The following is a 144,179-nucleotide window of genomic DNA, read 5'->3' on the forward strand; positions in this document are numbered from 1 at the left end:
CATTCCAGTCAGGAATTAAAACTATTATTGTTATTATTATACAAGATTTATAAAACGCCAACAGTTTGCGCTGAGCTTTACAATATAAAGGGAGACAGTACAGTAAAAGCACAATTCAATATAAGAGGGTTAGGGGGGCCCTGCTCCTGGGAGCTTACAATCTATTATTTAACTTTCTAAATTGCACTACAAAAATGACAACTAAGATAAGATCATTAAAGATGAACTCTAAGGAAGACAAAAATCCAATTTTTGCAGCGGGACTACCTCTGCATTACAAGGGTTGAATGCTTGTTTATATCTAGGGTTTTCTTATTCGATTATCCACTCTCACAGGCTCTCTTCAGGCTGTAAGGTCGGCCTCTGCAGTATCTTCTTCCATGGAGGTCACTCTCTGATGTCTTCATGTATAATACAGGGCTATGGACTTGAGGACGCAGAGCAACACTCCATCACAGCAGCATAGGAGAGAGGTCAGGTAAGCAAAACTGCTTTTTCTGTAACCATAGATATCAATGCACCACTACAATGGAGAACCCCTATGATAAAGCCCCGGTGAGTGGAGTGAAACATGTCATGAGCGACATTGACTGAGGCTTTCACATGTACAGTGCCTTGCAAAAGTATTCGGCCCCCTTGAACTTTTCAACCTTTTGCCACATTTCAGGCTTCAAACATAAAGATATAAAATTTTTATTTTTTGTGAAGAATCACCAACAAGTGGGACACAATTGTGAAGTGGAACGAAATCTATTGGATTTTTGAAACTTTTTTAACTAATAAAAAAATGAAAAGTGGGGCGTGCAAAATTATTCGGCCCCCTTGCGTTAATACTTTGTAGAGACACCTTTTGCTGCGATTACAGCTGCAAGTCGCTTGGGGTATGTCTCTATCAGTTTTGCACATCAAGAGACTGAAATTCTTGCCCATTCTTCCTTGCAAAACAGCTCGAGCTCAGTGAGGTTGGATGGAGAGCGTTTGTGAACAGCAGTTTTCAGCTCTTTCCACAGATTCTCGATTGGATTCAGGTATGGAATTTGACTTGGCCATTCTAACACCTGGATACGTTTATTTGTGAACCATTCCTTTGTAGATTTTGCTGTATGTTTGGGATCATTGTCTTGTTGGAAGATAAATCTCCGTCCCAGTTTTAGGTCTTTTGCAGACTCCAACAAGTTTTCATCCAGAATGGTCCTGTATTTGGCTGCATTCATCTTCCCCTCAATTTTAACCATCTTCCCTGTCCCTGCTGAAGAAAAGCAGGCCCAAACCATGATGCTGCCACCACCATGTTTGACAGTGGTGATGGTGTGTTGAGGGTGATGAGCTGTGTTGCTTTTACGCCAAACATATCGTTTTGCATTGTGGGCAAACTTGAACTTTTCAACCTTTTGCCACATTTCAGGCTTCAAACATAAAGATATAGAATTTTATTTTTTTGTGAATAATCACCAACAGGTGGGACACAATTGTGAAGTGGAACAAAATCTATTGGATAATTTAAACTTTTTTAGCAAATAAAAAACTGAAAAGTGGTGCGTGCAAAATTATTCGGCCCCTTTACTTTTAGTGCAGCAAACTCACTCCAGAAGTTCAGCGAGGATCTCTGAATGATCCAATGTTGTCCTAAATGACTGATGGTGATAAATAGAATCCACCTGTGTGTAATCAAGTCTCTGTATAAATGCACCTGCTCTGTGATAGTCTCAGGGTTCTGTTGAAAGCGCAGAGAGCATCACGAAGACCAAGGAACACACCAGGCAGGTCCATAATACTGTTGTGGAGAAGTTTAAAGCCGGATTTGGATATAAAAAGATTTCCCAAGCTTTAAACATCCCAAGGTGCACTGTGCAAGCGATCATTTTGAAATGGAAGGAGTATCAGGCCACTGCAAATCTACCAAGACCTGGCCGTCCCTCTAAACTTTCAGCTCAGACAAGGAGAAGACTGATCAGAGATGCAGCCAAGAGGCCCATGATCACTCTGGATGAACTGCAGAGAACTACAGCTTAGGTGGGAGAGTCTGTCCATAGGACAACAATCAGTCGTACACTGCACAAATCTGGCCTTTATGGAAGAGTGGCAAGAAGAAAGCCATTTCTCAAAGATATCCATAAAAAGTCTCATCTAAAGTTTGCCACAAGCCACCTGGGAGACACACCAAACATGTGGAAGAAGGTGCTCTGGTCAGATGAAACCAAAATCAAACTTTTTGCCCACAATGCAAAACGATATGTTTGGAGTAAAAGCAACACAGCTCATCACCCTCAACACACCATCCCCACTGTCAAACATGGTGGTGGCAGCATCATGGTTTGGGCCTGCTTTTCTTCAGCAGGGACAGGGAAGATGGTTAAAATTGAGGGGAAGATGGATGCAGCCAAATACAGGACCATTCTGGATGAAAACCTGTTGGAGTCTGCAAAAGACCTGAAACTGGGGTGGAGATTTATCTTCCAACAAGACAATGATCCCAAACATACAGCAAAATCTACAAAGGAATGGTTCACAAATAAACGTATCCAGGTGTTAGAATGGCCAAGTCAATGTCCAGATCTGAATCCAATTGAGAATCTGTGGAAAGAGCTGAAAACTGCTGTTCACAAACGCTCTCCATCCAACCTCACTGAGCTCGAGCTGTTTTGCAAGGAAGAATGGGCAAGAATTTCAGTCTCTCGATGTGCAAAACTGATAGAGACATACCCCAAGCGACTTGCAGCTGTAATCGTAGCAAAAGGTGTCTCTACAAAGTATTAACGCAAGGGGGCCGAATAATTTTGCACGCCCCACTTTTCATTTTTTTATTAGTTAAAAAAGTTTCAAAAATCCAATAGATTTCGTTCCACTTCACAATTGTGTCCCACTTGTTGGTGATTCTTCACAAAAAATAAAAATTTTATATCTTTATGTTTGAAGCCTGAAATGTGGCAAAAGGTTGAAAAGTTCAAGGGGGCCGAATACTTTTGCAAGGCACTGTACACAGACACACATAGAGGCACACCTCCAGCTCTGCAGCCCTGCAGCTGTCATTGGCCCTCTTATGACTCACCCCACCCCCTTCATGGCAAACTCTGACGAGGGTGAGAGAGAGAGCTGTGCATAATGTCATAAGCCTAGGCTAATGACCAGACAAGAAATATGAAGTGTGCTATATAAGGTATTTACTGGCAGAAAAAAAAATGTTTCACTATCCAAAGTTAAAACAATAAGGGCAGAAGATTTAATAGATGGAAAGTTGAAAAAATGACTGAAGGTCCACTTTCATAAAAGGAAACTTACCTGTCCAAAGATCAACTACCAGTCCTTACCAATGTTCAGTTCCCCAGAGCTGGCATGTTTACTAAGGGAAGCTGGCTGTGATTATCTGTGGCTCCACAGCCAGCTTCCCAGTACATGTGTGCAAGCCAACTTTATGAATGGTCCCACAACCTTCTGAGATCTGTGATATGTTGCAGAGGGCTGTGGGCAAAGAGATTGGGGGGGGGAACTTCTGTTCGGAGTGGAAGTCAGAGTGGGTACCTGTAAAAACCAGGTACCCACTCCCCCCACAAAAAGTAATGCATCCAAAATTTATAGTGAAGGGGGTGGGGGTGAAAAAGCAGAACTTCCCCCTTTGGGCAAAGTTACTCTTTAAGGTTGTATCTACATTTTATTTTGAGCTAGCAACAAAGGCCTTGTTACAATAGCTTTTGTATGACAATGCTTTAAAAAAGACACATGCAGAATGAGTTTAACTCCATCTTTAATAATCCATCATTAAACATATTTCACTAAATGCAAGCATAATAGGTTTATGAATTTGGCTTGTCATCAGAATCTTGCAGTCCCTGTACAGCAGAATTTAGACAAAGGCAGGCCATACATGGGTTGAATTTCCAAAGAATTTTCTTTCGAAATTTTTTCTAATGCCGCGTACACACGACCGGACTTTTTGACAGCAAAGGTCCGACGGAAGGATCGGACAATTCGATCGTGTGTGGGCTCCATCGGACCTTTGCTTGCTATAAATCTGACGGACTTTAGAAATAGAACATGTTTTAAATTTTTCCACCGGAACTTCGCCGGACCGAGAAATCCGTTCGTGTGTATGCTAGTCCAATGGACAAAAACCGACGCTAGGGCAGCTATTGGCTACTGGCTATGAACTTCCTTATTCTAGTCTGGTCGTACGTCATCACGTTCAAATCCGTCGGACTTTGGTGTGATTGTGTGTGGCCAAGTCCGTTCATTCAGAAAGTCCTTCGGTACTCCGCCGAAAGTCTGTTGGAAAGACCATTGGACCTAGTCCCTCGAAAAGTCCGGTCGTCTGTATGCGGCATAAGAATTTTCTTTAGAATTTTGCACCATTAGTGGGCTTCAGCAACAGCCAATTTTCGTGCAGCCATCGAGTAGTCGACATGTTGGAAATTGTTTGAAAAACAAACGATTTTCTAATCAATGATGGGAGAATCGTGTAAGAAATTTAATCGAAAAAAATGCGCATGCACAAAAAAAGAAAGTTCCCAGACATGAAAAAAAAATTCTGTAGCAACAGGAGGTGAAATTGAAGGCTTGGTTGGTCGAATTTCAAAATCAGTGGTGGCACCATCGGATCACAAAACGCACAATCTTTCTGATCTTCAAAAGAAAATTCTTTAGAAATTCGACCATGCATGACCACCCTAAGGCTCCTTTCACACAGGGCAATCTCCATAAAGTGCATCTGCCTGCTCAGCAGTCCACTGTTCTCCATGGGGCGGTTGGATGGAAATGGACTGCCTGTCTGTTTCCATCCAACTGTATTCGGATCCACCGAATGGATGGGGAATGAATCCCCAATCCGTCTGTTTTTGGCGGATAGGATTAGATACCGGCGGGTTCTAAGACAACCACTGCTCCATAGAGAACAATGGCTGGTCTGACCAAGTCCATCTGAAAAACTGACAGCCTAAGGCTGGGTATAACACGCTGAAAAGCGTCCGAAATTGGTCGGTTTGGTAGGAACCAGGCAACTTTTGGCCAATGTGTACAGCTCCCTGTCCTGACAGAAGTCGATCTCATGACCAGCTTCTGTCAAATGAGCATGCTAGAAAACCAGCAGCCAATCTGATCAGTGTGTTCTGGGGGAGGTGGTTCAGCTCACAATACTCCCCAGGGGGAGGGGGTTTAGATGGAGGTTGCTTCACTAACATCGCTTGTTTTAGTACTGCGATCTGTTATTTTATTTCATTCAGCTTGCTGGGTTGAACAAAAAAAATGTATAGTGTGTACCCCACATAAGAGAGAAATAAGCAGTACAGGGAGCAAGTCAATTATGTTACAGTACTCATTTGCTAACAATAGACATGCTGGTAGTAGGAGAGAGTAGAGTGACAGAGAGATGACCTCTTCAGTGTGCTACTTCTCCTTTCACTCTTCAGTCACAGGCTGAGGTGGGCATGGAGTGACAAGACCTATATATGTTATGTAATTACAGCAGAGAAAAATCTGTTCTCTTGCCCTGCCAGACAGGTCTATGGTGTGTGGCTGAGCTGTATAAATCTCACAGAGATGCACAGAAATAAAATTTATTTGGCAGATGAGGCAACTAATTTAGCTGTATTAGGAAGAAAGAATGCAGCATCACTGCTGAATTCCATTAATAAAAAGATCATTGCAAAGACGGACGCATCTCCTGCCACTGATGCGTTTAGCCCGTAACTAAGCCCAGTGATAGACAAAATGCATCAGCGCAAAGTAGAGCTGCATGATTAATGGTTAAGAATCTTTATCATGATTTTTTCCCTGTTGCGATCTTGAAAAAAGTATTTCCCGATTCTTTCTATGCAGAGAATTCTCTCTGCTCTGATAAAGTCGACAGCCGTCAAAAGACAGGAAAAAATAAATAAAAAATGGGCAGCCTGTCAAGAATCACAACATTCTTTAGCAGTGGAACATGCTAAAGAAAGTATAAACATTGTAACAATTTGTCCTTTAGATCAAAGGAATACACTTTGGTGTGAAAATGAGGGAAGTTTAACCACTAAGGCCTCATGCACACGAGACGCAGGTGAAAACTCTGCTCAAAAAAAGCTGAAACGCGCGTTTAGAAACGCGCGTTTTGCCGTGTTTGCATGCCGCGTTTAGCCGCGTTTAGCCGCGTTTAGCCGCATTTACGTTTATAAGCATTTATAAAGATAACATCATGTAGACCCTCCCCAAGCTCTCAAAGCATGTTTTTTTAAACTATTTCTGCTATTTTGATCAGAGTGAGCAGCAGCAGCATAGAGAGCAGTTGTACACTTGCATTTGCCTCTCTTTCTGTGGTATATATTTTGAAATGGATCCCATATTGAATACATGTCAGGAAATGCTCCTGATGTTGCTCTTGATGAGACAGCAACGTCGTCGCAAATTTCGTGAGAGGTCCAGAGTCAGAGCTCATCGATATTGGACCCATCCGTTGATGGGACAGCGAATGTCCGTTGGATATTTCACAAACATGTATGTGCAGCTGCGTACCTACCCCGACAAGTTTTTTAATTTTAGCTGGATGTCCATTGTCACATTTGATCTGCTCTTAGAAAAAGTACGACCTGGTCTGACATTCGTGGACACCAATATGAGAAACAGTGTGTCACCAGAGGAACGTCTGTTGGTAACAATCAGGTATGTGTAAATATTTATAAAATATATTTATCTATAGATGTACAGATGAATTTTTTTCTCTGTCCTTTATTTAAAAAAAAAAAAATGATGTCTATTTATAGCAAATTATCCAATTTTTTAAAATATCTAAAATTTTCTTGTGGCAATTTTTAACACGTTTTCATTATTTCTAATATAAAACAATATTAAAATAGTTAATTATTTATTTTTTAATCTTAATATATGTTTTTATTCATTTTTTCTAGTTTCAAATTGTTTTATTTAAAAGCAAATCTATGTTAATTAGATTTTTTATAATTGTTTTACATTTATTTGGCCAATTTTTTTTATATATTTTTAACATGTTAAAAATTGCCACAAGAAAATTTTAGATATTTTAAAAAATTGGATAATTTGCTATAAATAGACATTATTTTTTTTTAAATAAAGGACAGAGAATTTCAAAAATTCATCTATACATCTATAGATAAATATATTTTATAAATATATACACATACCTGATCGTTGCCAACAGCAGTTCCTCTGGTGACACACTGTTTCTCATATTGGTGTCCACGAATGTCAGACCAGGTCGTACTTTTTCTAAGAGCAGATCAAATGTGACAATGGACATCCGGCTAAAATTAAAAAACTTGTCGGGGTAGGTACGCAGCTGCACATACATGTTTTATATTTTTATCGTGAAATATGTATTGATTAATATATTTTAATTCTTTGCTGCTGTATATGGTAGTATAATATTTTTTAATGCCTTATTAAAATATCCAGAATCCTAACCCTAACCATTCATCCTAACACTAACCACTAACCCCTAACCCTAACACTAACCCTAACACTAACTCTACCCCTAACAGCTAACCCTATCCCTTACACTAACCCTAAACAACCCTAACCCTAATCCAACCCTTAATCCACTTACCATAACACCCAACCCTAATGACCAAATTACATTCCGCAGATGGTCACAGTTGACTTTGAGGCCATGTATCTCTGATGCAGAAAAGTGCATGACATGACATTGGGGTTCCTGGCAATAATTGGCCCCAAGATATGGGCCCCCAAAGTCGGGTCACAAAATGTCATTCTCTGATGCAGAAAAGTGCATGACATTTTGCGACCCGACTTTGGGGCCCCCTATCTCGGGGTCACTTGGTGATAGGAACCCCAATTTGGATATGTTGTAGTGCTAGATCCAAGGTGTCAGCCTACCAAATTTGGGGTTCCTGGCAATAAGTGGCCCCAAGATATGGGCCCCCAAAGTCGGGTCATAAAATGTAATTCTCAGATCATATTTCTGAGTTTTCAGGTCCAAAAAATTGGGTTCCTTTAAAAACGCATATAAACGCAAACGCGGCTAAACGCGGGTGCCGCGTTTAGCCGCGTTTTGCGTCTGAAACGTGGACATTTTTGCGTCTGAACCCATTTTTTTGCTTCTGGAAAAACGAGGTTAAACGCAACTGCATAAAAATGGCAAAAAACGAGACTGTGTGCATGGACACATAGGACAACATTGAATGAGTTCAGGGGCAGTTGAAAAAAGTGTCCAACTGCATCTGAACACGCGTTTAACTGCGTCTCGTGTGCATGAGGCCTTAAACACTAAACCTTTTTCTGACATTTGTTGGTTTCAAGTTAAAATAATTATTTTTTTTGCTAGAAAATTACTTAGAACCCCCAAACATTATATATATATACATATATATATATATATATATATATATATATATATACATATATATATATATATATATATATATATATACACATATATATATATTTTTTTTTAGTAGAGACTCTACAGAATAAAATGGTGGTTGTTGCAATATTTTATGTCACACTGTATTTGTGCAGTAGTCGTTCAAATGCAATTTTTTGGGAAAAAAAATTACACTTTTTTGTATAATGTGAAAGATTTTATGCTGCTAGAATCGTGATCTTTTTATTCTAAGAAAAAAAATTGTGATTCTCATTTTTACCAGAATCACGCAGCTCTAGCGCAAAGTCTGCGTCTAATGGGAGATGCATACATCTATATAATACACATTTGATTTCTACAAATTCAGTGGTGATGTGGATTATTTTCTTATTATGGCTTTTGGATGTGGAATGAATCCTTTGGGAACCTGGACATATCCGCGGCTGGTATTTTGTACGAGCCTGGAGCAGTACTTGTGGCATACTGCCATTTATCATTTCATGTATTTAGCGGTTTGTCTGAATTGCAACTTTAATTACAAAACATGATACTTGTACTTCTATGGAATTTGCCCCTAAAAGCTTTGACATGCCATATTTCAGTTTGTTAGATCCTATTGTAAAGAAATACATTCTCACCCGGTTCATCATCATCTAGATTTGTTTAAAAAATATTGTATTCAATTCATTGTGATCCTCCCTTTGAATGTGCAGTGTACAGGAACAGAGAAATTTCAAGAACTCCAGACTTTCATGTAGTTTCTTGCTATGGTGACAACATTTTAAACAGAAGGCACCAAAACCACTCAAGTATGTATAAAGCAAAAGTCATTGCTACAATGGTTCATATTGTTCTACAACTCTAATAATCCACCTTCATATGTTATAGGATCGCTTTAATAACAACCATTAGTCTTAATTTACTAAGCTATAATGTTTATTTGTGGTAATGATCATTATTTTCAGCAGTGAGAACCAATAAGGGCTAAAAAAAAAACACAATCACATGGCCGAAAATAAAGATTATTATGAGAAATAACATATGTGTTAGTTGAATGAAATGAGATCTTAGTCTTTTATACCTCATTATATAAAATCAGACATATGGAAGCAACAATAGCTAGAGCGTGGCTTATAAACACGTGGCTTTGGAAGCCAGCAGCACAAGGGCCCAGTATGATCATGCTGCATAACAATATATCCAAATAGCAACATCATATGTTAAATCATTCTGAATAAAATATGTTCAGACACCTCAGCGTGCTTTAAAATCAATTAGCAAGCGGTATTAAAATCTATCAAAGGGCTCAGGTAGTGAGATCAGTTTCAAGGGGCCCTATTATGATGTTGCTATGGGGTAAACCAGCACACAACTAAATGCCAGCTATTTTGCCTTCTAATGCCACGTACACACGGCCGGTTTTTCCGTCAGAATAAACTCTGACGGTTTTTCCAATGGAGTTACGGTGAAACGGACTTGCCTACACACGATAACACCAAAGTGCGACCGCTTAGAACGCAGTGACGTACAACACGTACGACGGGACTAGAAAGAGGAAGTTCAACAGCCAGTAGTCAATAGATGCCCTTGCGTCTTTTTTGGTCTGTCGGAACAGCATACAGACGAATGTTTTTTCCGATAGAAATTGATTCCGTCAGAAAGATTTAAAACATGTTCTATTTCTAGGTCCGTCAGAATTTTCGAACAAAAAAGTCAGCTGAAGCCCACACACGATCAGGATATCCGATGGAATGATTCCGTCTGACTTTTTCTGCCGGAAAGTCTGACCGTGTGTACACAGCATAAAGTGGCATTTCATGTGATGCTTTGATTTAAAAAAAAAAACTCCAGATTCAGCAAAATGTATCTATCTATCTATCTATCTATCTATCTATCTATCTATCTATCTATCTATCTATCTATCTATCTATCTATATAGATAGATAGATAGATAGATAAAAATAAAAGAAGGCCAGTATGGTAGCCTGAATTTGTGGGAGGAGCTGGGAGTGGTTTTTAAGCAGACCACTCACCTGTATGCCTTGTCAGTTCCAGTGTGCCATGCGATACTACACGTCCCTAGGCCGACTCTTTCTGGCTCACTTCACGTTCGTGAGTCTGTACTTTCGATTACAAGTGTGTTGCGCCTTCTCTGTTCATGGTCTTCCTCGGCAGTTGTCGCTCATTGTTACAGGTAGGATTCAAAAGTTTTTCGTATTATACGCAATGTTGTGATTCATTATCCCTTTTGTACTTAGCTGCCTCCGAGTCGTTGTCGGTTATGTCCCGGCATTATTCGGCACAGGCGTAGTAGATTGGTGGGTTCCATCTACCTTGTTTTTCATCTCATCCGCAAACATACGATTCTTTCATAGATCCAAGCCTCTGAGCCGCTGACGGTCGTTGATATCATTCGACAGAGGCTTCACTGGTTATAGAATTCACAGTCCATGGGGTTGCCATCTCATCCAATTGGAGATGAGCATGTATTGATTGCATGGGTTCTGTGGCTGATTGAGGTGGTAATTAGACTCACCTGGTACCTTGTCTGCATTTTGATTAGCCTCGGGGCTAGGTGGGTGGTATGTGTTTGGTTTTGGAGTAGGGGGAGGTACCCTGACACTCTACGACAGCCCGATTTGAACCCCAGTCACGTTGGCGTCATAGTATTTCATATCCTTGCCACGTCTCAAGTCGATTCCACTTGTCGCAGACATCACAAGCTTCTTGTAGCTCGCTCTCTCTCGTGAGGCACCTGCCACAAGCAACCAGTCGTTACTCAGACCATTCATATGGTTACACTTACCCAAACATATACGATACTCCAGCTTCATAACTCCGACCTCCGAACTCTTATATATATATATATATATATATATATATATATATATATATATATATATATATATATATATTTATTTATTTATTTATTTAACACTGTGCTTCTGCAACATGGCCTCCCCGACGAGGTTCCTTCCACAAGCTCTCAGTCACCACTCATACCACTCATTACCAGTTTACAAGCACCACATGCTTCTGCTGTACAGCCTCCTTATCAAGGTTCTCTGCCACAAGCTCTCAGTTGCCACTCCTACTACTCATTACCTGTTTACAGGCACCATGAGCTTCTGCTACACTACCTCCCCCTCGAGGTTCCTTCCACAAGCTCTCAGTCGCCATTTATACCACTCATTTACCTGTCCACACTTACAACTCATGCAACTTCATAGGTCGAAGACACCGACATGCTTCAGCACACCTCATTTCACTGTCAGCACATTGATTGATGTCACTCGGTCAGCATTGCCTTGGTTATCCCCATACATGTTCCTGCTTGTTTTTTGCCTCCCTTTGGGGCTACTTTGGGGCAGCTCATCTCCTGTGGCACTCAACCCAGCCACTCATGTTTTCTTGTCTGTGGTTTCTCCATTAGATCAGTCGAATTCAGGTTGTTCATCCTCTGCCATGTTGAATGTCCCTGATCACCGCCACACCAGTTACGTATATGATGATGCTGTACTGTACTGGTGACAGTATGAAAAAATAATTGTGGAAAAATCTTTTTTGTAATTTCTGCATTTTCCCAAAAAATTGTGACAAAAAAAATGACAACTTCAAAAAACTCGCTAGGCCTCTTACTAAATACCTTGGACTGTCTACTTTCCAAAAAGGGGTATTTTTACTAAAATAATTGTATTTCCATGTTCTGTATATTGTGGGAGACCAGGAACACTTAATGCAGGGTCCTGGGTATAGTAACACTTTAAATCATACTTGCTGTATGCATCTAGTGGCTGAGGTGTAAAATGGATTCTCTGTAGGGAAGCAGGTAATGCAGAGTTTTTGTATGGCAAAATAGAGGGGAAACAACACAAGGTACTTTTCTGTTTCTCAGTGACAGTAAGGACACATTTAGATGTGCAAAGTAATGTGAGTGCCCAGTAAAGCATCCAATACGTTAAAAAGGAGTTAACGGCGTGTTTTTGGCACAATTTTGAGGCATTTGCATTGTGTTAAAAAAATACTTGCCAGACGCCCCCTGTGTGTTGTTTCTTATTGCATGGGTTTTTGTATTATCATATCGGCTAATAATGCTTTTAACATGCATCTCAAATGCACTGTAAACACCATGGAGGTGTGTTTGCAGCTAGTTTACATGGACATCAATGCATAGGTGTACGCAGCCTATTGTATTAGGACGTTCAAACACACTCTGCAGCCTCAACTGCACTGGACAGTAAATGAATGGGAAGTGCTCAGTGCTGAGCGACTGCCTGTTCATTCACAAACTGAAGCCTAGTAAACATTTGCTAAATAAAACACTTTACTATGCTTCAGTTATGAATGAACACAGTGAGTGTGTGTTCACTATGTTCATTCGGAAAAGGAAGGGGCTAGTGATTAGCCTCTTCCCCTGCTCTCCATCCTGAAACATCCTCACAGCACCCGGGGGGAGAGAAGTAGAGGGAAGCAGGTGGTGCAACACAGGGGTAAGTCCAGGCAGTATGAGAAATTGGTAACTCACAGAGTGGTTAGGGTGTGCCCAGGCACACCTGGCACACCCTATGCGCATACCTGTACATCAATGGAAGTATTTGTGGAGTGGCAAATTTTATCAAACTAAGCATATTGGGGTTTATTTACTAAAGCTGGAAAATGCAAAATCAGTCTAATTTCTGCATAGAAAGCAATTAGCATCTAAGCTCAGCTTGTTCAATTAAACTTTGGAAATAAAACCTGGAAAGCTGATTGTTTTCTATGCAGAAGTGAGCTTGATTTAGCATTTTCCAGCTTTAGTAGGTTTAGTAAATAAGCCTCACTGGGTCAATTTTGAAATGATGCAACGCAATGCGACACTAACGAACCATGTGAACAACACTTGAGCGCTGCAATGCACACAGTTTTGACAGGCCTTTGTGGACCTTCAAAAATGCTCATGAAATGCCTGCTTTTGAAACTAGTGTAAACTTAGTCTTAGACCCCTTTCACATGATTGGACCGATCGGGTCCGCATATTGGTTTTTCAGGCACACCCTATCGGACTACCCATTGTCCTATATGGGGCAGTGGATGTCAGTGGACATGTGTCTGCTAACACCCGCCAGGCATCCGATCTGACAAAATCCTCTGAAAACAGATGTATGACATCCAGCGGATCGGATGACAATTGGATGGACATGCAGTCCATTTCCATCCGACTGCCTCATAGAGGAAAGTGGGCAGTGTCCGTATCTGCTCTGCTTAGCAGGGATCAGGGGAGAGATCCTCTGCTGAGCAAGCAGATTCCACTGGGACAGATCCGCCCTATGTGAAAGCAGCCTAAGGCCCCTTTGACACTAGGGCCACAGCCATATTAGCGCTAAAGCGACGCCCGTTTTAGCGGCACTTTAGCACTGTTTAAGTGGCACTTTTTGGATGCTAGCGGGTGCTTTTAGCACCAAAGGAGGGGTTAAAAACTTCTGTGTTGCGGCGACTGAAAAGTGATTTGGAAACACTGTCCATTCATTCCAATGTACAGGGCATTTTGGGTGCTCTAAATACAGCTCTCCCAACCCCCCCCCAAAGATGCTGCTTGCAGGACTTTTCGCAATGTCTCGCAAGCGCACGGCCCCAGTGGGAAAAGTCACACTTAAATGAATGGGAGGCGGTTTTCAGGCGCTAAGCAGAGGCTATTTGCTAAAGCATCTGAAAACTGTGCCAGTGTGAAAGGGGTCTAATGCCACGTACACACGTCCGGACTTTATAACAGCAAAGGTCCGACAGAACGAGTCCATCCTACAATTCGATCTTGTGTAGGCTCCATCGGACCTTTGCTTGCCAAAAATCCGGCAGACTTTAGAAATAGAACATGTTTTAAATTTTCCCGCTGCACCGAGATATCCGTTTATGTGTAAGCTAGTCCGATGGACAAAAACCGACGCTAGAGCAGCTATTGGCTACTGGCTATAAACTTCCTTATTCTAGTTCGGTCATACATCATCACGTTCGAATCTGTCGGACTTTGGTGTGATTGTATGTATCCAAGTCCGTTTATTCAGAAAGTCCGCCGAAAGTCCTTTGGGAAGACTGTCGGACCTAGTCCATCGAAAAGTCCGGTCATGCGTACACGACATTAGAGCTGTCAGGCAGAGAGTTATTGTATCTTTAAAGTGGTTGTAAACCCTTAAAAAAAAAAAAAAAAAAAAAAAAAACCTGCAAGACAAAGGAATAGCATACTAGTTCATTATGAATTACTTACCTGAGATCGAAGCCCCCACAGTGGTCCTCGTTCACTGCTCCGGCGGCAGACATCTCACCCAGGGGTTACTTCCAGGTATCGCGGCTCTGGCGCTGTGATTGGCCGGAGCTGCCATGACATCACTCCCGCGCATGCACGCGGAAGCTGCCGGTAACGGCACAGTATACTTACTGTACATGCTGTTGCTTCAGTTTACTTAAGTGCGATGATGTTGGCATGTGCAAATCCAGGGATATCTCCTAAATCGTGCATGTTTAGGAGATATCCAGTGTAGCTACAGGTAAGCCTACTGCCGCGTACAGATGATCAGACTTTCCAGCAGATTTGGTCCGGCAGACCGGGATCCGTCAGATCGTATATGGGCTCCAGCGGACTTTTTTTGTACACACAACCGGACTTTTCGGCAGACTAGGTCCGAAGGGATCAGTCCGTCAGACAATCCGATTATGTGTGGGCTAGTCTGATGTTTTTTCAAAGAAAAAAATCAGACGGACCTAGAAATAAAACATGTTTCAAATCTATCCGACGGTCTCAAGTCTGACGGACTAAAAATCGGGAAGGTCGTTCGTCTGTGTGCTAGACCGACAGACCAAATACGACCCAAGGGCAGCTATTGGCTACTGGCTATTGAACTTCCTTGTTTAGTCCCGTTTACGTCATCGCGTTCAAAACTAATGGACTTTTGAATGGTCTTAGTCCGGTCGTGTGTGGCCGTTCATTCAGAAAGTCTGTCGGACCTCCGCCGAAAGTCTATCAGGAAGACTGTCAGACCTAGTCCATCAAAAAGTCCAGTCGTGTGTACATGGCATTGTTATAGGCTTGCCTGTAGTAAAAAGTGGTTGTAAAGGGTTTAAAACCACTTTAAAACTGCAATAGGATATTGTTACAGAGGCAGTTTAGATATAAAACCTCTTCCTAAAGTTCCGCTTTAATGCAAAGCAAAACTATAGATTTTGATCAATTCAACCTGTAAAATACAAATATCCCTAATATATTCAGTGTTATATGAAGTCACTGTGGGAAATCTCTATTTAAGGCAGTGGCATATTTCTTTTTTTTTTTTATAAAATGCATATTTTTCAAATAGATTCGCAGTTTTCTGACCTCCAACTATTGCAGCCAGAGAAAACCTCTCCAGTCTGCCTCATTATTGGACTGCCCTGAATATATTTTACTCTGGTACGAGGAAATAAAATGACTTGCATCCTTGATATGGGAAATTTTCCATCTTGATCTCCAGTGGGGTCAGCGAAGGGCAGTAAGTTCAGAACCTAGAAAAACTAGTAGCACTAATTTAAATAAAAGATGTGATGTATGTCAGTGTCAGGATCCCTTTAAGTCAAACAATACAATGGATGCTCCAGTACCATTCAGTACCAAACCTGAAACCACAAAATTGCATTCAGTATTCAGGGCACTTAGGGTGAGTAATGTTCCATGGACGATACAATATAACTTCACCTACAAAGTAACACAACGTACTTTTCTTTAAGCAGCAAGCATGCTTTTTTTTTTTCTTTATAAAATTTTGATTCCACTTTGAAGGAAGCTTTTAAGCCACTGGAGTATATTCATATGATCATATTCTTGAGTATAGTATTCTGTCAAAGCTTGTATTCTTTCCTCCATTCTCGGCCTGCAGAAATAACGTTTTTACAGCGCATGTAAACGAAGGGAATAGAGAACCGCCTTTCATCACTGTCTAGGTCTGTACTCCCCACGGCACATGATTTTGTGTAGGAAACAAACAAAACTTATATCTCTGCTTACACAGACACCATTGTTAACTGGATTGTATCATGGCTTTAAAGGGCTGTATTTTCTATCTAGAGAATCATCTGGGAGGAATGTAAATGTTATGTAATGTAGCGGAAAGTTTTGTTGAGTTTGGTGATATGCAAAATGCAAAGTTTTTATAGGAGATTCACATTTTAAAGAGATCCTGTCACCAGTCCGTTCAATGTATGTATTTTAGGCATGTTGTTAACCTGTAAATGCCTACTTTGTGTACACATTGGACATGTGCACACTGAAATATTTTGTTTCAGAATTTCGTTTTCGTCCGAAAAATACATTTATTTAGTTACTCACGAAATTCGTTTTTATTTATTTCGTGAAAAATTGCATTCGTCCGAAAATCCAAATTAATTAAGGCCGAATCTGTCATTGAAGGCTCATGGTGTTCAAAGAAGATTCGACAGAGCAGCTAAACTCTATGTCTCCGTGTAGTTTAGCTGCTCCGTCGAATCTTCTTAGAACTTTCGACAGACACCATAATCCATAGATTTGATGTTTGTATGTTTTTCGCTGCTTTGTCGAATCTTTGTCGTTTATGTTGAATGTATGGACTGGTGATAATGATCACTGATCAGACAGGTAACAAGATAGGGTATATAGAATCTATATAGAATCTCAATCTATAAATCTATCAATCTATAAATCTATAATATAGAATCTATGATAATAAATCCCCCCCACAACACGGGCAGCCTCTGAGGCTATCACAACACTAGCAACACTAGTATCACTATCAGGTTCACGACACTAACACAATAGCAGCAGACTATTATGAAAAAGTTAAGTTGAATTGTAGATTGCTTCACTATTGTTCTACTTCTGTCCTTATGCTTAATTGCTAAATAATTTAGGTTCTCTGACAAACGACCAGCTAAGGTTGACTGTCTTCTGAAATGATTCAGTGTGTGTGACTCTCTCTGCTAGCAGTCGTAAGTGAAAGTAAGTTGGCTGTACGTGTCTACTTAGTTCTAGCTATTTTACTGGTCCTCCTCTTTGGTTACAATCAGCCAATAACATTCATCCTCATCATCGTTATTTTACTTCCCCCCCCCAATTCCAGCAGCAATCTTTTCTCTCTCTGTCAAATCTTTTCTCTCTATGTCGAATCTTTTCTCTCTATGTCGAATAATCCTGGACTATTAGAGTTAAGGTTAGGCACATTCGACCAAAGGTTCGATAGACACAGATTGCTTTTGACAGTGTCATGTCGAATCTCCTATCTATATCGAACTGTTGTCACAACGAAAACAAAAATAAAGCATTTGTTTATGTCGGATTTTTCATTTTTCGGATTCTGCGCTTTTGTTAATTCGTTAATAACGAAAATACCTGAAATTCAGGCGAAAATGCATTCAGACGAAAACAAATGCACATGGCTAGTACACATCCACAAACCCTGAGGCTACTGCTGTACGCTGCCTATAGTGATACTAAACACACACTGGGATTTATTTACTAAAGATGGAGAGTGCAAAATTAGGCTCACTTCTGCAGAGAAACCAATCAGCTTCCAGGTTAAATTGCCAAAGCGTAATTGAACAAACTGAGGTTAGAAGCTGAACTGGAAGTTTGCCACAGCCGTTACGGGGAATGGATAGGTTAAGACCACTTGAGAATTTACTGAAGGATAGAAAATGCTTAGTCAAAAGAGTATCGAAAATGTATAAAATATTAAGACGGGAAGCTGACTCAGAGTTACCGACATATTTGGGGAAATGGGAAGAGGAACTAGGACCACTTAGGAGTGAAGAGCACAGGATGAAAATACTTAAAATGACACATTTAATTCCAAGAGAATCCCGTATGATGGAAATGTCTTATAAATTAATATCGAGATGGTATATGACTCCCCAAAGAATGCAGAGGTTTACAGGGGAAGAGCAGGCAATGTGTTGGAGGGATTGTTCGGAACAGGGCTCCCTAAAACATATATGGTGGGACTGCCCTAAAATAACCCCTTTTTGGGACAAAATAGTAGAAATTATATGCTTGGTGACACGAAAGAAGATCAAGAAAAGTCCTTGGACGTGTCTATTTCATGACACAGAGTTAGGAGTAACGCAATACAGAAGCACGATAGTCCCGCATCTGCTGAATGCAGCTAAAGCGCTGATCCCATGCTATTGGAAATCTACACAGATCCCAAAAATAACGGAGTGGGTGAAGAGGGTGGAGAAAATCAGGGTAATGGAAGAGTCCTTATATAAATTACAAGATACAGACGGGGGACTGCCGTGCTTTAATCGAGGGATAAGGGGACAGAGAGGGAGGTGACCGAGAAGGGGGAGAGAGTGGGGCATACCTCCCCTCTCCCTTTTTTTTTTTTGCCCCAGGGAAGAGGGAGGGGGGAGGGAGAGGGAAATGGAAATTGATGGAAAAAAAAAAAGAGACCCTCATAAGCAACTAGATGTATTGTTTGTATAAATATGATATGTATGATGATGAAATCGAAAAATAAAGAATATAAAAAAGAAGCTGAACTGGCTAACATGCACAACTGCACCAGATTGTGAACGCTTCCGTTTTATTAAATTTCCCCACTGTTTATTTTAAACCTATTTTTGTATGTGAATGATGAGGACTCTGCAATTATTTTAATAATAATAAAAAAAATCTAAGTACCTTTTTTCCTAATTGATATCCAGCTGTCACATGACCTAGCTCTTTCCCAGCTTGTTTGCAGGGAAACACTGACAGGAGGTGCTTCTAGTCCTCTGCTGCTGGCAACATGTTCCAAATAAAAAATAAAAAAAAAAGCCTTTGGGATACAGAGTATAAATAATTACTATCAGTAAACGGTTTTACATTTTCATACAAATATATATTTGGAATCAGATCTTTATTATTTTTTGGCAATAACATGGTGTGGGCAGATTTCTGCCAGTCACAAGCTGTGTCACGCCCCTCCAGCTTGTGTCTTGGTACATGTAATATCCCATCCTAATAGTGTTTAGCTGCTTAGTGGGCATGGAGGAGGAGGGAGGGAGTGGGCTGTCATTTACAGCACCACTGTGTATACTCCCACATGTGTGGCTCTATAGGCACGGGCTGCTCAGATGTGATAGGGAGGAAATGCTCAGCATAGAAACCCACTGAAAACTGAGCATGTGTAGAGCTGCCAACACTGCACTGCAAAATCTCCAACTGCACCGGGGACATAAACTGAAAGGGGAAATAGAGGGCAGCAGAATCAACCAGGTTTTTTGCAAATTTCAGAAAATAAATCCCATAGTGATTGACTGAGTATGAACAGCATTTAATACAGCATTTATTATGATGTGGGTTAAGTGACCCTTTAAATGTGATGTCAGCAGCCCCACCAGACTCAAAGCTGTCTCTCAAGTGAAACTCTAGTCAAAGTGGGCATCTACCAGTACTTGAACATCTGCTGCCATTAATCTTTACAAAAGCACCTAATACATACAGCAAAACTACTGACAGGCTTCTTAATGGCCTTAGTCGTAGCTGCTTGTGACAGCAGGCTGTGAAGAAGGAGCACATGCTCCGCAAACGCGTGGCTGATACGTCCTCTTGCTGCATCTGGAAAGTGACGTCATCCCCACCCTGCCAGTGCATTCCACGGACTAGGAAGTGCGGAATCCACCATCCGACCATCTGCACAGCCTGACAGATGACCACGTCCCCTGCGGAACCCCCCAGATTGCCAAGGACCAACCTACAGTGCCATAGCTACTGTACATGCCTGATTTTAAACTATACTTGTACTGACTCGAGCCAGAACTATTGAAAACCTTTGAAAGTACACCAATCATAGAGAGCACTATGCACTTTTCATTGATTTTACATGGTGCAATGATCCTATTTGGTTCCAATTGATTGTGAGATCTGGTTGGCGATTTGGAGCGGAGTAGTTCTGTTGCTGTTGGATCCCCCCTCCTCTGCCAGAGTGCATTCAGCCAGCTTCTGTTGGACATATACGTTGGCCAAATGTCAGACGGTTTTCTTTTAAACCGATATCCGGCCTGTGTGTACCAGGCTTCAGATCAACATTCCAATATTTTTTCGTTATTCCCCATTAGGTTTAATCCATTTGTGGGTAAAAACGCCATCTTCTCTATGATCTAGACAGATATCTGGGTACTTTCTTTAATGACAGCAGTTCTATTTTCAGTTTTGTTCACTTTCTTTTCATTTATTTCTTTCTGCATATCTTGTCTGAATTTCTTTTTTTTCAGAAAATTGATTTTGTTGTTGTTCTGTTATGTGGCCTTCCTCCTTTCTGCTTTTCCAAAAATTTTCAATCAACTAACTCTATCCAAGCAATCAACTAACGTTATTCCATTGTTATTGTCAACTTCATGTTTAGTATAGAGGTCTAGGTTTTTACATCAAAGATGCAAAGTAATAGCTTGGAAAATCGAAAAAGTAGCCTACAGCTCTACCTGTTGGTTCAACTGCAGAATGCAAAATACTATTATGCCATATTGAATAATAATTTAGTCCTGACCATCATAAAATATGATACATTCCCTTAAGTAATATATTGTAAATTTCCCAGCTTATTCTTATACATTTGCAGTTGAAAATCCAATTACAATTTGTTTAATTCTCTTTTCCATGACACATCCTGTTCCAAATGTATTCTTTTAATATACACTTTTTAAAACCGTATACCTGCCAGAATCCATTACAACACTATGTTCCCATCTACTTGAAAAATGATTGCTCGTATTTTAGACGTCCTTAATTATTTTTTTTGGCTTAACAAGAGTGATATGTGTGTAGGCTCAACACGTTTAGGTCACCTTATACCTTTTGACTTACTTCTTGGTTGCTGCATATTATTTATCATTATTTTCATTAGGCATCACAACAATTTTATGTTTTTTTGTAAGGAAGGGGTTGTTAACTCAGTTCTCAATCCCAAACCTGGAGGACCAAAATACTACTTTTTCACTTGTGCCGGAGACCTTCCTGTCATGGATGGCCTTACTGCAAGCTACCTTACCAATGGTATTGATCTCAAGATCATCTTACAATGCCGGCCATGCAGATCATCACCATGCATGCCATGTTAAAGTAGGGACAACTTCAGTAAGTTTATTTTTGTTTATCCATTGCACTGCACCCAGATTGCATGATGCTTCTGTACCATGCAATCCAATGCAGGCAAACACATTGCGCTTGCATCCTGCATTTGAAGTTTTGTCAGCATTGCAAGTGCAGTACGCTTTGAACACGCTGCAGAAAAAAGGCACACAAACAGGTTTCCTGCACCACGTTCTGGGGTGATGCAACCTGACTGTTCAGTGCAATACAATACATCAATACAATACATCTTTAACAAGGGGAAGTCACCGGAGCAATACATACAATAAACCTCCAATAAGAATACTAGTTCTGACTATATCCCCTGTAGGCTATTAACAAAAATCTCAATACAACACAAAAGAACAGGTTTTGAATAATCATATAAAAACTATAGTTTATTAACTACTTCAATAAAAGGCACTTTCACCCCCTTCCTGCCCAGGCCATTTTTCAACTTTCAGCAATGACGCACTTTGGATTACAATTGTGCAGTCATGCAAAACTGTACCCAAACAAATTTTTTTAATTATTTTCTGAACACAAATAGAGCTTTCTTTTGTTTAGTGGTATTTAATCACTGCTGGGTTTAAAAAAAAAAAAAAAAACGTTTCTGTCTGAAAATTTTGTAAATAAGTACATTTTCTCCTTAACTGATGTGTGCTGATGAGGCTGCACTAATGGGCACTGATGAGACTGCACCGATGAGGAGGCACTAATATGCAGCACTGATGGGCACTGATAGGTGGCACTGATTTGCAGCACTGATGAGCACAGATAGGCGGCACTGATGGATACTGATAGTTGGCACTGATGGGCACTAATAGGTGGCACTGATGGGCACTGATGGGTGGCACTGATGGGCACTAAAAGGCATCACTGATTGGCATAACTGATGGGCACAGTTTGGCCTCACTGATGGGCCCAGACTGGTGTTGCTAATGGGCACAGACTGGTGTTACTGTTTGGCACAGAGCGACATCACTAATGGGCACTGCTGGGGCTGAACTGTAATCAGGGCACTGATGATCAGTGCCCTGATTATCTTTTCACATCTCCTCTGTGAGGAAATGCTGCTGATCGGCTCTCCTCACCTCAAACTCTGTCAGTGTGAGGCAAGGAAAGACGATAAATGACAATTCCTTCTTTACATGGGATCAGCTGTGATTGGGCACAGCCGACCACATGGGCAAAGAACCGTGGGGTCATGTAGATATGACATCATCCCAGAACGAGAGCCACACCACTTTGCTGTCATTTGATGGTGAGCGGGCAGCAAGTAGTTAATCAATACATCTTAAAATCAAGAACCATAAAAATGTGGGCCAAAATGTATATACAATGAGCAACCTAATGCTGACACAATGTACCCTTTAGAATATCATATATATTTTATCCCATATGTGAGTCCAAAACAAAGGGAACTAGGATCCCAAAAATGTCCAATTAGTGTGTCTCACAAGGTGTATATCAAATGGACTCAGTAGCATATAACACCCACCGCTATAAGTGTCATCAAACATATCACAGAAGTAGTAATAATCTTCACATGATGAACATAAGTTAATAATAGATAGTGGTGTGTTCAAATGTGCCTAGTGAGCTGGCTGGAACACCACCGTCCACGTGGGGATCAGCTCTGCACTAGCCCCAAAGGAGATTATCCCATAACATAGTAGATGGTCCTAAATAAGAATGCTGAAGAAATGTATATCAGCTTTGGCATGTATCCTGTTTACTGGCCAGAACACCATAAAGCACATGAAGACTGCTCTACACAGATGCCACTGATTGTCTGATGCTAGTAGTTTATTTTGCAGTTCAATAACAGGCTGGATGTAGCAGGTTCCAAATATCCTTAGGAAGTTAGCTTGAAAACCATATATAGTACTTCAATAGACAAAATTATCCAATATGTGTATAGCAAGCAAAATAATGTGAAAGCAAAGTCCAGTTTAACTGGCCATTAATCATATAGAGTAATAAGGACATAAGCAGTGGTGTATACTGGATTCTCTTCCATCCATCATTAGCAAATGACTCTTAGGGCTGTCAGAAAAGGTAGAAGAAAGATGGCCTGACTGGTTTTGCTGGCACAAGCCAGCTGCATCAGAGGCTTACATAGATGTATTATTCATCCCACTTACCACTAACTTCTTTAAAGTGGTTGTAAACCTCTGACATGAAAAATTTACAAAGGATATCCTTCCATACTTGCCTTTATCCAAAGCAATTGTGATTTTTGTCTGCTGCCTGCTCTGCTACCTGTATGAGTAATTTCTGACAGCTAATGCTGCCTTTAAAGGCATTATGGGGGATGTGGGAGTGGGGCTCCAGCACACAGTCTGTGACTGACAGCCTCAGCTGTGCACATTTCCCTATGAATTTGTGTACAGGATTGGGGTGGGGGGTGGGGTCTTTCATCCACTCATGTTTAAGATTACAGTGTGCTCCCTGCTATGTGTTCTGCAGTGTATAATATCAGATCCCCCGTCTGCTAGAGCTCAGAGATGCTGAGTAAAATGTGTGCTTTAGATGGCTCTGGAGGAGGAATTTGATGCAGATAAACTGGTACAACTTTTGTTGCAAGATTTGTTTCAATGAGCATTTCTCCTCCTCCAAAGTAAGGGGGGGGGGATTTTTACTTCCTATCTTATCACCACTAACATAAAGGCCGTTCTTCACCCCAATGACCACCAACATAAGGGGCATTCTTCAGCTCACACTACTGCAAACCAATGTAAGGGGGCATTCTTCCTCCTACTGACTACCAATCTAAGGGGCATTATTCTTTCTACTGACCACAAACATAAGGGGGCATTCTTCCTCCAACTGACTACAAACGTAAAGGGGCACTATTCCCCATACTGACCATCAATGTAAGGGGGCATTCTTCCTCCTACTGACCATAAATGTAAGGGGCATTATTCCTCCTACTGACCACCAAGTCAAAGGACAGTTTAGCTTACTCTTTGCTGCCAATAAAGTTCATCCTCCTACAGACCAACAAAATAAGGTAACATTCTTCCTATTGGAGGGGTCATGGGAAACTAAATTTGTTATGGTAGAAACGCGCGGAACCTCTTGCGACCCAGAATTCTCAATAGGCAGCGGGAAATGGAGTCTCTTGCCCCTGTGCCTTGTTTTGGAGGACATCTGCTGCAAAATAGGCAGTGTATATAGCCCACAGGCTGTCCGGAGTCAGGATAAAGACAGGATATCCAGCAGAGCTCTAAATCTTGCTGCCTCCTAGATCGCCATCTTGGCCACGCCCCCCCTCCCTTACCGACATAGATTTCGTACGTTTGTTCATATTTGACACCATATCAACCCAACTCTCAGGGGCTATCTCTAGGCCCATTTCCGCTTCCCAACTGAGCATTGCTTGTGATTTTATGGGGAGGTTGCAATCATTTAGATATTGATACATGGTTGAGATAGTGCCCTTATCTCTGGAGGTGAACCTGTAAATATATGTAGAACTCTGATCTAGGTAGGGCATGTTGTTCCTGCAGAAAGAGCTAAAGGGGGTTCTTGGGTCAGGGCCTCAAGAGTGGTTAAGCCACTCTGTGTCCAGTGGGAAAAGTCTTGAGCAGTGTGGAATGCAGCAGGGAATCTAAGGTCGCCTAGAAATGAGGCTAAGCAAAGGCTGTGGGGAGAAATGAGGCTAAGGAAGGGCTATGGGGGCAGCGTACAGCTTATTGTCGACCTATGTACAGATACTACAGTCTGTGCTGTGGAACTCTGCAGCTCCTCCAGGGTTACCTTGGGTCTCCGTGCTGCCTCTCTGATTAATGCCCTCCTTGCCCAGTCCGTGAGTTTTGGTGTGCGCCCGTCTCTTGGTAGGTTTTCTGTTGTGCCATGTTCTTTCCATTTGGTTATGATATATTTGATGGTGCTCCTAGGGATCATCAAAGATTTGGATATTTTTTTATAACCTAACCCTAACCCTGACTTTTACTTTTAACAACATTGTCCCTCACTTGTTTGGAGAGTTCCTTGGTCTTCATGGCAGTGTTTGGTTAGTGGTGCCTCTTGCTTAGGCGTTGCAGCCTCTGGGGCCTTTCAAAAAGGTGTGTATATGTAATTACAGATCATGTGACACTTAGATTGCACATAGGTGGACATAATTTCACAAATTATGTGACTTCTGAAGGTAATTGAATGCACCAGAGCTTTGTATTGGCTTTATAACAAAGCTGATGAATACATAAGCGCACGCCAATTATCAGTTTTTTATTTCTGAAAAATAGTTTTATGTTTATATTTTTCTAATTTTACTTCACCAACTTAGACAATTGTGTTCTGATCCATCACATATAATTTAGATTAAAAAAACATTGAACTAAAGGCTGTGATGTAACAAAATAGTTAAAAAGTCAAGATGGGTGAATACATTTGCAAGGCACTGTAAATTTGCTGTCCCCTCAAAATAACTCAACAGCCATTAATGTCTAAACCGCTGGCAACAAAAGTAAGTACACACTTAATTGAAAATGTATGAACTGGGCCCAATTAGCCATTTTCCCTCCCCGGTGTCATGTGACTCGTTAGTGTTACAAGGCCTCAGGTGTGAATGGGGAGCAGGTGTGTTAAATTTGGTTTTATCACTCTCTCTCATACTGGTCACTGGAAGTTCAACATGGCACCTCATGGCAAAGAACTCTCTGAGGATCTGAAAAAAGAATTGTTGCTCTACATAAAGATGGCCTAGGCTATGAGAAGATTGCCAAGACCCTGAAACTGAGCTGCAGAACAGTAGCCAAGACCTTTAAGCAGTTTAACAGGCCAGGTTCCACTCAAAACAGGCCTTGCCATGATCGATCAAAGAAGTTGAGTGCACATGCTCAGCGTCATATCCAGAGGTTGTCTTTGGGAAATAGACGTATGAGTTTTGCCAGCATTTCTGCAGAGATTGAAGGAGTGGGGGGTCAGCCTGTCAGTGCTCAGACCATACACCTACACCACAAATTGGTCTGTATGGCTGTCGTCCCAGAAGGAAGCCTCTTCTAAAGATGATGCACAAGAAAGCCCGCAAACAGTTTGCTGAAGACAAGCAGACTAAGGGCTGGATTACTGGAACCATGTCCTGAGGTCTAATGAGACCAAAATAAACCTCTTTGGTTCAGATGGTGTCAAGCATGTGTGGCACCAACCAGGTGAGGAGTACAAAGACAAGTGTGTCTTGCCTACAGTCAAGCATGGTGGTGGGAGTGTCATGGTCTGGGGCTGCATAAGTGCTGCTGGCACTGGGGAGCTACAGTTCATCGAGGGAACCATGAATACCAACACGTACTGTGACACACTGAAGTAGAACATGATCTTCCTTTGGAGACTGGGCCGCAGGGCAGTATTCCAAAATTATAACCACTCCAAACACACCTCCAAGATGACCACTGCCTTGCTAAAGAAGCTGAGGGTAAAGATGATGGACTGGCCAAGCATGTCTCCAGACCTAAACCCTATTGAGCATCTGTGGGGCATCCTCAAATGGAAGGTGGAGGAACTCAAGGTCTCTAACATCCACCAACTCCGTGATGTTGCTATGGAGGAGTGGAAGAGGACTCCAGTGGCAACCTGTGAAGCTCTGGTGAACTCCATGCCCAAGAGGGTTAAGGCAGTGCTGGAAAATAATGGTGGCCACACAAAATATTGACACTTTGGGCCCAATTTGGACATTTTCACTGAGAGGCATACTCACTTTTTTTGGCAGTGGTTTAGACATTAATGACTGTGTGTTGAGTTATTTTGCGAGGACAGCAAATTTACACTGTTATACAAGCTGTACACTCACTACTTTACATTGTAGCAAAGTGTAATTTCTTCAGTGTTGTCACATGAAAAGATATAATAAAATATTTATAAAAATGTGAGGAATGTACTCACTTTTGTGAGATACTGTATATGCGATAAACTTTTAAATGATCTACCTTCCAGCAGATGTAGAAGTAATTTTGGAAGTGAAAGAAGTGCATTGCCTAATGAGAAACATTTGGATTTCATGTTGGTTTATATAAGAAATAATTGTTACTACCTGTGAACTTGTTTAAACCAAAGTGTGATCACAGATCTGGACTGTACGGTTTCCTAGATACTACATTTCTGTGGGCGGTAGTTTACTATTTCATACCAATGCAAATTCAATTACAAGGTCAAATACCAAGCAAGTTCTATAAATATATGCAGCAGGATATCTGGATCTTGGAGAAAGTCAGCTGCACTCTATATGTTTTACACCTGCCAGCTGTAATCTAATAAATGAAGAAAATGCAGCCTGCAGCGATGGTTATTAAATCTTTCGAATAAAGTTGTTTTTCAATTAATTGCTCAAAACGTAGATCAAAGAGTAAAGTTAGTAAACTGTAAATGTTTTTCTTAAAGCAAACCTATTCTTACAGATAAAAAATAACTTTGTTGCAACTGCAGAATAAGAAGGGGGTGTAAAAAAAACCTTTAAAATGGTTCTAAAGGCAGAAGGCTTTTTATTTCAATGCATTCTATGCATTAGGGTAAAACACCTTCTGTATGCAGCAGCCCCTTTCAGCCCTCTCAATGCTTACCTCAGCCCCATTTCAATCCAGCAATGTTGCACGAGAGACTTGGTTGGCCAGGACTCTCTCTCCCCATTGGCTGAGACAGCAGTGGGGCGCCATTGGCTCCTGCTGCTGTCAATCAAAGTCAGTAAACCAATTTTTTGTTTAAATAAAGGACTTGTCAGAAACTGCCGCCTGTGTTTTTTTTTTTTTACACTACTTCTACTACTACTTTTTACATTACTTCTTTTTTGGTGAATGAGTAGGGGTACCATGTACCCCATACTCATTCACATAGGGGATGGGATGGGTTGTTAAAGGGGGCCTCCAGGTTCTGATAAGGCCCCCGCCCACAGACCTCCACAACCAACGGCCAGGGTTGTGGGGAAGAGGCCCTTGTCCCCATTGCTATAGTGAATGAGGCAGTGCAGAATATAGCCTTGTATATATGAAAAGACAGTAGAATATATGTAATGAGGCATTGTGGAATAGGGAATGTACAGCATGGCAGATTGATGGAGGCAGCACAGAATATGTAAAGAACAGCATGACACAAGCAATGAGGTGATGAGGAGAAGGGAACATACAGCATGGCGTAGAAAGGGCACAGGCAATAGATGGCCTGATACAAAATTTATTAAGACCACTTGACGAGACATAAGACACAGATAAAAAAATCAGCATGGGTAAGTGGCACTGTCCTCGGATGGTGTCCTCTAGGCAGAGAGTATAGGCATCTCCATACTGATCGGCCCGGGGGTTTCGCACCTAATGCATCTCCTCTCTGATTAGCTGTAGTGCTATGGTACTGCTTTTAAGTATCACAAGCCCAGGGCTCTGGGCTTGTAATATCGCTCTGTACCCTGGCTCATGTACCTGTGCCTTGCCATGTTGCCTGATCTATTTGCCCAACTGTCTCCTACCTGGTAGAGGCCAAGCTGACAAGAGGGCTTCCCTTACACCTCCTGTCCAACACCCCCCTGGATTTGGTGACGTAGTGTGTCAGGAAGAGGAGTGACCTGGGTGCTGCTGTAGGTCCCAACATTGTGTATGGTCAGATGACCGTCTGGATGCTGCTGGGATGCTGTGGATGTCAGACAGGAACTTGCGCAGAATACTGTCATACAGATGGAGCACAGGAAATTAGCAGATGTTAGAATCAAAGCGAGCCAGAGTCAGTATCAACCGGATAGAAGAGGTACCAATTTGGAAGACAGAAACCAGGCTGGGGTCAATAATAGACAGGCGGACAAAGTAGAAAAAAAGCACAAACAGAGGACAGTCAGAACAGAAGCCAAGGTCAACAATAGTTGATCAGAATCAAGTGAAGTCAGGAGGAAAATTGGGTCAAAACACAGGATAATTGGGATGCAGGCTTGGTCACCATGCACTGAAATTGATGACCACTAAGCAATTCTCCTTATGAATAAATATTCTCATATGAATAAAGAGTTAATAAAATTAACTGAACATTTCTGACTTGAGCTTTCCTTTGGTTAACAATTAAATATGTGGGTGTAGTGCCACTTTAAGAAAAATTAGAACAGTGCATGTAACTATCCAGGCAAAATAAAGATGATAAATATTGTGGACTACCTACCTTACCTTTTAGCATTAAAAAAAATAAGAAAATGGAAATAAGAACCATGTTATGTGTAGCTAACAGAAGCCCATTTTAAATTAGGAAGGGAAACGTTGTTTTTTTTCATGTCATCAGGAGCATGCTATTATTCTTGATATGTCTCAGGATGCTTTGTAAAGTCTCTTGTTGAAGAGAGAATTCTTTTTCCTATTACTACATTATGGGAAAAATTAAATTGAAAAGATATTTGTAGGAGTATTTAAAGTAGGGCATCAATTAGTTGCACAAAAAATGAGAAAATTCATACAATAGTTTATAAAAGGATAACTGCCAGCTTAATTTTGTGTAAACAAAGAAACGTGCATAAAAGCTGCATTATCCTGAAACCACACTGAGGGGTTCGCTAAATAAACTGTATACATGTAATGAGGAATGCTCAATAATTAACATACTGTATATTCTATTTTCCAGTATCTATAGCTTTGCAATAGAGAATAGTAGAACTGTCTGTACAGCATTAAATATAGTATATGTTTAATTAAAAAGCTAAATAAATAGTGCTAATTATTAAATGAAACATGTCACAAACCTGAAACATTTCAACTAAAAGCCCCCATACATGGCTGAATGAGAGAACACCAAGAGATCATGCTAATAGCGTAGATAGATAAATCTCCACTGCCAGCTATTGGTTTCAGGCAGCCTTGGCATCCACGCCTGCATGAAGACAATGGTGGCAATAATATGCAGTCATTGATAATTTTCCAACCTGTTCAGTCAATTTTTAAATTGATTTAGTTGAGCCAGGTGGTACTTACAGGGCCACCTATGGCTTGTTTTATTGCAGATTCAGAAGGAATCGGTTGAAATTCAAGCTGTTTATGGGAGCCTTAGATCTAAACTCAATATATAATTAAAACTGAATGCAAAACTATCTATAGCCATAGACAGCTGAAGTTATATGCAACTCTGGAACTTTCCTGCAAAAGCTAAGTTAGGGATATTTGTTCCCAACGCCTAAAGTGATTGTAAATTTACATGAATGATGAATTGTACCTATAGGTAAGCCTATAATAAAGTTTACTTATAGGTACTGTAAATATCTCCTAAACATGCACTGTTTAGGAGATATTTACTGTATATGCAGCCGATAACGTCATCGGTGCATGCACTCTGGAGGAACGGCCACCTGCGCTATTTCTTCAGAGCCTTGTGCCCGAACCAGCGGCTCCCACATGCATGCGCGGGAGTGATGTCACGCAGCTCTGGCCAGTCACACAGCCGGAGTCCAGGTTAAGATGGATGCGGGCTCCAGCAGTGACAATGTAAGTTTCACATAATATGCTAGTATGCACTGCATACTAGCACATTATGCCTTTATTTTACCTGTCAGAAAACAAAATTCAGCCTGAGGTTTACGTTCTCTTTAAGCCACCTAATTGGTCAGTAATACTACTTAATATATTAAAAAATCAGTAAGGAGGCTTTGTGGGTAGCAGATACACAGCCAAGCTTATAATAGAACTGAAAGTCAAAACATTTGTGTATAGATATATATAAAAAAAAAAATATATATATATATATATATATATATATATATAAATAATTTTTTTCCCTTTTTTATAAGTGATCACATAATCTCTGTTCTCAACTATATAAGAGCTGGGGAAAAGAAAGCAGCACACAGATCTTCCCCTTCCCAGCGAATGGCTATGCAGGGGGAGGTGTGTCAGGACAAGTCTGATCATTTTAGGAGAGCTAGCAAGCAGTTAGCAGCATGTGACCTGGGGAAAGTGTGTGGGCTGCTTAGGCTGGGGAGGAGGTATGTGGACAGTGCATCTGCAGCTGCTGCTAGAGTGCTGACAGGGGATGGAGCCCATCCCGGCTCCTGCAAAGGTTCAAGGAAGGAAGGGTGACCCCTAGAAGTCACACATCTATGATGTCCTTCTAAAATGAATGTAGTGGCAACCTCAACATGGACTCCAACCAGGCCATGCCCCCAACACATTTCACTCTGCCCCCCTGGAGATAGGGGAGGTGGCGACATGTCCTGTTCCATGTTTCTGTTTTAAATTATTTGCTGGAAACATTTTTTTATAAAGCACATATATACATTGTTATCTTTAAGGATTTACTGTTACAAAATACGTGGTTTAGGATGGATGGGCACTGATAGGTGGCACGGATGGGCATGAATGGGCACTGATAGGTAGTACTGATGTACACTAATGGATGGTACTGATGGGCATCACTGATTGACAGGCATTATTGTTTGGCACTGATTGGCATCCACTGTGGGCACTGATTGGCCTCCCTGGTGGCCATGGGGGGCATACCTGATGGTGACTAGTGGTGGGCATCCCTGGGGGTCCAGTGTGGGCATCCTCGGGGGGCTGCGCTGATAATCAGCACAGCCCCCTTGTCAGAGGAGCAGCCGATTGGCTCTCCTCTACTCGTGTCTGACAGACATAAGTGAGCAAAGGACGATCAACGGCTCTTCCTGTTTACACTGTGATCAGCCACGATTGGATACGGCAGATCACGTGGTAAAGAGTCTCCATCAGAGACTCTTTACCTAGATCAGAGTTGCGGTATGTCAGACTGACACACCGCAACAGTGTTAGCCGCGATGCTGGCCCCCCGTAGGCGTGCATCGGCTTGATATCCTGGCGACGTCATATGTCATATTGTTATATGGTGGGCGGCAAGTGGTTAACATGCTTTGTATCAAAAATGTAATTTTACTGTTGCAGTAAATAGAACAAGCAGCAAAATAAAATGGATGTTTTCCTCACATTAATGGTACTTGTGTTCAAAATATTACTGATCTAACTTGAAAAAATTGTCTTTGTTCAGATTTTTACTCTTTTATCACTTAAAATGCAAATACCGTATATACTCGAGTATAGGCCGACCCGAATATAAGCCGAGGCCCCCAATTTACCCCCAAAAAAACTGGCAAACTTATTGACTCGTGTATAAGCCGAGGGTGAGACATGCCTGTCCATCCCTGTGTGTGTGTCCGTCCATCCCTGTGTGTCCGTCCATCCCTGTGTGTCCGTCCATCCCTGTGTGTCCGTCCATCCCTGTGTGTGTGTGTGTCCATCCATCCATCCATCCCTGTGTGTGTGTGTCTCCATCCATCCATCCATCCATCCCTGTGTGTGTGTGTCTCCATCCATCCATCCATCCATCCCTGTGTGTGTGTGTGTCTCCATCCATCCATCCATCCATCCCTGTGTGTGTGTGTGTCTCCATCCATCCATCCATCCGTGTGTGTGTGTCTCCATCCGTGTGTGTGTGTGTGTGTGTGTGTGTGTGTGTGTGTGTGTGTGTGTGTGTGTGTGTGTCCAGCCTACCTGTGTCCCGAGCCTTTGTCCGAGCCTCCGTCCCGTGTCGTGCCTTGCCTTGCCTTCGTCCCGTCCCGTCCCGTCCCGTGCCGTGCCGTGCCTTGCCTTGCCTCCGTCCCGTGCCCTCTTCGTCGGCGGCCATTGTAAAATTCAAAAGCCGCGCCTCCTCCTTCGCCTGTGATAGGCGGAACACTGAATTTCCCAGCAGCCTGTGTTCCGCCTATCACGGACGTCGTATCATCCTCGTCCGTAGTACGAGGATGAGCGGATGCCCGTGATAGGCGGAACACAGGCTGCTGGGAAATTCAGTGTTCCGCCTATCACAGGCGAAGGCGGAGCCGGAGGCGCGGCTTTTGAATCAGAATGGCCGCTGTCTGTCTGCTCGACACGCTGATCGAGCGGGCAGACAGCGATGACTCGAGTATAAGCCGAGGGGGGCACTTTCAGCCTCAAAAAAGAGGCTGAAAATCTCGGCTTATACTCGAGTATATACGGTACATTTATAAAAATTCTCTGAGGACTTAAGGGTCACGAGAAAGCCCCTTTTGTCCCCCCAAAAAACAAAATATGCATCAATTCTTTATCATAAGTAATTACAAAGTTATAGACTCATGAACAAACACATAGCAGAAATGTGAAATATGGTGTGGTCCATTGGGGGTAAACAGGTGTGAGAGTCACAGTAGTTAAAGCGAAGCTTCCCATTTTGGGTGGAGTTCTGCTTAAATTAAAATATATGGACACAGTTATAACACAATTCAGTATAAAAGGATGACGGGCGCCCTGCTTGTGAGTGCTTACAATCTAAAAGGGAGGGGCAAAATGAATAACGGTGAGGAATTTGCAGATGGAGAAAAGAGAAATATAGTTTTTACCACCTCAATACCGCTTTACACATAGATACAGTCTCGTATTAAGGTAGTGATACGGGGATCATGGTTGCAGCTACAACCATGATCCCAGTACCATTTTCTTCAGCCAATTGTTCTCCTTCATGTAAAGGTGATCCAAGAAATTATACAGCTGATGGTACATTTTTACAAACTGGAAGGAATGAGGATTTTTTCACTTCTGGTTTCCATTTGTTTGATGACAAGCCGTTACCGACTTGTACAGCATCTGAGCAAAATAATTGTAACAATTTAACCACTTCCTTACCAGGCCATAGTAAAATTACGCTGACTCTCTCCCTCCGAGTGGGCAAACTATGACATGGCATGGCGATTGGGAATGGGACATGTCCCTTGGGACACAGCCCATCCCTAATTAGTGTAAAGAGACAATAAAAGTGTCTCTTTACCACGTGACTGACTGTATACAATCACAGCCAGTCACATGCACTGTCCTCGTGCATGGCGTTGTGCACACCCCCAGGGGTGCGCAGAGTGGCGATCAGGAATGAGGCATGTCGTTCTCACACAGCCCATCCCTGATCAGGGTAAAGAGCCAATGAAATTGGCCTTTTACAATGTGACCAGCTGTGTCCAATCACAGGCAGTCACAGAATGTAAACAAGCCACGGTAACTAGCTGTTACCGGGTTCTTCTCCTGACACACTGTGTGAGGAGGAGATTGTGGCAACAGCTAGTAACCACCTACAGTACACACCAATATACACTGATTGCCCCCCAGTAATAAAGAGGACCTGTTACCAGCCCATCAGAGCACCTGTCACCAGCCCATCAGAGTACCTGTCACCAGCCCATCTGAGTACTTGAGTACTTGTCACAACCCCTCAGAGTACCCGTATACCTGTCATCAGCCCAACAGAGTACCCTAGTACCTGTCCCCAGCCCAGAGTACCTATATGCAGACCATCAGAGTACCTGTCTCCAGCCCAGAGTACCTGAGCACCTATCTGCAGCCCACCAGAGTACCCCAGTACCTGTCTCCAGCCCAGAGTACCCAAGTACTTATCTGCAGGCCATCAGAGTACCTGAGCACCTGTCTCCAGCCTAGAGTACGCGAGTACCTGTCTGCAGCACATCAGAGTACCCGAGTTCCTGTCTCCAGCCCATTAGAGTATCCGAGTACCTATCTGCAGCCCATCAAAGTACCTATCTGCAGCCCATCAGAGTACCCGAGTACCTGAGTACCTATCTGCAGCCCACCAAATTACCAGAGTACTTGTCTCCAGCCCATCAGAATACCCGAGTACCTACCTGAGTACTTATCTGCAGCCCATGCCTCATATAATATACGTTGGAGTGTTTGCTTTTCAAAATGGGGTAATTTTGTTGGTAATTCCACTGTCCTGGTGCTCCAGGGGCTTCAAAAGTGGGATATGTAGGAATGAAATTAGATATGCAATGTATATTCTTATAACTAACAGTGCAGCGCTTACCACTAAGTGAATATACATATAATTAAATCTGAATAAATAAATTTTCATAAAAAAGAAAAACTTAAATATTTGGTGGATCCAAAAGGAATTTAAACCTTAATTAGAAAACGTGTTCGCAAAAAAAAATTTAGTTAATTACCAAAAATAGTTGCCTAAAAAGATAATTATATTTGCCAAAAAAAATGACATCCAACAGCAATTCAAAAAAAACCCATGCAGTTAAACATGTGAAAACAAATTTTCAAGTCCCATACAAAACATGTGAAAATAAATTTTCAAAGGTGTAAAGTGGCGTCCAATATAAGTGAACAACAGTATAATTGATCCTGTGTGTTCAGGAAAGAGTGCTTGACCACGTGTGTTTTTCCCAGCTACAAATCAAGTAAGTAATGGAGGCTTACCAGATCGCCAATAAGTGTACACAGATACGAATTTCCAAACGATTCGAGACGGACAGTCGGACGACGACCCAGGCCTTCAGACGCTCCACAATCACCGGAGCGATTCGAATCCTCTCTCTGAACGGTCCACACAGCCGTGTAGGGTTTTCAATGTGGGAAGCTAAAAGCCAGCCCACACCTTTGGGTGTTACATAGTCCGGGTCCGTTCCGGTCTTTTCGAATGTCTCGGGATATCATATCACCATATAGACAAAAAGATAAAAAAGTGCGCCCAATCGTGTAATAAAGTTTTTAAACACGTGGAGTTTATTATTCAACCGAATAATGTTAAGTACTACAGAAGATAAAAATAAACGAATGCTAATAGCATCACCCTTTGTGCTATTAGCATTCGTTTATTTTTATACTTTGCTAGCAAAATTGTTCATTTTTTACGTTACGACTACTTTTATACGACTCGGTCGAGTCTTCTGTAGTACTTAACATTATTCGGTTGAATAATAAACTCCACGTGTTTAAAAACTTTATTACACGATTGGGCGCACTTTTTTTATCTTTTTGTCTATATGGTGATATGTAATCCCGAGACATTCGAAAAGACCGGAACGGACCCGGACTACGTAACACCCGAAGGTGTGGGCTGGCTTTTAGCTTCCCACATTGAAAACCCTACACGGCTGTGTGGACCGTTCAGAGAGAGGATTCGAATCGCTCCGGTGATTGTGGAGCGTCTGAAGGCCTGGGTCGTCGTCCGACTGTCTGTCTCGAATCGTTTGGAAATTCGTATCTGTGTACACTTATTGGCGATCTGGTAAGCCTCCATTACTTACTTGATTTGTAGCTGGGAAAAACACACGTGGTCAAGCACTCTTTCCTGAACACACAGGATCAATTATACTGTTGTTCACTTATATTGGACGCCACTTTACACCTTTGAAAATTTATCTTCACATGTTTTGTATGGGACTTGAAAATTTGTTTTCACATGTTTAACTGCATGGGTTTTTTTTTGAATTGCTGTTGGATGTCATTTTTTTTGGCAAATATAATAATCTTTTTAGGCAACTATTTTTGGTAATTAACAAAATTTTTGTTGCGAACACGTTTTCTAATTAAGGTTTAAATTCCTTTTGGATCCACCAAATATTTAAGTTTTTCTTTTTTATGAAAATTTATTTATTCAGATTTAATTATATGTATATTCACTTAGTGGTAAGCGCTGCACTGTTAGCTATTTTTTACGTTGTTGTGCCCAGTATCCGGGTTATTGTGTTCAGCCGCTGATTTTTTTAAATTTTTTAATTTTTTTTACCAAGCGCAGATTTTATAATTTATATTCTTATAACGCCTGCTGGTGCTCCCTGCATGTTGGACCTCTGTATGTGGCCAGGCTGTGTTAAAGTCTCACACATGTGGTATCGCCATACTTGGGACGAGTAGTAGAATGTATTTTGGGGTGTAATTTTTGCTATGCACATGCTATGTGTTAGAAATATATTATGAATTGACAACTTTTTTATAAAAAAAATGTTAATTTTCTTTCCACATTTTCCCCAAAAGGTTCAAAAGACTCATAATGCCTGTTTGAATATATGTTGATGTGTTTTCTTTCCAAAATGGGGTCATTTTGTGGGTAATTCCATTGTCCTGGTGCTCCAGGTCCTTCAGAAGTGTGATAGGTCGTTAGGAAATTATATGTGTAATTTATGCTCCTAGTACGTCTGACGGTGTTCCCTGCATGTTGGGCCTCTCTATGTGGCCAGGCTGTGAAAAAGTCTCACACATCTGGTATCGCCATACTCAGGAGGAGTAGCAGAATGTGTTTTGGGGTGTAATTGGAAGTATGCATATGATGTGTGTGAGAATTTTTTTTTTTTTTTTTTTTATAATTTCTTCATTTTCCCAAGAATTGTGGGAAAAAATTACAACTTGAAAAAACTTGCCATGCCTCTTACTAAATACTCTGGACTATCTACTTTTCAGAAAGGGGTCATTTGGGGTTATCTGTACTGTCCTGATATTTCAGGGCCTCAAGAAATGAGATAGGCCATCAGTGCATCAGGTGTGATCAATTTTTAATGATTCGCACCATAGCTTGTAGACTCTATAACTTTCACAGAGACTAAATAATATCCATTAATTTGGGTTATTTTTACCAAATATATCTTATGCCCTGTACACGCAGTCAGACATTCCAACCACAAAACTGTCCGAAACTGGTGTTGCATACGCACGGTCGGACAAAGTTGTCGGAAAATCCGATCGTTCGGAACGAGGTGACGTACGCTGCATACGACGGGACTACGTAGAGGCTAGTAGCTAATAGCTTTGGTCTCGTAATTTGATCTGAGCATGCGTGGCACTTTGTCCGATCGGAATTCTCTACAAACGATCGGAAAAAGTCTGATCTGATTTTTTTGTTGGAAAATTTTAGATCCAGCTCTCAAATTTTTTCCATTGGAATTTCCAGAGCCCACACATGATGGTATTTTCCGACAATATAATCCGATCGGACATTTTCCGTCAGAATTTCCGACCGTGTGTACAGGGCATAACAGTATAAATTGTGGACCAAATTTATGAACAAAAATTACTTAAATTTTATAATAGAAACTAAAAAAAAGTTTTTTTTTTTTTGTTTTTTTTTTAAAGTTTGCTGTTTTTTCACTTATATCACAAAAAATAAAAACCCAGTGGTGATTATCAAAATATCACCAAAAGAAAGCTCTATTTGTGTGAAAAAAAATAGAAACTTTTTTTTGGGTACAGTGTTGGGTGACTGAGAATTGGCTTTCAAAGTGCAAGAGCACTGAAAGCTGAAAATTTGTCTGGGCAGGAAGCAGGTATAAGTGTCCTGTATTGAAGTGGTTAATTCAACAAACCTAAGGCCGCGTACACACGGGCGGATTGTCTGCCCAACTAAGTTAGTCAGACAATCCGACAGACAGTCCGTTCAACTTTTGAATGAACGGACTTGACCACACACGATGAACAGACAGTCCGCTGAAAGCTTGCGCGATGACGTGTACAGCACTTACGACGGGACTAGAAAAACGACGTCCAATACACTGCAATGCAACCTTCGGCCGTGTAAATCCTTTCTGAGCATGCGCCATACTTAGTCCGTCCAACTTGCCTACACATGAGCGGACTGTCCGCTGAAACCAAGTTTGGACGGACAAAACCAAGTTTGGACGGACAAAATTACGGAAATTCCGAAAGACTAAGTCCGTCAGACTGTCCGCTGAAAAAGTCCGCTGAAGCCCACACACGAGCGGATTGTCTGCTGAAACACGGTTCAGCGGACTAAGTTGGGCAGACAATCCGCCCGTGTGTACGCGGCCTCACACTGTCATTCCAGGGGGTGGTCGTCAGACACAGTAGATCTTAAAGAGCCCTTCAACTAAAATATTAAAAGATTTAACCAGGGTTTTTTTTCTCAGAGAAAATGTGCAGGTACTCCTCACTTCTTTTCTCTACCCCCTAGCCTCCTTCGAGCACCGCTGCTTGGTCTCCCCCACCTACCTCCCAACCCTGGATCTAACTACCTACTAAATCCTGATCCACTAGCATGCAATATCTTAATTTAAACCTTTAAATACAAATATTTATATTATTATAATTATATAGGATTTATATAGCGCCAACAGTTTGAGCAGCACTTTACAACATGAGAGCAAGCAGTACAATAAAATACGGAAGGAATCAAAACATATAATGTATTATTATGTAGTATCTTAGAACATACACTCAACCTGTCACAAACCTAATTATTTGATACAAATACACATAAGCAGAGGTTGCCATTGGTAAAAACTGCATTTCCATGAGATCAGTAGATCCATAAATACAGAAATCTGTATTTTTATATCAATCTTGATTTATTTCTGTTAAAGCCTTCCACCTCTTTAGTACTCCCATTGGCCCTTTAAACATGGATAGCTTCCCTGACCAATAGGGAGTCTTAGGAGGTGGGAGGTATAGGATAAAGTTTGACTTTTGTAGGACAAGCTGAATTTTGCATTTAACTTCAGTTGTTAATATCTGTAAATATACAGTTTAAAAAAAAAATATGTTCCCAATTCATCTAAGTTAACCTCTGCTTATGTAATTTTTTTTAACGTGTTCACCTATCATCTTTTAGAGAGGTTTTACACTAGTTAAGTACCATTTTGCAAACAGAAGCAGGTCACAATATGATTTCATTGAATAGAGGTGATTCTTAATTCCAGAAATGCAGTAAGATAATAGATCTAAATACTTTTTTTACTAAATAAAGTAAATCTGGTGTGGTGTGTGACGAGTTGATCATGCATAGACTCTGCTCACTATGCTATAATATGTGTGTTATGTTCTATAATGATTGTTATTTTCAGCCAGGTAACTGTTATTTTCATTTCTGATTGCTAAAAATAACAGTCGGTATGGTAAATTACAATCATTATAGCTTGGCCAGCTGAGTTCCTTCAGCTGGGAGGCTGACCACATTTCTCAATATATACAGAGGGAATGCAAAAATTTGAAGATTGCATCTAAAATTCACCTTTAGGTAATCTTTGCTATAATTCAAAAAGTGTACTAACTAAAAGTTCTCTTTAACAACCAACTCTACGTAAAATAAAATACATTAAAAAATAGCCCCCCACTAGGGGTTTAAAACAAAAAAAAAATGATCTGGTTGCAATAGCCACTTTCTCTCTGGTGTTGTTCCCTGCAGTAGTTACTTACTAGATGTCCTTAGTCTTCTGGGTAAAATGACTGAAGACATCCTATGAGTGCAGGGTGTCAGGGACCCTCCCCCTGAAAAGCTCTGACTATGGCATCCTGCATTTACATGCAATAGTGTAATCTTTATGTAAGTGCCGGTCTCTGCATCGTTGAGGACCACTGGAGAATATCCAAGGAGAAGGAGCACCCTGTGCTTCAGGAGACCGGCCTAAAGACACCTGGAAATGGTAAGTAAAAAAAAAATACTTCTGAGGTAGGGGCCAGGCTCTGGGAATGAGGGGGGATTACTGGGGCAAGGAAAACCGGGGCTCAGAGCTGGGCTTTGAAGTGTATGCAGGGGCGGACTGACCATTGGGCCACTCGGGCACTGCCACTAGGGGGCCCCATCAGGGTTGCCAGCCTTAGTAAAGCCAAGGACAGTATGTAAAAATTTGTGTTTTTTTTACATCTGTCTCTGAAATGTCTCTTACAGACATCCTTTTGGTCTAAAAATCCTGAGATTATAGCTGCCCCACCTCTCCAGTACCTTCTCAGCCAATAGAAACATGTCTGTGTATACTGTGTGATTGTATACTGTGTGTGTGTTTGTGTTTTTGTCTACTCTGTGGCCCCATAATCTCTGATTGCCTGGGGGCCCCATAATCTCCTATTGCCCGGGGGCCCCATGAGTTGTCAGTCCGCCCCTGAGTGTATGTACTGTATATGTAATATATGACAGGGAATGGTCCTTTACAACTATATATCAAATCCTTTGTTGTTTTACATTTCAGTTGTATCAATGTTATTTGTTGATCCTTCCAGTTATTGGTAAAAACAAAAAAAATGTATTTTCCCTTTTGAAGGTGACAACATTCTGCATTGTCTCCAGTATAGGTTGTCGCCCTTGGCACTGTTCCCTGTAGGACTGCAGCTCTACTAGCCAACACAGACAAAACCATCATATGCCAGTGTAAAACCTGCCTATGAGTTTCCTCTTCCCTGCCAGGAAGGGCTGGAGTGACAGTGGCTCAGAGAGGGAGAGACGTTAGGGAACGAGATGAACTGCTGATGAATCTCTCCTTCTATAACCCTTGTCCACAGAAAAAAAAAAAAAGCATGAAAGAGGGGTCACTTGATTGTCTCATAATAACTGCATAATAGCATTGTTCTATAACTTGATAACACACCCCTTCCTTGTTAAAGTGGAGGGCCACCCTAAAATAAAAAATGGCATTAAAGTTCCTAAAAAAAAAAAAGAAAAAAAAAGAAAAAAAAAAAAAAAAAATATATATATATATATATATATATATATATATATATATATATATACATACATATAAAAGTTTAACTTTCCTGAAACAGCTGTTGCTAGGCAGTCTTCCTAATCTGCCTCTTCCTATTCCTCTGTGCTTCCTTCTCTTCGGCGAGTGGCCCCCGTTGCCTTCTGGGACATGTGTGTGTCCCAATAAATAACGGGGCCATTCACAAAGCGCCATGTGACTCGGGCATGAGCAGTAGACGTACTCGCGCATGCGCAGTAGCCTGTTTCCCTTCGTTAAGATGAAGGGGCTGGCAGTCGATCCAATAGACGGATCAGCCTCGGGCGGCTGTCATCGTGGGCTCACTGGACAGATAAGTGTCCTTATTAAAAGTCAGCAGCTACCGTGTTTGTAGCTGCTGACTTTAAAAAAATAAATAAAAATAGTGACCGGAACGCCCCTTTAATAATTGACTTGCTATCTGCTAAATCTTGCAAAATCCATACATTTTGAATGCATTCAAGTGTTACTAAACCCAGGGTCCTGAATTCACTATATCTGGTCTTCCACAGTACACAGAACATGGATATGCAATCGTTATAAGTAAAAAAAAACAGCTAAATACCTTTTTTTATCAGCAGTTAGAGCAGTCTTGTGACTTATATCAGTGTCTGGTTAAAGCTTGTAGGATACGTTTTCATTCAGCTCTGACTGTCCTATAAGGCTGCAGGACCCCAGATCTTCTGTCTGGAAAGTACAGATTGGCCCTGTGCTGATCACATGCACTCTTCCAAGAATAAAAAAACTCTCTAGCAATACACACCAAACAGCATGTGCAGCTTTTGCCCTAGCCTCTGTTCAGGAGATGGATTGGGGACTGTGGAAGTAGGGGGGGGGGGGATCAGAGAAGACAGGATCAAACAGCTTTTCTACACAATTTACACAAAGGATTAACCACTTAGGCTCCACAATGAGTATAACAAGCATGCTTTACTGCATATATATATATATATACAGACTGATTTCACTGTTGTGGATTTAGTAAAACTATAAGTGTTATAAAACTATCCAGCTACCACTTCTGGGAGTGGCTGTAAAAAGAAAGCCTAGGGGGGCCTAACATAGCTGAAACATTGTACTTCTGCTTACTATCTGTTATAATATTACTATATAATTGTTCATGAATTTTTTGTTTTTTGGTGAGGTTTTGTGTCCCACATTTCCGTAAGAAAAGTTGAAGTCGCATCCTCTAAAAGTATCCTGCTTGATATTGCAGGCGATAAAACTTTGAATCAATTATAAACAGGGAAGGAACACATCAGACTGCACTCCTGAGAGAGCATTAGTTTGCTATAGGAACATTAATGGGAAGTGCACATCTGTGCCCATTGCTATTGAATAGGAATGAAAAAGTTGTTTCCATAGCGACAGGCCTATCGTACAGAACATATACTACTTGTGAGATATGAGGGCTTCCATTGTGGCAAATCACTGTTGTTTAGTATATATCTAATATAAAAAAAATCTAAATATTGAAATCAATATATATATATATATATATATATATATATATATATATATATATATATATATATACTATATATACACAAACACACACATATATATATATATATATATATATATATATATATATAGATATTATAAATATGTATACAGTATCTCACAAAAGTGAGTACACCCCTCACATTTTTGTAAATATTTTATTATATCTTTTCATGTGAAAACACTGAAGAAATTACACTTTTCTACAATGTAAAGTAGTGAGTGTAATCTCCTACCTATCTCTAGCCCATCAGAGTACCCAAGTTCCTATCTCCAGCCCAGAGTACCCAAGTACCTATCTACAGGCCATCAGAGTACCTGAGTACCTGTACTTCATCAGGCAAACTGATTTGCCTGATGTAGGAGCACTCATGTTCCGAACCCGTGCTCCTCCACACACTCTTACCATTCGGAAGTGACGTGTCCAGCCACCCCTGAGCCGAATCTGAGAACCAGGAAGCGTTGGGAGCCACCAGTGCAGCCGGGAACATCAGCTGCCTCTCCACCTCCGAAATGATTACCTTCCCCCAGGAGTGGATGAACTTCCTATACCATTTCACATGCACTGTAATCTCTAAAATTGTCTATCCTATATTAAAATATTTTTATCATGCTGCACTTAGATGGCGCTGCTCTGTTCTTTGGTTATTATGGGATGCCCACTGGATGAACACAAACTTCTTCAGGGACACAACTATATACATCCAGTATATATACACTTCTCCTGTTCTACCTCCAGCACAATCTTGCTTGTAGAACTACACCTCCCAGGACCAGCTAGCACTATAAGAATGATCGAAGACAGACTCAGTCAGATCCAGAGCAAATACCCTTTGCAGGCAGGGATTGTGGGCCCCTTCAGCAGTGTAGCAGAAAAGAGGTCTTAGTGCTTAGCTGTCTAATTCCTGTGGCTACTGTCCCCAGTACCACATCTTCAGGCACTGCCAGCCCACCTGGCTGCAGCGGCCCCTTTCACTAGCTATCCTGGCTACCTCTCCCCAGTCCTCCCAGACTGACTCTTCATCCATCCCAGACTGCTTGCACCCAGTCCCTTCGGGCATGCCTCTCAGTTCTCTCACTTTCAAAACTCACTAGCCCTCCTGACTGTCTTCCTCCCTGGAAATTCGCCCAGCAGTGTCCTCCTGTTGTCCTCTCCTTGCTCCCTGGCCAGGATCCTCATGTGACTTAAAGTGGAACTTTCCCTTTTGGGTGAAGTTTTGCTTTAATATATCAGATCAAGACTGTCTGTTCAATCAGCGCAAATCACCAAGTGTAACCGAAGAATCTTTCATATGTATATAGCAAGCACAGGGGCTTTCAAGAACCAAGAGACCATCCTTGGACATCAAGAAAGGGGGAACTTGCCAATCACAACAGTGACTTATATTGCACTGTTTTATAGAAGCCATCAAACAGTATTATAGCATGGAGTCCCCTCTCACTCACTTCTGATCAGTAGATGCTAATGACCCATACACTAATCTGCCTGCATTGGTCCAAAAAAGTGTAAAATATAGAGGGGGACCCCAGGGCCGGATTAAGAGCATCATGTGCTTGGTGCTGAGGATTTTGTGGACCTTTAACTGGGCACCCTTCTGCTTTCCAAGAGCCTGTGCTCGCGTGCGCCCAAACTCAAAAGTGTGCAGCTGCACAGGCATAACACTAGGGAAGCCTGGCATTTGATTTGCCAAGTTTCTGTAAAGGCCGTGCATTGTCGTTCACTCTGAGCTGAAAGAGTGCAGCTGCACAGGCCAAACACTATGGAAGCCCCAGACTTCTGTAAGAGCCCTGCATTGGCATGCCCCAGGCTTCTGTTAGGACTGCTCATGCAGTGCCCATTATCAATCCCACCACCCTGCCCAGGCAGTGCATGTGGAATGCAGGGCCCATCAGGAGAGATCTCTTCCCGTTGGCCCATTGCTTTCCATGTCCTTTTTGGGTGGCTGGGCCTATATTAAGGTAGGGGCCTGGAGCTGCAGCTCCAATAGCCCCTACGTTAATCCAGCCCTGTTGTCTAGGTTCCCTGCTGTGCTAGATCACTGGCAATAGACTGCGACAAACGTTGAACCGAACCAATTTGATCATGCAGCCAGCAGGTGATGTGTTATAATCCATATATAAAATGGTGATCCTATGAATAAGTAATATATATGATATGATAGTTGAATGGAGACTAATGGGGAGGCTACACATTTGATGGCTGTCTATCAATGAAACAGTCAATATTAATTTGCAGTAGAATATCCCAGGTTGTTTTATTGACATTTCAATGGTAATAAAATACATTCTTATTGAAACTTTAATATAGTTTCTATGCAGTGCCTTAAAAATCGAAGTTTCCATTTTTTGGGTCTTTTTTTTATGAAGTTATGGTTGTGGCACTGCCCACCATGATCAGACTTAAACATTAGTATATGACAAAATGTATAACTGAAGAATGAGCCCTTTTGATAGAGTTTCTTATAAATCATATTTTCTTGTGCTTGCACAGGCTCCCATAGATTTTGCTGTACTATGTTAGAAATGTAAACATTTTCTTGATCTCATAAGGGAAATGTGTACAAGTTGCAATGTTGCAAAACTGAATCCTTTTTTTCTAGATACAACATATTCTTTAAAAGCCTAAACCGCATAAGGTAACAGAACAAGTAATGGAAAGCGGCTAAGCAATTTCTCTTAAATTCCTTACAATATGATTTTTTGTTTCTATCTACAATACATTGAAACATATACAGGGAAGCTATATTCTTTTTAATGCATTCATTCTCAGGCATCCAAAACATGTTTGATACTCCACCACCCTTGTGGAAAGCAACTTAAACACTTTGTAACCCACACATGGGGAAAAGTGCAGTCTCTCCCTGACCCCACAGACTTTGAGAAACTATGTTCACCTGAAGAATAATATCGTATGGCCTATGCCATGCATATTGCATGTTGGTTCACCCACCCAACTTATCCCCCCCGAAGTATCTGGCTAAATGGACTTGCAGAACACCTTTCCCGATCAACAATGAGAATCATCCACATGACCCATAAGGCCTCAATATCCTGTAAAACTCAGGAGACAGGTTATACAATTTTAACTAGGTGGTACAGGGTCGCATTGACCTTACACAGGGTATGCCCACTGAGTTCCCCACTCTACGAGAGCGTTAAGAGGAGGAGGGCAAGTTCTTCATGTCTTCTTGTCTTGCCCATGACTTTCCGAGTTTTGCATACAGGTAACCCATTGGATATACAAATTGACAGACATCCTGATGACAATGGAAGTGGTAAATGTGGCAAAGGCATGCATTCCATTGTGTTGGAAACAGGCTACCGCAACACTCATTAGGCTGTGGTTTGCCAAGGTTAACGAAATCCACCAAATGGAGACACTATTGGTATCAGAACACTGTCATAGAACATTGTTTTACTGGAGGGAGTTCACTTGTTCCTCTGAATATCGACATAATTTTTATCCTATATATCATATTATGTTTACTAAACACTGAAACGTAAAGTGATTGTGAAGACTTGTTTTTTTTTTCTTAAAATAATAAACATGTTACACTTACCTGTGTTGTGTGCAATGGTTTTCCACAGAGCAACCCTAATCTTCCCCTTTTTGGCTCCTCAGTTAGCGCTCCTGTGCCCTCCCTCCTGCCGAGTGCCCCCATAGAAAATTTACAATGGGGTCACTTATGTGTGCTCACTCCTGAGCCCTGCTCTGAGAGTACATAGGACATAGGGCACCGCTCATAACTCTTTCATCGCTGGCTGTGATTGACAGCAGTGGGTCTTCGCTCTCATGCACATCACTGGATCAAGATCAGGCTCAGGCTTGTATTTAGGGTGGGCTGAATGCAGAAGACTGCAGTAAGGTAAAAAAACCTTCTGCCTTTACAAAAACACTTTAAAATAAAGAATTATGTATATTAAAAAAATAAATTGCTCCTATGTTTAATTTTCAATTACATGCACGGACTTGTCATCTGCCCACTCTGCTCATTGCGGCCCACAACCGGTTACAAAGTGGCCCTTGTGATTCAAAAGGTTGGGCATCCCTTTTTTATAGTAACCTGATGTCAATCCTCAAAAGCACTTAAACTGAGATTAGAAGCATTATAAGTGTTATAACACCCCCCCCCCCCCCAAAAAAAAACATTCACTGCTCCTTTCCATTAATCCCCCTCAAAAAAATCCACTAAGAAGCAACCTACTGATTTGTTCAGTTATCTAAACTAAGCATTCCTCACTGCACACTCATACTTCATGTTTGATGGACTAGTACATTCTTTGGTTCCAACATGAGGTCCCACGGGCCACAACACTTTCTATACGCTATCTATATACCTCTACCACTGCTAAACTCACAACTGGTATCCCAGCTAACACAACCATTATTAAAACGTACCCAGTGCTGCCACATATTGAGGGGACAAAGTGATGTCACCCTATACCAGTAAGTGCCTGAACAAGGACCTTCATGGCACGATAACCATGTATTCTTTCAATTATTTTTATATTTTTGAGGTACTTATTATAATGGTGGCAGAAAATTTCTACAGCTGATTAGTATTTGTTAAAATTCTTAAAAGAGAATATTGCAATGTCTGCCAAATCCTAGTACTGGCAAAAGCAGGAGAAATGCTTTGCTCATTTTAGAGGGTACAGTCCTAAGAGCTTTGCCAATTTTAAACTTGCATTGAGCACCCAGCTTTGAAGCTCATGTGCATGCCAACTAATAATACTATTAAAAACAAAACAAACTAATAAAAACAATAGTAGACCTACTGTGAGCCCTTTACTATATTGTCCTTATTAACTATCAATTCCTTCTCAACTTTTCAGTAATTTAATGAAGTCTATTTATACTGTATTATATGGAACCCACCGAGCACAGATAGGATTAGTTATAAATGCACTTTCCTCTGTTTTAATTAGTACTTGAATTTTTTTTAATTTTCCAGTAATATTAGCTTCCTCCTATAGGACCCCAGATGTCTACGTGGATAATCCCCACTTCATTATTTGTTCTGCGCAGTTAGTCAGCTCACACAGTGTGCAAAATAGCCTTGTCCAGATATTTTTTCATTTAAAATACAATAAAACAGCCAGAGGTTGTATTTGAACCACAGTATGAATAATAACATTGCCTGGATCTAGAGTGGTCTTTGAATCCGGATAAGAAAAAAAAAAATAATAATCAAAAACTCTTTGGAAATAACGGCAGGACTACACGGCCAGAATAGAAAGCACACAATGTTTTCCAGCGGGGAACCTAATCTACTGTCAAAGAGAAAAGAGTTGCACCAAATATAACATAAATATGTATATGAAAACACATTGTGTTAGCATAAGAGTCCATTACATTCCTGGAACCCGATCCGCCGCGTAGATTTAGAATCTTCACTGTAGGCCGGTCCCATTGTTAATTTGTAATTAGAAATTAGTGTCACTCAGTGTGATTATGATTAAATTATATGGAAAATGTCTATGGATACAAGTGGCTTCACGTGGATTGGTTTCAGGCCGTGCTGCATGTGCTAATAAACGGATTAAAATTATAAGTGAAAGACAAATGGTAGGCAGATTAGAAAATCATTATAGGAAAGAGCTGATATGCAGGCAGGCATCACGGCAACACTTTAACTCTCAAGTGCTATTAGATCTTGGATACTGTTCTTAATGCCAGTGACAAAATGCAACAGACAGATGTAGTCTGACTGAAACAGACAGCTGAGCCGGAAAAACGTCTGTCCGTATTAGAATTTGGCCTGTGTAAAGCAGCATTTCCCAGTAATGGAGTCTAGGATTTTTGTTGTAAGAGTCCTCAGTGAGAGAAGAATACACATGGGATCAGATGAAGGGATACGGATGGATATATAAAAATTATAAATCAAAAAGTATCACAGTGTAGCATAAGAAAACAATATTCAAAATTAATTTAGGGAAGGCTGGTGTACAGGTACTCATTTTCCTTTATTTATTATTACAATTATTATTATAAAAGTTTTATATAGCGCCAACAGTTTGCGTCCGGCTTTACAACATAAGGGCAGACATTACAGTTACATTACAATTTGGTACAAGAGGAATCAGAAGGTCCTGCTCGTTAGAGCTTACAATCTAAAAAGGAAGGGTCAATTGATACAAAAGGTAATAGCTGTGGGGGGATGAGCTGATGGAGGAAGTAAAACAGTGTTAGAAGCAGGATAGGCTTCTAACAACTGGATATTTTGTAATGATCTGACTGCCAAATACCTGACCTAGCACTCTATACACACATGCATGTATCCCATGGATTTGCTTTATTCCATAGCACTCGCATCCCTATTCCACAGGGATGACAATTACTGTTATCATTATAAGAATGGAGTAATTGTAAAATTCCACATAGCCCAGTTCAAATTATGCTTGGGTGTTCAGAATGTTTAATTTGTATCCAAGAGCTGCCCATTTGATCTATTAACCTGTAGAAATATCAGATAATGTTAGAATGGCATACCTGTGTAATGTAAAACATGACCTATCATTCATTCCTTTGGAGAATTTACAGATGACATAAACCCTAACTGAATGGCATTCAATTTGCCATTTCTTTTTAATAAAATACTTATTTTCACTATTTTTCCATTCTTTGTTGCATCTCAGCAGTCTCTTCTTCTTAAACTGTACCGTATGCTCTCTCCTGACTGCATGGCATATTGTAGTTGGGGCCACTTGTAGTTATTGTTACTTTTTTTAATGGAGTCAGATTTAAAAATATTGGAAATTACTTTTGAAAAGCATGTTAAAGCTTTTCTGTGATCGTACTGATTGGATTTTACATATACTACCATAAGAGGCTGAAAGAATGTGAGTGTCATTTTTGGTGGGGCATGCTTTCATGTCTGCAGTGATGAGGCATGCTTTCTGGAATAATGAGCCCATTGCACCACACTTATACCTTAAAGCTTGTATGAGATTGTACATATGCTCTAACAGGAAAGCCTGATAGAATATGATTGTTGTTGTGGAACACAGAGCTCGGATAAAGGATAGATTCTCAAAATATACTTCATGTATGTAATTTGAAGGTTCCCTACATTTGGTAAGTATCTGGTGCAATCATTTCCTGTCCATAAATGGTGAAAATGTTTGCAGGATTGTGCTGAAGTATTTTCAGACGATACAAAGTTTTCCTCTCCGCTAGGGGGTTCTTGTGTAAAATTGATTCATTGCTTAAAAGTGCCTGCTTAGTCTCAGTCCAACATTAACTGACAGAGCCACCAGCATGGAACCAGTGGAGCCTCTCTCCTTGTTTTTCAGGGAAGTAAACCTTGGCATCATTGCTCTTTTTAGCTGCCTGTAAGGGTGTCATTCTTTCCGTTAATAACTGATGTATGAGTCATTTGTCTCACTGATTTCCAATGTATTGGTTTATTCTTCCTAGTGACCATTACACCACACCACAATCTTTATTTTTTTATTATAATATATCTATAACTTATTCAAAACTACTGTAAACAATAGATTTTGTAGATGAAATAACTTCCCCGAGGCCTGAAAATTATTCAGTGGTTTCCCCTATAGTAAAAAGGTTGAGAAAATCACACTACCTTCTTCAGAATCTAATCAGGAAAGCTTATAGAGCGCCAGCCATTGTATCTCCTAATGCCTTCCCCTGATGCTCCCCATGATCTTTGAATACTAATGTAACTCTTGGTCCTATTTAGGTCCAAAGCTGTAGCAGCAAACATCACAAAATGGTTAAATTATTTATGCACTTCCAATTATTCTTTGTTGTCTATAGCCAGCTTAAATTTAATCTGTAACATATTAAAAAAAAACAAGTAATACTAGAGTTGCACATCTCAGGGTTCTCTGTTGTCTATTTCCAGCTTAAAACAAACCTGTATTTTATTCAAAGAAACAGACATTATGCTAACGTTGTATAGCAGACAGAGCCACCACATCCTCTGTTCATAGCACCAGCCACCCCACTGTGCTGCTGATGCCAACTGGGCATCCTTTGCAGATACCATTTTCTGAAAGTCAGTATTTGCCTAGGGCTAGACATGCCTTACCTGTACCCACATGACAGTGCTTAAACATGGTCATAGATAACATTGGATTCAAGCTTAGCAGATTGAGAGGTGAGCCGAATGTCCATGTGGACTCCATGCCCAGGGGTGTGTGTTTACCAGAGCTTCCAGGGGAAGTCTGCAAGCACTATGAAAGTTGTAGATACTTACTGTCACAGCTGTAGAGCTTTGGAATTTCTTGGGAAAATCTGTTACAGGTTTACTTTACATTTGTGCTTTCACAACTCAGGAGTATACTGTTTTGTACACGATATGCAGCCCATGAATCAGGCATAATATTTCTAAACATCTTCAGTAGATAGAGCTGGACTGGAACAATGGAATGTTCCAGCATGCTGCATTTTACTGTTTGTATAGTACAGTGCCCCTCCAAGCTTTAGACCATGGGAAATCTTGTTTTAATAATATGGTGGAGAGAAGCATGTGGAATAGAAGATAGGACATTTTGTCTAAAAGAAAGCAATTTTGAAAATGATCACTGCCTATATCCAAAATAAAGATTTTCATTAATGTATTTCCTAATAACAGACAAAAGAGAATAATAAAGCAAACCTTTTCTTAATCCAAGAACACTTATCAGTACCAGGAATGTATCTCTTCTATCTTCAGTGATACTGTATATGAAGGCTTATCAAATTGTACATCAGATGTAAACAAATGTAAAACTACCCATGCTTACTGCTACATGTCTGCTTGCACACTTGGCTGAGCATGTGAGTTATTTTACATTGTTTTTGCAAATACTTTTTTCTACTTTGCTTGAATGACTGGTTTGTGAGTGTGTGCTGTGTAAAATCTAATTCCGAAAATCACTGGAATGAGAAACAAAAAGATGGAGCAATTGTCTTGACTGGTCAAAGTCATTTTCTGTACCATTATCTACATCATTATATTTATTGTACTGCAAGTCTGCTGTGTTTTGAAAATACTATAGCATAATGCAGTATGCCTATTATTTGTGTTCTGTCTGTTCAGCTCGGCCACGCGTCCTGTTGATCATCTGAACATTACACTTTGGCTTGGCTGTAATGGTTTTGCCTTTTATACTCTAAATCACTTCATCTAATTAGGCCAACTCAAAATGCTGTGAGCCATCAACATGCTCTTATCATCTTATTTAATAACTATAAGTAATGAAGAAATTTTTATGAAGCATTTGTTTGTAGCTCAATGAAATTAAATGGAGAGGAATGAGAGGATTCTGAGGGATAAGAATTCCGGTTTAACTTATTAGCTGTTCTATAGTTTTGTTTCCTTAACATCTATCGGCTTTCTTCTGTCTCTAGCAGTGGGATATGTCTGACCTCTAGAAGTCTACTGGAATGCCTCTGGCAGTGAAAACAAGGTAGATGAAGACCAAGGTAGCGTAGATGGCAAGTGCAAGGTGTGGGATTTTATAATGGGTCTACTGAGCCAATATTTATTCACCGGGTGTGCATTACATGAAATTTGACCTAGGCACACATTTATATATACAGTTGTGCTCAAAAGCTTGCATACCCTGGCGGAAATTGTGCAATTTTGGCATTAATATTGAAAAATATAAATTGTGAAAAAAACAATCAGCGCCAAAATAAATGACTTCTTCCTATAACAGGGTAAATGTGTGAAATCACCAATATATGTGACTGCACAGCTGCTCCACACTTACAGTGATACACCACACCAAATTCAATATTGTTTTCTAAATTGTGCAGCGCTGTGTCTCATTAAATAATGTGCATACAAAATTTATATTAAACATTTCATGATCAAAAAAATAATATTTTAAATGAAAAATGAAAATGTCAAAAAAGTAGAAAAAAATCAGTTCATCTGTGTCAATGCTTTCAAAACAATCACCGCTGTGTCTGTTCGTCCTCCAAAAAACCAATATCCAGTGCACACCACCAGCAGCTAAAGTGCCTGCTCACCTCATAGATGAATGTAAAAGCATAGACAAATCACTCCCCGTGTCCACCACAATGGATCACCTTTCACTCTCCAATGGTAATCCTACAGTCTCCAGACTGCTCCTCTGTGTGGGTAATCAGCGTTTGTATTGCCGTCAGACAAACCTTCCTTCGGTTTCTCATAAGTGCTCAATCACGCTATCACTTTTGTAGGTTATAGACATGAAACAACAAACACAAGTGCCATAGTGTACTCTGTTTACATGTTTATTAAAACCCCCCAAAACAAATCCACTTACAAGATAAAAAACTTTAAGGCCCCTTTCACATGGACGGCTGTTTAGCATGTTTATATTTTTTTCTGTGAAATTCAAGACTCCAGGCACAGCGATCAGCTGCATTTGTACAGTACAATTACCTGCGTTTATGTGCATTTCTGTGCAGTTGCGTTCAGCTGCAGTTATTTAATATAGTCGTTCCCATAGCAACCCTTTTTTTTTATTTGTTTTTTTGGTCCCTTGAATCCCTTCTCACGCTGCTATCCGCAGTTGACACAAAAGACTGCGATTACCTGCAGTTATGTGCATATAGCTGCGCTACATCGCACCTGGACGCATTCAATTCTATTTTTTCTATTTTCACCGAACCGCATGTAACGAAATCGCAGCTAAACGCTGTGTGTGAATGGGGCCATAGGAAAGCATTGTGTGCTTTTAGCTGCAGTAGAAAACTAGAAAATCCGCAGCTAAAAGCACCATTCTATCCGTCGGTGTGAAAGGGGCCTTAAACGGCATGTCTCAAATCATTCACCGCAAATCTACATTTCTGATGCTTCACAGATAGAGGGGAGAAGCGGAATCTGTGAAGCCTCTTGAGTGTAGATTTGCGGTGAATGAAGTGATGATTTGAGAGATGCTGTTTTAAAGTTTTTATTTTGTAAGTGAAAATTAAAATTTTTTGACATTTTCATTTTTTTATTTAAAATATTATTTTTCTGATCATGAAATGTTTAATATAAATTTTGTATGCACATTATTTAATGAAACACAGCGCTGCACTATTTAGAAAACAATATTGAAAATATGACTGATCATGCCAACAAAACTATTTTACTTTAAGATAGCAATCACATGAAGCCATTTATTAACACATAATTTTTTGGATCATTTTTAAATCGTAATGATAACAGAAATCACCCAAATGGCCCTGATTAAAAGTTTACATACCCTGGAATGTTTAGCCTTGGTACAGACATAGAAGGTGGCACTTAAGGGTTAAAATAGCAATTAAAGGTTAATTTCACACATGTGTGGCTTTTTAAATCACAATTAGTGTCTGTGTATAAATAGTTTGTTAGCTCTCACATGGATGCACTAAGCAGGCTAGATACTGAGCCATGAGGAGGCAGAAAAGAACAGTCAAAAGACCTGCGTAACAAGGTAATTAAACTTTACAAAGATGGAAAAGGATATAAAAAGGTATCCAAACCTTGAATATGCCAGCCAGTACTTTCTACTTAATAAGAAGTGGAAAATGTGGGGATCTTTTGATACCAAGCCAAGGTCAGGTAGACCAAGAAAGATTGCAGCCACAACTGGTGGAAGAATTGCTCAGGATACAAAGGAAAACTCACAGGTAACCTCCGGAGAAATACAAGCTCTTCTCCAAAAAGAGGGTTTAGTTTTTAAGGTACACAATTCAACGATACTTGAACAAAAAAGAGCTGCATGTTTGAGCTGCCAGAAGGAAGCCTTTACTGCGCCAATGCCACAAAAAAAGCCAATGAGGCATGTCAAGGTGTTGTTGGGCATATTTTAACAGGCTTTTTTGTGGAATTTGTACAGTAAAAGGCTTTTTTCTGGCAATTCTTCCACCAGTTGTGGCTGCAATCTTTCTTGGTCTACCTGACCTTGGCTTGGTGTCAAAAGATCCCCAAATTTTCCACTTCTTATTAAGTGGAAAGTACTGGCTGGCATATTCAAGGTTTGGATACCTTTTTATATCCTTTTCCATCTTTGTAAAGTTTCTTTGTTGTACAGCCTTCTGTGATTCACAGCAATCAAGTAGGAATTCATTACAGCAAGGGAAACAAAGGATAACACCTCCCAAGTGCTGAACATTTCAGGCCATGCTAATGCCCACTGTCTGCCCTTTTATCTCCTGACCATAGGCACAGAGATGGCATTCAATGGATTGAGTTGGCCATTCTTAGTGGCCTCTCTGTGTCAAATTGGCCTGGGAAATACTCTCCTACAGAAAATTAGGGCTCTTTACAACAACCCCTTGGCTAGGATACATGCGAACTGCACTCTCTCTGATCCCTTCTCAATCAATAATGGCACCCACCGTGGGTGTCCTCTCACTCCCTTGTTTTATATCCTATTTATGGAATATCTTGCGGTCGCCCTGCAAATAAATGATGCCATAAAAGGTGTTCAAGTTAGCACTGATACCCACAAACTGTCACTCTTCCCTGATGATCTCTTTCTTTTTTTCACTCAGCCAGCTAGCTGTTAGTCTCCCCAATGTCATGGTTGAATTACATTTTTTCTCTGCCAATCAAAGTCATTTCAAAGAAAATACTTCCAAATCCGAGATACTGAATGTCTCCCCCGCCCCCCTAGGTAGGGGCCAAACTCCAACAGGAATTACCTTTCAGGGTCAGAAGTGACCATCTTACCTAATTGGGTCATGTATCCAGGGACCTTTCAGTCCTTTATTGTTTACATTATCTCTGAATATTAAAAGAAGTCTCCAAACATTTCAACCAGTGGAGGCTTTAAAGTATCTCATGGTTTGGTTGCATTAATACATTGAAAATTGATATTCTCCCTCGCATCCTCTGTATTTTCAATGTAAACCCCATAATTCCAGCTAAGAAAGAAAATGGACATGGATTCTTCAATTAATTTGGGGACAGCGCATCTCACAACTGAAAATGTTGGCTCTTACCAACCCTAAATGGTAAAGTGGCTATTTTGACCAGACTGATTGGTCCCACCATAGGTCAGACAGGAGGATGGTTCAGCTGGAACACGTTTTATCCTCTTTGGATACCCTGATTTTTACCCTTAGGGGCCCTTCCCTGATTTTCTCTCAATGACCTCCCTTGACTCCCCTTCCCTACCTGAGCCAACACCTTCTCTCTTTGTGGAATAGTTTTGTCATCCCATGTGGGGTGTCTCATTGACCAGGCCTTTAAATCCCTATAGTTGACAATCATTTTAGCCCCTGACTTAAGACTAACACAGTGGGCATTCCTATATTGAAAGGTCTGGCTACAACTACATCATTGTTTCCCTGACTACACCATCTCACCAGCCCAACTGCACTTCCCCTCACCCCTGGCTTATAGCCAATAGTGGTTTACTCACCTCAAACTTACTACATTCCTTCACAAATTTAAGACAAAAACCCACCAGGTGCCTGATCTCACTCCACTGGAAGACTTTCTCTCTCGTAACACACCTCCAGACCACACCATATTCCAGGTATATGAAATCTTGAGAGGGGGGACCTCCAGGGACCATCGAAGTGGGAAAAATATATCTCAACACCTAATATTCTCACCATCTACTGCGCATGCTTCGCAGACTCATCCCTTTTATCCCAAAGAATGACAAAGCAGTGGTAGTTGGAACAATCATTAATTCAGGACTGGACTACGCAAACTCGCTTTACATAGGATTACCACAATATCAACTTGCGCGATTACAACTGATCCAAAACACGGCGGCAAGGCTGATAACAGGAAAAAAACCCTGGGAATCCATTTCTCCTTCACTGAGGAGCTTACATTGGCTAACCGTAAAAAATCGGATCACGTTCAAGACCCTTTGCCTCACCCACAAATGCGTGCATAGAGAAGCTCCGCAATACCTAATGGAGAAAATAAATCATTACACACCAAACCGCAGTCTTCGATCAGCCAACAAAAACCTCCTCCTCGTGCCCAAAGCCCGGTATAAATCCAAGGGTGATCGGAGATTCGCTGTCCAAGGGCCTCTGCTATGGAATGCTCTACCAATCAACATCCGCCTGGAAGAAAATCACCTGGCTTTTAGGAAAAAACTCAAGACCTTCCTCTTTTAGCAGATGATCAAAGCTCGCCACAGCGCCTAGAGGCGATTCAGTTCGCATTGTGCACTATATAAGTATTTCATTCATTCATTCATTCAATATTCCAAAGATGATTGGAGAAAATGTTTCATTTTTACCCATAAACTGTCCATGTCTTCTTACTTCCAAGAAAAGAGTTACAATTGCATCCCCATAGTACCAGACCCCAGTTGACTGTAATCATATATATAAATGTAAATATATATATATATATATATATATATATATATATATATATAATATATAATCCTGCAACCTCTAGCACTTGCTGGAGATGCCAGGAAAGAGGGCTTCTATCTTTGCATCTGGTGGGGCTGCTGCTTGATTTTGCTAATTTGGCAAAACATATTTCTTTCCCCCAACTCCATGTGCATTTCTGATGCTCAACCTTCCCGGCTATTGCCCTATTGTCGATGATTCCTTGGTCCAGCTCCAAAATGAAAAATTGTGATCTAGGCTGCCCAGGGTGGGAGAGAAGGAACCACAGTACTAAATGATAAAAGTAATACATACTATAAGTAATAAATAATATATATATATATATATATATATATATATATATATATATATATATATATATATATATATATATAAAACTTATATTATTTATTACTTATAGTATGTATTACTTTTATTATTTAGTTCTGTGGTGGTTCCTTCTCTCCCACCCTGGGCAGCCTAGATCACATGGTCTTTGGCAACCAATCGTGGAGAAAGCATTAGTTTTAATCTAAAGTTACATAGGAGGATAAAAAAGCTGCCCCATGCACATAAGATACACACAAACTATAGACCGAAACAAGGATGATATCACATTAATATACTTGAAAAAGATTGCTTATATTGAGTTGATCCCATTTACATATTTAACTAAAAACCATTAAGCAGACTTTTTTCCTTATAACACAACCTTTGCAGGGAACACACTTTATATTGTTATTTTATAGTGTATATTATTTAAAATGTAATGCTTACTTTGTAAGGTGAATACTTGGCATACATTGTTATTGGCATAGACTGGCAGATGTCACTATGAGAATGATACATGGGTAGATCTGCTTTTTTTCTGTAGTGCTTGGAAATGTCTTTCTTGCATTACTTGTCCAATGATACTTGACACATGTGTGAATAACACCTTCCTTCCCTTATCTAATTATCATCCCCTTTGGGAACCACTAAACAGCCTGAGCATCATCGGGCTGTTGGATTGTGGAAATATCAGGCTGTTAATAGCTAGCCCTATTAGTTGCTCCCTCATTCCAAGGAAAAAGTAAAGGGGTTAATTTATTATAGCTAGTCATTTTAAAGTTTGCCTTTTTTAAAGGGAAGCTATAATGGGTTATATATATATATATATCTCAAATACAATATGTGGTTTATCAGTTTATAAAACAGTATTTTATAATATCTTACAAATACACATTTAATGTGGGGTTCTTCCATGATACACTGCCTGCAGAGGTGGGATTTCTAATAAGAAAGTCCTATACTAGTTCTGTCCTTTTTGATTGCCGGTGCACATAGAAGATATAGATGGACAGTTTCAGGCCTTATACACACTGGGCGTTAAAATAACTTTATAAACACGTCATTAGCTGTGCAGTGAGTTTCTCAACGTTTCTGCGTTTGTGTTTTTTAGCTTAAACAAAAAAAAAAAACAAGAAAACAAAAAAAAAAAAATACTGCATAACAGCTCATTATGAAATACTGACCTTAGAACTAGGTGTCGGCAGCTGTTCCCAGTCCACGCCGAGGGTGGTGACATTTCCCCTCGGCGTGTCTTCCATTTTCGTGGCTCTGGCGCTGTGAGTGGCTGGAGCTGCGATGTTGTCACTCCCGCACATGCACGTGGGAGACTTCTTTCCGGCAAGGTCTGGCAGCATCTTCAGCCGGACCTTCCCAATGCATGCGCTGCTGATGTCAGCGGCTGCCTGCAAAGTGAATATCTCCTAAACCGTTATTCATTTTACCTACAGGTAAGCCTTATTATAGGCTTACCTGCAGGTAAAAATACAAAAAAAGGGTATATAACCGCTTTAAGTGTTGTTGCATTGAGGGCATAGTTTAGATTTTCTTATGGGTTAATGATTAGTTGCATTCTGTTTTTCTTTCTTTCTTTCTTTGATTGTTCCTCTTGAACACCAAATTATCTGTCCTTCTATTCAGGCTGTCCTCAAAGCCAGAAGCAATTATTTATTTTTAGAGCTACACGTCTTAAACCAATGAGTCAATATTGCACTTATTACATGTAGTCGTTTGGCTCCAAGCATGATCTGAAAATATATTGTATTTGTATTTTTTTTTTTGAATACAGAAGTAATCAGAATTCAGCCAAGTGGGTTGACTTGAAATGCTGACATCAAAAGGAAACGCTGTTTGATTGCTTCTAGCCTGATGCCAATATTGTTTGAAGAAATGTAGTCTGGATGATGACAATTTGCAAACTGTGAACCATTTCCAGATCGCAGAATTCAATGTTCTGTACTGATTTCAAATAGCATAGCTCTTTGTACTGCAGAATTATCAGTAATATTGCTATCCTTCTTATCAGACTCATATTCCTACTAATACATTAAATCAAAATCCACATGACAGAGAAATAGGCTACTATGGTAAACAATACTGGAAATATAAAATAGAGGAAAAAATATTAATATTTGAATAATGATGCCCTTTACTCTATCCCTTGTATCCTTCAGTTATTTTGCTGAAAACTAGAATGTGTTTTTTGGAGAAAGTATAATGTATAATGTATCATTTTTTACAGTGCCTTGAAAAAGTATTCATACCCCTTTTCCACATTTTGTTCTGTTACAACCAAAAACATAATTGTATTTTATTGGGATTTTAGGTGATAGACCAACCCAAAATGACACATAATTGTGACGTAGAAGGAAAATTATAAATGGTTTTCAAACTTTTTTACAAATAAATATGTGAAAAGTGTGGGGTGCATTTGTATATAGCCCCCCTTAGTCAATACTTTGTAGAACCACCTTTTACTGTATTTACAGCTGTAAGTCTTTTTTGGGGATGTCCCTACCAGCTTTGTACATCTAGAGAGTGAAATTTTTTGCCCATTCTTCTTTGCAAAATAGCCCAAGCTCTGTCAGATAGGATGGAAAGCATCTGTGAACAGCAATTTTCAAGTCTTGCCACAGATTCCATTGTAGCTCTGGCTGTATGTTTAGGGTTGTTGTCCTACTGGAAGGTGAACCTCCGCCCCAGTCTCAAGTCTTTTGCAGACTCTAACAGGTTTTATTCTTAGATTGCCCTGTATTTGGTTCCATCCATCTTCCCATCAACTCTGACCAGCTTCCCTGTCCCTGCTTAAGAAAAGCATCCCCACTACATGATGCTGCCACCACCATGTTTTACGGTGGGGATGGTGGGTTCAGGCAGTGTTAGTTTTGCGCCACACATAACATTTTGTTTTTAGGCCAGAAAGTTCAATTTTGGTCTCATCTGTCCAGAGCATCTTCTTTCACATGTTTGCTGTGTCCTCCACATGGCCGCTCACAAACTGCAAATGGGACTTCTAATGGCTTTTTTCAACAATGGCTTTCTTCTTGCCAGTCTTCCATAAAGGCCAGATTTGTGGAGTACACAACTAATAGTTGTCCTGTGGACAGTTGCTCCCACTTGAGCTGTGCATCTCTGCAGCTTACCATGAGCCTATTGGCTGCTTCTCTGATTAATGATCTCCTTGCCCGGCCTGTTAGCTTAGGTGGACAGCCACGTCTTGGTAGGTTTGCAGTTGTGCCATACTCTTCATTTTTTGATGATGGATTGAGCAGTGCTCCGTGAGATGTTCCAAGCTTGGGATATTTTTTTGACCTAACCCTGGTTTAAACTTCTCCACAACTTTATCCCTGACCTGTCTGGTGTGTTTCTTGGCCTTCATTATGCGGTTTGTTCACTAAGGTTCTCTAACAAACCTCTGAGGGCTTCACACAACAGCTGTATTTATACTGAGATTAAATTACACACTGGTGGACTCTATTTACTAATTGGGTGACTTCTTGGTTTCACTAGATTTTAGTTAGGGGTATCAGAGTAAAGGGGGCTGAATACAAATGCACACCATACTTTTGAGATATTTATTTGTAAAAAAAATTGAAAACCATTTATAATTTTGCTGCCACTTCACAATGATATGCCACTTTGTATTGGTCTATCAGAGAAAAATCCATATTATTTAATATAATAAACATTTACATTTTTGGTTGTAACATGGCAAACCATGAAAACCATGGAAAATTACAAGGGGTATCAACACTTTTTAAGGCACTGTATTCACAGCAAGTTATTGGTTATATGAAGATACAAACAAACCAACTCACAATGAACAAGAAACAGTTTAAATAACCAGCAGCCAGCTCAAAACTTCCATACACCAAGGTGAACAATAGACATACAGTCAAGCCCAGTACAGAAGTCCATTACCCAGAATTTACAAAACTTTTCCTATAGTATCTCTTTTTATTAAACCTCCTTCCTCAGTTAATATTCATTTTCCACAAGGATAATCCAAGAACATGATTGTATTTTCCTAACATTGGAGCCAACAGCCACGTCAGCCAACTTGAGTGCATATTATAGAGTATTACAACTACCATTAATAATAGATGCTACTCAGTGTTTCCATTTAAAGTTTAGGTGGACAGTTTTACCTTAGGTAGGCTAATTTGTGCAGTGGCAGAGACTTATTATCTAGGTCAGTCAGTCCACCAAAATAGCTTCTTTTTAATTTTGAGGACTTAGAAACAGGAGAAAGATGAGTTTGTTTGATGGTTCTTGAACTATAATGAGTTCTATCTAGTAGTAGTTAGTCACCTTCTACTGGACATGTTCTGTTGTGCTGAAGATAAGAAGTAGCTTGGATAGACTATGAAATGTCTTTAACATTACAGAACAAGTACAATTGAATATGGCTAACTACTACTAGATGTATCTGGACCTGGGTAAATGAGAACCTTCACAGATATGAGTCTTCTGACCCCTCTCAACATCCCCTGAACACACTTCTTTCTGCAATTCATTGGCCACAAATGTTCAGACAAGAAAAAATAATTATCACAACTATTACACTTTAAGTCTTTGTCCCCCTTTTTACTCTGCTGTTCTATCCTTGGCCCAGGAGTGTCTTATGCCAAATACAGCACTGCTTAACGACCCTTTAATGATTGAAGGTTTTTCAGATATTGTTTGCAATAATCAGGCTGATTCTGACCTCCTAGTGCGGTGACAAAGGGCATCTCTGGTAGTAAGAATCACTTGTTTTTTCTAAGGTTTTCAGCTGTCATCATTGGTAATAATCCCTGAGGATTCTGGTGCATTATCAGCTTGCTTCGTGTTAGTGCTGACATTTCTTTACCTTTCATTATTTGAGAAATATGCGCTATCTTTGCCAACACTTATTCAGCTCCTGACCAGAGCACTTTTTGATTTAACTGACAATTGTTTGTATATTTCTTAACATCTGCAATCATAAGATATATAAATAATTCAAAAACGAGCGCTCTAAGTACCTTTTTGGGAAGTTTTATTTTTCCCTATCTTCCGGGTATCGCCCGCGCCATTGTTAGTGCTGATTTCTGAAGCCGTGGCGGACGTCATTTCCGCCCCCTAGTTGGTGTCCCTCCCGAAATCTCACGCATGCGCCGTAGCGTCGTAAACCAAACCTTGATCTCGATTGCCGTTACTACGGCAACAGAGCATTTCATAACATAAAAATGCCAATCAAGGCTGTAATATATATAGTGAACAGCATAGCTGTTTCATTATATATATATTTAAATGCATGATGAATTTATGAATCTAACATTGGCATTATAGATTATTAAACATAATTTATGTGTAATAACCTGGATAAAATACATAAATAAATTTAAAAAAATATTAAATCAAGCATTGTATTTATTTAAATAAAGGTATTCATTGTAAATCAGTTGTATAATTAGAATGTTATATATAATTTACCTAATATATATAAAAAAAGAATAAAAAGATTTTTTGTTTCTCTATTTTTATATTTATCATAATTTTTGTATATATATATATATATATATAACATTTTTTATTTTATCGATTTATTTTAAATACGTTATTTTATAAAGTAAATGTAGAATTAATATTGGTGTTAAATATTTATATTTGAAAGGTTCTGGTATGTTATATACATTATTACTAAATAATTAAATAAATAATAAATAATGAAATTATTAAATATTCTTTAGTGCTTTAAAAAAAATACTATATTACATTTTAATAATTTCCATTATTAAAAAACTATAAAAAATTAAATCAATTGATTAATTAATTCATTGTCTATTTATTAATTTAATATTATACCACTACTACTAATATTATGCTATTTTTAAGATAGGATTTTCTCTGTCTCTTGCTCTGCTTGCTTCCTGTCTCTCTCAATCTCTCTCTCTCCTCTGATTCACTCCCCTGTGTGACATCTTGTTCAGTCACAGGGGGGAGTATCAGGAAGAGCAGAATGATTTCTACATCGCGAGACTTCTCCTCTGTGCCGTTCAGAGGAGAATCTCACGCACATTACAATGCACGCAAGCCGGAAAAACACAAACGCCATAGGATACATGCCGCTCTTGAAAGTCCATACTGTGCAATTGCGCATGACGTCATGGACCATAGAAAGATGATTTTTATTGAAATTAAACAAGTAAGTGCACTTTCACAGGCAGCGATCAGCTGCCTATGTTATGTAGTATCTGAGAAGATAAACATGTATCTGAGGGTTTACAACCACTTTAATGTCTATCTAGCTATCAGTTTAGGCCTATCTATTCTAGATGCTGTATTAAATTCACATAAACAAGTAATAGAGTTCAAATATGCGCTACAAATAATAATTACAATGTGGACTTTACATAATTTAATTCAGTGTTAATTGCATGTATTTCAACTTTAACACTGTTTGTGTATGTGGGTATAATATTACATTTTTTTAAACACAGATGCTTTTTATATTATAATGCTTTATGAAAATTTTTGATTTATTGGAAAGCATAGTTGTAGGGGATTTACTTGTTAATCTACATGTTGCGATCATTAATTTTAACAAAGAATTATTTAGATTTTTTGAGAGGCTTAGTAGAATCATATTCCTTTACAAATGCATGCAACCTGTATAACTCAAACTGAATATATGATAAAAAGAAATGCATAATCAAAGGTTAAAACTTTATATCAAGATGATCAATCATTTTAGGGTCCTTTCATACACAGTTATTTCGCTCCATTCAGCAGGGGGACCCATGAGAAGCTCCCCTGTTGAACCTGTGTGGGATGGGATGAATGTCATTTTCCTGACATCTGAGCCTATTCAGTTTTTTGTCTGCTTTTTGACAAGGGATTGTGGCAGACCCATGATGGCTGTATGGGTAGCTGCTTATACTAGGCTACCTCCGATCAGCTCCATCACATTTCGGTCCAGATAAATGGAAAAGGATGCAGTCCTTTTATGTTTTTTTACTTTAGACCAGGACAGACTTAAAGGTAGGTAGATATAAACGTACACAAGACTGCTTACATCCACCATCCATCCATAGACCCTGTGGTATAGCTAGCATATCTGGCACCCAGGGCAGGGCATTTTTTTGCAGCCCTCCAAGAAAAATGGTATGTGGCAATATAGTGACGCCAAAACTGTGGGTTTGGTCAGATTGCATCAAAAGTGGAAGGGGCTTAAAGTGCCATATTCTTTAATGACTGTGCCATAAGCGAGTATGTAACAGACATTACAAACCTCAGTATGCTCATTTTAATAAAATAAAACTGTTCTATTGCATATAATTTACTACACACAGCTAACCTTAAAGTGATATTAAAGTCTTGTTTTTTGTTTGTTTTTTTTTCGAAATAATAGTTATACTTATCTGCTCTGTGTAAAAGTTTTGCACAGAGCAGGTTGGATCCTCCTCTTCTTGGGTCCCTCGCCGTAACCCCTGGACCCTCTTTATGGGTGCCCCCACAGCAAGAAGCTTGCTATGTGTCACCCAAGCAGGCACGCTCCTGGGCCGCAGCTCTGGTTGTCCATTCACACACGGAGCCATGGCTCGACTCTGCTCCCTCCACCTTCTGAGCTGTTATTGACAGCAGTGTGAGCCAATTGCTTCCACTGCTACAAAAAGCCAAACAGAAGTGCAAGTCCCCAGACAGCCAAGGCTCTTGTGGACAACGTGGGATTGAAAGGGGACTCAGTTAAGTAGTAGGTGGGGCTGGGGGGCTTCTGCACACAGAAAGTTTTTTTTACCTTCATGCATAGAATGTGTGCCTTTACAACCACTTTAACAAAGAATGTGCTGTAGTTAAAATGCAGTAGTCAGGAGTAAGAAATGTAAAACACAGTGAGGGGAATTTATCAAAACTGGTACAGTCAGAATTTGGAACAGCTGCACAAGGCAACCAGTCAGCTTCTATCTTCAGCTTGTTCAGCTTTAAAAATAAAAGTTATCAACTGATTGGTTGCTGGCTCACTGAGAGCCTGAGCTGGGTGCCGGTCCAGGCCTGTGAGCAGATGCCAACCATATGGTTGTGATCTTTACCCAGCCTGGACCGACTCTGTGACATCAGCCGAGAGCGGGCTTAAGCTCGCTGTCAGCTGAAAATGGGTCACAGGAGTGCAAAACATTCTGCACTGATGTGAGCAACAGGACAAATACAACCAAACAGGCTTTGGCTGTACTTCTCCTTTAAGAAATCAATCACACGACCTGTCTCTCTGCTCCAGTTTGGCATACGCCCGACAATTGATAAATGTCACCATTTATGTTGTGAACTCAGCCCCCAGGGCCCAGACAGGCTCTTTCTCAGCCCAGGCTTTAAATCCAGGCTCTTTCTCCCTGAAGCTGGAAGGTCCTTCAGGCACCCTCTTCCCTAGTCCAGCGGGTCTCCATAATCCCCCTCTCATAGTCCAGGGCCTCCAGGCACCCCCTTTCCTAATCTGGGACCTCCAGGCACCCCCTCACCTGTCCAGTACCTCCCTTGTACACCCCTATCCAGGGCCCTTTGCTACATCAACCACCATTTTATAGTCAATGGCCTCCTTTGCACCCACCTACATAGTCCAGGGCCTGCTCTGCACTCCTCTCCTAGTCTAAGGCCTCCTTTACAGCCCATCCCAAGTTAAGAGCCTCCTCTGCACCTTTCTCTCTGAACCCAGGTTCTTTATCAACCCCACTTTTCAAGTCCAGTGCCTCCTCTACACCCCCCAGTCCAGGGCCTCCTCTGCACCCCCCAGTCCAAGGCTTCCTCTGCACTCCGCCAGTCCAAGGCCTCCTCTGCATCCCCTAGCCCAGAACCTCCTCTGCATCCCCCAAGTCTAGGGTCTCCTCTGTGCCCCCCCATGTCAGGGTCTCCTCTGTGCCCCCCATGTCAGGGTCTCCTCTGTGCCCCCCAGGTCAGGGCCTCCTCTGCGCTCTCCAGCCCAAGGCCCTCTCTGCACCCCCATCAGCCCAGAGTCTCCATTGCACCCTCCAGTCCAGGGCCTCCTCTAACCCCCCCAGTCAGGGGCCTCCTCTGCACCCCCCTCAGCCCAGGGTCTTCACTGCACCCCCCAGTTCAGGGCCACCTCCGCACTCCTTCAGCCCAGGGCCTCCTCCACACCCCCTCCCCAGTCCAGGGCCTCCTCGGAACCCCCAATCCAGGGCCTCCCCTGCACCCCCCCAGTCCATAGTCTTCTTTGAAACCTCTGCTTCTCTGGGATGCCTCACACAGAAAAGAAATAGACTGTTTGGGTACTGGGCAGGAATAAGATGGAGACCTGTGGCGGCGCCCCCTAGATGCATCACCTGGGGCAGGCAACACCTGCCCCCCCTAATTTGGCCCTGCATAAACCTGCATGAAACTTTCAATACGGTTCACCAGAAAAAGGCAGGCAGACCTGATTGGAAAGTTTGTGTGAAAGGGGCCTTAGATATATAGGCACCTGATATTGTGTACAAATATTAATCTTTCATTAGCTCCACCCTTCCTATTTCACAATCACGCCCCCCCCTCTTCATTATAAGGGATGGATTATCTAGCCAATAATGGAACTATGAAAGTGAGATGGAGTACGGCCATGCTAGACTTCTGTGTTTTGTTAAACAAATACTGTTTACATTGCCCAGGTTTAGTAATAGGTTCACTTTAAAGGGAACATCCATGCTACTGGATGATTCTAATGTTTTGTATTTATAATTTTGTATTTATTTAAAAGTGAAGTTTGCAAACTAATTTGGATATATTTCTTTAGTTGTATGCCAAGGTTCTTGAAGAAAAGCATGCAAATGCTGCTTGCTTAGCATACACACTGCTTCTTTATTTAGAACCTCTTTTTATCAGTATTAATTAAACTCCAGTTAAAACTGACACATCTTAACCTTACATTGAATCCAACTCATCACTACAGCACAATCCATATGGCACAGAGAACTGCGTTGCAGTCATCAATTCACTGCTTCTGTAGAAATCCTGGATTCGGGCCAAGCTGTAATCATGTCTTTTTGTTAATAGATGTGTTTGCCTTTGCAGTTCTTTCCATGAACACAGCTATTGTTTAATCTTAGCACAACCACAAATGGGGTGAACACAGAATTATTGTTCCTTCTTTGCACTAAAACACCGTTTTATGTATTACACCTTGTACAATGTGACATGCTGACATGAATTTTGTATGCATGCAGGTCTATTCCATAGTATACCTTTTTGCTTTCATGCTATATAAAAATGCCAAAACTATTTCAGATGAAGCTGTATGGAGATGTAAAGCACAAATTACACCATAGGGACCTGTTGGTTGTGGTCTTTCATCTGTTCATTTCCATCCCTGATAATAAAATCTTCAGTGTCATGTATTAACCTAATGGAGGAGGAGGGGCTGAATGAAGGGGTGTCTGGCACGTGCTGGGACTGTAGGCATTCTAGCATGACACTCAGAGCTGCCGAGCCAAGTTTTATTAATTTATACATTTCATTACAAAGCAAATATAATTATGTTTTGCTGGAATGCAGTTCAATCTCTGCCAAGGAACAGAAATACATTTTTTCTCTGTATTTTTTTTTTTTTTTTTTTTTTTATTGTAATCCTAGGAAATCTTCTGAAAATAGCTAGGTATATGCTTATGCTATTGGTATGAGCTTATTTTTCTGTTATCCAGCAGTTAACATTATATAAATCATGAAGTCAGAAATAAATGAATTTGCTATTTGCATCACTTGGACAACTTAAGTTCAGCTTGGTTGGATATAACGTATTGAATGGTCTAGTCCTACTGACAGGCCCACAAATTAAACTCAGGGGAAATCTTGTCGAATTCAGCTATTTGCCTACTCACATGCAGTAAGAATATATTCAACTTACAGAAACTGTTGCAGCGAGGATTACGTTTATTGTTAAACATTTCAAGATTATATTGGATGATTTTCCCAGTTAAATGTAGAAAACTCCTTTTTATTAAACAGTGACCATCTATGGGATTCAGTACAAACTCACAAACCTGAGTCTGAAGATTCCAGTTAGTGGGGACTATGACAGAGTACATGTATGTATGTAGACATATTGTAGGTGCAACAGCCATTCTCATATATTAAACTGTGATTTATAATCTGCCAGTTGTTGTGAACAGATGAATCCAATCGCTTCAGATGACGTCCGTATGACAAAACGCGTAAGTCGGGACATAGTACGCAATACGTCACTTTCGGTTTCTGGCCCATTCGACTGTGGAGCGCAAGCTGGGTATGCGCCAGAATTGCGGAAGTGCCTCGCTTTTTCTCAGTGAGAGCATTGGATCTCTTTTTTAACTGTTGTGACTTTATGTTTATTAAATAAATAACTTTTTTTAGGGATTCACACTATGGGATTTGTCCTTCTTTATACCTATACCTATATATTGCTGAAAAGGATTATAGCGGTCTGGACCTGAGGGATCCCCTGTCAAGGAGGAGACCGTCGCTTGGACACAGCTTATACGCCTGGTCCCCCTGCAGGGATAAGACACTCTGGTGAGTGCAGCCATAAAGTGGGGACACACTTGGAGGAGGGGAGCACTAAAGAAGTCACCTTTTATTTGCTGTCACATGGATCACCATTCACAGATTATTTCTGGAGGACTTTTTACTTTTATTTTATATATATATATATATATACATTCATATTTCTATTTTTTCTGATTTTTTTATACCCTTTCTTTTTACTCATATACGTATATCATTTTTTATATTTTTTAGACATTTATTTATTGCCTATATGAATTAGAACTGTTTTTGGGAGTCAGCAGCACTCGTCACTTTATATAATTTCTCACATATATATATATATATATATATGGTTTACGCTTTAATTTTGTGGTAAACACTTTATGCATTAGCTTTTCATTTACATATATACATTAGCTTGTGTCATAGCTTTCGTTATATATACTAAACTAGTTCACTTTTTAATATAGGTGCTAGCATTTGCAATATACACAATTATTTTTCACTATTTATTACTTTTATTTGGACAGCGCCATCTTCCCTATCTAGAGTTTTTATTATAGATGGACCCAAGATGTTGACAACATAGCATTAAAGTAATTTTGATCCCGCGTAATGCATCAATGTAGGAAAATCATCAACAGGAATGCTTCACCAATGCACACCTCTTCTATCTGGGGAAAACTTTCTACTAAATGAAAACATGAAAACCAAAGGGTGCAAAGGCCTAGTGCATTACCTGATGAAAATTTTGTTAAAACCAAATAATGGGAAAAACATTTTTCCAAAAAGCCCAAAGGCCGAAAGCATTATATAGAACTAAATGAAACCCAAGTGACAAGAATGTCAGGATGTAGAGATGTTTCACAGAGACCTAAGCATCAATCAGACATACATGCTGACGCCTTTCGAAGGGCAAGCCCATATAGAGTATGTCTTTGGAATTATTTGGTTTTAATACATTCTCATGTATATGGAATGCAGGTAATGCACTAGGCCTTTCTGCCCCCTTGTTTTCTTTATTTTGTCTACCATTTCTGGTATAATGTATTGTTCTATTTAGTGGCACTACATAGTTGTTCTGTAATTTCCCTTTTCTGTATTTTTGTTGTTTCCAGTAAATCAAGAATGGCTTAGCCATGGGTCCTGCAACATCTTGACTGGTAAGGCCTCATGTATACTGCTGCTGATAAACGGACGTTTAGGAGCAGTTGGGAGGTTTTTTTTCAGCAGCCCTTGAACTCTATGTTATATTATCTGTCCATGTACACTGGGTAGTTTCCGGTCATTAGAAGCAGTTGCATTTAGTGGCATTTTTTTAAAGCAAAACATTGCGTTTAGGACGGAAGTTTATTGGCATTAGAAACGCCAAATGCTTGTAATGGCATGCAAATGCATCTAAGCATGGTAACTCTGCATATAGTCATTTTTAATAGGGATACATTTCTGACATTTCACAATGTAAAAACGCTTCTAAATGCAAAAATGCGAAAATGCAAACTGCAAACGCTAAATGCACATAAACGCGCCATCTAAATGCAGAAAAACCGATGTTTTTAACCATAAGTTACTAGCTGTTCAGTTCCAACATTCAGGATAGTTTTTTAAACATCCCATGTACATAAAGCCTAAAGCCTTTGTACACACGATTGGATTTTCCACAGACAAAACCTCTGACATTTGTCTGAAGGCATGTGCCTGGATTTTGTCTTGCATACAAACAGTACACAAATGTAATGATGTACTAGACATATTACGAGAGGAAGTTCAATTGTCAGACACCACCCTTTGTGCTCCTTCTGCTAATTTCGTGTTAGTAGAAGTTTGGTGAGTGTTGATTCACGCTTTTCATTTTGCGCTTTTCATTTCGCATTTTTCATTTTGCACTTTTCAGTTAGTTTCTGAACAGCCGTTCGTCAACCAGCCATGTTGCGGTATCTGAGGAAATAACGTGTTATTTATTATTGGCCTTCTTTAGTTATTGCTTTGACCCAAGTCCAGTCCAGAAACAGGAGGAGGAGTTCTTGGACCAAAAATGGTTACTTTATTAATCGTGATCAATTATGTCATATGCCTTTGCTATGGGAGCTCCATGAGAGTAATCCAGATGATTTTTGGAATTATCTCTGGATGATGGACCCCTGCTTTCACCATCTCTTGGCATTATTGACCCCCTATATTAAGAAGCAGGACACATGCATGAGGCTTTTATTTTATTTTTTGCTTGAATAATGATTTGATTTGGTATATTTTCTATATTTTTGGATGCAAAGAATGAACTTTTTGATTCTATTGGCAGATATCACATATTGGCAGATAGCATGTCTAATTTTATTTGTTTTCTTTTTTTAACCACTACAATACAGGACACTTTCGCCCCCTTCCTTCCCAGCCCAATTTTCAGCTTTCATCGCTCTAGCGCTTTCAGTGACAATTGCGCGGTCATGCTACACTGTACCCAAATGAAATTTTTATCATTTTGTTCGCACAAATAGAGATATATATTTTTTTCTATTTTAAAAGAAATCCAATAAAATCAAATTTTGTCATAAATTTAAGCCAAATGTTTTTGGTAAAAAAAAATTCCGTTAAGTGTATAATAATTGGTTTGTGTGATCACGGACATATGTACGCAAATGATCATGTACATATGTGTGCAGGTGATCACGTACATATGTGTGCAGATAATCATTGGGACATGTGATTTTAGTGGGACATATGTGGGGGACATGTTTTTATTATTAGGGACATGTGTTTTTATTATTTGGGGACATGTATGTTTTGGGGACATGTGTGTTTTGGGGACATATGTGGGGACTGTGTTTATACTGTGTGGTGTGTTGTGTCTTTACACTAGACTGGTGATCAGTGAGCAAAAAGCTGTAAAAAACAGCTCATACTCACTGATCATCAGCCGGCTGCAGCGATCTGCTCTCCTCTCCTCAGCGATGACTTCTGTGTGAGGAGAGGAGGAGCCGATTGCCTAGCAACTGGCTGTTTGTTTACATCACATGACGGCCGTGATTGGACACGGCCGTCATGTGATCAGGAGGGCCAATCACAGAGCCCTCCTGCCGATCTGAGATGCGCCGTGTCCGGGTGACACGAGCACATCGGGATCGCGCCGCTGCGCGGGCACGCGCACGCGCGATCCTGCTCCTTCTGAAGGACGTTCCTGAACGTCCTATCAGAAGTAGACGGCTCCCACCCGGCCGTATATGTGCATTGGCCGGGTGGGAAGTGGTTAATGCACAATAAAAAAATTGTGGCGAATAATACTTGGCTATGTGTTTTACTTCAAATGACAGTTTGGGAGTAGGCGGTTACATTTAAAAAAATACATTAACAAGGGACACCAACATAGTTATATCTTTGATCTCAACTCAGCTGCAGGTATGTACACAGTTCAGAGTAAGCGCTTAGCTTAAAATGAAGCAGCTGCTGATAATAGACAGTACATGGAAGTGTATACAAGAGCTAAACCCACCTAAAAATGAGTGGACAGAGAAACATTAAAAAGCTCAAATTACTGTATTCCTGAGCATAGATGATAATAACGACATTGTGCACATATGCACAAGAGAGCTAATCTTAGCAAGAACCTGTACTTCAAGTGATATTAAAGGCAGATTTAAAAAATAAAATAAAAAACATGATATACTTACATGCTCTGTGCAGTGGTTTTTCAGAGAGCAGCTCCAATTCTCCTCAGGTACCCCGCTGGTGCTCCTGGCCCCTCCCTCCTGCAGAGTGCTCCCATAGGAAGCAGCTCCTGAGCCAATGCTCTGTGTATCTATTCACACACAGAGTGTGGCTCGGCCCCGCCTCACTGGATCAAGATAGGGCTCAGGAAAGTTTTAGATGGGCTGGAGGGGCTGCTGCACACTAGAGCTGCACGATTCTGGATAAAAGGAGAATCACAATTTTTTTGCTTAGAATAAAGACCACGATTCTCGGCGTAATACACTTTAATGAAAAATACACGTTAATGAATAAAAAAAAGAACTAAACAGTGAAGTTAGCCCATCTTTCACATTGAGAGACCGCTGTGGAAATACAGTGTGACATAACATATTGCAATGACCACCATTTTATTATCTAGGGTCTCTGCTAAAAAATATATATTTGGGGGTTCTAATTAATTTTATAGCAACAAATGCTGATTTTAACTTGTGAGCAACAAGTGTCAGAAAAAGGCTCTCTTTAAAGTGGACCTTTAGTCATTTTTTCAACTTTTCATCTATTAAATCTTCTGCCCTTGTTGTTTTAACTTTGGATAGTAAAACATGTCATTTCAGCATGCTCCATGTCAGCATAGCTGAGTATAGGCTCCCCCCCATGCCTCCAGAACTTAACTCATATAAATTTGAGCCCACCTACAGCCTCAGCGTTCTTCTTTTTCCCTCCTATGCGCAGGACCTAGGTATGCTCCTCTACCTGGCTAGTCTAAATGGCTGGCCGTCCGTCCATGTGTGGATTAGACTGGATGCAGTCCCTGGTGTCTCGGCTAAATGACCCATAATCCAGGGAGTCCTGCTCCTGGTCCTCGGGGCGGCTTTTATCAGGGCTAAAAGCCTTGTCTGGATTCCGCTGGGTCCATGTAATGTGGGCAGCAGTGTTGGCAGAGTCTCCCCTTTGCACCCGCGGTGTACATTCCTTTTGGGGAGTACTCAAGAAATTAGTCTATCGGATGTGGGCCAAGCTATACAATGTTTAATCAAGATGACTTCTTCCATCAGGCAGTTGGAGCATCTGTTTGTCATTCCAGGTAGAACACATAATGCTTTTATGGCTTCCAACAAGATTGCCTCTTGGTTGGTAAAGCTCATCTCCTTGGCCTACAGGTTGAAAGGGTTGGCTGTGCCAGGAGAATCGTGACACTCTTCACTAGAAGGGACCCGACCTTGAGAGTGGCAGCAGGCCTAGGATCTGAAACTATCTGCAAGGCAGCTACATGGGTACCAAAATATTCATATTTATGACTTTATGAGAGTTGAGTTCGGCAAGGCATCCTGCTTCTATTTTTTTGTCAGAATTGAGGAGTGTGTAGCATTATCCCTCTCCTGGTTTGGCTAGTTAATTCCCAGCTGTGCTGACATAGAGCTGTCAGGAAAATGGAAAATTGAATTCAAATACCTACCATAATTTTCCTTTCCTGACAAGCTCCATGGCAGCACAGATCCCACCCAGCTTGATAGGACTAGTTACAGAATGCAGAGGCTGTAGGTGGGCTCAAATTTATATAAGTTAAGTACTGGAGGCTTGGGGACGGAGCCTATACCCAGCTGTACTGCCATGGAGTTCGTCAGGAAAGGAAAATTATGGTAAGTATTTGAATTCAATTTCCTGTTTTTTTCTGCCAGTAAATAACTTATACAGCCCACTTTGTGTTTCTTGTCTGGTAAAATGCCTAGGCTTCAGCTGCCCACAGTTAAAATGGTTGCAGCCAGACTTAGTAGAGGGAGATTTCTGCAGCATATTTGGCAAATACAGAATCACAGTAAATATAATATAATATGCAAAGTGGCTGGAGGAAGGCTTCAGAATGGCAAAGATGTTTTTATTACAAATTATATGAGCAGACAGCAGTTCCTCGTTAAGTGGTTGATTTGTAAATGAACAGAAAGATACAAGGGGGTTATTTATGAAAGGCAAATCCACTTTGCACTACAAGTGCAAACTACAAGTGCAAAGTGCACTTGGAAGTGCAGTCGCTGTAGATCCAAGGGGGACATGCAAGGAAAATAAAAAACAGAATTTTAGCTTGCACATGATTGGCTAATAAAATCGGCAGAGCTTCGACTCATTTCAGATCTTCCCCTCAGGTCTACAGCGACTGCATTTCCAAGTGCACTTTCAGTGCAATTTCAAGTGCACTTTGCACTTGTAGTTTGCACTTGTAGTGCAAAGTGGATTTGCCTTTTGTAAATAACTCCCAATGTTTCTTTTAATCTCACTTTCATGCCATGATCGCACATTTCCAGTCTAATGCTCCGCCCACAAGCTATAGTAGAATTCTAATGTTGTTTGACTAGTAATAATTATAATTATTAATTATTATTTCTAGTCAAACAACATTAGAATTCTTCTATAGCCTATGGGCAGAGCATTTGACTGTAAAAGTCCACTTGCGGCAATCGTATGTTTTTTGCTGCTTTGTCGAATCTTCATGTCTCTATAATGTTGAATCTTTTCTATGTCAAATAATCTTGAACTAATAGTTAGGTTAGGCACATTCAACCGCAGGTTCAATAGACACAGTTCACTATTTTCACCATCATGTTGAATCTACTATCTATCTATATCGAACTGTTGTCGCAATGATACGAAAATATAATGGATACAAAAATTAAGCATTATTTTATTTTGGATCTTTCGGATTCCTGCGCGTTCGTTATAAATTCGTTATAAATTGTTGTTAAAATGAACTTGAAAATCCCCGCAATTAAAAAATACGAAAATGCATTCGGACGAAAACAAATGCACATTTCTAGATTTAGCTAATAAAAGGCCAGCACATGCAAGGCTATAAAGTAGATATACATTAGAAATAGTGGAATACCTAAGGGAGAAGAAATTAAAGACTTTAAAACAGCAGCCCTGCTACATGTAACTTGTAACAGCATTTGTCATGAAATTTTGACCTGTCAAGTCACATGACATGTCACACCCAGTGTAAACGGGGGATTTAGAACCAATGACAACAACTAATAGGCAAGAAACAAGTTAAACAATAAAAGTGGTACATTGATTGGTTTACTCAAAAGTTATAACATCTACAAACCATGGGACATATACTGGAATTTTTATTAATTTATTTTTTGTATTCTAGTAATGGCAGCGATCAGGCATTTATAGTGATATTGCGGCAGACAGTCTGACACTAGCTCACACTTTTGACACTTTGTGGGAACCAGTGACACTAATACAGTGATCAGTGCTAAAAATACTTATGACTCTTATGACACTGTCTGGGAAGTGGTTAAACATCTAGGGCAATCAAAAGGCTAAATGTGTGCTCCTTAGCCGGAAGTGCAGAATCACGTATATATTTGTGATTCTGCACAGAACAATCGCCTGTAGCAGTAAATCTGCTATGGGGTGGTTGGCAAGTGGTTAATGAAACACCTATGTGTCAAAAGCCTCATGAAGTAACTGCCTGAACAAAAACTTGGTGAGTAAGTAAACTCCAGCAAATGACTGAAATGCAAATAAAAACATACTCAAGACATGGACATGAGATAATCTACATATAAAGACCAAAAACTCAGAAAAAAGATGGGATTTATATAAGAGATTGTAGTTGGGTGGTGGTCTTGGCACACTGTTTATACAGACATAGGTGCAACAACCATTCTCATATTATACTGTGATTAATAGTTTTGCCACTTGATGGTAGTATTCCTATATAATGCAATGTTCTTTCTAGTGGAACTACATGGCTATGATGTAATTTCCTGTTTTTATTTTCTGAATAAAACAAATAGGAATAAGTCATGTCTCCAACACCTTGTCTCATAAAGCATTCTACATCATGGCGTGGTCCCATCCACTGGCACATACTTTACTGCTGTTTCCTATAGAGGTATGGGACTCTAATAAAACTGTGAAATGCTGAAGAATCAAATAGTGGCTACAGTTTTGGAATGGAGCAAGGGAAGGAGAAATGGCCCATGTGGAATGTGAGCATAATACCTCTTCTAAACGATCCTTCAATCTTTTTACAGACTGACAAGGTCACTTCAAGATTATTTTCTTTGTGAGAATTGATATGACCTTCTCTATTGCCATATTTTACAGAAAAAACACACTGATGCATAATCATGGGCATAAACCCTACTTACTTTTTTTTATTTTATCTTGTACCTACAGGGTTCTGAAGTGGCTCCAGAATCTTTTAGTAGACATCTGCTGTTGTCTTCACATGCCATGAGTTAATGCTTAGAGTTGCTTGGGGCCCTTAGGTCACATTACAATGCAAAAAGGCAACCAGAACGGCTATAATGGAACTACAGTTGTTTTTTTCTACATCTCTTACCTCCCTATTAAATCTTGCATGTCACAAATTTTGGCCAAACGAGAGGCAAGTGGAACAGGAAAGGAACAACCAATAACATCCCTGGCCACATTTTTGCAATATGTGATTACCCAGATTTTCGGGATTCTGGCCTACTCTGATTCTTGACTGGTTTAGGATTCAGCCAGAAGACCAGATTCACTTCAGCGGAAATGTCATGGTTATCAAACATTTCTGTAGCATACTGTATATAATTGCAATGCAAGCAATTTTGTTTAAAAATGAACTCATTGCCAACACCTCCCTACTCCTGGGCAGATAAGGAGGACTCCCCTCTGGCTCAGTGGGCTAGCATTTTAAACTTGATGGGCAGAATCATTGACACTTTTTGGGGTGAAAGGACTGGGGGGCAGTCACTTTAATACACTAGTTTATTAAAGCACAATAAAATCAAGGAGAAAGAGAGAGATAGTGCAGATGTAATATACAGGTAATATATCTCAAACCTTCTGGTAACAGTCAACACAGGTTATTGACCTTTATATCGACATCAGCATTTTGTCTTAGTAGACTGTTAAAGTATAACTAAAGGCTAAATCTTTTTTTTTTTGTTTTGGATAGAGTGCAGAGGGACTAGAATGCTTGCCAGTTTGTGTTGCTGTCTATGCCCCCATAAAAGCGGGGTGCTGCTTAAAGAAAATAATTAAAAGTCAGCAGCTACAAATACTGCAGCTTCTGACTTTTAATAATCGGACATGTAGCGCCGGTTCCTGAAGAGCACACGCTATGTGTTTTTGTCATTTAATAATTTAATATTCCTAGAACCGCAGTTTGGTTTTGGGTTCAATTACACTAAATTTTGGCCTCAGTACCAGTCTGGCTGGTTCTCTGCCTGACCATAGGTGGCGCTGTCATCTCTGGCAGGTGATGGAACGCAGTCCAGTTAGGTGAATTAAGTGTTTATTCTCTCTCGGAACTAGCCCAGTGGGAGTGTCACTCTTTCTGTGCATTCTGGGAGAGGCCACTGAAGGCGCTGATGTCACATGCTTTGGGGTTCCGGTCCAGAAGATCTTTTCTGTCTGTTTGGTCCTGGTCCTCCTGACCAGCCCTCAGGGCTCTCATGGCCTGGGGTGCGGATCCACCCAATTCCGAGTCTTGGGGCTGGCTGGCCCGAGGCAGAGTAACTGAAGGAAGGATTTGAAAGTGGTCCAGTGCCGTCTCGGTTTGTGGAGAGGCCCAGCAACTGGAGATGTATCCAGGGGAGGACTCTTCAGGAGAAGGCCACACAAAGGTTGGCTTCTCAGAAAGAGCCTGGAGGCTTAGTTGAAAGACCCCAAGCAAATATGATCTCGTATGGTATCGCCGGACCGGCTGCAAGATACTGGTACCATACGAGGGTTCTCTAAGTTGTCTACATATTTCAGTTATTCAAGTGTTCTACAACAAGTCTGTGGCAAAGACTTTATTCAAGTGTCCTACAACAAGTCTGTGGTAGAGACTTTATTCAAGTGTCCTATAGCAAGTCTGTGGCAGAGGCTTCGCTTGTTTGAGCACTCTATCGACTGCTAGGCCTAGTGAGAGAAGGACTATCTGATAAGTGTGAGGATTCAGTTGTGAATGGCTATTCTCTGGATTTTAATAATGTGAGAGACTCTTTTCTATTTGACTTAGTTCCAAGAGTAGCTGGACTTTCCTACCTAAACCCTCGAACTCTACAGTGATAGACTGTGTTTCGTTTATTCCTTTTTGCAAATAAAAATCCCTCAAGCGGATTTGGTGTCAGTCTCTGCAGTTCTTGGGCCATCTACCTCGGGAAACCCCTAGACATACACAAGGTCAAGAAGGTAACGGTAAGCTCAATCAAATCAGCCGCTCCTTTGGGGGTCAGTGCTACAGACACTTACCTGTCCCAGGGTCCAGCGATGCAGGGGAATGAAGCCCCGCTCATCTACCCCTCCTCTCTTCAGAGCTGGCATTGTAACTCTGGGAGTACCCGGCTGTGGCTTCACAGCCGGGCACCCACTGCGCATACACGAGCCGCGCGCAGTGCCTGGCCGGGCAATCATCTGGGACCTGTGATGTGTCTTAGATGATTGCAGAGAGGGAGAGGGGAGAGGTACTGCGGTGCCCCGGGAGGAAAAAAAAGAGGGTATCCGCTCCCCCCGCAAAAAAATGACATGCCAAGTGTGGGATGTCAGGGGGTCACCTCTCTTAAAGCAGAAGTTGTCTCCAGAAAAGTAATAAAGGGGAAATCTTCCAATGGGGACATAATTCCGGTGCATGGATTTCCTCTCTCTTCCTGTTTGGCTATAGGACAAGAGGTGAAGGGAAAATCCACAATGGGACACAGACGGAGAAAAAAAATCTGACGGGGGTTAAAACCCTCCCTTACTGCAAAATGAAAAACATTTTTGCCCATAATACAAACTCTTATGGCAAGATCCCTACAATACACCGATAAACTACTTACTGTATTGTATATGAGAGCTCTTATACTTTCCAAACAATTTGTGATGTTGTCCATTAATTACTGAGATTTACACAGCCCTTTGAGACATCACAATCAGCCTGGAGGCCTGTTTTTTCTCTACTGCAGTTGAAATGAGTGCAATTAGGTCTTGTCTCTGTTGCTAACTTGTGACTGGACAGTGATGGAGAAGCAGCAGGTAGATTAACTCATCTCTTATTCACTCCGCTCTCATTTCCTGTCAGAATGTTTATAGTGAGCAAATGAACACTGCAGCGTAACTGATTGGCTCCTTATGCTACATTTTCCTCACCCAGTCTGCTGTTCTGGGGATTGAAAGACACTGATGCCAAGTCAAATTCAGGTACTTACAGTGATTTAAAAAAAGAAGAAGACATACCTGCATGAATCTGTGTTTTTATTTCTCCTTGAGTTTCAGATTTAAAGCAGTATTAAACCTAAAACCAAAAATGTTATATATAGCAGCCTATCAATCATTAGATGTGGTGGCTGCAATCATTATCTTTTTTTATTCCCCCCTGTTTTCACCTGGTGTTCTGGCGAGTTACACACCTCCTGTTCCCACTCTGGATGAATAAGCACAGGGGGCACATTTGGACAGCAGTATTGTCAGTCTTGGAGGAAGGGAGTGTTATGTACTGGAACACACAAGCAGATTTTCCATCAGAAAAAACTTGGATGGTTTTTACGACGGAATTCCGCTCAAACTTGGCTTGCATACACACGGTCACACAAAAGTTCTCTGAACTTTCGACCATCAAGATTGCGGTGACGTACAAAATTATGACGAGTGGAGAAAATGAAGCTCAATGCGTCAAATTGTTTCCGAGCATGCGTAGTGATTTTGTGTGCCGGAATTGGTACAGACGATCGGAATTTCCAATCTAAACTTTTTCCGACCGAAAGATTGAGAACCTGCTCTCGTTCTTTTGCTGGTGGAAATTCCGCCAGCCAAAGTCTGATGGAGCATACACACGGTCGGGAAATTTGCGACCAAAAGCTCGCATCAGACTTTTGCTGGTGGAATTTACGATTGTTTATACGGGCATTAGGTGCACTAGCAGATTTAGATGCACTAAACAAATTAAAGCCAAAGTCCAGCTCACACTTTATAAGCAATTATAGACAACAGCCATTAATTTGTGATATAAAGGTTTTTTATACATAAAAAAAAGTTGATCATTGTAGGTGCCCCCTTCAGTTGTAAATGGTTTGCCTCATTCCTGTAACTGATACATCTGCAAGACAACTTGTTATAAAATTAAAAGTGATCCAACCCTACACCTGTATATAGGCACACAGACTCTTATATATATATGTAAAGTGCAAATCCATTAAGTGTGTAACAAATTAAATATACAATCCCCCTATGTCAGGGGGACAAAATTAATAGTCCAGAAATTAAGTGAAAAAAACCGGAAAACTTTAAAATGACAAACGTCCACATGAACCTGCTGTTCAATTAACAATTGTAATCTTCTAAACCGTACCTATCCTTAAGAGATCTTCACACCATGTGTAACCACCACCATTTGCCACACTCCTCCTAAATTGACTTATGGTAAGTAGGTCTAAATTGTTTGTCCCTTTACTGGCAATATCTGGATAGGATCTGATCCTCCCCTTGTCTCCTCCTGGTCTATTTTCTCCCAATGATGCTCAGCAGATATTACAATTGGAAGCTCAGAAATAAAATATATGGACCATCATAGCGCTTACCATAACAACAACCATATTTATTTTAAAACTTCATACCATAAATTAAAATTTTGCAGTGCAGTAGATGCAGGTGCAGACAAGTAACGTGTGTAGAAAACTGCCCAATGGTACTGCTGCTGAAGGCTGCAGCTTGTGGCTAGATAGTCGGGACCCTTCCCCTTAAAGAGGATGTGAACCCTGATTTTGTTTCTACCCTGCAAAGTAAAGGCATAATGTGCTAGTATGCATCACATACTAGCCCGTCACGGCACTGTCTTTGGAAGAAATGACATGGGCGGCCGTTCCTTCAGAGAGCATGCGCCAATAACCTTATCGGCGCAGTATACAGTAAATATCTCCTAAACCAGTGGTCATCAACCCTGTCCTCAGGACCCACTAACAGGCCAGGTTTTCAAGATAACTGAAATACATCACAGGTGATATAATTTGCTGTTCAGTGATTGCAGTATTCTAGTTTGTATCTCCCCAAGATAATACATAAAACCTGGTCTGTTAGTGGGCCCTGAGGACAGATTTGATGACCACTGTCCTAAACTATGCATGTTCAGGAGATATTTACAGTACCTATAGGTAAGCCTTATTCTAGGCTTACCTATAGGTACAAAGAATACAGGAAGGTGTACTTCCTTTTTAAGGCTGTAGTTTACCTCTCTGTGTGGTGTTAAGTTCTTTCCTTGGTATATTGCTGTGACATGTAGTGGAACATCCTATGTCTGTGGCTCTGTCCCCTTACGCATTACGCCACAAGAGTGGCTTCTTTAGAGGGAATAGACACTTTGTTGTTGCTACTGACTGGATTACCAGAGGAAAATAGTAGAAAGAAAGCCTAACAAAGAAACACAATGCAGCCATCACATCTAAGAATTGAAGACTTGAAAAATCTACTTTTATGTTGAGTTCTGCCTGTCTGCTGGTTATCTCTTTCAACAACTTCCTTGATTCTCTGCATCCTTTAACTTAGGTTCACACTAGAATGCAATGCGGGAAACCCGCGATGCATGCAAGTTTCCCGCACCACATTCAAATCACACTGTCCTTGAGATCTGCAGCTGGCGTCAGTGCAATCTTAACGACACCCCAATACAAGTCACAAAAGCAGTGCATTTGTCTGCACCAGATTGCATGGAACATAACAACCATGCAACCATGCAATCCGGTTGCAGTCCAGTTCCAAAATTGGTGCATGCACGACAAGGAAAGGAAAGGAATGGCCTTAAATCGCATGGCACTGAATCACATGTGAATTAAACAGGAATGCACAGTGTGAAACAGGCTAACAGCTTCTCCTCTGCTGTTTACTTTCAATATCTAAGGACTATATATCCCATGGTACCTTGTTACCTGCAAGCAGAAATTCTGTACTAACCCTGCCTCCTGAAACTCCTCCTCTCAGCATCCCTCTGTAGTTCAGAATGCAGGCTCTGTGAAATGTGTGACACAGCACTGCCAACTAACAGGGCATAGTGAATATCTGTCACAGAATTCAAGTAAATGTGTGAGGATCTTCACTAAGTAAGATTACAAATTTCAAGATTGTTCAAAGTATTAAGCCCTGCACACATGGTCGAACTTTCCGACAGAAAATGTGCGGTTGGACTGTGTTGTCTGAAATTCCAATCGTCTGTAGACTCCATTGGACTTTTTCCGTCGGAATTTCCGACACACAAAGTTTAAGATCTGGATCTAAAATTTTCTGACCACAAAATCCGATCATTTAAATTCTGATCATGTGTAGACAATTCTGACATACAAAGTGCCACGCATGCTCAGAATAAATTACGAGACGAAAGCTATTGGCTACTTGCCCCTTTATAGTCCCATCATACGTGGTTTACGTCACCTCGTTCTGAACGATCGGATTTTCCGACAACTTTGTGCGACCCTGTGTATGCAAGACAAGTTTGGCCTAAAATCCGTCTGAAAAAATCTGATGGATTTTGCCGTTGGAACGTCCGACTGTGTGTACAGGGCATTATGCCGTGTACACATGATCGGACTTTCTGGCGGACTTGGTCCGGTGGACCAGAGTTCGTCAGACGATTCGATCGTGTGTGGGCTCCAGTGGAATTTTTTCCCCCAAAAGTCCGGCGGACCTAGAAATAAGACTGGCTTCAAATTTGTCCCCCTGACTCGGCTTTTAGCAGACAATCCGTTCGTCTGTGTGCTAGTCCGACGGACTAAAACCAACGCTAGTGCAGCTATTGCCTACTGGCTATGAACTTCCTTATTCTACATCATCACGTTCGAATCCATCAGACTTTTGGAGTGATCGTGTGTGGCCAAGTCCGTTTGTTTGAAAGTTCGACGGACCTCAGCTGCAAAGTCCATCGGGTTGTCCGCCGGACAGTCCGGTTGTGTGAACGCGGCATAAGGCATATGCTAGAAATAATTGAAATGCAGTCTGCAAATGAATATATGATTTTACATTTTGTCCATAAATATGCTTTAACATGGAGGAAGAAACAGAAAATAAAAGCAAGATTCAGTGCCTTAACAAAAATAGTGGTTTTGTTGCTATGCCCCCCCTACAATCTTTTTTGGGGAGATGTATCTGTCCAAGAGACACCATTTCACACTGTAATACACAGTTATTGCTGTATTACTGCTCTCTGTTTTGGGAAATATTGTTTGCTAAACTCGCATCTTCAAATTTGCAAGTATATTATTTCAGTAATGCCACACACTGTGATTTGATCCAAAATATGATTGAAATTACAATTAGTTCATGATTTTTAAAGCAAAAACTTATTTTATGAAAATAAACTAGTATGTCAATTTATTTCCACTTCAGTGGTCTTCTTCAAGAAAATGATTGACAGTGATGAAAGTTTTTGCACTTATGCATGTCTTTTTATTAGATATTATCACAAGATTGGATTAAATGTGTGTGTGCTGTGAGGACATAAATGATTACATTTGGATGTGGAGCTGGACTGGAGGGAATCATTTTTTCTTGGGCCTGAGATTAGAGTTTTAGATCTGAACATTTGGGACTAACAATTCAGTGTTGCATGCCTTTGTCTCCAAACATTAAAGTACGGTTTTGAGTTTTAGTGTTAAGAGTTAAAGCTGATGTTTAATCTACTTTCATTTAGCCTTTCCTGGTTTTGCATTTTCTTCCTCGTTAGTATGCTAATAATATTTTAAAGTTAAACTTTTTTGCTTTCATTGCATACGCTATTTTAGGCTCAGTGAGGTCATACTGGGTCTCTAAGCTCCTCTGTGTGATGCAGGCAGATCATGGCACGTGGTAAAGGCTGGCAGGGTGCTTTTTATAACTTCCCGAAATCATCACAACACCCTGCCTCAGTACACACAGCTCTGATGTATTGGTTTTTATGAGGTGTTGTGCAAATTTTAAAATACTTTGATGGGTGTCAGTCTGCAGAAGCTCTGCAACTCTGCAAGGGCTTGCGTTTTTATCCTGCATCAAAACACATGGACAAAGGCCCAAGTTCACACCAGTGAAGTGTGTTCTAGTGCAGTCAACAAAAGTAGAACATGTTGCATTTTTTCTGTATGGAAGACATCTGGAACGGGGCAAAACTCATAAAAAACGTTTCAAGAGGCACATGTCCTTAATTGAGAAGAAGAAAAATGAAGGGAAAAATGCACAGGAACACATTAAAAATGCCCCGGGATGCATAAAACATGTATCAAAAAGGTTCATGCAGAAACATATCTGGTATGCAGAAATTGTGGTGTGAACTGGCCATAATACAGGAATTCACACACTGAATATTGTCCTGGCTTTGACTGATGTGTCCAGGATTTTTACTGTGCATCCATTAGACACTGTTTTAAGCAACACAACCCTGACGAAGAGGAATTTATTGGGCCCCTGAAATGTGTTGGCTCTCTCTCGTTTTTTTTTTGGACACAAGTGGAGTCAATTAAATACACTTGGACTCCGAGAAACATTTTCTGGCACTACTTTCAGCTCAATTACGTGTACTGTAGATTATTCAATTAAGATAACCTCTGACTTTCGGTAGGGGCCCTTGTTTTGTAGAGAGCTGTCAATCCTAAGACATTGGACTGAGCTAAAGACTTACATTTGTATTGGAAGGAGCTTCATTTCCTGCACCTCACCCCTAATCCTCTTTGGAGGTCTGGAGGACAATTTGAATCGAATGCCCCGTACACAAGTGGAATTTCCGTCGGAAAAACCATCCAAGATTTCAGCTCAAGCTTGGCTTGCATACACACGGTCACACAAAAGTTCTCTGAACTTTTGACCATGAAGAATGTGGTGACACTACAACGAGCCAAGAAAATTAAGTTCAATGCTTCTGAGCATGTGTCGAATTGTAGGAACTTTGCGCATTGGAATTGCTACAGACGATCGGAATTTCCGACCAAAAAATTGAGAACCTGCTCTCAATCTTTTGCTGGCAGAAATTCCACCAGCAAAAGTCCGATGGAGCATACACACAGTCGCATTTTCCGACCAAAAGCTCTCATCGGACTTTTGCTGGCAGAATTCCTGATCGTGTGTATGCGGCATGAGTCAAATAAGGCAGTTAAGCATAGGACCTATTCACGTTTTACAGCTCAGTTAAAGTTTTCAGTTTTACAGCTCAGTTACAATTTTCAGTTTTACAGTACAGAAATGCTCAACATTAAAAATGTCATGGTTTTCAGTTGTGCCTGTTCACACTTGAGCATTATGTAACTTAGAGTTTGAGCCCCCGTTCCTGCTTGTATGATTGGCTCACTCATTTTCCCAGAAGTCTGCACTAAGATACAAGTCAGATTTCAGACATCCCCTGCAACAAAAATGTAATATTTGTCGATATAGTCCCAATAGGAAATCACATCTAAAGAGATGCAGACCAATTTCCTCAAGTTCTGAATCTGATTGATAATTATGAAACCACTCCCATTAGACTCACTTCTTCCCATGAGCACAGACAAACACACAGGGATTTCTTTAGAATAACAAAAAGGTAGGAATGTGAAAAGTTTGTCAAAATCCTTGTAATGTACATAGATTACCCAGTGGGCAATGTTGTTTTTTTCTCAACAAAAGTAGAATTACTCTTTACGGACACCCCAAAATCAGGCAAGAAACTTAGTGCATTTGCCTGAACTGGATCACATGGTTATAAACACCCATATGATCCGGTTCCAGTGCGAATAAAAGAAAAGCTGCCTGCACCTTTTTCATGTGGATGAGTTGCGATTTGAGCCATACAAAATGAATGGGCACAAATTGCATCGCAAATAATCCCATGTGATTCATATGAGGTTCACAGTTTGAAAGTAGCGTCAAGCTATTAACTTGAAAAAAACATGAGCTTCTTTTGAGCTACAAGCTTCAGGCATTCTTGGTACCCAATATACTTCAAAGAAAGGGCCTGCAAAATGTGCAAACATGCAGGGAAAATGAGCTAAAATGCCCTTATTGTGCGTTTTTTCCTAGTAATAAGCTTTCCATTTGCTCAAAACGCACAAATTCTAGATGACCTCAAAACATGCAAAAATAGTGGTACAAACGCTAAAAAAAGCCTGCAAAATGACTAAAAAACTCTCAGTTCAAGTGCGAATGTGTAAATGCAGCCCTAACAATTTCACACAGGAGATATGCTTAGATAAGGAAAAAAACATGTCAATGCTTTATATATTTTCAAAATAGTTTTTCACACATACTGTATAAACTGTATACAGATATGAAGACAGTTATATGAATATGTAAAATCTTAAAAAAAATAACCTGGTCTTCCATAACTATAGTCTCTTTCTTCATGAAAAAAAAGTAAAAGGTACATACTGAAAATTATATCTTGAGATAGATCAAAACCTACCAGCCCAATACTTTTGTTTTTCATCCAGACATTGCTGTAATACACCAGTGTCACTACCACCCCAATTTCTTTTGATGGTGATCCGGTGATCTAGGAACCCCCTGCTCAGAGAGCAGGGACGCTATTACCAAACTCATCCACTGCAGTCTTCTTTTTTTCCCAGTCATTTTTTATTAAGGTTATAAACCATACAGATATAAAACCATACAATACAGTATAGAAAAGTACCGGTACATGGGAACATTAGTGACATACATCATTGGACACTGAGGAACCCGTATATGGCAATTTTGGGCTATGACTATAATTCTTAATAACGAAATGTGCATCCTCCGAAGAGGAACTGCATGACCGGGGAATGTCCTAATCTAAGATGAGGGGTCATCTCAGCCATGAATCGATCACATTAGCTGAACTTTTGTGTTTGCATACACAGCCCTCAGACGGGGAGTCAGACCAAAGGCAGCTGTTCAGTGATCCTACATTGCTCCCCAAGCTCCAAAAAGATTTAATAAGTAGAAAGAAGAGAAAAGGGCAAGAAAAAGCAGAAGAAAGGGATAAAGAAAGAAGAAAGGGAAAAGAGTGAGCCTCTCCTAGGGCACCAAAAGGCTAGCCTCAGACAAGGCTGTCCCCATCAGATAGATGATCCACTGTGTTTTTCTGGGAAGCTCGTCCTGCAGGATGACAGAGAGGCTGTCGTTTAACTTTAACCAGAGTAATTTGTTCTTTAAGCCCTTGTACACACGGTCAGACATTTCAACAACCAAATCCGTCGGATTTTGTCTGACGGATTGTGTCCGAAACTGTTGCATACACACGGTCGGACAAAGTTGTCGGAAAATCCGATCTTTCAGAATGTGATGACGTAATTTCGTTACGATGGGACTACGTTCAGGCTAGTAGCCAATAGCTTTGATGTAGGAATTTGATCTGAGCATGCGTGGCACTTTGTCCGATCGGAATTCTCTACACATGATCGGAGTATGTCCGATCGGACCAGTTTGTCGGAAAATATTTCCAGCAAGTTGGAAAATTTGGTCAGACGGATATTCCGATGGAAACAGTCCGATGCATACCACACACAGTCAGATTATCCGACAAAACGGTCTGATAGGACACATTCCGACGGATTCTCCGGCCGTGTGTACAAGGGCTAAGAGGTCAAAAGATAGCACCAGGGATTTCAAAGATCTTGCGATTGTTATTCTGGCTGCTATAAAAATAAAAGATATTAGGCATTGGGTGGGTCTCCCCCAACAGGGTGTCCGAGGAGTACCTGTTCCGCCACTGCAGTCTTCTTGATGTCTTGTACATGTGTAAAGCTTAATATATAATAAATACCAGTGCCAATATGTTTTTCCTGGTCACTATTGATATTTATATCTACTTTGAAAGTTTGAATTTGATTGTTGAAGCAGTGAGTAAACTTCAAAGGTATATGCTTCAAATGTTTTTCTTCCAGTGACCCTGTCAGGTGTTGTCTGGATTTTACGTGCAGTGGATTAAAAAAGGAATTAAATTATGGTACACTGAGTAGATTTAAAACTGGATTGCAAAAAGGATAACATTGCACTAAGCAAGCCCAAACCTAATCAGGTGCATTCTTGGACATAATGGACATCTTGATATGGACATAAATCTAAGGAACTATTAAACCTAAGGTGTGACGTCATTTGCCAACCCCACCTCCACTACAGTATGGCACTTGGCACTAACGCGCTTCTAACATTTCACATTACAGTGCTGTCTAGTTGAAGATGGGAACTCTCCTGTTGATGACAAGGTCTCCAGCATTATCCATGCAAAAAGTTGGGTGTGCTTAAATACAGAAGAACACGATCATATATTCATACTGCGGACTGATTGTATGAGCAAGGGACTATGTGCATACAGTTATTGGGTCAACTATTGTGTACTGCCCCAAAAGTATTAAGTAATTTAGTAGTGCTACTCAGGTCTATTTCATTTCCTAAACACCTATAAATATTACGAACAGAAAATACGCTAAAAATAAATAAATATATATATGACCAATAACTGGCGATCCCTATGTAAGTCCCCAGATGTATTCATAAATAAAATAAAAAAAGCCAAAATCTTTAATGTATGAGGAGTTGCTTGTTCAACCACAAATTCCACTGTATGGAGATCCTGGTCCCATGACAAACACACTGATTTATAATACAGGCGGTCTCGGGTTACAAACAAGATAGGGTCTGTAGGTTTGTTCTTAAGTTGAATCTGTAAGTCGGAACAGATAAATTTTTTTTAAGTGTAGCTCCAGCCAAGAAAAACAATTTTTAATCTTTTTGGATAGCTTAACCAGTTGCCGACCGCTGCACGACGATGTACTTTGGCAGGATGGCATGGGCAGGTATATTGGCGTACCTGTACGTCCATGCCTGCACGCGGGTGGGGAGCCTGATGCAAATCCGTTCAGGAGCGATCAGAAATGAGTGGGAGGCCATTCATTCATGGCCACCCCCTCGCGATCGCTCGTGAAGAAAGGAATGCTTCCTCTGCTCCTGTAATGTAAACAGGAGCAGCGGAAGTGATGTAATCTCTCCTCGTGCCGGCCTTTTTCGTTCTGGTGCCGAGGAGAGAAGATCACTGTGAGTTGCATCAAACACAACACATACAGTAGAACACTTTAGGCACACTTTTCACCCTGTCAGATCCAGGCTCAGAATATGATCCCGTAGACGACAGCATCTCCATGACAGATAGCTCTGACGACGTAGTTGTGGTCCCTGCCAAGGTAAGGCGTACCAGGCCCCAAACTTCTTCTGATGTTGATGTGCAAGATCCGCAGGTCCCTCGTATGGAGCAGAGCAATACTAGCGCCGCTATTCCTTCGGGTGAACTGGCAAGGACCAGCGGCCTAGTACACTCTGGTCATACATCCAGCACTGCAGTAGCACGTGGTGATGTGGCGAGTACCATAAGTGCAGTTCAAGCTGGTGAGGTGGCAAGCACAGGTAGTGTCCCGCTGCCACCAGGAAGACAAAGACAGGCCCGTCGTGCCCATAGTGCCCTTCCTGCTGCATTCGCCAATCCTAATTGGGAACCCACCACTTCTGCAGCACTCGTACTTCCCCCATTCACTGGCCAACCCGGAATTCAGGTGGAAACAGTTGATTTTATGTCACTTGATTTTTATTCGCTGTTTTTCACCGAAGATCTCTATAGATCTATTGTGGACCAAAGAAATTTTTATGCTGGGCAACACATTGCTACTATTGCCCAGTCCTCCCTTGCCAGAGATTAGAAACCAATTACGGTTTCCAAATTTAAGATCTTTCTGGGCCTTTCCCTCAACATGGGCATAACCAAAAAGAGTGAGTTGCGGTCATATTGGTCCACTGACCCAATTCACTATCCAATTCACTATATGCACATGTTCTCTGCTTCCATGGCCGGGGCACGATATGAGCAGATTTTGCGGTTCATGAAATTCAATGGCAATGAAGTCTGTCGTCCTCGTGGAGACCCTGAATATGATCAGCTCTACAAAATTTGGCCCCTCGTAAACCACTTCAACCAACGTTTTGCAGACTTGCCGTGCCGCGACCTGACAAGTCGCCCCCGTTCTGTACTACGGAACCGTTCTAAGAGGAGCGACTCGAGTCGCTCCGACTTAGAAAAAAGGTTCCTGTACTACTTTTGGGCGACCTCGGGCGACTTGCATTGACTTCTATACAGAAGTCATTTGCAAGTCGCCGCTGAGGTCGCGGCAGGTCGCGGCACGGCAAGTCGTGTCGCCCCCTGTGTGAACCGAGCCTCAGAAAGGGCTTTGTTTTCAAGTGGTTAGAAGAGTGGGTGATGTATGACATAAGCTTCTAAATGTTGTGCATACAGTGCCAGGACAGTTCAACCCCCCCCCCAAAATGACCCCATTTTGGAAAGTAGGCAACCCCAAGCTATTTGCTGAGAGGCATTTCGAATCCATGAAATATTTTATATTTTGACACAAGTTTGCGGAAAAAAGACAAATTATTATTATTATTTTTTTTTTTTTGCTCAAAGTTGTCACTAAATGATATATTGCTCAAACATGCCATGGGCATATGTGAAATTACACCCCAAAATACATTCTGTTGCTTCTCCTGAGTACGGGGATACCACAAGTGTGAGACCTTTTGGAAGCCTAGCCGCATACGGGACCCCAAAAACCAAGCACCACCTTTAGACTTTCTAAGGGTGTAACTTTTTTTGATTTCACTCCTCACTGCCTATCACAGTTTTGGAGGCCATGGAATGCCCAGATAGCACAAAATCCCCCCAAATGACCCCATTTTGGAAAGTAGACACCCCGAGCTATTTGCTGAGAGGTATGGTGAGTATTTTACAGACCTTGATGTTTGTCACAAAGTTTTCAAAATTGAAAAAAGAAAAAATATATAATTTTTATTTTTTTTCTTCATTTTCAAAAACAAATGAGAGCTGCAAAATACTGACCATGACTCTCAGCAAATAGCTTGGCGTGTCTACTTTCCAATATAGGGTCATTTGGGGGGGTTTTGTGCCATCTTGGCATTTTATGGCCTTCAAAACTGTGATAGGTAGTGAGGCGTAAAATCAAAAATGTACGCCCTTAGAAATCCTGAAGGTGGTGCTTGGTTTTTGGAGCCCTGCATGCGGCTAGGCTTCCAAAAAGTCCCACACATGTGGTATCCCTGTTAGGAACGTCTAGTATTGAGTCTGACTTGGTGGAAGGGGACCTCTCCTACGGCTCTGGTTCCGGTCTCTCTGGAATGGGGACAGGGAGACAGGAGCGCAGCGGGGTAGAAGAGTCCGGCCGGGTGCAGCAACCGGTGCTGGGTAGATGAGGATCCTTGGAGCAGGAACTCCCAGTAGTATGGAAGAAACAGGGAGAAGGCTGCTGACTGTGGATCCTGGATGGAGGAGGTCCGCTGGACGAGGAGGTAGCCGACTCAGGAACAGGCAGGAATCAAGCAGAGGTGTCAGGTACAAGCAGGAGGTCTGGCAACAGGAAAACAGTCCAAGAAGGGTCAAACAAGCCGGGGTCGGAGCAGGAGAGGTCAGCAAGGTCAAACGGAGCCGGGTCGGGTATCAGATGAGTAGCAGGCAGGTATCAGGTAACTTCAGGCACTAGCTGCAGACGAGACAGCACAGAACCACAACAACTGTGCCCTTAAAAAGGGTCATTGGCGCCGATCGAGCTAACGTACGCTCGTGCGTGCGTGCGTGCGCTGCGCGTACATACGATCGTCGTGCACCCGCGCGCGTCGGAAGGCGCTCGTGCCTACGACGACCCGCAACACGAACGCGTGTGCGCGCACGGAGAGCCGGTCGAATAGGACGGACGGATTCCTGACATTGCCCCCCCACAAGGGGCAACCTCCGGGTGCCCCTAGAGGCTTTCTTCTCCGGGTGAGCAGCAAAGAAAGCCTGGATCAGTCTATTGGCATGTACATTAGAAGCAGGTTCCCAAGAATTACTCTCTGGGCCATAGCCCTTCCATTTAATAAGAAACTGACCTTGTCCCCGTCGTCTTCTGAAATCCAGAACGGCCTCAACTTCAAATTCTTCATTGCCATCAACTAGCACAGGGTCAGGTGGTCTTGTTTCTCTACCAGGGAAGGGATCAGGTACAGCAGGCTTAAGGAGAGCTACGTGAAAAACTGGGTGAATTCTCATGGAATCAGGCAGGAGCAGTTCATAAGACACCTCATTGATCTTTCTCTTAACGGGAAATGGACCCAGAAACTTGGGTGCCAACTTCCTGGAAGGGCATGCTAACTTTAAATTAGAGGAAGACAGCCATACCTGGTCCCCGACTTGAAGGATTAGTTCTCCCCTTCTTCCTCGATCGAAGCTCCTCTTACTGTCAGCCTGAGCTTTGGTTATGACCTCCTGAAGCGTCCGATTGTTCTGTTGCAGGAAGGATATCCTATCCTGGATCGCTGGAACCTGGGATTCTGTAGGAACATCGGGAAGAAAAGACAAATTAAAACCGTAGTTGGCAAAAAACGGGGACTGCCCAGTGGTGGCATGGCTGGCATTGTTATAGGCGAATTCCGCCAGAGGTAACAGGGGAACCCAATCGTCCTGGACAAAAGAAGAGAAGCATCTAAGATATTGCTCGAGGGTCTGATTGGTGCGCTCCGTTTGCCCGTTGGTCTGTGGGTGGTAGGCGGAGGACAGAGCCAGTTCAATTCTTAAAGATTCGCAAAGGGCTCGCCAGAAGCGGGAGGTGAACTGGACCCCTCTATCGGACACAATATTGATGGGTACCCCGTGGAGCCTGATTATTTCTTTAATAAAGACATGGGCAGTCTCGGTTGCAGAGGGGGTTCCCGCTAAGGGTAGGAAGTGGGCCATCTTGGTCAGACGATCACAAACTACAAATATGGCAGTGCAGTTTTCAGAAGGGGGAAGTTCCACAATGAAGTCCATCGTGATCATCTGCCAAGGGCGGTCGGGTGCGGGAAGAGGTTTAAGCAGCCCCCAAGCCCGATTTCTGGGAACCTTATTCTGGCTGCATACGGGGCAGGTGTTTACATATTGCTTGCAAAATTCCCTCACGCCTGGCCACCAGAAGGAACGCTGTACTAGTTCTAAAGTCTTGCGGACACCAAAGTGCCCAGCGAGCGGGTGGTCATGACAGAGACCCAAGACCTTAATCCTCACGTCTTCAGGGACGAAGATCAAGTTGTCCTTCCAAAGCAGACCCTCCCTGGATGCTAGCGAGATTCCCGGGGGACCGGAAGAAGAGGAGGAGGCATTCTTGAGCAGAGTTACTAGATCTGGCTGGATGAGAAGAAAAGTATTAGCAGGGAGGATGGTATCCGGGGGTGTGGTGTCCTTAGGGCTGTCAAACATACGGGAAAGTGCATCAGGCTTAACGTTCTTAGATCCGGGACGATAAGTTATATGAAAACAGAACCGGGAGAAAAAGAGGGCCCAGCGAGCTTGCCGAGGTTTCAGGCGTTTTGCGGAGCGGAGGTACTCGAGGTTCTTGTGGTCCGTGTAGATGAGCACGGGGTGTACCGCCCCTTCGAGTAAATATCTCCATTCCTCCAAAGCGGACTTAATGGCAAGTAATTCCCGGTCGCCTACATCATAGTTCCTTTCCGCTGGAGAGAGTTTTCGGGAAAAGAACCCTACGGGGTGCATCAGGTCGTCCACGCCAAGGCGCTGGGAGACTACCGCCCCTACTGCTATCTCAGAGGCGTCAACTTCTAGAATGTAAGGTCTGGATGGATCCGGGTGTCTGAGGATAGGAGCGGAGGTGAACAGGTCCTTAAGTCTCTTGAAGGCAGCCTGAGCTTCAGGACCCCAAAGAAAGCGTGTATTTTGCTTGGTAAGCTGGGTGATGGGTGAAATAATGGCAGAGAACCCTCTAATGAATTTTCTATAAAAATTAGCGAAGCCCACAAAGCGCTGGATGCCTTTCTTGTCAGTAGGAGCTGGCCATTCAAGGACAGCAGCGACCTTTTGCGGGTCCATCCTGATGCCTGCTGGGGAGATTTCGAGGCCGAGGAATTGGATCTCCTGCTGTTCAAATTTGCACTTCTCGGCTTTAGCATAGAGTCCATGTTCCCGGAGCCGAAGCAGAACTCTGCCGACGTGCCCCCGGTGCTGCTCCAGGGACCTGGAGAAGATCAGAATGTCATCAAGGTATACGATGACAAAGATATCCAAGAAATCACGGAAGACATCATTAATTAAATGTTGGAAGGTGGCTGGGGCATTACACAACCCGAAAGGCATTACCAGATACTCGTAGTGCCCAAAACGAGTTCGGAATGCGGTCTTCCATTCGTCGCCTGCTCGTATGCGGACCAAGTTATAGGCACCTCTTAAGTCCAATTTAGAGAAGATGGTAGCTGACCTCAGCTTCTGGAAGAGCTCAGGAATCAGGGGTAGGGGGTAGCGATTTTTGATCGTAACCTTGTTCAATTCCCGATAGTCCACACAGGGTCGAAGAGATTGATCTTTTTTGGTAACAAAGAATATTCCAGCCCCGGCAGGGGATGTGGAATGACGAATGAACCCCTTTTGGAGATTCTCGGAAATGTAAGCCTTCAGGGCCTCTTGTTCCTTTTCGGATAAAGGGTAGACACGTCCAAACGGGATCTCAGCCCCAGGAAGGAGCTCAATGGGGCAGTCATAGGGACGATGTGGGGGTAAGGAGTCAGCCCCCCGTTTACTGAAAACGTCCAGAAACTCATGGTAAGGTTCGGGGACAGATTGGCATAAGTCCAAGTCTGGGTCTAGGCAGAGGAGTGTTCTGGAGTGTATGGAAGCCCCAGGCAAGCAGTGGTCCCGGCAGTAAGGGGAGAGGAACTTCACCTCCCTTGTAGTCCAGTCAATGGAGGGATTGTGGGCCTGCAGCCACGGGATGCCCAGAATCACAGGGAAAAGTGGGGATGAGATGACATCCAGGGTTAATAGTTCAGAATGTTGGCAGGGAGTAGAGGCGGATAGTGGAAGGGTCTCCTGGGTGACTCGGCCGGACTTAATCTGAGAACCATCGGCCAGAAAGATAGCAAGTCCATGAGTCTTTTTCTGTAGTGGAATCGAATGCAGGTCGGTGAAGGCGGAGTCGATGAAGCAGCCGCAGGCTCCGGAGTCGAGAATGGCATTAACGTGTATGGTTCTTCCCGGCAGCTGAAACGAGAGCAGAAGGACAACATGGAGAGGGTTGGAAGGTGGGTTAAAGGAACTGTGAGACACAGGTGAGAGGCACTTACGTGGCTTTACAGGACAGTTGGCCACATAGTGTCCGGGGCTGCCACAGTATAGACACAAGTTCATTTGACGGCGGCGGGCTCGCTCTTCAGGAAGCAGAGAGGGTCGGAGTAGTCCAAGTTGCATCGGTTCCTCAGGAGCAGGAGGCACACTGGTTGGTCCTCTTTGAGGAGGCGGAGAGAAGAAAGGTGTAGGAGACGAGGTCCTAGCCGTCATCCAGGCAGGTCTCAGTGGTTGGGAAGAGCGTTCGGCCCTACGCTCGCGAAGTCTGCGGTCTATTTGGATGGCCAGAGCAATTAAGTCCTCCAAAGCGTCAGGAGTGGAGACACGAGCCAACTCATCCTTGAGGCTTTCAGACAGGCCCATACGGAATTGGTGTCTAAGGGCCGCCTCATTCCACAGGGTATCTGCGCTCCAACGTCTAAAGTCAGAGACGTAGTCCTCAGCCGTCCTGCGGCCTTGCTGGAGCGCAGTTAATGCAGACTCTGCGGTGGTAGCCCGTTGGGGGTCATCGTAAAGTTGCGCCATCCCCTCGAAGAAGGTGGCGAGAGTCTGTGTAAGGGGGCTGTCATTCTCCAAGAGATGGTGGGCCCAGGACTGAGGCTCTCCTTGCAGGAGAGAAATGACAAACCCCACCTTGGTGGCCTCCAGAGAGAAAGTCCTGGGCTGGAGGGCAAAGTAAAGCTGGCAAGCGTTGCGAAAAGCCCGGAACTTGGAGCGGTCCCCAGAAAATCTCTCAGGAGTGGGAACCCTAGGCTCAGGTGGGAGCATCATGACTGTTGAATGTGCAGCTGGCTGGACAGGAGGAGGCTGAGGTATGGCGTCAGATGATCCCGGAGTAGAGAGGTGCTGGACACGTTCCTCCAACCTGGAGTAGCCATCTTGAAGGGATTTCACGGCCTGGGTGAGGGCCGCAAGGTGGGAGCAAATCTCCTTCATGGCGGAGGTCCCTTCCGCAGACTCAGACATGGCTGTCTCGTACTGTTAGGAACGTCTAGTATTGAGTCTGACTTGGTGGAAGGGGACCTCTCCTACGGCTCTGGTTCCGGTCTCTCTGGAATGGGGACAGGGAGACAGGAGCGCAGCGGGGTAGAAGAGTCCGGCCGGGTGCAGCAACCGGTGGTGGGTAGATGAGGATCCTTGGAGCAGGAACTCCCAGTAGTATGGAAGAAACAGGGAGAAGGCTGCCGACTGTGGATCCTGGATGGAGGAGGTCCGCTGGACGAGGAGGTAGCCGACTCAGGAACAGGCAGGAATCAAGCAGAGGTGTCAGGTACAAGCAGGAGGTCTGGCAACAGGAAAACAGTCCAAGAAGGGTCAAACAAGCCGGGGTCGGAGCAGGAGAGGTCAGCAAGGTCAAACGGAGCCGGGTCGGGTATCAGATGAGTAGCAGGCAGGTATCAGGTAACTTCAGGCACTAGCTGCAGACGAGACAGCACAGAACCACAACAACTGTGCCCTTAAAAAGGGTCATTGGCGCCGATCGAGCTAACGTACGCTCGTGCGTGCGTGCGCTGCGCGTACATACGATCGTCGTGCACCCGCGCGCGTCGGAAGGCGCTCGTGCCTACGACGACCCGCAACACGAACGCGTGTGCGCGCACGGAGAGCCGGTCGAATAGGACGGACGGATTCCTGACAATCCCCATACTCAGGAGAAGCAGCAGAATGTATTTTGGGGTGTAATTCCACATATGCCCATGGCATGTTTGAGCAAGATATCATTTAATGACAACTTTGTGCAAAAAAAAAAAAGTTTGTCATATTCCCACAACTTGTGGCAAAATATAAAATATTCCATGGACTCAACCTGCCTCTCTGCAAATAGCTTGGGGTGTCTACTTTCTAAAATGGGGTAATTTGGGGGGGGGGGGGGTTGTGTCATCTCGGCATTTTATGGCCTTCAAAACTGCGATAGGTAGTGAGGAGTGAAATCAAAAATTTATGCCCTTAGAAATCCTGAAGGCGGTGCTTGGTTTTCGGGCCCTGTACGTGGCTAGGCACTTTTTTTTTTTTACCAAAGACATGTGGCTGAATACATTTTGGCCTAAATTTATGACTAAAATTGAGTTTATTGGATTTTTCAAATAACAAAAATAGAAAATATCATTTTTTTTCAACATTTTCGGTCTTTTTATGTTTATATCGCAAAAAATAAAAATCGGAGAGTCAAACAAATACCTTTAAAAGAAATTTCTATTTGTGGAAAAAAAAGGATGCAAATTTTGTTTGGGTACACCATTGCATGACCGCGCAATTACCAGTTAAAATAACGCAGTGCCAAATTGGAAAAAGTCCTCTGGTCATTGACCAGCCAAATGGTCCGGGGCTGAAGTGGATATGGAAGAGTTAACACCCCGTAACATTTGTTTTTCTGTCTGTGCCCCTGTTCAGAAGATTTCACCTCACTTTCTGTTCCAATGACAATTGGATTTTGAAAATGTTGGGTTGTTGTGGAAAAAAGGATTGGTGATAAAGCATCAGTGGAGACACCTTTTTCCATTAATAATTCTTATGCCGCGTACACACGGATTTTTCGACGGACTAGGTCCTACAGTCTTCCCAACGGACTTTCGGCAGAGGTCCGACGGACTTTCTGAACGAACAGACTTGGCCACACACAAACGGACTAAGTCCGTTCGAAAAGTCTGTTTGTTTTGAACGTGATGACGTAAATGGGACTAAACAAGGAAGTTCAATAGCCAGTAGCCAATAGCTGCCCATGCGTCGTATTTAGTCCGTCGGACCAGCACACAAACAAACGGTTTTCCCCGATTTTTTGTCCATCGGATAGATTTGAAACGTTCTATTTCTAGGTCCGTCGGATGTTTTAATAAAATACGGTGGGGCTAGCCCACACATGATCGGATTGTCCGACGGACTGATCCCATAGGACCTAGTCTGCCGGAAAGTCCGGTTGTGTGTATGCGGCATTATGTGCCATACACACGATCGGACTTTCCAACAACAAAACCGTGGAATTTTGTTTGAAGGTTGTTGGCTGCAACTTGTCTTTCATACACACAGTCACACAAATGTTGGCCAACAATTACAAACATTGTAATGTGGTGACGTACAAGACGTACGATGAGCCGAGAAAAGTTCAATAACCAGTGCGGCTCCTTCTGCTTGATTCCGAGCATGCGTGAACTTTTGTGCGTCAGACTTGTGTACACACAATCAGAAATTCCGACAAGAAAGTTTTATTGGCGGAAAATTTGAGAACCTGCTAGCCTACATCTGTTGGCGGAAAGTCCGACAACAAAAGTTCGATGGAGCATGCACAAAGTCGGACTTTCAGCCAACAAGCTCACATCCAACATTTGTTGTCGGAAAATGATCATGTGTACGGGGCATCACAGGAGTTAATTTTCCTTCCTAGGGGTAGATTTCCTCTCACTTCATGTTGTCTCCCTCCATTTGTAAGTAGGAGTCGTTTGTAAGTTGGATGTTTGTAACTCGGGGACCGTCTGTACTGCATGTAAGTGCAGGAAAATGTTAATTTTTTTAAAAAGCTGGTTGTAAGCATGTAAATATCTATGCAAAAGGGTCTAACCACAATCATCGTAGGTTAAAAATGTCAGTGCTATGCCTACAGATCAGCTGATCATGCCCAATTACGCTAGGCTTATTTCTAACTCCATTAAATCACATAACCAATCAGAACAGAGCAACGCTTTGGCAAACACAATGCAAATATCCTGAACTTTGTTGGCTTCTGAAAAAAAAAAACATTAATAACATAATTAGTATAATCTTACACCGAAACGTAAACACCTCCTTGTCTATAAATATTTATGCTTGATACATATTTATGGATGCTGCATTGAGAATTGTTGATGTTGAAGATGGAATTTTGAGTGGGAACTCGTATATGAAATTTGTATCTGTGTTTGCTTTTTGTGTTTATTTTCTTCTCTTCTTTTTAAAGTTAATTTTTTTTTAAGAAGAGTTAATATATTAGCAAAAATAATTAGCCTAGCTATTTTGGATACATTTGAAGTATCGCAGGCTCCTAAAGATAGTTGAATATGCTTGATGCATTTAAATAGCTGTTGATAACTTCTGTTGGTGCTAAAGTGGATTACTTCTGAATAATGTAATCAAATTTAGATTCAGTCTTGCAAAAAAAAAAAGGAAAAAAAAAAAGAGGATATTACTTTCTCAATGAAAAAGGAAAAGTTTTTGCTTTCATAAGGTAAGACAGTGGCTGTATTGCAAGGCATACACTAGAGGATCCAGCTGCATGACCTAAAGATAAAGCCATTAGAGCTTTATCTATTTTGCCCAAACAAGCTTACAAGCACTCGTGAAAGCTCTGGAAGTTTGCCATGGGCACATAAGACAAAAGACTGATATTATTGCTATAAGCCCTATTCAATTGTATGCCTCCCCAAGGTAATCAGTCAGCATTCATCTTTCAATCATGTGATGCCCAGAAATTGAAACCTAATTCTTTGCTTGGTAGAAAATGTGAAGGTGAGCAATGAGTATGTGCTTAAAGTGTACCCGTATACTGCTAATGATATACACCAAGGACAGGGAGTAGGAGAGGAAGCTGTCAACCTATGTTTTTCAATGGGTGATGTTAAATTATAACTAAAGACAAACCTATGTTGTCGTTTTGCATAGAGTGCAGAGGGATTAGAATGCTTGTCAGTTTTTATTGCTGTCTCTTTGCCCATGTTAAAGAGATTCACCCTATTTGTCTTGCTTACCATTATCATTGATAGTAAAAGAAAATCCAGAATTTTGTGTTGTCCTTAACCACTTAAGGACCAGGCCTCTTTTTCAGATTTGGTGTTTACAAGTTTAACCACTTGCCGACCGCCGCACGACGATATACGTCGGCAGAATGGCACGGGCAGGCATATGGGCGTATATATAAGTCCCTGCCTGCCCGCGGGTGGGGGGCCCGATCGGGCCCCCCCCTGGTGCCTGCGGCGGTCGGCATTCCTTCGAGAGCGATCCGGGATGAGGGGGCGGCCATTCATTCATGGCCACCCCCTCGCGATCGCTCTCGACGAATGGAAATCCCCCGTGACATCACTTCCTCTCCTGTAATGTAAACACAGGAGAGGAAGTGATGTATTCTCTCCTCCGTGTCGGTATTTTTCGTTCCGACACGGAGGAGAGCGGATCGGTGAGTTGCACCAACACTCTACACACACAGTAGAACATGCCAGGCACACTCACACCCCCCCTTTACCCCCCGATCACCCCCCCAATTACCCCTGCCCCCCAGTCACAGTGATACCAATGTCATTTTTTTTTTTTTTTTTTTTTGCATTGGTGTCATTTGTGACTGTAATAACTGTTAGGGCAGTTAGAGTTAGCCCCCTTTAGTTCTAATGTACCCCCCTAACCCCCCAATAAAGGTTTAACCCCGTGATCACCCCCCAGGGTCACCGCCAGGCTGGGTTCACATTGCAGCGGTTTATGAGAACGAATGTGATTCGCACCGCACTGCAGTGCAAATCACATCCGATCTCTGTGCGATTCGAGTTCAGCCATTCGCCGCACCCGCCGCACCCGCCACACCCGCCGCACCCGCCGCACCCGCCGCAAATTTGCACGGGACCCTTTTTTTGGCCCGCAGCAGAATCGGATCGCATGGGTGTTCACACCATGCAATCCGAGTTTGCAGATCGCACTGCGATATGCGAACTGATCTGGGGGTGTCAGTAACATTTCACTGACACTCCCAGCAGTTCGCATAGGGCAGTGTGAACTGCCGCCGGGAGGCATGCGATGCGGGAACCCGCCGCGGATTCGCGGCGTTTCCGCATCGCTCCAGTGTGAACCCAGCCTAATAAGCGATCATTTTTCTGATCGCCGTATTAGTGTCACAGGTGACGCTAGTTAGGCAGGTAGGTATTTAGGTTCGCCGCAGCTTTTTATAGCGCCAGGGACCCCCATATACTACCGCATAAAGCCCCCTGATTGCCCCCTAGTTAACCCTTTCACCTGTGATCACCATATAACTGTTACAGGTGACGCTGGTTGGTTAGTTATTTTTTTATAGTTTCAGGGCACCCGCCATTTATTACCTAATAAAGGTTTAACCCCCTGATCACCCGGCGGGTGTCATTTGTGACTAATAACTGTTAGGGCAGTTAGGGTTAGCCCCCTTTAGTTCTAAGGTACCCCCCTAACCCCCCCAATAAAGGTTTAACCCCCGTGATCACCCCCCGTCGCCAGTGTCACTAAGGCTGGGTTCACATTGCAGCGGTTTGAGAACGGATGTGATTCGCACCGCACTGCAGTGCAAATCACATCCGATCTCTGTGCGATTCGAGTTCAGCCTTTCGCCGCACCCGCCGCACCCGCCACACCCGCCGCACCCGCCGCAAATTCGCACGGGACCCTTTTTTTGGCCCGCAGCAGAATCGGATCGCATGGGTGTTCACACCATGCGATCCGAGTTTGCAGATCGCACTGCGATATGCGAACTGATCTGGGGGTGTCAGTAACATTTCACTGACACTCCCAGCAGTTCGCATAGGGCAGTGTGAACTGCCGCCGGGAGGCATGCGATGCGGGAACCCGCCGCGCATTCGTGGCGTTCCCGCATCGCTCCAGTGTGAACCCAGCCTAATAAGCGATCGTTTTTCTGATCGCTGTATTAGTGTCACAGGTGACGCTAGTTAGGCAGGTAGGTATTTAGGTTCGCCGCAGCTTTTTATAGCGCCAGGGACCCCCATATACTACCGCATAAAGCCCCCTGATTGCCCCCTAGTTAACCCTTTCACCAGTGATCACCATATAACTGTTACAGGTGACGCTGGTTGGTTAGTTATTTTTTTATAGTTTCAGGGCACCCGCCATTTATTACCTAGTCTCACTAGTGTATCCCTAAATTTAGGGGTGTCTACTTTCCAAAATGGGGTCATTTGGGGGGGGTTTGTGCCATCTTGGCATTTTATGGCCTTCAAAACTGTAACGCCCTTAGAAAGCCTGAAGGCGGTGCTTGGTTTTCGGGGCCCCGTACGCGGCTAGGCTCCCAAAAAGTCCCACATATGTGGTATCCCCGTACTCAGGAGAAGCAGCAGAATTTATTTTGGGGTGTCATTTCACATATGCCCATGGCATGCGTGAGCAATATATCATTTAGTGACAACTTTGTGAAAAAAAAAAAAAAAAAAAAAGTTTGTAATTTTCCAGCAACTTGTGGCAAAATATAAAATATTCCATGGACTCAACATGCCTCTCAGCAAATAGCTTGGGGTGTCTACTTTCTAAAATGGGGTCATTTGTGGGGGTTTTGTGCCATCTTGGCATTTTATGGCCTTCAAAACTGTAATAGGTAGTGAGAAGTGAACTCAAAAATTTACGCCCTTAGAAAGCCTGAAGGCGGTGCTTGGTTTTCGGGGCCCCGTACGCGGCTAGGCTCCCAAAAAGTCCCACATATGTGGTATCCCCGTACTCAGGAGAAGCAGCAGAATTTATTTTGGGGTGTCATTTCACATATGCCCATGGCATGTGTGAGCAATATATCATTTAGTGACAACTTTGTGAAAAAAAAAAAAAAAAAAAAAAGTTTGTAATTTTCCCGCAACTTGTGTCAAAATATAAAATATTCCATGAACTCAACATGCCTCTCAGCAAATAGCTTGGGGTGTCTACTTTCTAAAATGGGGTCATTTGTGGGGGTTTTGTGCCATCTTGGCATTTTATGGCCTTCAAAACTGTAATAGGTAGTGAGAAGTGAACTCAAAAATTTACGCCCTTAGAAAGCCTGAAGGCGGTGCTTGGTTTTCGGGGCCCCGTACGCGGCTAGGCTCCCAAAAAGTCCCACATATGTGGTATCCCCGTACTCAGGAGAAGCAGCAGAATTTATTTTGGGGTGTCATTTCACATACGCCCATAGCATGTGTGAGCAATATATCATTTAGTGACAACTTTGTGTAAAAAAAAAAAAAAAATTTTTTTTTTGTCATTATTCAATCGCTTGAGGCAAAAAAATAAAATATTCAATGGGCTCAACATGCCTCTTATCAATTTCCTTAGGGGGTCTACTTTCCAAAATGGGGTCATTTGGGGGGGTTTTGTACTGCCCTGCCATTTTAGCACCTCAAGAAATGAGATAGGCAGTCGTAAACTAAAAGCTGCGTAAATTCCAGAAAACGTACCTTAGTTTGTAGATGTGACAACTTTTGCGCAAACCAATAAATATACAATTATTGACTTTTTTTTTACCAAAGACATGTGGCTGAATACATTTTGGCCTAAATGTATGACTAAAATTGAGTTTATTGGATTTTTCTAATAACAAAAAGTAGAAAATATCATTTTTTTTCAAAATTTGCGGTCTTTTTACGTTTATATCGCAAAAAATAAAAATCGCAGAGGCAATCAAATACCATCAAAAGAAAGCTCTATCTGTGGGAAGAAAAGGACGCAAATTTTGTTTGGGTACAACATTGCATGACCGCGCAATTACCAGTTAAAGCAGCGCAGTGCCAAAGTGTAAAAAGACCTCTGGTCATTTACCAGCAAAATGGTCCGGTCTGAAAGTGGTTAAAACTGTTTTTTTTTTTTTTTTGCTAGAAAATTACTTAGAACCCCCAAACATTATATTTTGTTTTTTTTTCTAACACCCTAGAGAATAAAACGGCGGTAATTGTAATACTTTTTTTCACACCGTATTTGCGCAGCGGTCTTACAAGCGCACTTTTTTTTTTTTGGAAAAAATTCACTTTTTTGAATAAAAACAGTAAAGCCCAATTTTTTTATATTGTGAAAGATAATGTTACACCGAGTAAATTGATACCCAACATGTCATGCTTCAAAATTGCGCCCGCTCGTGGAACAGCGTCAAACTTTTACTCTCAAAAAATAAATAAATAAATGGATCACTTTTATTCCTATTACAAGGAATGTAAACATCCCTTGTAATAGAAAAAAGCATGACAGGTCCTCTTAAATATGAGATCTGGGGTCAAAAAGTCCTCAGATCTCATATTTGGACTTAAATGCAATAAAAAAAAAAATGACATTGAAAAAAATGTACCTTTTAAGAGGTATGGGCAGAAGTGACATTTTGACGTCGCTTCCGCCCTCCTATGGTATAGAGATGAGTGGGGGCCATCTTAGCCTCACTCATCTCCATACCCAGCCATCCATAGGACCCGATCGCCTCTGCCGCTACCGTTGGCTCCAGTAAGCGGCGGAGCGCGGGGGAGCTCAGGAGGGGGGTGGCACCTCTCCTGCTGCCGATAACGGTGATCTCGCGGTGAACCCGCCACGGAGACCACCGTTATCGCACACAGGACCGCCTCCTGTAAAGAGGGATATCTCAGTTGTGGCAGCAGCTGCTGCCATTACTGAGATATCCCTCTTCAAAATACTGACGTATATGTACATGAGGTGGTCCTTAAGTAGTTAAAAAAGTAAAAGGGGCAACTAATCCAATGGGGGCACTAGTTCTGGTGACCTGAGGGTCCCCAATGATTTCTTTAATTTGCAGGGATTTCCTGACACTTCCTGTTTGGCTGTGGGACAGGAAGTGAAAGGAAATCTCAGCAATGGGACACATGTGGATTAAAAATCTGACAGGGGTCATAACACTTCCTTGCTCTATTCAAAATATAGTGCCTATAGTTCTACGTTAGAGAGGAGTATAGTGATTTGCACATACTGGCTTTATTATTATAGCAAGGGCTAAAAACTGTAGCATTTTATTTTGGGTAAAAATTAAGTGTTGCATAATGAAATGCTTGAATTTTCCAGTCTGGGCAATAAGTAGAAATCTAGGCTCATTTTAAGATGTTTACTTGCCTGTTCTTAACCACTTGAGCCCCAGAAGTTTTGGCTGCTCAAAGGCCATGCCATTTTTTGCAATACGGCACTGCCTCACTTTAACTCACAATTGCACGGTTGTGCGATGCTGTAGCCAAACACAATTTACACCCTTTTTTCCCACAAATAGAGCTTTCTTTTGGTGGTATTTGATCATCTCTGTGGTTTGTATTTGCGCTATAAACAAAAAAAATGCGTTAATTTTGAAAAAAGCACAATCTTTTGTACTTTTTGCTATAATAAATATCCCCAATTTTTTTTTTAAAAAAGCATTTTTTTTCTCAGTTTAGACCAATATGTATTCTTCTACATATTTTTGGTAATAAAAATCTCAATAAGCTTATATTGATTGGCTTGCTCAAAAGGTAAAGCGTCTACAAAATAGGGGATAGATATATGGCATTTTTATTTTTATAATTTTTTTTTACTAGTAATGGCAGTGATCTGCAATTTTTATCCTGACTGCGACATTATGGCGGACACATTTGACACATTTTTGTGAACGATTGGCAATTATACATCGATCGGTGCTATAAAAATGCACTGATTACTGTAAAAATGTCACTAGCAGGGAAGGGGTTAACACTAGGGGGCAATCAAGGGGTTAGCTGTGTTCCCTAGTGTGTGTTATAACTGTGGATGGAGGGGACTGACTATAAGAGATGACAGATCATGGTTCCTAGCTATTAGGAACTTATGATCTGCATCTCCTCTCTTCACATAACAGGGATTTGTTTGTTTACACACACACGTCCCTGTTCTGCCTCTCTTGACTGCGATCACACGTGGCCAGCGGTCATCGCAACTGCTGATCACGAGCATCAGCACCCCTGCAGTGCAGCGAACATCCCGCTTAAAGGAGCCAACATACAGCTACAATGGATCCTGCCGACCTGTCGCAGTATAATGACGGCGGCTGGTCGGCAAGTGGTTAATGTCCTGTTGAAAAAAAGGCTGTGCAGATTTTTTATCTTTCCAGATATGCACTTGTGACTTTTCAAGTTCAGTTTTCTATTAAAAGCATCAGTTTTTTGGCCATTCAAAATATTGACACTTTGGGCCCAATTTGGACATTTCACTTAGGGGTGTACTCACTTTTGTTGCCAGTGGTTTAGACAGTATTGGCTGTATGTTGAGTTATTTTGAGGGGTCAGCAAATGTACACTGTTATATAAGCTGTATAATCACTACTTTACATTGTAGCAAAGTGTAATTTCTTCAGTGTTGTCACATAAAAAGGATATAATTAAAGAATTACAAAAATGTGAGGGGTTTACTACACATGTGAGATACTGCATGTGAGCACCTTTTTTTAGCCATGTACATTTTTTAGTGGAGCTCTTGTCAAACACTGGACCCAAGCATGTTAGCATATTTTCAATATGTGGAGCACAAACTGAAAGTGGGGCTCCATGGGACTCTACCAAGGGGACAACACTAGAAGCTACTCTACAAGAAAGAAACAATATTGCCAAGACCAAGAATCCATTTTCCTGCTATCAATTGAAATGCCTGGAGTCCTGTTTGCTATGGAAATCGATGACCAGCTTTAACAGAAGTGAAGTGATTTCTTAGTGTAGCCCTATGGCATGCAGACCATTGTCAGAGGTCATTCACAGGTAAGGATAGATAGCTTGTGTACATTAGACATGTGCATTCGTTTTTGTCCGAATGCATTTTCATCCGAATTTCAGCTATTTTCGTTTTGACAAACGATAACGAAAGCACAGAATCCGAAAAACGAAATATCCGACATAAATAAATGCTTTATTTTCGTTTTCATTGTTACAACAGTTTGATATAGAATAGGAGATTCGACGTGACTCTGACAATAACAATCTGTGTCTATAGAACCTGTGGTCGAATGTGCCTAACCTTACCTCTATTAGTCCAAGATTATATAGAGAAAATATTCGACAGAGAAAAAAGATTTGACAGAGAGAAAAGATTCTGCAAGTTACTGTCCTAAAAAGTGTTTGGGGACCCGGGTCCTGCCCCAGGGGACACGTATCAATGCAAAAAAAAGTTTTAAAAACTGCCATTTTTTCGGGAGCAGTGATTTTAATAATGATTAAAGTGAAACAATAAAAGTGTAATATTCCTTTAAATTTCATAGGGGGGGGTGTCTATAGTATGCCTGTGAAGGGGCGCATGTTTCTGGTTCTTAGAACTGTCCCTGCACAAAGTGTCATTTTTGCAGGAAAAAAAGTCCTTTAAAATCACTCGCAGCTATTATGAATTGTCGGCTCCGTAATACAGAGAACATTGAAAGTCATTGATAAAAATAAAATAAAACATTTAAAAAAAAGCGTGGGGCTCCCCCAAATTAAATTACCAGGCCCTTCAGGTCTGGTATGGATATTAAGGGGAACCCTGCGTCAAATTAAAAAAAAAAATTGACGTGGGGTTCCCCCTAAATATCCATACCAGACCCTTCAGGTCTGGTATGGATATTAAGGGGAACCCCGCGTCAAAATGAAAAAAAAATTGACGTGGGGGTCCCCCTAAAAATCCATACCAGACCCTTTATCCGAGCACGCAACCTGGTAGGCCGCAGGAAAAGAGGGGGGACGAGAGAGCGCCCCCCTCCCTCCTGAACCGTACCAGGCCACATGCCCTCAACATTGGGAGGATCCTTTGGGGGTCTGTGACCCCTCAAAGCACCTTGTCCCCATGTTGATGAGGAGAAGGGCCTCCTCCCCACAACCCTGGCCGGTGGCTGTGGGGGTCTGCAGGCGGGGGGCTAATCAGAATATGGAAGCCCCCTTTAACAAGGGGACCCCCAGACCTCGGCCCCCCTGTTTGAAATGGTAAGGGGGTACAAAAGTACCCCTACCATTTCACAAAGAAAGTGTAAAAAATAGTTAAATAAGACAAACACACTTTTGAAAAATTCCTTTATTAAAAATAAAACATTTTTTAAAAAAGATTCCAGCGGTGGTAATCCACTCTTGCTATCCAGCGACGGACGATCATCTCTCCGGGGTCCAGCGATGGCTCATCTGAATCAGCGCATCGAATCCATCCATCTTCTGTCTCCACAGAGGAGACACTGCAGGGATTCTGGCGGCCTGACGTTTGTTATATGCGGAGGGTGGGGCCACCCTTCACCTGACCCCGCCCCCTCTGACGCAAGGGGAAACCCGGGGTTCCCCGTTACGTATGAGTGACCAAACACCCCTCTGATGTAACACAGGCAGGTTTCCGTTACATCAGAGGGGGGCGGGGTCACCCATACGTCACAGGGAAGCCAGGGTTTCCCCTTGCGTCAGAGGGGGGGGCGGGGTCAGGTGATGGGTGGCCCCGCCCTCCGCATATACCAAACATCAGGCCGCCGGAATCCCCACAGTGTCTCCTCTGAGGAGACAAATGATGGATGGATTCGCTGCGCTGATTCCGATGAGCCATCGCTGGACCCCGGGGGGGGGGGGGGGGGGAGATGATCGTCTGTCGCTGGATAGCAAGAGTGGATTACCACCGCTGGAATCTTTTTTTTATTTTTTTTATTTTTAATAAAGGAATTTTTCAAAAGTGTGTTTGTCTTATTTAACAATTTTTTACACTTTCTTTGTGAAATGGTAGGGGTACTTTTGTACCCCCTTACCATTTCAAACATGGGGGGCCGGGATCTGGGGGTCCCCTTGTTAAAGGGGGCTTCCAGATTCTGATAAGCCCCCTGCCCGCAGACCCCCACAACCACCGGCCAGGGTTGTGGGGATGAGGCCCTTCTCCTCATCAACATGGGGACAAGGTGCTTTGAGGGGTCACAGACCCCCAAAGCATCCTCCCAATGTTGAGGGCATGTGGCCTGGTACGGTTCAGGAGGGATGGGGGCCTCTCTCTCGTCCCCCCTCTTTTCCTGCGGCCTACCAGGTTGCGTGCTCGGATAAAGGGTCTGGTATGGATTTTTAGGGGGATCCCCACGTCAATTTTTTTTTAATTTGATGCGGGGTTCCCCTTAATATCCATACCAGACCTGAAGGGCCTGGTAATTGAATTTGGGGGACCCCCACGCTTTTTTATTTATTTATTTTTTATCAATGACTTTCAATGAGTGTTCTCTGTATTACGGAGCCGACAATTCATAATAGCTGCGAGTGATTTTAAAGGACTTGTTTTCCTGCATAAATGACACTTTGTGCAGGGACAGTTCTAAGCACCAGAAACATGCGCCCCTTCACAGGCATACTATACCCCCCCTACGAAATTTAAAGGAATATTACACTTTTATTGTTTCACTTTAATCATTATTAAAATCACTGCTCCCGAAAAAATTGCAGTTTTTAAAACTTTTTTTGCATTGATACATGTCCCCTGGGGCAGGACCCGGGTCCCCAAACACTTTTTAGGACAGTAACTTGCAAATTAGCCCTTAAAATTAGCACTTTAGATTTTGAACGTTGGAGTCTCATAGACTTTAATAGGGTTCTAAAGTCACACGAAGTATGCTATATACTAGCTCCGTCGAATCTTCTTTATGCATTCAACAGACACCATAAGCCTTCAAAGACAGATTCGACAATAATTCATGTGGATTTTCGGACGACTGCAATTTTTGAACGAAAAACGAAATAAATAAAAACGAATTTCGGGAGTAAATTAATAAATTAATTTTTCAGACGAAAACGAAATTCCGAAACAAAATATTTTACTCTGCACATGTCTAGTGTACATGTGTGATTGTGTGCACATTTGTAGCAATCTGAATTGTTTTATTATTTTCCTGTAACCATGAATAGTTTGTATACACAGCATTCTTGTTTAGTAAAAGTACCATATTACTTCTACTGGGTCAGTTTCCTTGGCTTTCCTGCAAAAAATAGACAACTATGGAGAATAAGGAAACAATTGGAATTTCCAAATGAAAACATGTCTGAGTATTCAAAGTGAATCTAAAATTTGCTTTTCACATAATTCGATAAAGTGAATATTTAAAATATTTCAATAAAAATTCTCAACTTCTTTAGTAAATTTGCCCAATTCAGCATGTAAACATTTTTCCACTTTTTGTGAAACCTTTTTTGCAACCCATCTAGTAGATAGAGGTAAATTGTGTTGTTTGTAAGGATTTGGGGATATGCACCGTGGTTATTGTAGCTAAGCTTGGTATGGGGGGGGAAGTGATATTTCCAGGGACAATACACTGCTTAGTAAAAATGGGGGAGTGATATTTTTTATCAAAATGCATTGCTGTGTCAAAGAATGAAGTACAGAGACCATTCTGGGGACACTGTAGTGTTTTTACAGCTCTTATAATTCAGTAAAATTCTATCTATATTCAGTGTTCCTAGTACAAATTAGAAAATGAAGACAGCCAGAAAATTAATTCATTTAGCTAATTTTTTCCTTCCATCTCTGAATTAAAGCTAGCAACATCTAATCATTTTATGAACACCCATTTTTTTTTAGCAAAAGCAAGGTGTTTAGAAGTCAGATGTGCTTGTATGTTTGAGTTTTTAGTGTAAGTAATGACATCATTAATTCTTAGGGCTATTGTATATTAAAATTGCTTTTAACCAAACAGATTTTTATACTTCCTGTGACATCTTCACCAGTGTGTAAAATTCTTATAGGGTCATCCTGGGAGGAGCAATCAAACTGGGTCTGTATGTCAGTACCTGTCGACAGTGGCACATCTGGCACCCGGGGCTGGTCGTGTTTTTGCACCCACCCCCCCTCCCCCCCAAAAAATGGTATGTGACAATATAGCGACACCTAAATGTCCATATGCTTTAATGACATGAGTATGTACAAACTTCAGTACACTAATTTTAATAAAATAAAACTGTTCTTTTGCATATCCTTTACTAAGCACAGCTAACCTTAACCACTTCAGTACCCGGACCATTTGGCTGGCCAAAGACCAGAATGTTTTTGCGAATCGGCACTATGTTGCTTTAACTGACAATTGCTCGGTCATGCGACGTGGCTCCCAAACAAAATTGATGTACTTTTTTTCCCACAAATAGAGCTTTCTTTTGGTGGTATTTGATCATCTCTGTGGTTTATATTTTTTGTGCAATAAACAAAAAAGTGCAACAATTTTGAAAAAATTCAATATTTTTTACTTTTTGCTATAATAAATATCCCCCAAAAATATATATAAAAAAGTTTTTCTTCAGTTTAGGCTGATACATATTCTTCTACATATTTTTGGTAAAAAAAAAAAAAAAAATCACAATAAGCATTTATTGATTGGTTTGCACAAAATTTATAGCGTCTACAAAATAGGGGATAGTTTTATAGCATTTTTATTAATATATATATTTTTTATACTAGTAATGACCGTGATGTGCAATTTTTATCATGACTGCAACATTATGGTGGACAAATCGGACACTTTTGGTGCTATTTTGGGACCATTCACATTTATACAGTGATCAGTGCAATTAAAAAGGCACTGATTACTGTATAAATGTGACTGGCAGTGAAGGGGTTAACCTGTAGGGGGCGCTGCAGGGGTTAAGTGTGTCCTAGGGAGTGATTCTAACTGTGGGGGGGATGGGCTACCTGTGACGCAACACTGATCACCGTGCCCGATCACAGGGAGCTGTGATCAGTGTTCTGTCACTAGGAAGAATGGGGAAATGCTTTTTTACATTAGCAGTTCCCTGTTCTTCCTCTCCGTGAGACGATCGCGGGTATCCCCACGGACATCGAGTCCACGGGATCCGCAATCACACTTATGGAGCTTGCGGCAGGCGCGCATCCACAATGCTGCGTTTTAAAGGGCAACGTACAGGTACGTTAATATGCCTGTACATGCCCTTCTGCCGACATATATCGGCGTGAGGCGGTCGGTAAGGGGTTAAAGTGATATTAAAGTTTTTTTTTTGTTTTTTTTAAATAACAAACATGTTATACTTACCTGCTCTGTAATTGTTTTGAACAGAGCAGCCCCAATCCTCCTCTTCTTGGGTCCCTCGTCAGTGCCCCTGGCCCCTCCCTCTTTCTAGGTGCCCCCACAGCAAGCTGTAGCCCACTCTGTCTATTGATTGGCTCTCTGGCTGTGATTGACAGCAGCGGGAGCCATTGGCTGCCCCTGCTGCCAAAAGCCAATCAAGAGTGGGAGTCAACCAATCAACTTGTATCTCCAGCTTGTTCAGCTGTGAAAATGAAAGCTATGAGCTGATTGGTTGCCATGCACAGCTGCTCAATATTCTGTTGGCTCTGGTTTTGATAAATTCCCCTAAGGGCTCATTCAGACAGGGGCTGAGATAGGTCCTTTATGCTGAGCCACTTTTTGCTGCATCTGCATTCACTAGAGAGCTTCACCTATAGAAGTGGGTGCACAGATCTGAATGCAGACACTGTGCGTTCAGATACATGCATCCCTTCCTGTCTGCATATCACATTTTGACATCCGACTATGACCGTGTAACTGATGCTTCCCAATTGACTTTGGCTGACCTGCCAACAAAGGGATGCACAGAACACCATTGAGAATATCCCCACGTGGTACACGGCCATCACACTGGGCTTAGACACATATGCTCAATGTGAATGAGGCCTAATTGTCATGTGACCCAGATAGCAGGAAAGAGATGTCGGGTATGGGATTTTTTTATCATACATATGTAGGTGGATGCTGCCAGCTCTAAGGCTGAGAACCGAGTAATAAAACACTACCAATCACTCAGTTCTCAGTGCTTCCTGAGCAGAGAGCTGGATCTCTGCTCCGCCCCTCCACATTCACTGGGCCATGGAGGGGGGCGGGGCGGTCGCCTCAGGCTCTCGTCAGCTTGCGTAGAGCCTGAGCCGGGTGCCGGTCCAAAAATGTGAGCGGATCCCGACCATAAGGTTGAGATCTTTCCCCAGCCTGGATCGGCACTGTGACGTCAGCAGACAGCCCACTGTCAGCTAAATTGGGTCACAGGAGTGCAAAACAATCTGCACTGCTGACAAGTACAGTCATACAAGCTATAAATCTATGACACAACCTGTCCCTCTGCTCCTGTTTGGCATTACTTGCGACAATTGATAAATGTCCCTATTTATGTTGTGAACTCACCCTCCAGGGCCCGGACAGGCTCTTCCTTAGCCAGGGCTTTTATGCCTGAAGCTGGTAGGTCCTTCAAGCACCCACTTTCCTAGTCCAGAGGGCTTCCAGTATCCCCCTCTCAAAGTCCAGGGCCTCCAGACTCCTGATGTCCTAGTCCAGGACCTCCAGACACCCCCTCTCATAATCTGGGACCTCCAGACACCCCCTCATCTAGTTTAGTATCTCCCTAGTACCCCCCATCCAGGTGCCTTTGCCATACCAACCACATCAAGGGCCTGTTCTGCACCCCCTCCCGTCCCGGTACAAGGCTTCCTCTGCATTCCCCTTCTAATCCAAGGTCTCCTCTACAACCTGTCTGCCTTCTCTGCACCCCCAGGCCCCCAATCCTTTGCCATATCAACCCCAACTTCCTAGTCCAGGGTCTTCTGCAAATAAACCCCTCTCCTTGTCTTCGCTCTGGAATACCTTTCTATAGCGCTGGTGGGAAGAGCAGAGTGGTTCTGCACTAGTGCAGTCTCCCTCCTATTTGGTTCTCTGGTGTTTGGCAAACTATGCAGCGGGCGGCAGTGACACCCTTAGAGCAGTGATTCCCAGTGCAGGTGGGGTGGCGGTACCCCTGGCGGCACCCCCCTTGATTTCTCACTCGGGGTGTATGCCCTCTGTCCCCCCCTAGTTTCGTCCCTGCCTGTTGACATGCCCCAGAACTACATCCCCCAAGAGTCCTTTCCTTATATGAGAGCACTGGCACTACTGAGTACTATACAGTTAACTTTTAAGCTTCACTGATCATGTGCTGCTCTACATGGTAGCTGTTAGGATTAATGAAATTAAGGAGGGATTATGAAAATGAGGAAACAGGGATGTGTTGATGGCAATGCTGCTTGGGATTTCAGTGCAGCAGAGGCAGAGCAGGCTCAATGGGTGTTTTTCAATAACTTTGTGGGTAGGGCCTACTCTCTCTGTATGCGGGAGTATCTTTCGCGTGGAATGTACTCATCAATGCTTGGGACCAGGCGGAGACTGCAGTCATGTGAAGAATCTACCATTAAGGCTGTTACCTGACTTAGAGATGAGCCTTCACTGTGTACAGCAATTTAACTACAAAGTTCCTCTGAAAAGTGACTTGTCCCATGTCACTACACACTGTGACTTGTATGTTGCATTAAGAGGGATGTACCTTGCTGAGCTTGCACCCACTTCCACCAGTTCAGCATACCTCTGTTACCTCACTCCCAGTAACAGAATGGGGTTCTGTCTTGTACCTAGCGCGGACCTCAAATGTGCACTTATTAAGCATAGAGGCCATAGATCTCCATAAAGTGGGTTTGAATCTGTTTCTATTGGACACCCACCATTGGGAGGGAGCCAGACAACAACCCACTCATTACCTTACCAGATACCAAGTTTTTTAGAAAAAAAAAAGAGAAAAACACAAAAACCTCAACAAAAATTGTTGACCATACTGGACTTTTTAGGCATAGATGTATATATCTACCCCAGGACCACCCTGTGGTAGATACACACCAAATTTGATTTACCAGATACCAAGCCTAATGTCTGGTTGCTTGTGTCTTGAACTTGTACTTGGTTACTCTTAGCAACTACACTCTTTGTAGTGGTATTGCTTCATACCCACATTGTACTTGACAGACCCTGGTTCTTTTGCTACACCAGAACCAACATGCACCCCTTTGAATAACTTCAGACCAGGCTTATAACAGTTAATGTAACTTTACTGAACAAATGTGGCGTAACAGTTCAACAAGAGCACATCTTTCCCCTAATCCTGACTACTGTGATGTGGCCGCCTAGGCATACCTCTGTGAGTCGAGAGTCCATTATAGCATTGTCCATGGCTTGGATGTCTCCGAAAGTCCCAGTGTCTTCAGCAGCAGCCCTGATTCCATGTACAGACAGAACCCAGTCAGCTAGGAAGATCCAACCAAGAAGGACCCTGGACCTCAACTTTCCTACTTTTTACATCACAGGTGGGCCAACTAGGCCAAAAAAGCCGGAAACAGAACTTCCACAAGTCTGGGCCAGCCTTTAACTTACTAAAACCAAACACAGTTCAAACTACCTACAACTGCAACACTTTTAAAGTGTTAAAACGTAGTGAAATGGGCATGAATTACATAGATGCACTGCATTTGTTTTTTTTTATTTGGCCTGACATACACTGAAAAATTAGATGGGTGAGGCCTATTATTGAATACAATTTTATTATATGTATTGGCTAGCATGCTATCTGGAAACTACAGAAAGAGGACATTGTATGAAATAACTTTTATTTTTTAGAGGCATAAGCTGGAACCTTCTTTTTTACTTCCAGGGCAGCAACCAAAAGCAAGCACATAAACAGTGTATTCAATTATATAGTCAGTGCTCTATTTTCTGTTTAGTCTTGCATTTACCTTTATGATTCAAATGTACTTATTTTTATATACAAATAAGAACGGAATGCTTTTCAGACCTGGGCAGATCAGTGGCAAGAGCCAAAAAGTTTGATTTCTATACAACAGATGCCTTTAGCCAACTGCATGAAAGGTACTAGAAGAGATGGTGCAGCTTTTCTCTAAAGCTGTACTCCAGGTCCAGGTAGATCTATACAAATATAATTAAATCTAGACAAGTATTGGAAAATTTTATTTTTAAATACAACTGATATAACTAACTCAATCTATTTCTATATTAGCTTCCTGTGATTTAAACCATCAGGAGATCAGATGCAGGCTTGAAATGATCACGTAGAAATACTGTATATACATTTGACACCTGCACACAAAGCTAAGAGAGGTTCAGCTGTTCTCTAAAGCTGTACTCCAGGTAGTTCTATACACACATAATTAAATCTAGACAGATATTGGAAATGTATTTTTAAATACAGTTAATATAAATAACTGAATCTATTTATATATTCGCTTCCTGTGATTTAAACCATCCAGAGATCAGATGCAGGCTTGAAATTATTAGGTAGCCATTAATAAATGTTTTGTTCTTATAAATCATTGAGCGCACCAGACTCTGTTTTCTGATTCATCCCTAATTATTAATGACATCAGATAATGTGGCTTTACTCTTGCAACATCCATTGTGCTTTGAAGATTCAGCATAGATGCTGATCAAGGGAGAGAATGTGCCTTGGCAACTAACTTTTAATTTCCTGTCTTTCAAAAACTCCCTCCATGCTACACTGGGTTCCTTGTGTTGAGCACCTTCTGTGCGTTATGCCGCTTGGGAACCTAATTCACCAGTTTAATAGAAGCTTTCTGACATATATGCTGATGATGACATGCAGTTATAGGCTTCCATATAGTCATCTGTCCCTGAGGCCCTGTCAGTGCTGTCGGATGGCTTTTCAAATATCTGGATTAGATGAGTTGTAATTTTCTGGTGTTGAACACTGTGTCTATTTTTATTACCTCCAGAAGGTATTTAAACTTGGTTCTAGTCTGTCCTCCTTGCCAGGCTTTGACCTTTTTGTTTCCTTAATGTTTTTTTTAAGGTTACTCAATAAATTCATTTTATTTACTTAGTGTTCCTTTAAAGAAAAACTCCAGATAAAAAAAATGCTCCCTTCAGTCTATATATGATATATCTTGGCTACTGGATACCTGCCATCATCTGCAAAATAGCTCACATTTCAAGTTAGGCTAAGAGCAGCTGTCACACTTACTCCTAACGCAGGTTGTCAGACACTGTAGGAGCTTCTGTGTTCTTTACCTATAACAGCCCCCTTTCCTATAAGGCAGGCAGGCCTATCGCTACTCGGTTGCCCCTAGGACTTATACACAATTCTATAGTGCCTGGCTACCACGCCAGGGCAGGTGCGAACTGAGCAAAGCAAACAGGTACTTGCAGATGGCAAACAGGCAGGTTCAGTGACAGTCCAGGTACAAGGCAGGCGAGGTTCAGAATAGTCAGGGTCTGTGACATACTCACCTGGGACAGAGGCTTTTGGAGAGGACTGAATGCTAGTCTCTTGCGTACCGACTATGGGCCCTGGCATTTGAGGGAGCTACAAGCATTTAGGAAGATGTTCTGTTATGTAATACAAAAGGACATTATTAAGGAGGCCATGATGGTCTCTGCCAGCTTGGGACTCAGTAGACAGATGTATGTGAAAGGAACGCTGATTAATGAAATCTGAAAAGCTCTGGGTCTCCTGTTGTCTACTAGTCAGAAGAGTCTTTCACTCATTGTTAATTGTGCTAATTAACACACCTTTGTCACCTAGAAAACTGTTGGGGGATGTGTTTATACTTGTAATAATTGTATTGTAAGTTGTAAGCTCAGTGCTGGGCAGTCTGTTCACCTGGGCTGGTTTAAGAGCTGCGTTAATTATCATGTTAATTATATCATTGTCAGCTAGTAGTTGCTAGAGGAAGGGGTAGTAGTCATGAGTTAGCCCTACCCCGTTATCTATGTTTTGGGTAAATATTTGGGTCATTGTGTGGGGGACTGACATACTTTTCAGGTGTATAAAAAGCCTGTATCCTCGTCAAATAAAAGATTCCCTGTTCCTACAAGCAAGTGTCGGCTAGTGCTGTACGGGCGGCTATAATACCTTGAAATCTGATGTTCAGACTGAAGGAGGCTGTATACTGATAGACACACTCAAGCGGAGTGCGACTGGGTTCTGTGACAGGGTCAATCCATACTCAAAAGGTAGGCAGAGTTTAGAGAATAGTCAATATCCGATCCAAAGTTATAAATCGGGGAATTCAAATACCAAAGCAGGACAGACAGAGAGCTTGCATGTATCACACATGCTATCACAAGCATGAGACTGCAGGCTTGGCTGGCTTAAATCTGGTTTGGTCTCCACCCAGTGTCTGGCCACTTTAATCACCTTGCAGGTGGGCAGACAGACAAGGAGAATACCATAGCCAAAACCAGGGTGCTGGAATGAGGAGCAGGAGCGCTAGATGCTCTTGACAACAGCAATGTATGTCTCTATTGACCATTGGCAGAAAACATATTTGTACGGTCTCCTATCTGCAGCTGTGAAAACATTTTATGGCCTATGTTGGTGGGAAAAGGGATGAAATAGCTTACCAAGGTAATAAAAATCGAAAAATTCTTCCCAGCAAGCATCTGTTAGTGCCATACTATCAGAGTCCCACCATAAGTCGCTGATTACTGCCACTGCTGAGATAGCATCATAGCTGCCTAAATGCCAGTATACAGTATATACCATAGTCTAAAGATGCAATAACTTTCACGCAAACCAATTACTATACACCAATTGGGATTTTTTTGTTTTTTTTACCAATGACATGTAGCAGAATATATTTTATCTTACATTTATGAAGAAATTATGTTTTTCATATTTTTATTGGATATGATTTATAACAGAAAGTAGAAAATATTGTTTTATTTTTTCAAAATATTCAATTTTTTTAAATTTAGATAATAAAAAATAAAAAACCCAGTGGTGATCAAATACTACCAAAAGAAAACTATTTGTGTTTAAAAATTATATAAGATTTACTTACAGCATTGCATGACCAAGCAATTGCCAGTTAAAGTAGCACAGTGCTGGATAGCAAAACATGGCCTGGTCATGTAGGGGGTTAGTTCTTCCAGGTGTCAAGTAGACCAGACCTTGGAAAAGAAATTGATATTGTACCGTTGTCCAGGGGCCCATCACAGACTTGTGAGCTTGCTAATGTACACGTTTAGGACTTACATTAGTTAGCTTAGCTCCATAAAAGGAACCAAACTTTTTTTATTACACTTGATGTTTCAAGGCAAATATTGTGATTTACTTTTAATTATTAAAGGGGTTGTAAAGGTAAATGTTTTTTCACCTTAATGCCTTCTATGCATTAAGGTGAAAAAACATCTGACAGTGCCTGCGCCCCCAGCCAACCCATTTTACTTACCTCACCCCTCGAAAATCCCGTACTTGCCCCCGTCGTCCTTTCCACCATTCAGCCTGGCCGCTGATTGCCTGGAGTGGATGGATGGAAAGCAGCGCAGCCACTGGCTCGCGCTGCTGTCAATCACATCCACTGACGCGGGGCCGTGTGATACAGCGAGCGGCTATAGCCGCCGGCTGTATCACGGGAACGCGCTCGCAGGTGCTTCTCACCATGCGAGGGAGCTCACATGAACGTGAGAAGCACCTGCAGGAGGAAGCAGAGACAGCCACTGAGGGACCCCAGAAGAGCAGGTTCGGGGCCACTCTGTGCAAAACGAGCTGCACAGTGGAGGTAAGTATAACATGTTTGTTATTTAAAAAAAAAAAAATACTTTACAATCCCTTTTAGTTTTTCACTCTGTTTCCTTTAAAAAGTTGTCTTAATTTCAGCATGCAGCAGCCGCTGAATAAAGTAGCCTATCTTTTACAGTTGCCTAATTCACTTTTCATTGAATTTCAAGGGTGTCTCCAGACTCAGGAAGGAACTGAACTAACTTGCATACTTATGAAAGCGAACACTTACAGGTGCACTACAGTCAAAATTGTGGTACAGTTAGCCACTTTTTGAGTGGTGAAAGATTTTTCAGTTCTCAGAGTTGTTGAACCATGTAACATAATGTGTGGTATATGCCAAGTGGCACCATAACCGCATGCAATACAATTTATCATTTACAATTGTTAGTGGGAGGCTGAACTCACATTCTGTTAGATGTTCCGCATACAGTTGGGATGCAGTGGGCATATTTTCCGTGCTCTGTTTCCAGATGGCAAGGACATGAATATCAAAATAGAAAATCATAAACCACTCAGAGGAACCCTGAGATATATAATTCTGTTTCTAGAACTCCAAGTTTTACTTTCTAATTTTAAAATGTGCCCATTTTAGGAGACTTTGAGGAGCAGCGGGCCTGAGTTGCTACCCACAGCCCTCTGTGTACTCACAGTTCAGATCTACATCTCAGCGCATTGCCCACCCAGGAATAAAGGCAGCTTCTTCTTTTTCCCTTCTCCAGTCATGTGATATATTAAATGACAGGGTGAGCCAGGGAGAAGGGCAGTCTGCTCCCTCTACTTAGTGGGTGCCCATACTGAGAAGGAGGTATGTGCTGCCTCTCCCTACTTTCTTCTACCTGCAGTAAGCTGCCATTGGACAATAATAATCCTTCCTTCATGAACATATCCGCATCCATGATCTGCCTGAAAGGAGTGACACTGATGTCACTCCTGTCATTCAGCAAACAGCCAGAGAACTGATCCCAGCACTCAGAAATATAGTAATGTAACTTTAAAGCATCTCTGGGCTAAAACCAGCAAGTTCCCAGGTATGATGATGCATGCAGAGGACTAGGACTGAATGGAGAAAAACACAGTTGCGTTATGGAGTCTAGGTTGAATTGTGCTAGAAGTACTGCCCATGATCTGATGTTCGTGGTGATATCTCACATGTGTTTTCGATTGCTTTTGATTTTTTTAAATGGCGCCCTTGACATCCGGGTAAACCGGAAGTGATGTCAAAATGGCAAGAGCCAATCAAAGCTGATCCGGCTGATCGCTGGGGTCTCCCGGTGGGATGGGAGAGCACAGGAAAGCCACGGAAGACATTGCTTGTAAAAGAAACCCAGCTTTTACAAAAGAGCCAACTGCTGGTTGTAAAAACGGTACCGGGATGATGCTTATAATATTAGTATATATGTAATAAACTGGAATATCTTAGTATCACAAGAAGTTGTTGACTAAGTCTCCTGTCAGGTTTTTATTTTTTTATTTTTTTTGGATGGTTTTGGATCAGCATACCGATGACACCTCATATGAAAATACACAAGGTATAATACCTATATGGTATATTTTTGGACCTTGAGAGTTCCTCTCCTTTTTTTGTAACAGTTGAATTTTGCACAGAAAAAGCACTTGGCTTTGTTATTCCCCACCCACACATGCACAGTCTACTTCATCTCGCAGCGCAGCATTCTATGAGAGTGAACGGGAGCGCACTGCATATGTGTGGGTAAAGAACAAAGCCGAATGCTCGTTATTGAGTTTCCAGGGCCATAAGGGCAATGGTATAAGCAGTTTAAAAAGTAAGCATTCTTATACAAAACAAAGCACTCCCATTACACACCGAGGATGGTGTAATGCATTGGGATATTTTTGACAAAAGTTATTAAACGTGAACTAACCCTTTAAGATTTATTCTGACATTGTGAAAATATTTCTTCAGATAGTATTATATAATATGCATCATACGTTTTCAGATATTCTTTATTCAAACAACTCCACAGAGCATAGGGCCTACAACCAGATTCAGAGCCCTGCATTTGAGATATGGACATATTAATAAAATTCATAGCTTATTTTGACTTAGAGATTTTTCTTTCTTGCTTTCATACTTCATGCTGTAAATACTTGATATATAACACCAAAGCCACCAAATTTCAGTAGAAGAATAATTGTTTATTTTTCTGACACACTGTGCTGGACAGGATATTGTATTTTAAATAAAAGTTTTTTTTTTTTTTTTTATGGAAGATGAAGAAAATGCATTTTATTTTATTTAATAGTCTCAGTATTTCATTTCATGAAAGAGAAAGTGCAGTAAATCTAAAAGTGCAATCACGCGCTTATATTTTTGAAATGTTATTATGTCAGGTGAAATTAAATCACAGAGGGAAGTAAACACAGCAAGCCATGTTATGCTGGTTTTCAACATGTACATAGCTAGTCTTCCTTTTGAGACTGACCTTATGAACAAGGTCCTTGTTTTCCAGTGACCTTTGGAGATGCTACAACTGTTGGGTCTACTGATATCAAAGCAATTCAAGTATAACTCCACCTTTCTGACAATTTTGATACTATAAGGTAGAACAGTAAAAAGATTCACTTTGCCATTTGTACCGATTACCTCTTTTATTTTGCTATGCCTGTTCATGTTTTTGAAATATAAATTTTTTGGAGGGAGATGTGAAAGCTTTGAACATTGCCATGGAGAGTGTCTTCAGCGGTCAATCCAGTTGACAACAGAATGTTAAAAATACAGCACAATTGAACCGATTTCAAGCGCCAGTAAGTGAATTATTTTTTAATAGATATTTCAAAAGCCTTTACATGCCAACAGGCTATAAAAATTGTAGTGGATACTAATATTAAAATATAATAGAAATTTGCCATAGAAAATAAAATAGAAATTTGCCAGAGATTCAAAAGGCCAAGTAAAATTTCACAGAGACTCTGTTATTTTCCCCATGAGTACCAGGCTTCCTGAAGGGAAGACAATTGATACATCACTAAATGCACAACAAACTAACAATACTCGAGGGATTTTTGAAAGGTATCTCACCATTCATACAACAATTTATTGTGATTAAGAGTAATTTTACATGTTATTATTACAAAACTGTTTAAAAATTTTTGGGGGGGAATTTAAAACTGATTTAAAACAGTAACAGTGTACACTAACACAACACCAGATTGTACATCCAAAGTGGATCTATCCAAATCCAGTATTATTTCACCAGATTGGCCAGGTAGATGTTCTCACACAGTACAATGGGGTGGTGGCATTTCTCAATGCAATTTGTGAATTTTTATTCACTTCATCAGGAGAGGATTCTATTAACAAGGTATCTACAGAATACAAATGTGTATATAAAATCATATGGTTACAATAGTATGCACAACATTTCAACTAACCAGACCAAAATCAGTCAAATAAGGAACAGATACAATATCACTTACAAATCAGTCCAAATAAAAAATGCAGGAACAACACCAAGGTGGTCTACTCTGACAGCTGTGGGGACCTGGAACCCCCAAACCGAGAGCCAATTTTCAAAACAAAGACAAGTTGACAAAGGGGTCATGGAAACAAACCAATGAATCCATATATACAGTATTTGTTAAACCTACAGAATATAGAAAAAATAACCTATATTCTTTAGGTTCAGCTATTTTTTTATGGATTCCTTGGCTTGTTCCCATGGTCCTTTTGTCATCTGCCTTTGTTCCTCCTGCCTTTCTATTTGGGGGTTCCAGCTCTCCATGGGTCTCAGGGTAGATTGCTTTGGTCCTGTTCCCCCTGGTGACTTACATTTTTTTGGGGGGGGGGGGGTTGCTGATTTGTAATTAAAGTTTTGTCCCTTATTTAACTGATTTTAGCCTGGACAATTGAAATTTTGTGCATGTTATTGTAACCATATGGTTTTAAATACACATTTGTATTTTGTTAATACCTTGTCAATAGCATCTGCTTTTGACAAAGTAAATTAAAATTCATGAAACGTGTTGAGAAATGTGAAGTGTTTCTCCTCCCAGAGGAATTGTGTTTCTCCTCCCAGAGGAACTCCCTAGCCAAAATGATGGAAATAATACTGGATTTGAATAGAATCCTTTGATGTACAGATTGATATAGTGAAAACACTGTGATTGTATTAAATCAACCATATGTTTTTAACTGGAAGAACTTTGTAATCATTTTTGTACTAATAAAATTTAAAAACACTGTTAATTATAAGAAATTATTGTATGAATGGTGCATCCCAATTGACATGCATCGGATTTCCTGCTTGGGGATTCAAAGAACACATGTGCATTCCTGTGTGGGAAAACACAGTGTATGCTTAAGTACACCCATATGAGCAAGGCTTTATATGTCTGTTGTCACACAGAAAAACCTTGTCACCTGGACACATTGATATAGTCTGAATTAACTGGCATTAAGGAAGTGCCCTTTCAAAATTCCCCCTGTGCCATTATGTTCTGGGTTGTCAGGAAGGTTCTGTCAGAAGACAGAATAATAGGGGCAGACAAATCCCTTTTGCCCGAAAGCCTGGAAGAAGAGGATCGTTAGCGCCAGCTAACATGCAAATGCATATGCACATGCCCGGAAATACAAACGCAAATGGACATACGCACACAAATTTGTGTGCTGCTTCCCGTGACAGGTAAGGGTACCAGATGTATTATTTAACTGGATCAGCACCCAGGATCAGGGCTGTCTCATCTACAGTGTTCCCGTGATTGTCCTGTTCCCTTTTGCTCTGTTTCTGTTCCAGTAATTGATGCGGCTTGTCCTGACTACTCCTGCTCTCCACCTGCATCGACCTCGGCTTGTACCTTGACTCCTCTACTGCTTCTGCATCTGTACCTGATCTGACCGCATGTGTATGACCTGGCTTGTTTGACCCTGTCTGTATTTCAGTCCTCACAGGACTAACTAGATGCAAATATCTGTCCGTTAGCCACCACTGGGGCCTCCTCTTCTGCTTACTACATCCAAGCACCAGTCTGTTCCAGTTTAGAGAACATCTGCTGTCATCTGACATACCAGCCTACCAGCAGCCCTGCAGCCAGCAAAACCACTGGCACTCGTGCCACTCTGCAGTCCTGGCCTACCTGTCTACTCTGTCAGGGGCCCCGAGTCAGAGATGTAAGAGAGGCCTTCCTTTGCATATCAGGCTCTTCTGCCCGGTACATGACACAGTGTCTGCTAAGCATAAAACACCTCAACATCCCTTCAACACCATACAGCCCCACACAACCTCTCATATGTTTTAAATAGTTGCAATTTCTGTAAAAATCCTCTTCATGGACCAGAATAGATAGCTAAACTTGTAGTACAGGGGCTCCCATTTCCCACTGGAAGTATGTCAGTAATTTTAGAGGGCCAGTGGCTAAGAGCTGGACTTTAAAGCAAATTGAACTGTATACAGGAACCAAAGGCCAGGTAAACTTTGCTACGTATCTTTTATTTTCAATCCTGTTTACTGTTTATTTTACTGTTATTGTCTATTTTTATAATGTTATCCACCTGTCTCACCACCTCAGCCAAACAGAGGAAGCCTTGTATTCATTCAGAAAAAAAGCTTCCTGTAAATGGCTGAGCGGACCTGGGCTCAACCCAACTTGATTTTGCTCTGGGAATGGAAAGTCTTGTTGCTGGAACACGGAGATATATAATGTACAGTCATGGTCAAAAATATTGGAACCCCTGCATTTCTGTCAGCTTATGCACCACTTTGCCTAGAAAATTGTTGCAATTACAAATGTTTAGGTGTTTTCATGTATATTTCTTTTGTTTTTATTGGTATGACACAAAAAAGTGGAGAAACAGAAAGCCAAAACTCCAAAAATGGACTGGACATAATTGTTATTAAATTATTGCCACCTTCTCAAAATTGTAAGAAATAATTACATTCCAAGTTTGTGATGCTTCTGTAATTTGTAGTTTAACTTACCTGTATCAATTAACAGGTGCTGACAATCTAGAAATCACACCAGCAACCAGTTAAAATGGTAAAAAATGGATTCAACCTTTCTGTTGTGTGTCTGTGTGCCACATGGAGCATGGAGAAGAGAAGGAGCAGCAAAAAATTGTCTGAGGATATGAGAACAAATGTTGTGGAAAAGCATGGGCAATATCAAGGTCAAGTCCATCTCCCGAGATCTTAACCACTTTCTGCCCGCCATATAGCAGAATGACGTCCGGAAATTGGTTGTATTATCCTGACTGGAAGTCATATGACGTCCAGCAGAATAAGCCGCTAGTGCGTGCCCACGGGGCGCGCAACACAGCGATCGGTGATGTGGTGTGTCAGTCCGACAAACTGCATCTCTGATCCTGGTAAAGGGCCTATGATGTAGCCTCTATATCATGTGATCAGCTGTGTCACATGCTAACCAGGAAGTGCCTTTTATGGGCTTTTCCGCTACTTGCGCTGACAAGGTGCAAGTAGAGGAGAGCTGCTTTCCTGACAGGGGGGTCTGTGCTGATAATCAGCGCATTGATTATAAGTGCAGACCCATCTAATGTGTCCACTAGAGCCCACCAGATATGCCCACTAGTGCCCACCAGGGATGCCAATCAGTACCAATTAGTGCCCATTAAAAATGCCAATCTGTGACCATTAGGGATGCCTGTCAGTGCCTCCTAATCAGTGCTGCTTATCAGTACCATCTAGCAGTGCCAATCAGTACCACCTATCAGTGTCCATTAGTGCCGCCTATTAGTGGCCACCAGTGTCCCTCAGTGTCCTCTATGAGTGCCCATCAGTGCCACCTATGAGTTCCCATTAGTGCTGCATATCAGTGCCACCTATAAGTGACCACCAGTGCTGCTTATCAGTGCCCATCAATGCCACCTCATCAGCGCCCATCGGTGCCACCTCATCAGCGCCCATCAGTGCTGCCTCATCAGTGCCCATCAGTGCCGCCTCATCAGTGCATGGAAGTGAAGGAGAAAACTTACTTATTCACAAAGTTTTATAACAGAAGCAAAAAAAATGTTGGCCTTTTTTTATTTGTAAAGCAAAAAAATTAAAACCCAGTGGTGATCAAATAGAACCAATAGAAAGCTTTATTTGTGGGAAAAAAAAAAGAAAAATTTTGTTTGGGTACAGTGTTGCATGACCATGTAATTGTCATTCAAAATGTAGGGCCCAATGTCAGAAAGTTGGGTCTCCATCAGAGGTCATGGGTTTTATAGCAGGACAATGACCTAAAGTACCCAGAAATGAACTGGCCAGCAATGAGTCCAGATCTAAATCCCAAATCTGTGGAGAGATCGCAAAACAGCAGTGGTGAAAAGAAAGCTTTCCAATCTGAGAGACCTGGAGCAGTTAGCAAAATTCCAGTCCAAAATTCCAGTAGAGAGTTTTTATGAAACTCATTGATGGTTACAGGAAGCGATTGATTTTAGTTATTTTTTTCCAAGGGGTGTGACACCAAATATTAAAGTGATTGTAAAGTCTTATTTAAAATGAAAACATACATACTACATACAGTTTTAACAGAGCTGCCAGCAAACCCATGCATTAGTGAAGAAAATCATTTGTTTGGACTTGTTTGGTCCAAATTAATTATTTAAAGTTATATCAAACATAGAGCTGGGCTTTAAAGAGTAACTCCACTTTTGTTGAGAAATAAACATTCCCCTCTGGGTAATCAGTGCATAATGCAATGATTTTAACAAACTTTGTTGCAGATTCCTACCTTTTGTTATTTTAAAGGAATAGCTGATGAATGTGATTCACCCTTTGGTAGTATCTCGCCAAAAATACAGAGCATTTTGATACCCAAAATCAGATTTGTATCTTATTTCAGATTTCTGGGAAAATCAGTGAGCCAATCACACAAGCAGGGAATTATACTTCTGGGGGGGCATTCTGTACACCATCTGTGTACAGAACACCTCCAGGTAGCCGTACTGCATTTTATTTTATAGAAAATTACAGCGCTGCTGATTGAAATGGAAATGTAGTTTTTAATGATCTTGTATTACAATATGGCTTATGTTGCAGTTGTAAATGCTATATAAATTTTTTATGTGCTATATATTTTTCCCACAAAAGTGAAGTAACCACTTAGGGTCAGTTCACACTGGAACGACTTGTCAGGCGACTTAGCCGCCTGACAAGTCGCGTCCCTTTCTGTACAAGTCGCTCCGACTTAGAAAAAGGTTCCTGTATGACTTTGGGGGCGACTTGAGGCGACTTGCATTGACTTCTATAGAGAAGTCATTATGCAAGTCGCCGCAGCGGTCTTGTCTAGGTCACCTGAGGCAGTCGCGCTGCAAGTCGTTGTGCCTCAGTGTGAACTGACACTAAATGTTCAGAATTGCTATTCTTGTTAAAAAAAATGTTCAGAATTGCTACAGCACAAACTGATCCGTGTTTGTTTCCAATAAAACGTGACGGCGGCTCCTGTGTGTGTAAAGAGCTAACTGTGGTGCTAGTCTACACTACTTCAATGATGATCTATCTCAATCTTAGATTGTTGGACCACAAACTGGAAAATCATTGTGCAGGGTGAGGCTGAGAGTGCAACTGTATCTTTCTGGTGGTATCTAGGACTGCGCCATCATACCCTCCACTTACCAACTACTACAAAAAATTTATTTTTGTATGTATTTAAAATTATTATTTTAATTAACTGAAGCAGACAAAACTCAGGTCACCAGGCTGGATGTTCAGTCTGGCAGGGGCTGTGTAAATCTCAGCACTGGATAGACATAAATCCTTTGGCATGCTAGACAACCCCCATACATGTATTTTACCTGTGCGTTTAGCTGTTTACTTGGAATTCAACTGTAATGCATCGTACACACGGTCGGAATTTCCGACAGAAAAAGTCGGACGGGAGCTTTTCATTGTATATTCCGATTGTGTGTATGCTCCATCTGACTTTTTAGGTCGAAAATTCTGATGGACCTAGTAAGAGAACATGTTCTATATTTTTCCGACAGAACAAAATCCTATCGGGAAAACTGCTCGTCTGTATGCTGTTCCGATGTACCAAAAATGACGCATGCTCTGAAGCAAGTACGAGATTGAAGCTATTGGCTACTGGCTATTGAACTTCTGTTTTCTAGTCCTGTCGTACGTGTTGTACGTCACCGTGTTCTACCTCACCGTGTTCTTGACAGTCAGACTTCGGTGTGACCGTGTGTATGTAAGACAGCTTGAGCGGAATTCTGTTCATCTGAAAAACTTTCAGAGTTTATTACGATGGGAAAACCGGTCGTGTGTACAGGGCATAAAAGGACTTTTATATGTCTGATATATTCTTTGGTGCATGTGTTTTTTTGTGATTGTACATACATAATATGAATATGTGTATGCAAAGTACAGTTTATTGTATGACTCATGAGTAATTTCCTTGTTTTACCTGTTTACTTGGCTCTTTTATTATTTTTAATATTTATACTTATCAGTAATACAATAATTCAGAGCATTGCTCTGAGCTCTGATAATTGTTCTACTGCTGCCCTGATTTGAGAGGGTTCTAAAGGAAACCACAGAAGAGAATACTGTGTATATTTCCATTTTAGAATTTCAATATTCCTGGAAGTATAGAAGAGATTAGAACTTTAAACTGGATGGCTGAGTCTGAAGTTATATAATAATCTTGTAAAATGTAAAAGTGCTTATTAAAGTGTCTGTACTATATTTAATAATTTAAAAATGCATATATGTTACAAATGCAAGCCTGATGAGATAGGTATAAAATCTCTGCCTTGTACTGTATCTTCATATTGCTAATAAAATAATTTCATAAAATGAAGTAACTGTGAGGAGTTCACTGGGATGATTGCTTCATTACCGGGAGTAGCAAATTTATCTGACAAAGAGTTCCCTTAGAAACGAGGGATTCAGCTAGTATCAATGTCACTTACTTATGCAATACTGGATATTACATCAGTTTTTCAAAGTACATGTGACAGCCTCAAGAAACTCATCTACATATTTCCAAAAATCTAGTGAGGAACAAAATTAAATTATAACCATATTAAATAACCTTATAAAAACCGAAGTTACTCAAATTTAAAAAAGTTTTAAATGCACTGATTATAGCATACACTCTGGTGAAGGAGTGGCCCCTACAGAGCAGATACAGTGGTGTGAAAAAGTGTTTGCCCCCTTCCTCATTTCCTGTTCCTTTGCATGTTTGTCACACTTAAGTGTTTCGGAACATCAAACCAATTTAAACAATAGTCAAGGACAACACAAGTAAACACAAAATGCAATTTGTAAATGAAGGTGTTTATTATTAAAGGTGAAAAAAAATCCAAACCATCATGGCCCTTGTTAAAACATACTATAACTGTGGTTGTCCACACCTGAGTTCAATTTCTCTAGCCACACCCAGGCCTGATTATTGCCACACCTGTTCACAATCAAGGCATCACTTAAATAGGAGCTGCTTGACACAGTAAGGTCCACCAGAAGATCCTTAAAAGCTACACATCATGCCGAGACCCAAAGAAATTCAGGAACAATTGAGAAAGAAAGTAATTGAGATCTATCAGTCTGGAAAGGGTTATAAAGCCATTTCCAAAGCTTTGGGAATTTTGTTTGCATTTTGTGTTTACTTGTGTTGTCCTTGACTATTGTTTAAATTGGTTTGATGTTCCGAAACACTTAAGTGTGACAAACACAAAGGAACAGGAAATGAGGAAGGGGGCAAACACTTTTTCACACCACTGTATGTGTCCTTCCAGTAACTTATAACAATCCTTCTTCTGGTAAGTTTTTGCTAAATATAGGTAAATGTAATAGTGCACTAGTGCAACAAGAATAACAAGAGTACTGTCTATGAGACTTTTTTTTTTTACACCAACATACAAATTTTTAGGACAAGAAGAGGGCACACCCAGAAAGCTTGTCCTGAAGTTTCAGACTTCCCTGTTCCGCAAGTTGTTCCACATCATTGATTCCCTAGGTAGTGATGCAGGTATTAGGAACATGAGGGGAGCACTAGTAAAGTAAGTATTAAAGGGTTAAGAAGAAGGAAGGGGACCTTTGTAGAGGCACTGTCAATTTTACCTGGATAAGCAAGTTATCAGTGTCTCCTAAAAGTGAATGTAAACCTTGACAATAGAACTATCATGATTTTCCCAATTTAGCTTGTAAACCATAGAATTAAAATATTGCAGCTAAGTGCAACTAAATACCTGTTGACCCTGTCAAAAATCCAGTGAGCTTATACTTTCCTGTGCACGCTACTGAAATGACCTCAAGCAGTGTTATCAGTGTTATCCATCCAGTTCTTCTTTGCTGGACAACAGAAAAGCTCCCTCTTATAGCATGGAGATGAGGAGAGGCTTAGGTACTCTATAGTCCTATAACACTTTTCTGTCCCTAGATGACACTGCTCCATAGTTACAGCACCATTTAATTATCATAGGATAGAAATTATGTTATAGACAGGAGAGGATTAACCTTTAGACTCCTTTCACACTGTGCCGCCCATCACGACGATGGATTTGTGGCGCATTTTGGCTGCTAGCAGGGCACTTTTAACCCCAGCTAGCAGCCGAGAAAGGGTTAAAACTGCCTGCAATGTGCCGCAATATTGGTGTTTAGCCGGCGGTAGAGCCGCACGGCCCTATTGACTTCAATGGAGGAACGGTAAACACACCACTCCTTTACGGCTCCAAAGAAGCTGCTGGCGGGACTTTTCCTGAAGCCCTGCCAGCGCACCGCTCCAGTGTGAAAGCCCTCGGGCTTTCACACTGGAGTGAATGGAGCAGCTGTTTGAGGGTGGATTGCAGGGGCTATTTTTAACGCTATAGTGCCTGCAAAATGCCCTCAGTGTGAAAGGGGTCTAAGGCTAAAAAAAAAACAAAAAACAAAAAAAATGAGTGCTTTGAAATTTATATTCAATATTTTTTATAAAGTTTGACTGTATCCATTGCACTGCACTGTTTGTATTATGTAAAGCAAGAGTCTGCCTGATTGAGCAGAAATTGAGTTAATTGTTGTTAAGTCTACAGGATATTGCACAGAAATCATGCACTCAGACTATAATGTGTATCACCATTCTAACACTATACACATTCCTTACAGCCTTTTATTTAACCACTTCCCGACCAGCGCACGACGATGTACGTCGACAGAATGGCACGGGCAGGCATATTGGCGTACATGTACGTCCAATATTCGATGCCGCCCTGCCATCGGGAGCGCGCCGCCGGCGGCGCGCTCCCGCGCTGGTCGGGACCCCCGTGAGTCCGGTCGCGGGACCCGCGGACTCGATCGCCACGGGCATCCCCGCGATCGTCTCACGGAGCGGCCGAATGGAGGAAATGCTGTATAAACAACATTTTTCCATTCTGCCTAGCAACTAGTGACGCTGATCTCTGCTCCATGTGATTGGAGCAGAGATCAGTGTACACTAAATGAAAGCCCAACCCCCCCCACAGTTAGTAACACACCCCTAGGAACACTTAACCCCTACACTGCCACCCACTGGTTAACCCTTTCACTGCCAGTGTCATTTACACAGGAATCACTGCATTTATATAGCAGTGATTACTGTATAAATGACAATGGTCCCAAAAATGTGTCAAAAATGTCTGATGGGTCCCCGACAATGTCGCAGTCACAATAAAAATCGCAGATCGCCGCCATTACTAGTAAAAAAAATAATAATAAAAAATTATTAATAAAAATGCTATAAAACTATCCCTATTTTGTAAACGCTATAACTTTTGCGCAAACCAATCAATAATCGCTTATTGCGATTTTTTTTACCAAAAATATGTAGAAGAATATGTATCGGCCTAAATTGAGGGAAAAAAATGTTTTTTTATATATTTTTGGGGGATATTTATTATAACAAAAAGTAAAAAATAATGTGTTTTTTTCAAAATTGTCGCTCTATTTTTGTTTATAGCGCAAAAAATAAAAACCGCAGGGGTGATCAAATACCACCAAAAGAAAGCTCTATTTGTGGGAAAAAAAGGACGTCAATTTTGTTTGGGAGCCACGTCGCACGACCGCGCAATTGTCAGTTAAAGCGACGCAGTGCCGAATCGCAAAAAGTGGTCTGGTCTTTGACCAGCAAATTGGTCCGGTCTGAAAGTGGTTAAAGTGATACTAAACACACAATGTTGAATTTAGATCAACCCTTCTTTTTCTGTATATGGATGATGGAATTGTAATTATTTTAATTAAAAAAAATTATCTAAATACTTTCTTTAATAATCAATATACAGATGACCCAGCTCTTTCTCCTCCTGTGCGCAGGGAAACACAAGCAGGAGTAGCTTATAGTTAGTCCTCTGCTGCTGTTCACATGTAAAAGAAAACAATAAACAATTGGAATACAGAGTAAAATTAATAATCTATATCAATAAACCATTTTATATTGTCATATAAATATATATTTAAAGTCAAATTTTTATTGGTTTTGGCAATAACATGGAGTTAGCTGATTTCTGTCAATCACAGGCTATGTCATGCCCCTCCAGTCTGTGTCTATTGTGTATATGTGCTTACAATAGCAAGGAGGTGAAGCCTCCATAAATTTACATGTAATATCCAGACCCCTTTGTATTTAGCTGGTTAGGGGGAATAGAGGAGGAGGGAAGGGAGTGTCATCCACCACTGTGTATGCACCCAAATGTGTGACTGTATAATCACATGCTGCTCAGATGTGATCAGGGAAGGAATATTCAGCAAAGAAACACTGAAAACTGAGCATGTGTTCTATAGATTCCCCAGCTGCAGTGGAGACATGGGCAGGAGGGAGGAAGAGTGAACAATAGGATCAACCAGGTTTTTTACAGAATATAGAAAACAAACCCCATAGTGACTGAATGAGTTTGGCCAGCTTTTTTGATTGTTTTTAATAATGTGGTGTTAAATCAGATTTAGGGGTCTTCAAACAAGACATTCAGATGAGATAGTAGATCCAGATCTTAAGATAAGATAAGTAGGTGCTTTTTACTCACTGCAGTGCAGAAATACAACACAATTCTCAGCTACTATAAGCAAGCAAAAGTGAAAGTGTTTCTGAGCTTACATCTATGGGTTATACAATTTATACTTTATAAATATGCATAAGCACTAGGTGTGTTATAGGTGTGATCGTATAGTTTAGTCCAATCAGCATTCATATCTTCTTAGTAGCAAGGGAACAGTTAAATAGGTGCTTACAACATGTGACTATCAAAAAAAGACATTTCAGCAATATTTGGTCAGTTCAGACTGGGTTTGATAAATAAGTCATTTTTAGCAGCTTTGGGGGTTCTTATCAGTCACATATCCTGTAGTTTTGTTTTCCAAGGAATTGAAACAAAGAAAAAGGAGAACGTCTAGGGAAAGTAAACAAATACAGCTTATTATCAATTCTTAAAGTGACAATAGCTTTATACATACATATTTATATAACCTAACATTATCAGACCCCTATAATTCTACTAATTTCCCTCCTCTTGACCCCTATGGGGGGGTCACTACCATATCTTCCCTACCTAGAATGATAGCAGAAGGTCCACAGTACTACGTCACATCTATGTGGAGTAAAGTTCTTCTAATGCCCCGTACACATGATCGGACTATCTGGCGGACAATCCGCCCGTGTGTGGGCTCCGGCGGACTTTTTTTTCCCAAAAGTCCGGCGGACTTAGAAAGACGTTTTGACTCAAAAATTGTCTGCCAGACTGCGAGTCCAGCGGACAATCCGGCCGTCTGTGTGCTAGTCTGCCGGACTTTTGAAATGAACGAACTTGCCCGCACGTGGAGAAAAGTCAGTTAATTTTGAACACAGCTCCAGGTAGACAGGACTAGCGAAGGAAGTCAATGCCGCCTCGCTGGCCCCGTCACCTGGTATGGACTTAAAGGGAAAGCCCTACGCCGCAAAAACGGCGTGGGGTCCCCCCCCCATGTCCATATCAGACCCTTATCCGAGCACGCAGCCCAGCCGGTCAGGAAAGGCGGCGACAGAAGACCAGGCCAGAGCTGGAAGAAGAAAGCGGAGACCCGGTAAGAAGAACCGAAGAGGGGGACAAGACCCCCGAAGTGGGAGACAAGACTCCCGAAGTCAGAAGAAGAGGCGGCGGTGATAGAAGACCGGGAGAAGAAAGCAGAGGCAAGAAGAACCGAAGAGGGGGACATGAACAATTCCTTCGCTAGTCCCGTCTACCTGGAGCCGTGTTGTCAGGCTAGGTGCAGATAACAAGTAACAGTTCAGGTGTGCTGATTATACAAAGAGTTCAAAGCACATACCATGAGCAGGTCTAAGCAGAGCAGGTCAGCTGAGACTTGTAGTACACCGCTGCAGACGAAGGTAGATGATTGCTGGACCTTGTAGTTCACTGCTGTAGGTGAGGATAGATGATTGCTGGACCTTGTAGTTCACTGCTGTAGATGAGGATAGATGATTGCTGGACCTTGTGGTTCACTGCTGCAGATGAGGGTACTAGTAGAATCAGGCAAAGCGTAGTCTAGGCAAGCTGGGTCATACACAGGTAGATCAGAATCCAAACGGTACAGAATCAGAAGCAAGTACGGAGGGTCAAACAAGCCGGGTCAAACACGAAAGTCACAGAGCAAATATCAGCTGGATCAAACACGAGTGAACTCTAACACGAGCGCTGACTGAATGCTGATACAGGTGATTTAAACGTGAGCAGGCCAATCACTGTTGTTTCCCAGACACAGGCTGTGTCAGGTGAGTTGTGCTGGGTCCTAAAGGGATTCTAGTACTGACAGTACCCCCCCCTTTCTCGAGGGGTTGCTCCTGCACCCCCAGGCTTACTTGGATAACGGAGATGGAACTTCTTCTTAAGTCGGTCAGCATGAAGATCACGAGCTGGTACCCAAGATCGATCCTCTGGACCGAACCCTTTCCAATGAACAAGATATTGTAAGGAATTGCGCACTCGTCTGGAATCAAGAATAAATGCCACTTCATATTCTTGACTGTCCAACATATCCACAGGTTCTGGTTCATTTACTAGGAGGCTGGAATGAACAGGTTTCAACAATGAAACATGAAAGACATTTGGAATGCGCATGGATGGGGGAAGTTTTAATCTGTAGGACACAGGATTAACAATCTCCGAGATTTCATAAGGCCCGATGAATTTTGGGCCAAGCTTTTTAGATGGAACATGCAGGGACAGATTCCGAGATGATAACCACACTTTGTCACCAACTTTATATTCTGGAGCCTTTAAGCGCTTCTTGTCAGCAGTTTTCTTAAAAGCCTGCACAGAGCGAGAAATAGCATGATTTACATCGGACCAGATTTTGGAGAAATGTTCAATAGTGGTGTTGGCATCTGGAACATCAGAGGGCGGAAGATCAAAGGAGCACACACGAGGATGCAACCCGTAAACACAAAAGAAAGGAGAGGTCCCTGTAGATGTGCTGGCACAATTATTAAAGGCAAACTCTGCCCATGGAAGGATGTTGACCCACTCCACCTCATCTTTGGCCATCAGACAACGTACCATCTTCTCTAGAGTCTGATTAGTCCTTTCTGTTTGGCCATTAGTCTCAGGATGATATGCTGAAGAATATGATAATTTAATCCCCAGCTGAGAGCAAAGGGCCTTCCAAAACTGGGCTATGAACTGAGAGCCACGGTCAGAGACAATGTTAACTGGTGCCCCATGGAGCCTGAAAATGTGCTTAATGAATAAAGATGCCAGTTCTTTAGCAGATGGAAGCTTCGGAAGCGGAACAAAGTGGGCCATCTTACTGAACCTGTCTACCACCACCCAGATCGTGGAACATCCCTGGATGTATTCTTGCAAAGCAAGATTCTCTGGTTCAGACAGTGGAAAGACTCTCCCTCGAGGAGGTGTAGTGTCAGGCAAGAGGTCAATGGGACAATCATAACTGCGATGAGGAGGTAAAGTGTCAGCAATTCCTTTAGAAAACACATCCCGAAAGTCCTTATAACAAAGTGGAATCTGTTCTATTCCCACTTGACAGGTATCAAGTCGAACAAGGTGTTGGATGCAGCTCTTTTTACACTGATTGGACCAAGCCAGAATATCTCTTGTTGGCCAGTCAATTACAGGATTGTGCTTCTGAAGCCAAGGAAGGCCTAGGATCAAAGGAGTGGATGGAGAGTCAATGACAAGACAAGAAATCTTCTCCCAATGCAAAGCCCCTACTTGTAACTGGAAAGGGTTGGTGGATTTGAGCACCAGGTCTTGTGAGAGAGGCCGATTATCCACAGAGATCAGGCGGACTGGACAATCTAGAGCATGAGTTTCCAGGGACAAAGAGGTGATCAGAGTTCTATCAATAAAATTCTCAGCTGCTCCAGAATCCACCAAGGCCAGCAGTTCATGAGCCCCTGTCCCAAAGTGAATGACAGCGGGTAAAAGTATGCGATTATCCCCCTGGGGAGATGAGAGTAGACCTAAGGTGACCTCCCCGCAATCACCTAGGTCCTGGCGTTTCCCGGACGTGTAGGGCACGAACGGAGCATATGACCCTTGAGGCCACAGTATAAGCAGAGTCCCATATTACGCCTGCGTTTGTGTTCCTGGGCAGATAACCGGGTGGAGCCTAACTGCATAGGTTCTTCCTCAGATTTGGCACTGGAGATGGAATAATCAGGTGGTAAGGAAGGTATACAGTTTGCCACAGCCATTGTTTGTTCTCGCCTCCTCTCTCGCTGGCGGCGGTCAATTCTAATAGCTAGACACATAGCCTCCTCCAGTGAGGCTGGGTAGGAGAAGTTGACCAGAGCGTCTTTAATCGCATCTGAAAGGCCAATTCTAAACTGGCTGCGGAGAGCTGCATCATTCCAGCCAGATTCCGGGGCCCACCTGCGAAACTCTGAGCAATACATTTCAGCTGTGGTAGTTCCTTGTTTTAAGTTACGCAGGGTCGATTCTGCAGTAGCAGCACGATCTGGATCATCATATAGCAACCCAAGGGCTTCAAAGAAGGCATCTACTGTTAGTAAGGCTGGATGGTTAGGTTCCAGGTTAAAGGCCCAAGCCTGGGGGTCACCCTGTAGCAGAGAGATAATGATTTGAACCCTCTGAGTTTCATGGCCAGACGAGGATGGCCTCAACTTGAAATATAATTTGCAGCTGTTTTTAAAGTTGCAAAACGCTTTACGGTCACCAGAAAACCGGTCGGGCAAAGGAATTTTAGGTTCAGATGGAGTTTTAGTAATGGTGGTAGTAGAAGGAGATTGCACCTTGGTGAGCTCTGTGGCCATTTCCTGAACTTGATGTGATAAACAGCAAAGTTCTTGTGCAAACAACTGAGCCTGTTCAGGATTCATGATAGGTTTCCCTTTATGTATTGGCTCGTGTTAATGTCAGGCTAGGTGCAGATAACAAGTAACAGTTCAGGTGTGCTGATTATACAAAGAGTTCAAAGCACATACCATGAGCAGGTCTAAGCAGAGCAGGTCAGCTGAGACTTGTAGTACACCGCTGCAGACGAAGGTAGATGATTGCTGGACCTTGTAGTTCACTGCTGTAGGTGAGGATAGATGATTGCTGGACCTTGTAGTTCACTGCTGTAGATGAGGATAGATGATTGCTGGACCTTGTGGTTCACTGCTGCAGATGAGGGTACTAGTAGAATCAGGCAAAGCGTAGTCTAGGCAAGCTGGGTCATACACAGGTAGATCAGAATCCAAACGGTACAGAATCAGAAGCAAGTACGGAGGGTCAAACAAGCCGGGTCAAACACGAAAGTCACAGAGCAAATATCAGCTGGATCAAACACGAGTGAACTCTAACACGAGCGCTGACTGAATGCTGATACAGGTGATTTAAACGTGAGCAGGCCAATCACTGTTGTTTCCCAGACACAGGCTGTGTCAGGTGAGTTGTGCTGGGTCCTAAAGGGATTCTAGTACTGACACGTGTTCAAAATTAACAGACTTTTCTCCATGTGCAGGCAAGTCCATTCATTTCAAAAGTCCGACCATAGTCCGGCAGTTTGTCCGCCGCACCTAGTCCTCCGGAAAAGTCCAGTCATGTGTGGGCAGGTCCACTCGTTCGGAAAGTCCAGCGGACCTCCGCTTCAAAGTCCGGCGGTTTGTCCGCTGGACTAAGTCCACCGGATAGTCCGATTGTGTGTAAATGGCATCAGGGTATATGTGGATACATATCTTTACTCCGCCGCTGAAGACGGCAATGATGAAACGCGTAAACGCACATCACGTGATTTTCAGGAACTAGGACTAGTGGGTGGAACGCAGCTGGAGCGCACGCCGCACGCTGCACACCGCACACCCACAGCTCCTTGTGCTATCTTTTACACAGAGCTGCTTCTCTAAGAGAAGCATCCATGGTATATGGACCTTGCTCCTGATCTGTTTGTTTTTATTATTATTTTTTACTGCTTGTTTGATTTTTAACCATTATTAAATAAATTTACTTTCTTGGATACTACACTATGGGAGCCAATTTCTCTTTTTTATGAGGAACATCATTGCATATATTTTCCATTGATTGGACATCTAAAGGCTTCTTGAGGATCTGTGGATGCTGGAACCTGACACCATTGGCCTAAACTGTGGATTTACAGGCGCATTACCCCTGCAGGGGTTGTGGGAGCTGCTGAGTGGGGACCCATAGGGGGGAGCATGCAAGTCCCCTGTCAAGGACTGTGAGCACCAAAAGTTCCCTACAACAATCTACTAAGAGCACGAACAATTAATCATATTAGAATGGATGCACATATGTGTCTTTAGCAACTGGTGTGATTTTTGTGTTTTTTTTGCTTTTTTTATGCGATTTTATCATATGTTTTTTGCAACTTTTTGCATTTTCAGTTTTTTGGTATTAATTTTTTACACATGACTGTAGAATAATATTGTGTGTGGACTGTGGAACATTCACAAGTTTACTAGTCATTTGACTATTTTTACAAACTTTTAGGTTTACTGTTAAATATGGGAGTTCACCCATGGACTACTTTTGGACTTATGTCATAATCAATTTTGCATTTTTGTTTTATGTTATGTCATAATTTAGGATGTCACATAATTGATTTTATTATTTATAATTATTATCACCTTCTACTAGAACACCTTGTGGACATAACCCTTTTTGGTATCCTTGAGGAGATTCATGACACTTCATTGACCCTACAGGATACAGGGGGTTATTAATTTGGGTAAATACCATAAATGTCATTATTTAGGTCCTTACAGCCACTAAAGAGTGACTTGCTAGATCACTCTTTAGCATATAGGTAGCGCCACTACTCCTGTCTCTCTATTTTTTCTGATTATCTAAGGGCTCTCTTCTGGGTGCTTTTTTTAGGGGGGCTGCAACCTTTTTTTATCTACCCTAAGCGCAGCTTTCTTTATTATTATTTCTGACATATCTTTACTCATTCGCATCACCCATCTCGGTATCATACGAATCTGCTAATCTGACTATCTGATAACTCTATCTCTTCCTTGGGGTCATCTTCCTCAGTTCTAACTGCTATTGTAGTAATCCTTGTATTTCACATTTAGCACACCTAAAAAATAAAAAAAAACAAGCAATCCTATAACGATGATTCCTATGAAGGAAAAAAAAATCTGTTGAATCCATGAAAATGTACCATTTCCAAACAAAGTGTAATCTGGGTTTGTCATATTTCCTATCATAATGTCACATTATATACCTCTTTCCCTTACTAAACAAGGGGATATTCCCAAAGGCCTTAAGTTATATTTGTCATAAAATGTATTTTCAAAATAATAGAACATTTGTGGTATTTCTAGACATATTGGAATTTTTGGCAGCTTTGATTTGCTTAAACTCAAAATGAAAGTAAATGGGTACCAGGTGTGTGCCTTTTTTTGTTTTAACTGTCTGGCCTATGTGAACATATCTAGCAATTACTCAAATTACTCCTTATGCCTGTTAGCATGTGTCATTTGTACAGGTGATTTTCCTCTATAGCCTTGACTGCTAAGATCAAGCAAAGGCATAACAGTAGTTTACTCATCTTTTGAAATTAGCTGTACTTTCTTGCAATGGCTGGCATGTATCCACGTCACTTTACAGCTGTAGCAGTTGTCAGGAACACTTGGTAGGGTCCTTCAAACTTTGGTTCCAAAGATACTTTCACATGTTCTTTTACTAGGACCCAATCTCCTGTCTGTAAATCATGCGTTCCAGTTAATTTGAAATTGAATCTAAAACAAACTTGTGTATCGCAGTTAGTTGCTTGTATAAGCCCTTGTACACACGGTCGGAGTTTCCGACAACCAAATCCGTCAATGTACCCGTTACCATTTCAAACAGGGGGGTGGGATCTGGGGGTCCCCTTGTTAAAGGGGGCTTCCAGATTCTGATAAGCACCCCACCTACAGACCCCCACAACCACCGGCCAGGGTTGTGGCGATGAGGCCCTTGTCTTCAATGCTACTGCACACTTCTCTTAGCAAAGCCCATTCAAATCCTTGTTCCCATCCTGGTTTTGCTGCCATCAACCATTTCCTTATTGCTTCTCTGAGTCCTATCACATCAGCATTCTTACAAGCTGTGGCAGTAACGTTAGTGCGGTCAGCCAGATCCATTAATAATTCTACAATATTCTGTCCACTTTCTTCTAGTGCAATTCACTTTCATGTTTCCTATCTACTTCTTTAAACCATCAATAACCTTCTGACTTCTCTCTTCTGTATTGTTCAATTTTCTCATTTACAATTTTCTACTGTACTTAGATTTAAAAAAAATCTCTGGCTTCAGACCGGCACAATCTTTTTCCGAAAATATCTGCAAAACGCCTGTTTCTCTTTTGTACAAATACACAATTTTTAAACAGGAATGTGAAGGGGAGGTGCACTTCACTCCTTCTTACACAGAAATATAAAGGGTGAGGACACTGCAAGCAAGCTTCTCTCATCCCCAAAATGATTTATCATGCTTTTTTTTTTCAACTCAGTGATACGTAGCTATCTTTCTGCTTCTCAAACATTTGTTAAACATTTGCATTGCCTGATCTAATTCTCTTTTGCTAGATCCATCAGTGATATGCATTATAAAAACATTGACAGGCTCATAACTAGTTAAAGTTTCATCACATTGCTTACTTTCAAAAATCCAATATTGTACACATTTAATCACCTTGTCCAACTCTGTCAATCTGCTATAGCATTTAACATACACAGAAACCCAAATTGATCATAACTCCCTATGGTAGGGAACCTTTTTGGTTGAGAGAGCTATGAATGCCACATATTTTAAAACGTAATTCCGTGAGAGCCATACAATATGTTTAAAACAAATTTTTTTTTTAATCGATTAATCGACTAATTTCAATTATAACTGTAATATCCATGTCATCTCCCCCACTGTAATATCCACATCTCCCCTATGATTGTCTGCTTGCTTACCACTACACAGGCAGGCAGATCCATGAGCAGTTGAGGCGAGTGATGATGACGTCAGCGCGCCACTTACCTAGGCCACCGCTGGGTGTACCAAGATGGCCGCAGCTCCGGACCTAGCCAAAGCTGCGGCCTTTCCTATGGGCTCAATCCACGAATCGGCATAGCACGCAATCCGCTGATTGAGAGGTGAGAGCCAGATGCAGCCATCAAAAGAGCCACATCTGGCTCAAGAGCCATAGGTTCCCTACCCCTGCCCTTTGGTATTAGATCAGCTCTGTTTTAGTCTTGGTGTAATCTCTTAACCACTGTCCATATCTTTCTGTCTGTCATGTTAGTCATAGGAATTACTTGTGCCACATCTACCTTTCTGGCTTGAGAATGAGAGTGCTGTGCTTTCAATCTAGAGTCCTCACTCTCGAGTCTCTAACACTTTGTGGGTCATCACCCAAAAATGTAGTGTGAGTTTCTTGAGTTTCTTGTCTCTCTGGCCGGGAGCCCACTGGACTGTATCCGAGTCGAAAGGCACCATTCTGTTAAATCAGATTTAGGGGTCTTGAAACAAGACATTCAGATGAGATAGTAGATCCAGATCTTAAGATAAGATAAGTAGGTGCTTTTTATTCACTGAAGCAGGGAAATACAACACAGTTCTCAGCTACTATAAATGAGCAAAATAGAAAGTGTTTCTGAGCTTACATCTACGGGTTATACAATTTAAACTTTATGAATATGCATAAGTACTAGGCGTGTTATAGATGTGATCATATAGTTTAGTCCAATCAGCATTCATATCTTCTTAGTAGCAATGGAACAGTTAAATGGGTACTGACATCATGTGACTCTCAAAAAAAGACATTTCAGCAATATTTGGTCGGTTCAGACTTGTTTTGATAAGGAAGTAATTTTTAGCAGCTTTGTGGGTTCTTATCAGTCACATATCCTTTAGTTTCATTTTCAAGGAATTGAAACAAAGAAAAAGGAGAACATCTAGAAAGTAAACAAATCAAGCATATTATCAATTCATAAAAATGACAGTCGCTTTATCAATATCAACATTATCAGACCCCTATAATTCTACTCAGTGGGTTTAATGATACTTTAACACAATTGTAATGCCTATTAATTGTAAGCTTTTTTCCATTTGTTCAATTGTGCAGTCCATTTGTAACCAGCTTTTGGTTGGATGTGGCCAGTTTACTACATATTGAAATAGAGTAAATCAATATATTGCAATTCTGAACAACTCTGCCTGCATAACCTGAGACCAAGAGGTGTGACTAATGCCGCGTACACACGATCAAACAATCCGGCGGAATATCCGGAGGACTCGAGTATGCCGGACAATCCCCTCGTGTGTGGGCTCTGGCGGACTTTTTTTACCCAAAAGTTTGGCGGACTTAGAAAGTAGTTTTGCATCAAAATTTGTCCGCTGGACTCGCAGGCCGCGCGCCCCCCACCCCAAAGCACCTTGTCCCCATGTTGATGAGGACAAGGGCCTCTTCCCGACAACCCTGGCCGTTGGTTGTCGGGGTCTGTGGGCAGGGGGCTTATTGGAATCCGGGAGCCCCCTTTAATAAGGGGGCTCCCGGATACCGGCCCCCACCCTATGTGAATGAGTATGGGGTACAATGTACCCCTACCCATTCACCTGTGAAAAAATTTACATAAAACACAACACACAAGGGTTAAAATAATTTATTGCACAGCTCCGGGGGTCTTCTTCCGTCTTGGGGGGTCTTCTTGCCGTACTCCCCCGCTATCTTCTGCTAGCTCTTTTACTAGCGGATGCAGATGGACACCGGTGGCAAGAAAGCACCCTGAGGCGATTCAGTTCATATAGGTAGAGCTATACAAGTCATTCATTCATTCATTCATT

The sequence above is a fragment of the Lithobates pipiens genome, unplaced genomic scaffold (assembly GCF_037356315.1).
Source record: "Lithobates pipiens isolate NorthernLeopardFrog02 unplaced genomic scaffold, aLitPip1_a1.2 Scaffold_23, whole genome shotgun sequence".
NCBI lineage: Eukaryota > Metazoa > Chordata > Amphibia > Anura > Ranidae > Lithobates > Lithobates pipiens.